We start from the raw sequence: 133,607 nt of genomic DNA, 5'->3' as shown, positions 1-133,607 counted from the left end.
CAAACGGCAAACAATCAGATCGGTTCATTGAATCTCGAATTCGCTTGGGGAATTGTGAGGGCTGTAACTCCACTATCACCAAATCAGCAGTTCGGGTTGAAGAGGCATCATGCGTTGTGCCGTTATCTTGACGACATGGGCCACCACTGCTTTGGCATTCTATCCATTTATTCCGTCATACAGAGAGGGTGATAAGCCAACGACATACAAGATCTCACAAAAGAGTTCTGCTAGGGATGGCGGCCTGTCGGCGGACAACGCAGCTCGCGAAGCCCGACGCTTGACTCGCAAATTCAGCTCAAAGGCATCCCGCACTTCGCCCAGCCCGGAGGTTCTGGTCGGCAGAGACAACCAGTACTCTGTTTCAACAGCGGCAACCCCCTCCGGAACAAACAGTGCTGGGATTGACCAAGATGGCACGGATTTCTCCTACTTTATCGAAGCAAAGCTGGGATCCAGCGACAAGCCCTTGTACATGCTCTGTGATACAGGAGCCGGAACAACATGGGTGATGGGATCAAACTGCAACTCAGATGCCTGTAAGATGCACACGACCTGGGGACCCTCAGACTCGACCACGTCTAAAGCCGTTGGCGATGAATTCTCCCTCAACTATGGCACTGGGGCTGTTAACGGGACGTTGACAAAAGACTCGATGACGATTGCGTCTGTGAAAGTCACCATGGCCTTCGGCGTGGCCAACACAACCTCGGATGATTTCAAAAGTTTTGCTTTTGACGGGATATTGGGCTTGTCCATGAACAACGGTTCATCTGATAACTTTATGGGAAGCGTCAAGGAAGACAAGCTACTCAAGTCCAACGTGTTCAGTGTGGCTCTCGACAGAGCTGAGGACGGCCCGAACACAGGACAGATCACCTTTGGTGGCATCGACTCCAGCAAGTTCACGGGAGACATCACCTACACGCCCGTCAACGCCACAGCCAATGGGGACTGGGCAATTCCGATGGCTGGCATCGGCTACGACAGCAACAAGGCCAATGTTACCGGAAGGCTCGCGTACATCGATACTGGAACAACCTATGCTTTCGGTCCGCCCGATGATGTCGCGGCCCTCCACAAGATCATTCCGGGTGCCAACAGCTCCGACGGGGTGACTTTCACTGCCCCGTGCGATAGTGACAAGTCTATCACTGTCACGTTCTCCGGCGTTGAGCATAACATCTCGGTCAAGGACTGGCTGTCAGACCCGTCCGATAGCGGTGTCTGCACGAGCAATATCTTCGGCCGCGAAGTTGTGACCGGTGCATGGTTTCTTGGGGCCGTGTACCTGAAGAATGTGTATACCGTCTTCGATATCGACCAGACGCGGGTTGGTAAGTCTCTTGATTTTTCTTCTTCGAGCCGCTCGCTATGATCGAACACACAGGACTCAATACTGATTCATCACCAGGCTTTGCAACCAAGGTCGTGAAAAAGCCGAGCACAAGCACAAGCACCAGCAGCGCAGGCTCGACGGCAAGCAGCACCACAGGAACTTCGTCGTCAGGAGCAAATGCCGCGGCGGAGACAGGCGGTATCACGACATCTGCGGCATCATCGCCGAGCAAGCAGTTGATGCTTGGAACATGCACATCAGCATTGTTCGCTGTTGGCGTCATGGTCATACTGGCACAATAGCGAAGTAGTGGAAGGTTACATGCAAAAAGAAACCTCGAAACAAACGAGACCAAGAAAATTGCGGCCAAGTCAAGGGGAGAAGGTGCTGGCCAGAGCGGCCTGTACAAGTGAGAAGCAGAGAGCTTCAAAATAAAAGAAAAGGAGGCATCATGATATCCATCCCGCAGCAAGATACCCGTGAACCCTCGGCCGGAAGGTTTGAGGGTCCGCCAAAAATGAGCCCGAATGGGCCGGGCACTTCATACATACATGTATACATAGCACATTGTAATGTGTATATTACGAATATACGCACAGTAATATTTCGATTCACAATAACAGCCTCTGCTCCCTCCTATTCTCGTAACCTTGATGGTGTCTGACTCTTGCAGTGGGAGATCTTTACTGCTTTGCGACCCGGCATGGGCGGGCCACGGGCCACAGGCCACAGGCCGGATCCGTAGTTCAATAGCAGACCCCTGAACCCCGAACGCATACATGTCCTACTTACATACACATTTCGCCTGACGAGCTGACACGACTTGAAGGAAAGACGACCCATTCAGCACAATAAGCCTGCCCGAGCCGGCAAGACACCGTACCCAACTGCACCTTCGTCGACGCAGTCAGCAGGCTGAGAAGAACCCAGAGATTCGACGCCCGCTGCACAACAATGAGCTCGCGATAAGCTCCAACAAACGATGGCCGAGGCCAGATCGCAACACCACGCCGGCAGCGCCGAAGCAGCGAGCACACGCGACCCAGAAGCCGAGGCCCTGCTGTTCGACGACGACGCAGGGTCCTCAGACGGCGATGACGATCTCGGGAAGCAACAACACCAGCAGCAACAACAACATGACCCGACAGCGGCCTTCGACGCAAATGGGGCAACAAGGCCGGCGCACGGCGCGATGAGGCCGCCCCAGTCCCCAGGGACGCCGACACCACCGGGCCAGCGAACGCCGCGCACGCCACAGCGCGTCCGCTTCGACCCGAACCCCACGATCCTCCACGGCCGGACGCCCAATGGCACGGCGGACAGCTTCGACAGCCAGCGGCGCGGGTCGTCGTCGTCCTCGCAGCGCGACAGCTTCGACGACCTCGACTTCGACATCGGCGGCGGCGGGCCCGACGGCGACGCGGACGGGCAGCACCGGCGGCCGCTGCTGACGGGCATCGAGGCGCCCAGCGTGGCGCTGGCCAACGGGCCCTGGGGCGGCGAGCACGAGGACGCCGAGGGCTGGGCTGAAAGCGAGCGGCAGCGGCCCAAGTCGGGCCTGCGGTCGGCCTTCATGAACATGGCCAACAGCATCATCGGCGCGGGCATCATCGGGCAGCCCTACGCGTTCAAGCAGGCCGGCCTGCTGTCGGGCGTCGTCCTGCTGGTCGGGCTCACCTTCGTCGTCGACTGGACCATCTGCCTCATCGTCGTCAACAGCAAGCTCAGCGGCGCCAACAGCTTCCAGGGCACCGTCGAGCACTGCTTCGGCCGGAGCGGCCTGATCGCCATCAGCCTCGCCCAGTGGCTGTTCGCGTTCGGCGGCATGGTCGCGTTCGGGGTCATCGTGGGCGACACCATACCGCACGTGCTGCAGGCTGTTTGGCCCGGCCTCAGGGACACGCCGGTGCTCTGGATACTGGCGGATAGGAGGGCTGTGATTGTGATATTCATACTTGGGGTCAGCTACCCGTTGACGTTATATAGGGACATCGCGAAGGTGAGTACATCCTTCCTTGTGTCAAATGTCCCTCCCGCCATCCATCTCAGGATCTTTGCCAGACGCATGCTGACCCTCGAGAAGCTTGCCAAAGCTAGCACGCTTGCCTTGATCAGCATGATGGTCATTCTAGTTACTGTCGTAATCCAGGGCGTTTTGGTGCCCTCAGAGGATCGTGGATCCTTCAGCACGCCACTGCTCACGGTGAACTCAGGCATACTCTCGGCGATAGGGGTAATATCATTTGGTATGTCCATGACCACTCTCCTCTGTGCCAGGCTGTCGTGATTCTGACTGCCTACGAAGCCTTTGTATGCCACCACAACTCCCTCCTCATCTATGGCTCCCTCAAGACGCCGACCATCGACCGCTTCAGCCGCGTCACGCACTTCTCCACGGGCGTGTCGATGCTGGCGTGCCTGCTGATGGCGCTCGCCGGCTTCGTCACCTTCGGCGACAAGACGCTGGGCAACATCCTCAATAACTTCCCCGCCGACAACACCATGGTCAACATCGCACGCCTATGCCTCGGCCTCAACATGCTCACCACACTGCCCCTCGAGGCCTTCGTCTGCCGCGAGGTCATGCTTAACTACTACTTCCCCGGCGAGCCCTTTAACATGCACCTCCACCTCATCTTCAGCACAAGCCTCGTCATCAGCGCCACCGTGCTGAGCGTCATGACCTGCGACCTCGGCTCCGTGTTCGAGCTCGTCGGCGCTACGAGCGCCTCCGCCATGGCCTACATACTCCCGCCGCTCTGTTACATCAAGCTGTCGTCGAGGTCGTGGAAGACGTACGTCGCCGTCGCCGTCGCCATTTTCGGCTGCTGTGTCATGGTCATAAGTACGCTCCAAGCGGTGGGCAAAATAATCAGAGGTTCGTCCGCCCTGCCCTTCTCCGTCGCTCCCGTTTCCTTGACTCGTTTTAGTCGAGGCTGAACTGACGTCTCTTGCGAATAACCAGGCGAAGGGGGCGTGGCTCAATGCATGTAGAAGAAAGCGCCGCCTAGAAAGGAAAGGCACACCCGCTCGCCGCGGAAATGGCCATATAGATATTAGATGAAATTGGATAAGTACAAGTAGGTCATACCAGGCCACGGTACCAGGCCGGGCCAGACGGCGGGAAACCGCTGCTTCCAATAGAACATGGAATTGCACCGGACCAATACCTGCCTTCCAGTACGGCTGAGTGACTGCTGCTCTCAGCCTTACGGGCGCCGAGCCGGGACAAACAACTGCTGCAGTTCGGCAGGTGATGAGCGCCGACAGGTTACACGGGTGTGGGGTGATCTAGGCCGGAGGGGCTACGAGCCACGAGGAGGTGAGTTACTCGAGAGTGACCATGAAGCGCGGGATATGGAAGTCAGCCCACGCCCGCTCGGGAGCGTGCCTGGCGGGTCAGCAGGGCGCAGAGGTGCGCTTTGTGCTCGCGGGTGTGACCTTGTTTGTGCCTACCAGCCCTTCTCCAACCTCTCAGGTTGCCGAGCGTTCGTTGTCTGGGGAGAGAACGTTTTGTCTCTCCCTGGGGGAGCATGTACCCTGACTTCCGGACCGTACGTAGCCCCACGCGCCTCGGCGCGAGACCGAACGCGCACAAGGTGCCTGCCTGCTAGGCAGATAGTCGGCGTGGAGGGTAGGTAGTAAAGAAATGGAACCCGAGGCGTGCATGAAAAGCATCACCACTAGCAAGTACAGGGTATCTTATTCTACCCGGGTGCGGCGGGTATGTATGTAAACGCTTGACCGGCTTACCATTTCCCACACCCTACTACCCACACCAGCAGGCTGGCCTGCATGGCTCTAAAGCGACGGGGCGGGGGGGGGGGGGGGGATCACGGGTTTGGTCGCCTTGAATCAAGATAACGGATCCCAAGACCCAAGATCAGATCAGATCAGTCCAGTCACTTCCAGGCTCTTAATGCCATCATATATATAAACCCCGCCTTTTGCCACTGCTTCGGGTTCCCTGGGTAAGGTGATTATTTGCAGCCCACCTTGTTAGCCACATATCCAAGACCTCACGATAACGTCTGATAACCACAACCCAGCACGCACACACGCGCACAAGGAGCTCCTCTTCACAGCATACAAGCACAACAAGAGAAATCCAACACCTCACCCAACATGCACGGAACTGCCTGCCCCAAGTGCGGAGCCTCGTCCGACGGCTCTAGCAAGACCTGCGGAAGCTGTGGCGCTGTCCGTCCCCCAATATCCTGTCTCGCCCAGACCGGCTTAGATCGTGATGTGCTGACCATTCGAGCGCGCCCGCAGACATGCCCTCAGTAGTCGACCTACATGTCATGTAGCAGCATTGCTGTCAAAGACTGGGCGGAGATTGTTTCTGCTGGAGCGGTTCTGGTGGCGTCAGGTTAGCTCGAGTGCTGCTGAAACTGGGTCGTTGTCGGACACACACGTATCTATGGTGATCAAGACAGTCTAGTCCCTATTCTATCAACGTCCGCGCCATGTCTCAAATAATCTCAGGGTCCTGTGCTCGTGACATAACCACGTTCCGGCCTTGGGTCAGTCTCCCTTGACTGGGTGTCCTCACATCAAGAACCAATCGACTCTTTCGTGGGCGACATACTGGTAACCCTTCATCACCAGCATGAACGAGGCTTCCAACCTCTACATACTTGTTGCTCGGGATCGGCACCATTGACTACTTTGCCTTCGCGATCTTGGGCTCATCAAGCTAGACGTAACCATTTTGATGATATGTGCGGTTACGTAGACATCGGGGTAGCACTTGAGCTTGACGTATCAGAACGTTATCAACGAGCAGCAGGCCCAGCCGCCTGGACACCCAGACGTGCAGTACCACTCCATTATGACATGGCATGGCATGCTTAGGAGTGCAAGGCTCGCGGGTGGGCGGTTTGGAGACAAGTTAACTAGTATTGTACACAAGATGCATCCACTAATCGCAATGAGGATCTGTATCGCGAAAAGCAGGCTACCTAAAAGACCCCGGGCAGCCATCTCCCCAGAAAATCGGAAAATAATGAGGCGACACGACAACGCAGGCAGCCCGTTAAATTATCAAAAGGGAAAAAAGAGTCGAAAAGAGATATAAGGAAACGACCACACAACCCAGGGTGACCCGAGATCACTGTACGTAAGCAGGCTCGTCTCTCCTGTCCCTTCCCCTTCCGGCTCATGCATTCCTCCCAGTCCAAAGAGACATCGAAGTGTTTGGTTGAGGGGGAAAGGGGAATGAAATAGCGCATGATGGAGAGATATTTACGAGAGCTCGGCCGTGGCGGATCCCCCGGTACGTCAATTCGTGCCCACCTTACACACAACACGCAGTGTCCTTGTCTCTGATTTCTGTGATCCTTTCGCACGCACAAGACACCACTCGCAAATCCCCGTTGCCCCTTCCAGACCACGCCGTTGTCAGATGCGGGCTAAAAGACACCGCTGTTTCCTGTTCCGAAGTATACGAGCGATTAAACCCCGCCGTGTGTATTTGCCCCGACCAGAGAGGACACGCCGGTCCGATGAAGATAGGTATGCGGTGATATGAGGCGTGCACGACGACCACGGCCGATTGGTATTAACGCCAGCCGAAAAATAAAAGAGAGACGTCACCCCTGGATACTCTTATGCCATCTTGACATGTTCCTGATCACCGTCTCTAGATCATGCCTTGGTGGCTCACGAATCAAGTCAAGGACAAGATTTGAGGGACCGTAGGCTAGTCGTGGCAATGCCAATGATGGTTTACATCACCGGAATAGCTTGGTCGAAAGGAGCCTTAGAAGGCACAAAGTGGGGGTCCCTTACAGGACGAGGCACTTGTGCTTCTTGCTGCCGCCTTTCCGCTGCAGGAGTGCAGCACGTGTGGCATGCTCGAAAACCTCTCTGACGCCCTCGTTGGTCTTGGCTGAGCACTCGAGATACTTGTAGGCACCGATCTTCTTGCGGACCTCCTCACCCTATTTGATAGCATGCCCGTTAGCAACCTGCGTCGATCCCAAACAGGCACACATGCAGGTGCCGGGCCTGGTGTGCCACAGGAGCGTTTTGTCTCAAGGCAGACACAGGGGGGCCACACTTACCTCCTCGGGGCTGACGGGCTTCTGGCTTGTCTTGCGGAGCTCCTCAATGGTCTTGTTGTCGTAACGCAGATCCTTCTTGCAACCGACGAGGATGATGGGAAGGCCTTGGCAGAAATGCAGGACCTCAGAAATCCACTGCAGGAGGCATCAACATTAGTAGGTGACTCACGAGGTGACTCGCCTGGATGGGGGACATCTTCAGGGGAGGGAGGGTTAAGGGCCTTACCTTCTCCTGAACGTTGTCCAAAGAGTCGGGGGAGTCGACAGCAAAGCAAATCAGGATAACGTGGGAGTCAGGGTATGACAGCGGTCGGAGACGGTCGTAATCCTCCTGGCCAGCAGTATCCCATAGTGCCAACTCGACGTGCTTGCCATCAACCTCGACATCGGCGACGTAGTTCTCGAAAACGGTGGGGACGTAGACCTAGGATGAATTAGACACGCGCTTGTGAGTGCGAGATGGCATTGTGTGTTTGTTATAGACGGCAGGGTGGAGGACGGTGTTTGTGGGTGTGGGCGAGAGCGGCCACGGGGATTAGATGGCCTGGTGGTGGTTTGTTGCTGCTGCTGTTGTTGTTGTTGACTTTTGCCAGATAGGCGGCCTCGTGACAGGGGGCACGGTGAATGGGGGAGATGACGAATTCGGGATCGACGCGGCAAAACGGGCGTATCTCTTACCTCGGGGAAGGTACCCTTGGAGAAAACACTGGGATTGAGGTCAGCACGGCGAGGACAACAGAGACGGGGCGGGCATGGCAGGTTGTTGATGAGCAGATGGTCGATGGGCGGTGGCAGATGAAGCAGGCGATAGATAGGCAGATGATAGCAGGCGCAGTCGCAGCAGAGAAGGCAGCAGAGGCAGCTGGAGGAGGAGTGGCTACTCACATCAACAGACACGTTTTTCCGCAAGCACCATCGCCGACAATGACGAGCTTTCGGCGGAGTTCTGCCATTTTGGAGGATGTGGGTTGTGAGATGAAGGGCTGGCGGTTGTGGTGGAGGATTGCAGGCTGGTGAGAAGCAGGCGAGGCGATGGGTGGAAGTCAAAGATGGACGGGAGGAGGAAGAACGGGCGTGACGGTTGTTTCCCAATGGATGGAGGAAAGAGGCAGTGGAAGTAGAGGTCGGAGGTTCCAAGGTTTGGGTTGGGGTGGCAGGGGCCAAGCGACAGCGACGGAGTGGGGCACTCACAGGCTGTGAATAAAGGGGTTTTGGCAGTAAGAGATTACATTGCCTACCTACCTAACCTGACCTGACCTGACCTGACCCGGCCTGGACTGGACTGGCGAGCCCGCCTGCGGAGGCGAGGCGAGGGGATGGGAGGGGGCATACGCCTAGGGCCTGCCTGCACTGCCTTCCAATTTGGCCTCGTCTTGCCTTGCTTTGCTTGCCCTTTGCTTTGCCTGGCCTGCTGCTGCCTCTCTGCCTGGTCCTCCGCTGGACTGCCCCTGGTGTACTCACATGCTGGCTGTTCTGCACTGCTCTCCTCTCCTCTGCACTGCGCTGACTGCTACCTAGTTACCTAGTATGCTATGCCTCGAGTTTATTGCTGAGGCAGCCCGGTTGCTGGCCCCAAATGACCCAAAATGACATGCCTGGGCAGACAATCAACTTAAACTCTGGGCTACATTGGTTTCAGCTGGCATCGACACGCTCTCAACCTGAGCCTGATTCGCACACATTCACAGAACCGGCCCTCCGTCCGTCTTCTAGGATCTTCTTTCACCACCTAGGTACCACTCACAATCCCCAAATCTCCCTCACTATCTTGCTTCTTTCAGCACCCTGGTCACAGTGGCCAGCCACATACTCACTGGATCCGATGATATGTGCAGTAGAGTACGAGTTGAGTTGAGTTGAGTTGCGGGCCAGCAGGCGTATGAGGAGGGCCGCCAAACAACGGAGTGCACAAAGAATGGCAGACCGACCACAACTGTGCACAGTACATGCAGTCCGCGGTCAGACTCGCTCGTGCTAGGAGGAATACAGGTAATGTTCCGCGACCCGTACCCTGTACCCATCATCGTGTCAGCCCTACCTAGTCTACTGGGCTGGCGTTGTCATTCACAACCTGCAAGCTGAGAGAAGAGTTTGCTTCTCTGGCCAGATCCTTAAAAGCACTGCTGGGGACTGTCTGGAGATGGGCGGCCTTGCTGGATTGTCCGCCACGACTATCCTGCAGTAATTCAACCCTAATGCCAGATTCGGTGCTGTTATGAAGGGGGGTAGCCGGAAATCGTGTTTGCAGTCGTACACGAAGCAATGGGGATCTGGTACTGATAGGAGATAACAGCCCGCCCGTCCAACCGTCCTCTTTACCTCTTCCAAGGTCTGCCCTGGCAATCTTGCATCCAACTACGGACTTCCTTGGTACCTAGTCGGGACGGGTATTGCCCAGCGCAACGTTGAGGACGGGGTAATAAGCACAGGCTGCATACAGGTCTGGACCTTCACATGCGTGGTTTGTCCAGTGGCGAGCCGGTGGGACAGACATGCGACACACACACTCTCTCTCACCTCTCCCTCCATGTGCTACCATGAACGCGTTCTCTGCCGTTGCTGACAACTGACAACTGACAACAGCGGAGTCCTCAGCCCGGGGCTGGCTTTGTGTGGCCCGCTGCCGAGCCTCACTGCTCCAGCCAGCTCCAGCCAGGTACAGCAATGAAATGGTGGTTCGCAAGGGTTCGGCTTCCCTTTGTTGCTTCTGGCAACCAAAGTCCTACACAGGTACATGTCGTCACACGGACATGTAGGACTTCCAAGTTCCCCGGAATCCGGGACACGTGTATTGCTAGTCTTGGCTAACATCCGGACATAGCTCGTCAATTTGACGTGACCGGTTATGGTATACACGCAGACTGTGTGTCCAACGAGTAATGTTGATCATTTAATGGTTGACGGGGTAGATTAAATGTGGCTCACACAAACGTCTTGCATATCACTGCGTCACAGGCTCACAGCCAGCTACAGTTTTCATTAACCCCTGCTGTCTGCTGTTATTCTTGAGCCTCGTGCAGGAGTGAGCACGCATGTGCATGTAACACATCAAGTGTCACAGATACCGGCCTGATCGGCTAGGGATAAACAGCTTGTAGGAAACAAACCAAAATTGCAAAATCACTGCCCAAGGATGACTTCCGGGACACACTGCTACTCCTCCGATTCTACTACCAGTGTAAGGAGCACTGGTTAAAAAAAGGGTGAAGATTACCTAAGTATTAAAGATGCCTATCATCTATGAAACTCAAACGCAACTGAACAATCCAACTTTGGTCTTTTGTTCTAGCAGACTCTGTTTGATCTGTATCAACAGTCAAAGGATCGCCTGGGGACCACTCACCCAGCACTGCTCCATCACAGCACAACCATAATGGGTTTCATCCTTTCCTTTTCCCAGAGCCCGCGTACCATGGCGGCGTTGACAAACAGGCATGACGCCTCCTTTGCCGAGTGGAACCTTCCTCGAATAACCTCAAAGACCAGTCTGCCAAAGCTCACAATCCTCCCAAAGCCTCCACTCATCACCAACCTCTCAAAGGCGTCCTGCGTTTCATCAAACCCGACCCATTCCTGCCCACGGCCTTCATGCACGTGCCCGAAAACATGCAGCCGCGGCCGCGCCCGCCAAATCTCCCGGAGGAGATGCGAACACCCCAGGCTCAACAGGTCGAGATGGGCCCGAGGCGGGCAGTGGGTGACGAGAATATCCACGCCGTCTGGCAACGCGCCCGCCCACACGTCCTCCGGCCTGGGGTACTGGAACGCCCAGTTGCCATACCGGGGTGAGAGGGGGCTGCCGAAGACGAGCAATTTGCGCCCGTTGGAACACTGGACGGTCGCAGACTCGTTGCACAGGTAAGTGATATCCCCCCAGTCGAGCCGGACCCTCTCGTCTCCTGGGTCTCGCGCCGGGTCGAGGATGGTGTCGTGGTTGCCGGCGACGACGATCTTGTGCGCGTGTGGCTGCGCCTTGAGCCAGTCCAGCGCCGCCTGGAGCTCCTCGAGCGTCCCATTCTTCGTGAGGTCGCCCGCGTGGATGAGCACGTCGCCGTCGGGGAGTTCGGCCTGGCTGTTGTGTGTGTCTGAGACGCAGACGACGGTGACAGGATCCGATATGGGGCGACGTGGCACGACGTTATGGAAGCTGTATAGCTTCTTGGCGAGGTACAGGAGAGGCGAGCGGAAGAATTTCTCCCAGGCGCTGGGCCGCGGTCTTTTTAGAAGTGACTCCATGTTCAAGTGGCGCTCAAATGTGGTTGAGGCGGCTTCTAGCAGCCAACCCGTAAGCTCTTATATCCATGCCGGATCAGTCCTGTCTTACGGGAAGTGTTTGTCAACATGTTAAGCCACTTGGCCTGTCCTTTGTGGCACAGCTAATTGAGTGGGCGCAGCCTGTTCAACAACAAGCTGCTGCCTTGCGGGCGTGTCAATGGGGGAACAATGAAGTCCACTAGGTCTGCCGTATGGCCGTTGAACATCCTACAGCCCCCCCACAAAAGGCTGATTCGAGGATCAATAAGTCCATTCCGAGGAGGCACATGACTTGTTCTGAGCGTGCAGCATTCCAAGCTGCATAGACTTGCGATACGCATTCGGTATCTGGGTGCTCTGAGGCCGTGGTGGTGCTTCGTCCAAAGATCAGTCTTGAAGCTTGTGGCGATTGGGCGTATGGAGCCGTGGAATCTGGGTCTCCAGGGCACCACGAGGACGGCTCGAGGATGGCTGCCAAGGTCAATGCCAGGATGCCGGCGGATCTCGAGGCCCTCAAGGATCATTACAAATGCCAACGGTCGAGGTGGTGCAGGAAGGCCAGGAAGGCCACGTGCTACAGGTGGCTTCGTGGGATGAGAAGCGGACTCCTAGGTAGGCCGACTAGACTGGGAGACAGCAGTGGCGAGCGAGCGACTAGTCGGGGCCCGACTGACAAGGACCTCGTCCTCGGGAGGGAGGCCTACCGGGATTTCGGTTCTGAGACCCCGTGCCACTGTGGTTTGCAGCAGTAAGCTTGGGGCTGTGCTGGGGACTGTTTCGCATCACCTACCGCCGGACTGCCACCATCGTCGTATGCCTGACTTTCCGGAGGCAACTGTTTGCTTCTAGGTCCCACCAGCTCATCGACCCGGTCACTCTCTCGAAGAGCTATAAAGCCCAGGTAAGCTACGAACACGCCGCGGCCTGAGGGATAACCGATGGCCTTTGCGATCGTCGAGCTGCATCGACTTCTCGAACACCTGCTGTGACATCCCACTTCCGCCCCACCACAACTTACATCTCGCCCAATTGATCGTCATCACCACCACCACCACCACCATCATTATCGCCACCACCTTTTAGCACCATCAACAATCCCTAGCAAGAAGCCATCATTACCTTGACTTGATCTTCTCCTAGAACCTCGATTCTGAACCAAGTCCCTCGCAGATTTCCAAACCTCAACAATTGGGCCAACGATTATGGCAGACTTCGAGGCTCCTTCAGGGCCCCCACCTCCCAAGGTTCCCGAGGGATGGGTCGCCAGATGGAACGCACAATACTCAGAATGGTGAGCAATTTCGCAACAACGGACGCATGTGTCATCCCAGACAAAGTACTAATATGGCCCAGGTTCTACGTGAACACCTTTACCAAAAAGTCCCAATGGGAGAAGCCCACCGAGCCAGCCCGGCCTCCCATGGGCGATGACGCCCCTCCGGGCCCTCCACCCGCCTACGCCGGCGGCAGCGGGCCCGCCCCCACCGACTCCAAGACGAACCCCTTCACCCCACAGTCCACCGGCCCCGGCGGTGCCTCCAGCTCGACCGACTCGGACGCCGAGTTTGCGCGTAAGCTACAAGAAGAAGAGGACGCCCGCGCGCGCGGAAGCTTCGGAGGCGGCGGCGGCGCTGCCTCGAGCTACATGAACTCCAGCCCGGGTCCCGGCCAGAGCTCGAGCCCGTACCCCAGCCAACTGCCACCCCGCGAGGGCGAGACCAAGAGCAAGGGCCTGCTGGGCAAGATCTTCGGCGCCGGAAAGAGCAAGCTCGGTAGCGGCGGTGGCGGTGGCTTCGGAGGCCACGGCGGCGGCCATTATCCCCAGCAGGGCGGGTACTACCCCCAGCAGCAGCAGTACGGCGGTTACCCCCAGCAGGGCTACGGAGGCTATCCTCCCCAGGGCGGGTACGGTGGCTACCCTCCGCAAGGAGGATATGGCGGTGGATACGGCGGCGGCTACGGTGGCTACGGAGGGAGGCCCCAGAAGGCCGGCGGTGGAGGTATGGGAATGGCCGGTGGAGCGGCGCTCGGTCTAGGAGCGGGCTTGGTCGGTGGCGCTCTCATCAACGAGGCATTCGACGATCATCAGGAGCAAGAAGCCTACCAGGATGGTTTCCAGGACGGAAATGATTTTGGCGGCGACGACGGAGGTGGCGACTTCTGATCACCTCACCTGGTCATGAGCTCACGAAGTCTGGATGTTGGCGTTTCGGACCGGTTCTGTTTTGTTTCATTCTCCATTATGCTGAATAGGGTGGACATATTGGGAATATGAAGTCGTGCTGTGCAGTTGGCCAGACTCTGCCGTTGTGTATTGCACCTGCCGTACTTATATGCATGTCCAGGTCTCGGTTGTTGCATACATAAAACCTTGAGAGAAGACAGAAGACAGGGACATGAACTGTTGAGAAGATGATTGTAGACATCTTCTTACCCAGGCAGATGGCTAAGCCAGCCCTACTCTGCCAAACATGTCCTTCGCCCTCCACTGCCTGTGCCGGCATTAATTCAGATTGCGAAAGACTCCGGTCTTACTACAGTTTAGCCCAATACCATCCCGAGGCTGGGGATTTGGTCGTCAATCTGCAACGGTCTCGCCAATTCCCTTGGACATGGGCATCATGCATGTGCCAAATCTTGGGTCAAGTGGGAAACGGCGGCTCTCGATCTGGGCTGTGCCATCTAAGTAACTGCACTGCAAGTGGCTTGAGGGAAAACGGTTTCATTGTTCACTATGAATCATACCTCGTCAGTAAGCCAACGGGCTTCTCATTCGTTGAAGCTGCATGTTTTAGTGGGGCTCCGGTCCAGTAGTGCTGCGCTTCCGCCCTGACGGGCCTGAGAGACTCCTTTGAGTGGTCCTGAGTCACGGACCCCAAGTCCCCCCAGCCGTGGTCTCAAGGGTGCCACTCACTTACATCTCTCAGCCGGTAGTCTAGATACAACAGGGTCCAACTATATAATACGGGTTGAGAATTAGTTTAATCTGTTCCCTAGTATCCATTCTGCGATAAATCCATCAACAACTGAGCACTTCCCAAGACTTGAGTGTGTTTGAGTCTTGAATTACGACCACTTCAACTTCATCATCGGCATGCTAGAGACAACCACAGCAACAACTTCAACCACAACTGCACAACTAGCAGCCCTGCCAATGAGTCTGCCACTGAGTCCGCAAACCAACTCTACAACCACATCCCCTCAGGAGTCAAGCAACTCTCCTGAATCCACCATGCCACCATTCACCCCTGAGCAATGCCTCTTCTGTGGAAAGCTCTCACCAAGCTTCAATGACAGTGTGGTACACGTGCGAGAATCACACGGCCTGTTTGTTCCTCATCAGCAACAACTAGCAGTCGACCTCGAGACTCTGTTCAGATATCTACATCTTATTATCTTCGGATATCGAGAATGCATAAAATGCGGAACAAAGAGGGCTACAGTACAAGCCGTACAGCAGCATATGACCGGCAAAGGCCATTGCAATTTTGACACATCAGGAGAAGACTCGGAGTTTGCTGAATTCTACGACTTCTCTGAGACGGAAGACGCCTCAGAGAGTGAAACTGAAGGCGACGGCTATAAGAGTGATCAGGAGGAAACGGCAGCAAGCTCGAGTCAAAAGCCACTACCAGCTGGTCAGGACTCGATGCGTTTACCATCAGGTAAAATCATATCGAGGCAGTCATCAGCACAAGCAGGGCCGACATTCACCCAGCTGCGCCGTCGAGCCCGCACGTATGCCTCACGACTAGAGCACACTCTGGTTCAAGCCGGCGACGACGAGGACGAGAAACAGGAGCAGGGCTCTAGCAAAGAGGATCCCGACTCGGTCGCACACGATACGCGGCTGTTGCCGAAGAGGGAGAAACGGGAGAAAGGGACAGTGACATATCAGATGGCGAGCATGAGCGTCAGCGACCGAAACAGTCTGGTGCACCTGCCGGCGTCTCAGCAGCGCGCAATATTGGCGGCCCAATTCAGGCACACGGTGAAGGTGCAGAAGGAGGAGAGGCGGAGACAGGGGAAAGTTGATCGGAAGGGAAACAAGAACTTGTATGCGTATTGGCATACGGAAACGCCCGTCTACCAATGTGGCTAGGTATAACATGATTACCCATGTACTGAATGGGTTGCCTCCCGATATGCTCAATAAGTGACAATGTGGTTGTCACAGTTCCGGTGAGTTCACACGCCCGGATGGAAATGTCATATTTTGCATTTTTAATGCAGCTGCGGTTCTGTTGAACCCTTCGGTATTTTCTCTAAGCTTGCGTACTTCATCCACGGTCTGCCTCAGTCGTCGCGGCCGGTGCAGTCGCCTCTCAAGTTTTATCTCCCGTCCGACCATCTATCTCGACAAGCGATATACGTGTTTTCTTGTAAAATACAACATAGGATTGAAAGCTCTACTTGCAATCAAAGTTGTCTGCCAGACTTGTCATGTTGAGGCAATCCATTCCACACTTTCAACAGTCTCAGTTACTCTGTTGCGATTTAGCTGATTCTCATGGCAACATACCTGCGTAGATTTCCTCAAGTTCACAAGGATGGGGACAGGATAGTCAATGGGGGATCAAAACCTATTAAACTGTGTGGTTCATGCCTCACGACACGCATGTTGAATTTCTTTTTAATACATGCTCTTTTTTGTCGTTGAAGCAGTACGTCCCCGTCTCTCGGATCATTCACGTTCATGTTGTCAGGTGTTTGAATTCCACATCTAACGATCATGGCTCCGATGTTAAACCATTTGATGGTCTTGTTGAGTGGTCTTTTGGCATAGCGCCCTTTTGTTGTTGGGACTGGGATGTTGTAACTCTCCAGCTCGTCTACGATCCATTTTGGACCGGACCAGCTTGCCTCTCGAAGATAAGGTGGAAGAGTGTGCTATCGAGCATTGGCCTAATTACTAAGTACTGCCACCTCTGGGCAGCTGTGATGTACGTAGCAACTGCAGGTTTAAGGTCAGCTTGGCGCAGGTGCTTCGCATCTTTCAGTCATCCCGCAGCCTTCGAGCCTGTCCAGTTTGGCATACTATATGTGCCAAGCCGACGGCGGCTTAGGGCTAGAGTTCACTTAATACTGCTGCAGATGTCTTGCTCGTGATGATACATCGAGACAGACTCTGAATGTATACGGGGGAGAAAGGTTGCCCAAGAGGACAGCAAGTCAAACAGCAATCCGCGGTGGGTTGAAAGGGTATGCAAGACACAGGAGCAGTATCGCGGCAGTGAATAATACAATGGAAGAGCTGCTATAGGTTGCAGCGGAATGGGACGTTGACGATGATTCCCGAGTACGACTACGCATCTCCAATGGGCAGTGCTAAGCTCTACTAGCGGCGCCGCTTTGATACTCAAAAGTCACAACGCTATGTTCTTGGAGGCCCCTAGAAGCTCTGTAGCTCAGGACATGACGTGTGCCCTGGGTACAACTCCAACACTAAATGTATGATGGACCCACCAGCTCAGCTCAGTATATAGAGTCGACGACCTCATCGTGGGGGTCGCAGCTTTTTATTGCAGAAAACGCTGTACCGACCAAGAGCAAACAACCTGCTCAAGGTACAGTCGAAATCGCTTCGAGCCTCTTAGCCCATCAGGAACCACAACACGATGAGGTTCTCTGCCCTTGGACCAACATTGCTGGGCCTCGGAGCCCTCGCAATGACACTACTGTGTCTATTCGCAGGCTCCACGACGTCGTTCCTGCCGGAGTTTTCACTCATCACGGTAAGATGGCAATGGATCCTAACAATGTCCCGAGATATCCGTGCTTGATCTAATTGAGACCCTCAGGTGAACACATCACAAGTCGGCCAAGGCATCCTCAATAGTAGCTATGTGGACAGCCATCCCGAACTGGCCGCCATTCTGGATGCAATTCCGTCTTTTCTGCAAGACGACGCCGAGGACCTGCTGAATACCGTCCTCCAGCGGCTTGGCATCCACGACTTCTACACGGCCAATCTCATGACTGTAAGCACCAAGCTGGAAACAGGATGACCTCTCATCTTCCCCGGGGACTCCAGCGAGTCTTGGGTCTCACACGGCATAAGGAAAGACGGGAAAATTGACACCAACCGTCACAGTACTGCCAGGGCTACTACGAGCCAACAGCGATCCCGAACGAGACCGTCTCCCGCAACGAGATCACACGCAACTTCACGTACTGCAGCCCTCGCAGCGGCAACTTCCAGTTCGACCCCCGCGAGGCCCTACAGCGCGACCTGAACGCCTCCGGAAACGGCTGGCTAAACGTCTCGGACCTAAATTGGCCGGATGAGATCGACCGCGGCATTGACGCTATTCACATCGTGCAGCGCGTGGCCTTCATCATCTGTGCGTGAAAACCTACTCCTGCCCACCCGTTGTTCATCCCTCCGCCACCCATGGAAACCCCCTAGGATGCCATCCACCACGCCAGTCTCTCTGCCAGTGCTAACAGAACAACCGCAGACTGCGTCTCGATCGGGCTGATCGGCCTCGCGACGCTCGCCTCCATCGTCTCGTTCGCCTTCTCGGGCCGCATGTCCGCCTGCGGCAATATCGTCATCGCCCTGCTGGCGTTCCTGGTGGTTGCCATCTCGAGCGCCCTCGCGACGGCGATCGCGGTGATCGGCGCCCGCGCCGTCGACAGGTACGCCGAGCAGGTCGGTGTCACGGCTTCCCCCGGGAGGAGGTTCCTGGGCCTGACGTGGGGCGCCACGGCCGCCATGCTGGTCTGCCTGATGTGGTGGTCCGTCGACTGCTGCGTCGGCCGCCGCGGGAGGAGGAAGAGGTTCTCGCGCGGCGAGAAGTATAGCTCGTGGGATAAGTGAGCAGGGTCTCAGAGGGACTTGGGAGTGTGTTCCGATTCTGGGCCTTCCGTTCGGCACCCCGTGCACCTTTGGGTACTGGCCCACCCCTTTAAGGTCAGACCCTGCCGTAGATGGGCACGGCAGATACTGGGGGAAACTTTGGGCGTGAGAATATGGGAAAACCTGCCCGCCTTCCGCAATTCTGACCCGCTGAGGTCATTGCCTGTCGCTGGGAAAAGACAATGAAATGATTGGTCACACCAGCTTGGACACAATCATGGCTCTGCTGAAATTAAAGCAGAGTGATGAAAGCGTGGTGATGTTGCGGATTTCCTGATTCCTCCCGAGCAAGCCCGGGAAAGCTGCCCCCATGCGATGAATAAAACTGAAAACCGTCCTTTGCCCATTTTGACATCGATCTCGGAGCGAGCGAAATTGAGTGAGTGTGGGTAATCGACCGGATTGAAAGCTGTGCGCCTTTTCTTAGTTAATGGCCAAATTCATCAAGCCATTTCCGTAGAGTCGAGTAAGTCGCTCGAGGAACTGTAGTACGCAACTGCGGATTGTCAAGGAATTCACATTGTTTTACTTGACCTGCTGGCCAAAGTCTACATGCGCAGAAAACAAAAGCCCGGGCCATATTGCGCCTTTCTTCGTCAGGCACAAGCCTGCAATGCCTAATGATCTCCTGGTCTGGATGTATCAGCCAAACTAACACGCTCCGTCTCGTCATCTACTCATGTGAGCACCGGATATACAAAATAGGAGGGCCCTGGATGTGTAGACGGCATTATTTCTTGGCACCTTTCTGGTTCCGCGACCCTCCACCGCCGTTGTTGTCCTTTGAGGATCCAGCCAGGAAGGCGGCCATGTCAAAGTTGCCCATTGGGTTCTGTGCCCCTTGCTGGCCGCCCATGAGGCTGTTCATGGGGTTGCTTTTCTGGCTCTCTTCCCACTCCTTCTTCATTTCCGGGTCCACTGTTGGTCGTTGCGTTAGCGCTGCAAACATGACATGCTCGATATATCCGGGAGAAGCCAGGCAGAGAGACTCACTGTTGTCAACCAGGTATGGCATGCCAAAGAAGATACCCATGCTGACGAGACCCAGCAGGATCATGGGGTTCTTGAGAATGCTCAGGACATTGACTGGTAGACTTGCGTCAGCATAATCGAACTGCGAGGACCCAACCCTCGTGGCCACTTACATGAGCTCCTCTCCATGAAAAAGTTCTTAGGCCCCAGCACCTTGACCTCCAGGGCGCCCCCGTTCGTGACGGCGGCAGCCTCGCCCTTGTTGTTCCAGTCGTTGCCCCGGTACGTCTCCCAGGCGGCGACCTTAAGCCTGGCCGTCCTCTCCTCCTTCTCGGTCTGGCCGGCGCCGGCCACCACGGGGAGGACGTCGACCCGCAGCGGCGCGAAGGCGTGGGTGGGGCTGTGCACGTCGAGCAGGTAGCTGCCCTCGGAGACGTTGTGGAAGGCGAAGGTGTTGGCGGGGGACAGGTAGGCGGAGGCGCCGGAGTGGAAGGAGGAGAGCGTCGCGTGCGTCTGGGGCGGGAGGAATCGCGGGTTGGGGAGCATGTGCGTCGCGGGGATGACGAGGTTGATGGTCGTCGTGGCGGCCGCCGCCGCTACGGATAGGAAGGAGAGGGCCAGCGGGGTGAACATATCGCTGCGCATCTTGACGGTGGTGTGGGCGCCTCTGTTCGGCGTTGTCGTCTTCTGGGCAGGTCGTCGGGCGTGATCTGTCTTGACATGCAGGTTGGTTTGGCGGCTCAGCTGTGGACATTCCACCGTTTGAGAGGACGTTGCCGAGCTAGGAGCTTGGATGCTGCAGGGTGGGTCGCATCAAGCACCCTGGTTGGGCGCTGCATTTAAGCTTACTGGGACCGAGCCTCCAGGTGCCCCAAATCTGGCAAGTACAGCTGCTGTGGCATGCAGTTGTAGTCTAACTGCAGCACCTGCCATTCTTCATTTACAGACACAGGAAGCGGCTTGATGAATGAGTTGGCGCAGCCACCAAAACGAGATAATATCGACAGTCTTTCAATATCTCAGCGAGTTGCTGAGCTAGAACGTGTTAAAACCAGGGCAGGGTACCTAGGTAGTATGGTGCATGGCTCCAAACCCTCTTCAGTCTCCGAGTCCCGCACGATGCAGAAGGTTTCCGTCTACATCCGCGCTGCTACGATGTGCTCAGACCGAAGACACGTGTTGATTTAATCCAGTATCGAATTAGGATAGCATGACTTGCTGCTGGCTAAAAAGGAAAAGCTACGACGGAACTTTCTCTTCAATCAGACAACTGTCGGTGCGGCCTCCTGCTCCTTGTCCTGGGGCTTACCTTCCTTGCCCTCGGTAGTGGCGGCAGACGCGGCCTCGAACGACTGCTCGAAATCGGCGATGATATCGTCAATGTGTTCCGTACCCACCGAGATGCGGATGAGATCCTGCAGGAGGTGAATGTCAGCGAATCTACTCCCCACGGTCTTGGACAACCACCGAAAAAACGCACCTCAGTTGTGCCCGAGGTAATCTTCTCCTCGTCCGAGAGCTGCTCATGTGTCGTGGTCCACGGGTGGATCGCGAGCGTCTTGGAGTCGCCCACGTTGGCCAGGTTCGAGATGAGCTTGAACCCGTCCACGATCTGGCTGCCGGCCTTGCCGCCGCCCTTGACGCCGAAGCTGAGGACGCCGCCCGCACCCCTCTTGAGGTACTTCTTGGCCAGCTCGTGGCTCGGGTGGTTCTCGAGGCCCGGGTACGACACCCAGCTGACGTAGGGGCTCTTCTCGAGGTACCTCGCCAGCGCCAGCGCGTTCTGGGCGTGGCGCTCCGCGCGGAGAGAGAGCGTCTCGATGCCCAGCAGCAGCTGCTGCGCGGCGAAGGGGTTCAGGCAGGCGCCGAGGTCGCGCAGGACCTCGACCCGCACCCGGATGATAAAGGTGATGGCACCGAAGGTCTCCCAGAACTTCAGCCCGTGGTATCCGTCCGATGGCTCAACCATCTGTGGGAACCGCTTGCCGTGCTTGCCCCAGTCGAACTTGCCCGAGTCGACGATTATACCGCCGATAGTGGTGCCGTGGCCACCAATCCACTTAGTCGCCGAGTGGACGACGACTACGGACTCGCTTGTTAGCAATGGCGCTCAGCTGGAACTGTGAGAACTCCCTTTTCTGGGGCTACCTGGGCCCAGGAAACAACGTACTATCCGCTCCGTGGTCAATGGGCCGGATGAAGTAGCCGCCCGCACCAAAAGTGTTGTCCACCACGACCGGAACGCCCTTGGCATGCGCCAGCTCCGCGATCTTCTCCAGGTCCGGGATGTTGTACCGCGGGTTGCCGATACTCTCGACGTACACGGCCTTGGTCTTGTCGTCGATGGCAGCCGCCAGCTCCTCGGGGTTGTCGCCGTCGATAAACTTGGTGCTTATGCCAAGGCGCGGGAATGCGACCTTGAACTGGTTGTAGGTGCCGCCGTACAGGTTGGACGTCGACACGATGTTGTCTCCCGACTGGGCCAGGGCGGCGATGGTCATGAACTGCGCCGCCTGGCCCGACGAGGCGGCGACGGCTGCTACACCTCCCTCGAGGGCGGCGATGCGCTTCTCAAAGACGTCGACAGTAGGCTGGATGCGGGGTGCTCAATGAATTGCTCTTCACAGGTCCGTGGGCAGCGCAAGCGTAGCCGCTTCAGTGCGACTTACGTTCATGATACGGCTGTATATGTTGCCAAACTCCTTGAGGCCGAACAGCCTGGCGCCATGGGCTGAGTCGTTGAAGACATAGCTCTATGAGAACCACTCAGTATCTCGTCCTGCGCACACACGCACACACAATAATTATTTCAAGTCATACAGTTGTTGCATAGATTGGTACAGCTCTTGCATTTGTGGCAGGGTCTGGTTCTTGTCTGTCATGGCGATCAGCTTGCTGGAACAGCTCTCATGAGGCAGGAAACTGACTCACCCGCCGTGGAGTTGGAGGGTCTCGAAGTTTTTGCTGAGTTCCGACATCGTGGGCCAAGATGTAAGCCAATTACGGTATGTACCTGTTTACACCGTTGAAGGTTTGGGGCAGAAGGTCGACTTGGTTACAGCAGCGCGGGCAGTGAGTGAGAGTCAACGGAAAGTCAAGTGATCACCAGCGCGGCCCAGACTATCTATGTACTTTAAGCTCCAGCTCCCCAGCTCTCCAGCTCCTGTCCCATTGCCTGCGTGACCGTCAAGCCCATCGGCCTCAAGCGTGAACTCGCACCTCAGTTTCATTTTGGGCCTCGAATTGCGCGCTTGGGAAGTGGGGGAGCCGAGCACGTCATTTCGACCGCCAACGTCGAGTGCTGGCCAAAAGGGTTGGCGCCGATGCTCTGCCGTTCCCCAAGCCGCGTGCCAGAGGGACTCTCGAGCCGGCCGACGGCCGATGGCCGCTGTTTGCTTCCTTTTGCCGCGTGCTGTGTGAGTAACGTGAGACGAGTGGTGTGCTGGAGATGGCAGTTCCTGCAGGTGGCACAGACCATTGTGTGTGGAAAACGAAACGCAGCCCCCCCTGTCGTTTTGACTCGCGCTCTCCCCTCCGCGCTGAAAAGCTTAAATTTTAAATCCACTTATATTTTATTATATCTTTATAATAAAATTACATATAATAATAAAAATAATATATAAAATTAAGTACTTTTAATATAAAATATTTTTAAATTTTTATTTTATAAAATTATATTTAATATAATTAAAATTTTATATTTTTATTAAAGATTTATTATTATTATTATTTATATAATTTATATTAATTAAAATATATTTAAATACTTTATATTATATATAAAATATTTAAATTTTAAATTTAAAAAACAGTATTATATATAAGACGTCACTTGGGCTTCACGGCACGAGGGCTTGAAATGTGTACCAAATTATGTGGATTTAAAGAGTATGCTGGCCTAAGAAGGAAAAAAGAGGAAGAAAGGAAGGAAGGCTTTAGAGGAGCCCTTTGGGCTACAGCTATAGGGCAGGAGGGGCTTATCGATAAGGGGGCCCGTGCAGGGCCCTGCACGGGCCCAGCCGCCTTGCCCCAGCCGCCAGCCCTAACTATATATATAAAAATAATTATATTATATATAAATAAATATTTTATTTATACTTTTTATTAAATAATGATTATAAGGATATATATATTATTATTATTATTAAGGGGATTTAAGATTTTGGAGGGGATGGGAGAGCGCGAGTCAAAACGACAGGGGGGGGGGCTGCGTTTCGTTTTCCACACACAGCAGTCGGAGGCTTCTGGGCCCACCGCCCCGGCAGGCTGGCGACTGCATCTATGCATCTGTACGCCAATGCACCTCCGCATGTCCTCTTGTACTGTATTGTACATGTGTGTGTGTCTCTCTACGAGCTGTATTTCATAAAGGCAGCCTCGATATCAGAAACCATGATCTACCGATACAGGAGGTGCCATCCAGTCTCGGTATGGCGTTGTCACGGCTAGCCTTGGATCTGCAGTGACTGGTGGGTCGACGGGGCACTCAACGGCAAGAGGAGCCGCATCGGCAAGCATGGACTCACGAGATTGTGGTCTGTCCTATACCGTGGGCTGACTTATTCCCAGGCCAATGCCGCTGGCCTGGCCGAGGAAGACGGTGACCCAAGAGAAAAGGCCACGGCAGGACTTCCCCACGGACGGTGCGGGCCTAGTTTTGCGGGCCAAGCCGTCAAAGACCACAAAACACGCCAGTGACATGACCTTCTCTGTCACACATCAAGACGTCGAGCACGGGCCGGTATGAAAACCCCCAGATAGCCGTCGTGTTCTACCCATTCTCTCTAGAAGGCAATTCTGGAAGAAAGGGAATTAAAAGCCCAGCACACACGATGAAATGATCCTTTAAAGTGTTCATTTTCAAACTTGTGAGCAGTATCCGCCTGCACACAGCAGAGTGCGGAATGAGATAATGCTATTCCTACTTGGCCGCCAGGGTTGAGTATGGCTGGCCCCTCGTCCCAAAGACAATTTGGATGGAAGAAGATTCGTAGCATTTTTTTCATTGCATACATGTCTCAGGGCTGGTTTTGGCTTTCGACAGACAGAGAACCTTCAACTTGTCTCGATATGCATCTCCCGTCTGCTGACTGCCACGAGCAGTTGCAGTCCCTCTCTCAAGGCAGCAAGACTTCAAGTAGGGTTTGGTGGCTACGTCGGACCCCCATGAGTATCTTGCGCGACGCTCTTTAATTCTTTGCACACCTGAGAAGGTGCTGTGCTGTGTGTGTGGGTAAACGCCCAATGACGCGGGCGTTTCACTCTTGACAGGAACTGAGTCCCACCAAACAGATGCACATATTGTCGGGCCGGCAACGGAATTGAGAGATTCACATGCTGTGGGCGTGCAAGATATACATGTAAGTCATGGATATGCAGAGATGTGGAAATGGAGGCACATGCCAGCGATTCAGGGGCAGCGTATTTGGTGGTACGGCTCAGCTGTGTTAACTACTCACGGTTATGTGCCGCTTCGTGATGATAGTTCCGTCAGGGCAAGCAATATTGTAGCCCACGCATCGACCAAGGTCAAGGTATCCATTACCAGTACAGGTGCGACAAAAATTAAACCAATTAGCAGATGTCGCCGAGCGGACAAATCCACGTCCACCGCACCTGTAACAGATTCTGTACTCGTACCTCTTCATGTCCAGTTCGTACAGGAGCCTGTGGCAGCTCCTGCATCTCGCGTACGGATCCTCCCCGGGCATTTCCAATGAGGCTGCTTCCCCCGAGACTGCTGCGTCTGTCGTCAAATCTCAATCTCTTTGGACATGTTAGCAAGGACGAGGCTCAGCTGTGTCTCATGGTGGGCGCTGAATCTGAGAGGACGTTACTCGGTTTCGTTCTTTGCGTCGGGGGTCTGAATTGTCTGGTCGAGGGGTGCCGTTTCTCTTCGCCAACTTGGTCGAGTTTCTCAACAGATAGTTCAGTGGAAATCTGATTTGTCTTCAACTTTGATCGTCTTTGTTGTCGACGCTGCTATCGAAGGAAACTCGAAGAGAATGAGTAAAATATTCCACACTTTTGTAGACCATTTGCATTCTTTTAGTCCCCCTACTAAGCTAGAACAACAATGATTGTAGTAGTGGGACAAGAGACAATGTAGGTTGCACGAAATTACAGTCAATTTCGCTATGCATGGCTTTAGGCATTGACTCTTCAATCCACTTCTGCAAACCGGTGTTGTGTCAGAAGCCACTTATTCGCACCAGAAGTCTTAGTGTCAGGAAGTGCTTATTCGTGTTTCCACACTTTTACATTGCATTTTTGCATTGCTCACTCGCTATACACTCGATCCTGCTCCTCGGTCACTCTCGTGCCGTTGAGCGTAACGCATGCAAGTAGCTGACATCCTCCAGGTAGTGGTTGTTCAGACATAGTATTCAATCATACAGCCTCAGGATGCTCTGTGATGCCTAGAGAAGTCTTGAGGCGGCTTCGTTGCATGAATTCCTTAAAACAATAATATGTTGGATCAACTCGCAGCAAGCGAAGCAATAGATGTTGCCGGTTCTGGCAAGATGAAGGACATAATCAGCCACATTGACATAATCATGTCATGCAAAAGCTCTCACTGGGACACATCTAGGCTGCACTCATCAAAAATCATCAGGGAGCAAATGCAGTCTTAAGTGTCAGTCACTTCGGCCTTTCCAAACAGGTGACTTCCGAGAAGCAGTGTATGCTGAGTTCATATAATTTCTTTAGTTTTACACGCTCGGCATTTAATGTTATTGGGAGACTAGGTGTATGAGAGGCTGATATAGTGTGAGTGGGCAGTCTGCAGGATTTGTGAGCGGTGGCCTTGGCTGACCCGATGACACTACAAGTTGGCCAACTTCCAACGACGACCGCTCACTCATTATGACAGCAACGTCTGAGCAACGTCTGAAGGAAGCGATATTGAGTGTCATATACATAACTGTATACATATAGACATATTCACAGGCCTGTCATTGCAATACGTAAAGATGCTAATACGAGCCCGTCGCCCATTCCAACCATGGATCCTCAAAGTCATTAAATCGCTTCTATACCCCCCGAAATCAAATGGTCCAACACAGCACAGCTGGCGCAACCCATCTAACAAATCCCTTCACCAGGTATCACGACGCCCATATCCATTCCCCGCGACAACTTCTTCCTCGCTCCCGACAAAGGTAGCGATCTCCCAGTCCTCGCTGCTGGCGAGGGTGCTCCGCCTGTGGTCCCACGAGGACAGCTTCTTGACCGTCACCTCGAGGGACGCGGTCTTGTGAGGCGGCGTGGCCGGGACGTATCCGAAGAACGAACCGCGGCCGTCGGAGCCGTAGTAGGCGTTTATGCGGCCATAGCGGCCTCCTTCATCTGGGCGTTTTGCTGCATGGGCATGCCCTGCCCCGCCCCACCACGGCCGTTGCGGAGGCCCGCGAACCCCCCCTTCAGCGCGTCCTTGATGGTGAGCGCGGCGGTGGCGGTCCACAGCAGAAAGTTGAACGAGGAGAAGACGGTGGCCGCACGAGCGGAGCCGCAGACGGCGCCACGGCAGAAGAGCAAGTGCGTCAGGAAGACGGCGAGGGCGACGAAGCCGGCGAAGTAGAAGAGGACGTTGGTGACCTCGAGGGCGAGAACGGCCCACGGGTGGGAGACTGTAGACAATGTCAGCTTGGAACCATGGTATGGGGACCGACGGTACTCACACTTGGGCATGAACTTGGGGACGGCCTCAAGGTATGCGATGGAGATCAGGGAGAAGAGCGGTACGAAGACCAAGAAGTTGACCTGAGAAGGCGACGAAGTCAGGGTGTCGACATTGTACCAGTTGGCAACTGTTGCGTCCCGTTAGCAAGATGGTCTCCGGTGGCCCAATCCCACGGCTGTGTTCATTCCCAAGCAGCCTTACCATATGCCGACAGGCCCAGGATAACCACGGCGAAGACGCCTTGCACGGCACGGAGAGCGAGCATCAGAGGGAAACCCATTTTGAAAGTCGTGAATTCGTCGGTTGGAATATTAGATGGGTACTGGTCTTGTTGGTGGAGTTCGAAGTCTGCGGGTCGAGCAACTAAAGAGAATGTATGGTATAACGGGCAGCCTGTGCACTGGTTTAAAGAAGGAGAAATAGGGAGGTGGCCCAGAAAGTGAGAAAGTAACCCAAGAAGACTTAATGAAGGGGGAAGACACTGCGCGCATGCAGGGCATTAAAAGCATCGAGCCAGTATATATCGGAGTGAAGCCAACTGTGGCATGGACGCGCATGTGTCCAGGGTCAACCTCGCCTGCCCGGGAGACAAGTGCGCTACGATGTACCAACCTGAAGCCTATGTGAAACACGGCACGACAGGGGCATGCCCACGATCTGGTGCAGGAGGGTGCGACGAAGCCGTCCAATGTCATGCTCGGTTTGGGGCGCACCCTGGGCCCTTGATGCTATACTTTTAGATTGACCTCAATGCCCCCGGGCGGAGATAAATCTGCACCTGCAGCGTCAGTGGGCACGCGCTGGTGGAGGAGGTATTTCTGTAACCGCCGGCAGTACGTGACGGCGGTTAGGACGGAGCCAATGGGTTGGGATCGCGCGAATGGGACGAGCGACCTAGTGACTCGACTCATCTTCTCGCGTTTGATTGAATTTGCTCGGAACCATGTGCAGTCTGCTAAGCTTAAAGTAAGCCTCGCCGACAGGTGATCATTGTGCCGCAGGCGTCCCGGACGGAGTACGGATACGGGTCAGCCTCGCTGGCGCTGCACTGGCAAGCGCGCACACCAGTTGGTGGTCCTCAAGGCCTGCCTGTTCATGAACACCGTGACTATACATGTCTGCACTGCTGCAGGAGCATGGTCGTACGGTCGCACTTGATATTGACGTGCCATGCGGCGGAGGGGCGTGATCGAGGGCCACCTGGCCTCGCTCCCTCGGTAGTGTAATAAAAGCTCAAGTAGACCGCACAGAAATAGACCCCCCAGCCGGCTAGGGAGATCAGCACCATGGGATTGAAACAGGGAAAGATGGAATTGGAAGGAGAAGTGCAGGGCAAGTGGCAAGGAAACATGTTTTGCTGGGGCGTCGTGTTTCTGAGGACAAGGCTCCTCGACGCCTTGGCAGTCTCCGGACGGTCAGAGTCCAGCGACAGCGGGCTTGGCTCTCAAGGAAAGGCGCTGGCCTCTGTTTCCAGATATTTCGGGTGTGCTCGAGGCCATCCCGTGCCAAGGCGTTAACGACAAACTGGTCCGGGAAGATGGAGTCGTCCTGCCTGGCCTGTGTCTGAGAGATCTCGAGCGCCAAGTGGACCAAGGTGACTGAATCGGTTCGCTTCGAGGCCAAGTGCTCGAGAGCGGCCGGTGCATGGCGACGTTGAGACCTCGCTCTGGGGTCGGCCCTGGGGTGTATGACTTGTCGTCCCGCAGCTGGGGTAGGTCTGTGTGTCTGTGTGCTGGAGTTTGGACCGCTGAGGGCCCAACAGGGGAGGAAAACTCTGGCGAGACTCAAGCAACTGCATTCAAGCCAGCACGGCCAAGGAGCTGTCGTCTGGTCCACTGGCATTTTCCAGTAGCTCGGGTCGAGTCATGGTGGGGCCTGCAAATGCTTGTGTTCTGGACTCTAAATCTGAGGCTGAGAATTGTGTCTTGGTCTAGATGGTGCGAGAAGTTATCACGCTCTAGACCGGCCGCTTGTCAATAATAAATAGCATGTAGCAAGAATGGTGAGACGCAGGTGAAGAAGTGTCGTGCCCAGGTGTTGAGTGTCAAGCCGCCGTGCACCTCGGCGCAATGCGACGGCCAGCCGGAGGGATCCAGACACATTATGTGCGCCCGTTCAGCCGGTACACGGCTTAGGAGGATTGCCTGGCGCACCCGGCCATCGACGGAGCGGTAGGAGTGATATGTATTGATGGCTTGTTGATGGTCCGGAGGAGTCCGGAGGCACGGTTCAACGATTGAATAGTTGAGCGGTTGCGCCGATGAACTCATCAATAGAGGTAATCGAGATGACGATCAGCAAGCGAGACATGTGGTAGCTGATTAGCACATGGCTCAATGGAGACGATCTTCTGAGCCTGATCGACTCATAGAAGTCAAGACGAGGAAAAGGTAGCAACCATGTTAAGTATGAAGGTATTCAAGGCTTGCTGTGCAAGAAAAGCATGTGATCGTTGCACTATCTGAGATGCACCACAACCCCGGGCGGCTTCTGTTAGTGATCAAGCTTCATGGCACTTGAAACTGCACATCTTTATTCGTGTCGGGGCACTCGGAGGGTGGGTGGGTCCGTGGCCAGGCCGAGAAGAATGACGTTGCAACCTGGATGAGGGACGTTGTCTACACGTAGCTCTCTCTCCAAACTGCTAGTTATCATCACCTGTGATGCTCACCCATGCTGAAGTCTCGCAATCAACGAGCAATGAATTTCTCCGTCTCAGACTGGTCTCCGTCCACAGCAATTGGCATCAAGCACCAATGCACTGGAAATAAAATGTAGACAGCCATCTCCATTACCGGACGGGTCGATGATGCGATACTTACCGTACGATACGATGCACTCTTTGCCGAGGTTCTCGGGAAGCCCACTAAACTAAGCCTGGTCATCTGCCACCCCTTGGCTACCACCAACTCGTTCGCTCGGGCAGTGCAGTGCAGCAAGCAGACAGAACATGATAGAGCAGACACTTCTCAAATACTATTCTTCTTTTCTCTTGTAGAGCAACCGACCCGTCTTGACAACTGAAGTGGCCACCTTCCTCCGTACCGCATACCAGCTCCAGTCTCCCCGTGCCTTCCTCCCCCAAGTCGTGGTCGGTCCCTTCGGCGCACCCCATCTCGACTCTCGACGCGACACCTGCAACTGGTACTGACAGCCCATACCCTCCGGTCAGTAATTCGATCCAAGACCCATGATCTGCTACAGACCTGCTAGAGGCCAGCACGTTGACCGCGTTGTGTCCACAGAAACGGAAACCCCCAGCACGCCACCCAAGATGCGCTACGAACCTGACGTCAAGGCGCTCATAGCCAAGTGCTCCACGCCTCCTCCCCCAGGCTCTCCCTACGGCCTGCCCATCCCCGGCTCCGAGCGCGAGAACCGAACTCCTGTCTACCGTAATTGGGCCTTTCGCGACGGCCCTCTGCTCGAGAGGCTCGAACCACACTGTCTGACTCTCCATGACCTCTTCGAGGAGGCGTGGCAGGCTCGTCCCACGAAGCGCATGTTGGGCCACCGGCCCTGGAACCCAGCCACCAAGACCTGGGAGCCCAAGTACGAGTGGCAAACGTATGCTGAGGTCGCCGAGAGGAGGAAGAACCTCGGTGCTGGTATCGCGGAGCTGCATCACCGCATCGGTGTCACCGCTCAGAGCTATGGTGTTGGAATCTGGTCCCAGAATCGGCCGGAGTGGCAGATCACAGGTCAGTTCAGTCGCAAAACCTCCCAGATGCTGCAGATATATCTCTTGTTCAAGCCTGACATTGACCATCTGTACAGAGCTTGCCCTGGTCTCGCAGTCCTTGTATCCCGTGACGCTGTATGAGACGCTGGGCCCCCAGACAACCGAGTTCATCATCAACCACGGCGAGTTGGTATGCGTGGTCACCTCACTGCCGCATATACCCACCCTTCTGAAGATAGCGCCCAAGGTGCCCTCGCTCAAGCTGATCATCTCTCTCGACTCGTTGGACGACGGTGAGATGAGCGGACATTCTAAACAAGAGCTGCTGAACAAGGTGGCCGCCGATAGCGGGATACAGATCTTTTCAATCGGTGAGGTGGAGGCCATTGGTCGAAACTCTGGACGTCAAATGCGGCCTCCACGGAAGGAAGACATCTTCACCATCAACTACACCTCGGGGACGACTGGCGACCCCAAGGGTGTTGTCCTCACTCACGGAAACTCCGTTGCCGGAATCTCTGCCGCGCGGTCTTCTGGCACCGTTGGTGAACATGACGTTCACATGTCGTACCTTCCGTTGGCGCACATATACGGTCGTATGGCCGATCAGGCTGCATTCCTCGCCGGTGCTCCTGTTGGGTATTTCCACGGCGATGTCGCCACCCTGGTCGAGGATATGAAGATCCTGCGGCCTACGGGTTTCATGTCGGTGCCCAGACTTTTCAACCGTTTCCAGGCTGCCCTGACCACGGCGACCGTTCAAGCGGAGGGAGTGAAGGGAGCTCTTTCCAGGCACGTCATCAACTCGAAAAAGGCATCCATGAAGCTCCCGCCAGGCAAGGCAACAAACAAGCACATCCTATACGACAGGATATGGACACCAAAGGTGCGAGCAGCTGTCGGCCTGGACCGTGTGCATTCGATGGTCAGCGGTAGTGCCCAGCTGGATCCCGATGTACACCAGTTCCTGCGAGCTGCTTTCGCCAACGACTTCTGCCAGGGCTTCGGCATGACAGAGACATACGCCGTGGGCATAGTACAGTACAAGGACGACTACACGACCGGCAACATCGGCTCCCCAATGGCCTTCGTGGAAGTCTGCCTCGAGTCCGCTCCCGACTTGGAATATACCGTTGCAGATAAGCCCAACCCACGTGGCGAGCTGCTACTGCGGGGCCCCATCGTCTTCCAGGGCTATTACAAGAACGAGGAAGAGACGAAGAAGACCATTGACCCTGATGGGTGGTTCCACACCGGTGACATCTGTGAGATCGACAACATGGGCCGGCTGAAGATCATCGACCGCAAGAAGAACGTGCTCAAGCTCGCGCAGGGTGAATACATCTCGCCCGAGCGCATCGAGAACGTCTACATGGGTAGCACGCCCATCATCCAGACGGCGTACGTGCACGGTGACCCCAAGGAAAGCACGCTGGTCGCCGTCTTCGGCATCGACCCTGACCAGTTCGCCCCGTACGCGAGCAAGATCCTGAAGAAGACGGTCTCGGCTACCGACCGCGCGGAGCTGAAGGCCGCGGCCAACGACCCCAAGGTCCGCAAGGCGTTCGTCAAGCAGCTGGATGAGTATGGGAAGAGGCACAAGTTCAACAGCTACGAGAAGGTGCGGAACTGTTACATGGACATCGAGCCTTTCACAATCGACAATGAGCTTTTGACGCCGACGTAAGTCCATCCCCACGGCCGCTGACCTTCAAGCCGGCCCTTTCCTTGTTTATTATTGGCTTGACAGACCAGTGCTAACAGACCATTAGGCTCAAAATCAAACGTGTCCAGACGGCGAGGGCCTTCAGGAAACAAATTGACGAGATGTACGAGGAGCTGCACCGCCAGGGCGAGCTGACAAAGGCCAAGCTGTAGATTCCGGCCGCATCAATCCACAATATATCCCCGCTTGTGCGGTGTCGTTTCCCTAGACTGTCATATAAACTGTATGGTTGGGAGCAAGATAGTATGGGAAGAAAAAAATATGGCTTTGTGCAAGGACATGTGATTGCCAAGTATTGTTGACAATTCCTGCCCATTCTTTCTGAACTTCCTCGGCCCCTCCTGGTTTATCCGGCTGTAGCTGCCATAAAACATGACGCGATGTGTTGACTGTGTTTCTCACAGTCGAGCTAGACATCTGTAGACATCTGTAATATGATTTGAAAGTCTGGGATACAGCGCTGTAGCCTCCAAACTTGTGAGCAGTTTCGTACCTCGGTTCCTGTGCTAGTCAGAGCTGCCAGACCATGCACGGGTGGACTCTGTCGTCCCGATAGCGCGCGATATTTGCCTTGTCGCTGCAATGCAGCAAAGCGAGTAATGCCAGTGATTGGCCGCTAATTGCTTGACTCTATCCAGAGCTTGTGGTCCCACCTGTCATACGCAATCCTGGGGCTCTGTGCATGTTCTCCAGAGCATAATATTTCTGCGAAATAATGCATGCCATTCCTTTCTTGCTGATAAAATTGCGTACATGCTCTTTACTATGTAACTTTTATGCTAGGATTGCAACCTGAGGAAGGGGGGCTTAGCAGCTTTTCCCTGCATGTTTAAGTTGGCAGCGCCTTCATGAAAGCTCTCACCGTGGAATGACTCTAGCTTTCAATAAACTGCCAGCAATGTCAAATGTCAATGTCGTCTTCCCAAGAATCAAAAACATGTTCATTCTGTCATGTTCTCAATCAAACCAGGCATATTCTAAAAAAGATTTCAGATACTTTTTAACTGGAAATAAAAACTTATAAGATATTTTTAAATGCATAATAATACGGTTTTATTGCTTAAAACTCTTTATATTTAAATTACTTTCTTAATAATTAAATATAATTTATATTTTAATAAAAGTTTCTTAAATGCTTTTTCCTTGTTTTACTTTACATTTCCAGTTTTTAAGCATTCTTAAAGCTAGTTACTCTAATTTGGGTCCCTTTTAGCACCTTTAGTGGGGAATATTCAGTTAAGCGTTAAAACCCCAGCAATTTTCATGACGCGCCACCTGGAATGGCGACGCCTACTTAAATAATCTCGCGTCGCTCGAGCTTAGGACTCATGATGGCGCCTACTCCGCAAACGGCGCCCAGAGAGGTCATCGACCTCGTCTCGGACGACGATGACGACGCCGTGCGGCAGGTTCAACCGCGGCTACCGGCTCCTCCGTCTGCCCTCGAAAATGGCACCGTCAACCGCGTCGTCAACAGCTTCGGGGACTTCGTGCCGCCTGGCGGTCCCCCGTCCCACCGCAGTGCGCATGCGCACCCCTACGTACCACCTCTTCCTTCACAAGAACAAATGTTCTACCGGCGTCACGCCCCCAGTACTTCTGCTTACGCCCCCTCGCCACCGGCAAAACGGCAGAAACTTTCAGAACCACCGCGGGGGATGGTGGACGACGAGCAAGTAATTACGAAATCTGTCGGCATACACCTTTCTTCCTATGCGAGGAATGCTGTTGAAGCGCTCAACAACAAGAATGTAGATGATGATAAGCTCAAAGCAGAAGTAAGTCGGCCCCTACACGATACTGGGAGAGTTCTGCCCCACTGAAGATGACTCTGACAACCTCGTCGAAAACAGATCCAAAAAGCCCTAACAGACCAATTCGAAACCGTAATTCGAGAGAATGGGCGCCTTCCTGATGGACTGGTCAGCCTTGCCACTCAACGTGCGAGAACGTTGGCTAAGAACTTCGCTGGTCTTCCGGTAAGACGACGTGTGGCTGGTCATGAGAAGATTCGAAGACTGACATATATGGGCTAGGGCTTTCGACGGACGCAATTTGCTCACTCGCCCCCAAGCAAACCCCTGCCGGCCCAACAGCACACACTGCCTCCTTCTCGAGCTTCCGGACTTGTGAACGGCCACCCTGTTGCTGCTCGACCGCCCGCTGCCTCCACCTCTTCACCGCTTCCCAGCGGGTTGCCCTCTGTTACCGCGCCCACGCCTGTTCGAAATCCAGCGCAGAACCTCTCTAGCCTTCCGACTACCGTCAACAAGCCGCAGGAGAACCAGGTCAGGGAGCCGATCGCACAGCATGTCGTCACGTCAAACACACAGTCCCAGGATGTGCTTCCACGGACCTCTCAACCTCCAACTGCACCCCGTGCTATGCGGCCACGTACACCTCCCTCCTCGAAAAGAGCGAGATCCGCTGCAAAAACGGCCCCGACATCCCCGGCAAACTTCCGTTCCCGTGCTAAGGTCGCGGCTTGGAAGTCCAACAAAGATAGTCACGATATGAACGAGCGATCCACTTCAGTCTACTTCTCCCTCGAGCAACGTCCATATCTTCAAGCGGAGGTACGGCAAGAGATCTTGAAGGGTAGTGGCCGGCTGAGTAAGATGCAGCCGGGTGAATTGGACAAGCCACATATTTTCCACGTGGACTTCACTCTCGAGGAAGCTCGTAAGCTCCAGATGGTGGCGCTCCAGGTGGCGGCTCGACGGGTGACAGGGTCCGTTAAGAAGTACGACGACCCGGTTAAGGGCCTGGCGAAGCTGCTGAGAAAGCTGGAACGCCCTGAAAATATCGAGTTCCTGATCCGCCAGCTCGAACTCGAGATCGAAACCAGAACCAGATCAGACATCGCTAACTTCCTTTCTGATGTAATGCAAAAGAAAGCTAGGACTCAGGACCCACGCGTACTGTCAATAGAGAAAGATGTCTTTGACAAGCGCAGCGAAGCCCTGCGCGATAGCCGCCTTTCTTCGCTTCTCATGGCGCGGGAGGTCACCGGAAACCGCTTCAGAACAACTCGAATGAGAGACCTCACAAATGAGTTCCGCAAAAGTCTTGAAGACGGTCTCGAGCTCCGGTCAGAGTTCACCAACTGCGCTGGGGATATCTCTGCAGTCAGCTGGGTATCCAGCTCTGCGTATATCGCCGGTACCACGGCGCATATGGACTCGCACAACCAGCAGTATAATAAGCCTGGAAACCTTCTGCTAGGCTCGGTTGCTCCGGCGCTCACTAAGCTGAAGTCTTATTCCAACCACCGCATTCCTCGTCCGATTGTCGAGAAGGGCGAGAACTCAACAGATGAGATGCGCGAGTCTCAAGACCCATGGCTTTACACCTCTGTTGTCTCGTCAGACCACGATCCAATACACGACCGGACGTACACCTCTGGTTTCGATCGGAGCGCCAAGATCTGGCAAGTCGACAAGTCAGGGCTCTCGATGCGATGTGTTGGCACCTGGATGCACAATGGCTTCGTCAACTTCGTCCAAGCCTCCCAACTGGCACATCCAACGGGTTTAGTAGCCACTGCTGCCGACGTGCCGACTGAGGCTGTCAGAATCTACACTATCAACCCAGAGAATATTTCAAACAGTCCATATGCATCATTCTCGGCTACTAGGGTACCCGACGCAGATGGAAGTTTCTCAACCAAGTGGACATACTTCCCGTCGACGATGAAGTGGGGCGTCGAGGAGAGCGTCCGTCATCTTTTGCTGGTTGGCTTCTCCCCGCGTAGTCTTACAGACGATGAAAACGATATCCCCGAGGATCGCCTGAACACCGGCGAGCTGTGTCTGTGGGATAGCATCACGGGACAGGCGGTTCGCATTCCGGGTGCAAATTCCCAAAATGTCTTTGAGGTGCAGTGGCACCCGTATCGGCCCGAGTTCATTGCGGCGTCATCACCGGCAGGCGAATTCGATACCGATATTCGAACACAAGTCAGGATCTTTGTTAGAGACAAGACGTCTGGATACGATGTTCAATTCAAGTTCTTGAAGTCCTTCGATTGCACCGCTCACGATATCAACGAGCTTACCATCATGCCGAATAGCCCTGCGTTCTTCTACATCACGGCCGGTTGTACGGATGGCAAGACCTATGTGTGGGACTCAGCACAGCCAGAGAGTCTACTAAGGAGACCTATTCATGTGCTCGCTCACGGACCGCCTTTAGAGGGCATCACTGTGGGTGATAACGAAGACGATACCGGCGTGAAATTCACAGCTTGGGCGGCGTCGATGGATCGGTTTTACACGGGGTCTTCGGATGGAGTAGTCAAGGTTTGGAACATCCGAGGAAAAGAAGCCAAAGGCAGAGTCATCCTCGAGGCACCGGCCCAGATCTCACACGGCGCATTCTCGCCCGACTACTCAAAACTCGTGATCGGCGATGCAAGCGGGCGCGTCTTCATCTTGTCTGTCGGCGAAGACGAGGAGAAACCCCCGTCGTTTGTCAGCCTGCCTGGCCCTCCGGGGCTGGGCGCGACGACCCGGCGCAGACCAACGCCCATCACGCCGCACCCCGAGCCGCCACCTCCGCCGCAGCTCCTCCAAAGACGGGAGACTAGCTATGATCCGGGCCGCGCCTATGTCACCGCGCGGCAGCTGAAGTTCAGCGGAGATCCCACCGTGGGAATGGTCCAGGACGTCAACTACGCAGACACGGGGCTGTTTCAACGTGAGGCACACGCCGAGTACGACCCGACGAGAGAACTTATGGCGTACGTTGAGAGCAAGCAGCAGATCAATTCCAAGCTGTTCGCCAAGGCCCCCATCCGCACCAGGCGTGTGAAGAGGATTGGCCTCTCCGGCGAGGACGCCGACCACATGGATGTTGATGGAGAAAAGCTACAGGCGGACGAGGTGGCGAGGCGGCACGAGGAGAACCGCAAGCTTGACCTGGACTTTGAAGGGCTGAGCCTCGAGACCCGGGAGGCACTCGAAAGAGACCGCGTCCCTTTGCAGGAGCTTCGCGATGGCGTGGAGTACTGTGGGCTCGGGTATATTGATGAGGTCGAGGAGAACCTCAAGAAGGGTGTCGTCGACCGGAAGAAGGAGGAAGACGACGGCATGGGCTTCTGAAAAAAAAATTATTGCGTTCGTGCCTCCAGCCAACTTGTTGCGCCCGCGCACGACGTAACCGTCAGGAGAGGCGGGGCAAGGCGAGACAAAGCACTTACATGCTTGATCGTAGTCTGCATCGGAGCGAGGCGCTCCAGAATGGGATCTTGTCCTGCCCCATGTGTCGGCGTCACGGTATTGCAAAGGGGCTCTTCTTCGTTTAGCCTGTGTGGTCCACTGTCAAAAACAGTGGGATCGTTGGCACAGTCTGAGGTCAATATTTCTTTTCCGCTTTCCTTCACACACTGTAAATAAACCTATGTAGCTCGAATCAAAGATGTGGATCTGCGGAACACCTTGTCCACAGAGACAGTAGCGACGCACACGGTTGATATCAATCGTTGAAGGACCGAACCATGTGAAGTCGACAAGGGGAGGGTGGTACCGAGGCTGTGAGGATAGACAACTGAATTGTACGCGTATGTGGTCGTGGAAATCATATACACCGTCACCTTTGGGTCTGGGACAACGTATACTTATTGGGTGTGCCCCAAAAGCATACAGACGAGGATCCAAACGCTGGTAGACACAGTCTATCCAGCATATCAGCTTGTTACAGACCAGGCGACATTACCACAACATGAAATGATCAATCACTAGGCAACAAGTGCATGCTGCATCGACATATCTCTTTATATGCATGCAACTGTAGCTCAAGCTCGGAACGCCCGCCCTGTCTATCTCATGATACTGGATGCTGACGCGGTGCAGACCAAAGATTAAAAAGAAACCATCTCAATACTCGGAAATCAAGAAAATGTCGGCCACAAAAAGCACACATAATCCTCTTGTCTTCCCTTTTTATCTCTCTTCATACCATCGTCTCGAGAAGCGTAAAGTTGTTTCGTGAACCAGCCCGGAATGTTCACCCTGTTAACGCCTGCCGCTCTAATGCTTTGCCGTGACCGCCTCGCCAGTCACCCGCTCGACAGCCTGCTTTGCCCTGTAGTTGGACGAATGAGCGTTAGTCCGCGATCCGAACATGATACGTTGGGGATATTGGTATGGGGGGGGGGGGTGTTGTTGCTGCTTAAACTTACATGTCACCGAGCGCGACCATGCAGATGGTCTGCCACATGCCCAGGCCGATACGGGGCGCGACACCGCGGTACAGGCCCTTAAGGCCGTTGGTGTTGTAGATGTACCGGAAGGTGTTGCCGACCGTCATCTTCTTGGGGCGGTTGGGGTCCTCCTTCTTGCTCTGCATCTCAACGCGGATGACCTCGATGGGCTGGTTCCACGCAGAGAGGCCACCGCCCAGGCCGGACGCGACGATCTTCTCCCAGGGGCTCAGCTTCTGGCCGTCCTGCTTGCCGGTGACGTTGCGGATGCCGGTCTCGCACAGGCGGGACAGGCCGAAGCGGGAGCCCCAGTTGGTCATCTGGCGGATGGCGACGGCGTTGACGCCCTTGTTGATGCCCCTGATGCCTTCACGGCGGTAGATGTCGGCGAAGGTGGCCCAGGTGGAGGGGGGCTTGCCGCCGCCCTCGACAACCTTGTGCTTGGTGATCTCGACCGTCTTCATGCAGGTGCAGAAGCCCATGGTGGCGTAGGCCTGAGCCACACCGCCCGTCACACCGCCCGTGATGCCGCCGACGAACTCGGAGGCGCCAGCCGCGCGGGCGTAGTACTCGGCCTCGGAGGCGACGAAGAGGAGCACGGCGCCCTTGGTGGAAGCCTCGATCCAGGCCCAGGGGATGAGACCCTGGTAGAAGCCCAGGACACCACCGCGGGACCAGACGCGTCCCAGGGCGCTCGTGAAGCCGTCACTGCGGTGGGCGGCCATGGTGGTCTTGACGACCTCGAGGGGCTGGCCGAGGGTGGTGACCTCGAACATGTTCAGACCGGCTCCGAGGAGCAGGTTGGAGAACTTGATGGGCTTCTTCTCCAGGGTCTTCCCCGAGGCCGGGGTGGGCACGGCGGTGGTGGCGGTGGCGGACATGACGATGGCGGGTGTTTAACGGGAAGGGGCCCTGACCAAGGGAGACAGTGTGCTTCTTCGCGGCTGATTTGTCTACGTCGAGGATCAGACGGACTCGGCTATGCTGTCCGGAGGTCGCACAGGTTAGAATGGCGTGTACTAACTAGAGAGACCTGGGGTATTGGAAGGGATGTGCGCGATGAGGCAGTCGGGGCTGAAGAAGCATACCAGAGACTAAGAGTGGTTTACTCTCTGGACGAGAAACAGATTTCAGGCTCCGAATTTGACCTTTCGTTGCACTGCAGACTGCAGGGAATGAATGAAGGGTTTCTGGAGGAATTTGGGGAAGTGTTCTCTTGGATCAGATCTGCAAACCCGCACATGTCAGTCGAGTTCTGTCGGCTACTCTTCGGTGTGCGGGTGCTATTCGCCGGAGTGCGCCAGCTTGGGGGAGCTTCCCCCACGTCCGCCGCTGATGGTCTGGGGGGGAGAGCTCCGTCCCCCAGCGGGCAAGGCAGGCGGGAGCAGAGCTGCACTTACATTTGTGGAGTACTCTGGGCTTTCCAACGTTCTCGTAGCTGTTCTTGCTGTTGCTATCGTTGTTTGACGATGGGCTGGATTGACAGTATACTTATTCGACGATGCAGTGAGATGGAAGGATGAATAGGAGATCTGGCTGGTTTGGAATCTCAGCTGCGGACGGCGGACAGACAAAGAAAGGGCAGGCAGGGCGGGCAGGGCGGGCAGGTTGGCATCTCTCTCTCGGGCATTCAACTCCCTCAATCAGCTCCAAACAATTGGCGATCAGCGGGCGTGAGCTGCTCGGGTACCTGGGTACCCTGCGCATCACGGTACCCAGAACGGCACACCACACACAGGCGCAGGGCCCTGAACGTGCTTCCTGCTCGGGTTTCTGCAGAGCAGCTCCGACGGCAGGTCAGCAGAAGGTACCTCGGACCAACACACGGCCAGCGCGCAGGGACCAGGTATCTTTTGGTAGCGCCGCCTCGGAGCTTCCCACACTCAACGCCCTCAACAATGGAGCCCCACGTTTCCCAACGGGCCAACGCTCAAATTTCGACGGCCAGTTGAGCCTTCGGCTGTCAGGGGTCGGTTCGATTGACTTTTTGTCCCGGTCCGCGAAACGTGCTGTTCCTTTTTCAATTCTCGTTTACCTCTTCGTCTCCTTCTCGGCAGCTCGGTAGGGAGGCTTGGCACGGGCGGTTTCGGGCTTCCACAGGTGCATCAGAGATACGAGCCCCCAAAGCCACCGGCTGAAAGCCCGAGTAATACCCACCTTAAGTCAGCTTGTCAGCGCCAATGCTCGGTCGAGGTAGTAGCAACGGTCGTCGCACACGGTGCATGTTGCCGGGTGCAGGTTGTACAACTTCAAATAACCCTATGGCCAATGGCCGTCCAAGGGGAAACAAACATCACAGAACATCAGATGCTGATGACACCAGGCTCGCTGGATCCGAATGCTCGTTCACATCGTACAGAATTTTGGGATACATAATGTAGTATACAAGCGCCAGGCATGGGGTATCGCTCCTTGCTTCTACCTCCCCAGTCGTCATATCACTCGCAAACGCATCCCTTTTGGTCTACCGTCTTGTTTCCTCGTGCCCTGTATATAACACGCCCAGTCTGTGAAATTCTTTAATCATCCTGGTCTTCCAAAAATGCCGGTATCAATCCACACAAGTAAATGCCTCTGAACTCATTACAGCTTCTTCGTGATCTCGATCCACTTCTCGGTGGAGAAGGACTTGGGCCTGCGGCGTGCGCGCGTCAGCAATCAGGTACAGGCCAGCCACGCGGGCTTATTTTCAACACTAGGAATAGCTTACCTCTCGATGGGGGCGCCAACGGCACGGTCGATGATCAGCTGGGGCAGGACACCAATGGCACGCGAGACACCGAACAGCACGGTGTAGTAGTTGGCCTCGGTCAGGCCGTAGTACTGCAGGAGGACGCCAGAGTGGGCATCAACGTTGGGGTAGGGGTTCTTGGTCTTTCCGTGCTCGGTCAGGACGCCGGGGGCGATCTTGTAGACCTGGCTGACCAGCTGGAACATGGGGTCGTTGGGCATCTTCTCCTGGGCGAACTTGCGCTGGGCCATGTAACGGGGGTCAGTCTTGCGGAGCACGGCGTGGCCGTAGCCGGGAACGACACGGCCCGAGTTCAGGGTGGACCACAGGTAGTCGGTTATGGCCTTGTCGGACAGGTCATTGCCAACGGCCTTCTTCATCTCAACGAGCCAGTTCAGTACCTCCTGGTTGGCAAGGCCGTGTAGGGGGCCGGCAAGACCCTGGAGACCGGCGGAGACGGACAGGAACGGCGAGCTGAGGGCGGATCCGACCAGGTGGGTGGTGTGGGCGGAGACGTTACCACCCTCGTGGTCGGTGTGGATGGTCAGGTAGAGACGCAGCAGCTCGATGAAGTCCTTGTTCTCGCCGAAGCCGAGCTGGTTGGCGAAGTTGAAGGAGTAATCCTTGTCCTTCTGGACAGGGGCGACCTTGCCTCCCTTGAAGACGTTCTGGTAGATGCGGGCGGCAATGGTGGGCAGCTTGGCGATCAGGTCCATGGAGTCCTCGAAGGTGTGTCCCCAGTACTCCTTCTTGTTGATACCCTTGGCGTAGGCCTTAGCGAACGAGGAGGTGTGCTCGAGGGCAGTGACGGCGAGGGACAGCTGGGCCATGGGGTGCAGGTCGGAGGGGCAGCGGTCGATGAGCTCCTCGATGAACTTGGGCACATCGGATCGCGCGGCCCACTCGGCGGACAGGTCGCGGACCTGCTGCTCGGTGGGGACCTCGCCGGTCAGGAGCAGCCAGAAGAGACCTGAAATGTTAGGGCACACTCGTAGAAAACGCGCGCGGATGCGAGGGACCGAACTCACCTTCAGGCAGGGGCTCGTTGCCGCCGGGGGCTTTGGGGAGAAGCTCCTGGCACTCGGGGATGGTCTTGCCACGGAAGCGAATACCCTCCTCGGAGTCGAGAACGGAACCCTCCCAGACGAGGGACTTGATGCCACGAGCACCACCGTAGACCTGGTCGAGGGTGACCTTGTCGACGACCTTGGAGCCATGTTCCCTAGATGTGCGTGCCCGTGTCAGCAGCCATGGATCCTCCTAGTTGCGCGCGAAATGGGGCCGAACAGGCGGGTTTGTCATGACTGACTTTCGGAGGGTCTTGATCTCCTCGATCTTCTCGGGCAGGAGCTCGGCGAAGCGCTCCTTGAGGGTCTGGCAGGAGGGCGATGTGTTAGCAAGACAGGCCAAGCATATGTCGCCCGAGTCCGGACTGCTCGTCACGGCGGACGCGCGGGTTTGGAGCTGCTCGGTAGCTCCCAATGGCGGCGACGTACCTGGGTCTTAGCGGAGTAGCATCGGATAGCTTGGAAGGAGGTGGTTCCGGCCGAGAAAGCAGGAGCCCTGAGAGAAGTTCTCAGGGCGGAAGAACCGAGGCGCATGGCGGCAGACATTGTGGATGCAGATGCACAGGCAGAGGCACAGGCAGAGGGAGGCTGATAGATGGACTGGAGGAAGAAAGCAGAAGTAAGTTGTCGGGGTTAAAAAAGGCCAGAGAAAAGAACGCAAGGGCGGCGCAAAATTCGGAAGAGCGGATGGATGGTGGACTCCAGAGATAACCGATGCGAATTGGTTGGGGGTGCAGCTCGACGCAGCGCTCCCATGTACAGGTACGGCTGCGAGGTACTGTGGCGTATCAAAGCGGCGGGCCACCTGGTAGGCCCGGTACGGCAAGCAACTACGTGCACGGAGGAGGCTCACAGCCCAGTTTCAAAGCTCGCACCTCGGCCTTGAGCTGTTCAACGTGTCGTCTTTGACGGTGACTGACACGCGGGCATGACGAACATGGACATGACTACTTAGGCATCTCGATTGCCTCATTTTTAGGTCCGCTTGAACCTCCCATCTCAGTGATGCTTCTACGTGCTTGGGACGGGAGCTGCAGGCGGTGCATCGTCCCTCTCTACCAGCGAGGCTAGCTCCCCTATGTACAGTACCTGCATCGGCCTCCCCAGGAAAGTGACAACGGGGAAAATATTCTGGGCCCAGCGCGTTTTCGCAGATTGACGTCAGCTCCGAAGCTTGTCCCTTTCTTCTCCCTCCGGACTCCGGGGCGCATTCTGTGAATTTATTAGACTCGATTATCCACCGGCGGCGTGTCTTCTCACATCAGCATGAGAATTATCGGGAACTCGACCAGACCTGCCCTGGCAGCGCAAGGTACCGTGTAGGCAATGAGAGCTGGCAGGCTGAGAAGAAAAAAAAAAAAAAAGGCTCACTCGACACGGGCCCTGGTCGTCTCGTCAACGGCGATTACGTTTCGGGATCGAAGGTCCCAGCAAGGCCCGATTGCCCAGGTGGTAGGTGGCATTCGCGATTCCGAGGTCGCCCGCTGCTGCTGCTGCTGCTGCCGCCGCCGCTGCCACCGCACAGCTGAGGCTCACAGCAACTGCTCGCTGTCACCAATTTGACCTATCAATTATGAGACACCTGTGGCTTTCTTTGCTCATTTGTCAGGGTTGTCCTCCTGCAAGCGACTGGAGACAGTCAATTTTGGAGGACTTTATCCCGCTTGATGCGCTACTGCTCAGGTCACGCATCGAGCATCGATATGGGTGATCTCTGTATGCTCTTCATGTAGACAGTGAATGGCGAGTAATACTGTAATAATGACGGATCACTGTCCAGGCGTTCAGCTCTGGGCCAAGGTCCTGGAAACCAATGTGGAATACTACGTATTTTAGAACGAGCAGCACTGGTTATGAGAATCCATTCATTGTTGGCGTCGCTACCAAAACACTCTTCTATGAATGACAGGTCACCTGCGGTCCCATTCGATTGATAGTAACTTTTGAAGGCAAAGTTACTAATAAACGTCAACAATCCAACTGAGCAGTCTCCAATCAGCACTCCCATTCGCCCAGTCCGCCCATCCGACCGGCCCCAGACAGCCAGAAGCGAAGCCTGCATCCATTGCAGCGTAGCGTGGCATGGCATGGGCGTGGCAGTCACAGGTTCCTACTTGGTGCCACTGCTTCGGCGCTAATCAGAACTGGCCCCACCCCCTCTTTTATCAGACCAAGATCCCACCAGACATTCGCACCACACTCCTGCCTGACGCTTGAAATCTCTTTCTCCCAAACATCCTCGCCAACACCACGACGAGATCCAACAGCCACACCAAACAACACCATCACTCTTGTCGTCGGCATCCATCTCTTCATCAACCAATCTTCCACTGCCCTGGGGCACTTTATCGTATCTGCAGTAATCTCGACATCTTCGTCGCCACTCCTGGACCCCTTACGTAAAGCTTTGGCGCCGACTTTGACTTCGGTCCTGCCCTCGTCCCGCCACACGTCGGCCTCGCTAGATTTTGTGGCCTGCCTGCGCAGTGGAAAGCTTTGTAGGCTTTGGCGTCGGTCTGTCTGGTTGTCTTGAGTGACTGAACGGGCCCCCTTTGACCACTCTGACCGCCGTACACTGCTGTGCTTCCTGGTAACTTGTGGCTGTCAATCAAGTCGGACCAGACAAGTCAAGAAAGCACGCGTCGGACGCAAAACATCTACAGATCATTCCACCCAGGTTCAGGTGGCCTTGCCTGTCTGTGCCTGCGTAGCCTTCGCTCTGGTTTGCGAGCCGTCGGGGAGATCGGGGTCGATTCACTTTGACCGTTGCCTGAGGAAGACGCATACCGTATCTCGCGATTGTGTCGTCGCTACTCCAAACTATCGTGTCGTCGCCCGCAAGCGATCGAGGCACTGGTGAACATCGTATTCAGAGTGACGACGTCGGACGGGCCAGAGGTCTGTTGTTGAGATCCGATCGTATTACAATATTTGGGTGGCCATCTGTCTCTCAGCTGAGCACTTCGGAAATCAAGCACAATGTCGTCCGCCGTAGCAGACCTGGAGAACAGCCTCCAGGCCATGCTTGGCCTCAAGCCTCCCGGCGTCTCTGGATCCAAGATCAGCCATTTGACCAGTCTCTGCATCGCCAACGTTCAGGTACGAATGCTGCCTCCCATAGTGACCCAGCACCACTGCAGCCCGAGCTCGAGCACATGCAGTTATCCTGCACGCGTTATGGCATACTAACAAGAACGCGCATAGTCCGAGTCAGTTCTCGTTCAGAAGATCTACACCCACTTCAAGAAAGCCCCCCAGTACACATAAGCTTGGTGTCCTCTACGTTGTAGACTCTGTAACCCGCAAATGGTTGGAACAGGCCAAACAGCAGGGCCAGCCCGTCGGCAGCTCCGCCCCAGATGGCAGCTTCGCCGCCGGCGTCAACAGGGTGACGGAACTCATGCCAGTCCTGATGAACGATATTACTTCCTCCGCCCCACAGGATCAGAGGGTAAGTCCTGTATCCATCGCGAGCATTCCCGCTCGAGGCAATCCGGAGAAGCTGCATGGTTGTAGTGAGGCATCGCGACCCGTAAACCTCAAGCCTCATGGGCACTTCTCAACGCTCCCTTCTGGTGTATAGAGACTTACTAGTGTTTGCGCGCGTAGGAGAAGATCAGAAAGCTGGTCGACATCTGGGAGAAGGGACAGACCTTCCCTGGCAAGATGATCGAGGGCTTCAAAGACAAGCTGAACAGTAGGTCACCCACCCATCAAGTCTGGCCTTCCGGCCCTCCTGTCCCTCAATAAGCCTCCTGGAGGCTTCGTGTGTCATGGTTCGCGCCGCAGAATGTCTAACCTGTTGTTCCAACGTAGACCAATCTACGACTCCTCCAGGCAGCCCACCAGCCAACACGCTGCACTCGCTCAGCAACCGGCCAACCCCAGCCCCACCGGCAGTTCCAGCCAACATCATGGAAACTCTGGCGAACATCGCCCGCCAGAATGCCAACAATCCTCAGAAGACTCCGGCCACCTCTGCTCCGGCACCAGCTCCGGTCTCTACTGCGTTTCCCGCCGCCGGACCCCCCAGTAACCCTGCAGCTCCCCCGTCCTTCATGAACTCTCTACAGCAGGGCATGCCCTTCCTGCCAACATCACAGCCTCCTACCGCTCCGCCTGTAAATCCGCCTGCGCTGCCATTCATGGCACCTCAGCCTCCGGCTCAGCCTCAGCCTGCGCAGGTGCCCAACTATGGCGCTCAGAATGGTATGGCGGGCATCTTGAATGGAATGCAAGCCGCCGCCCCTGCGCCGCAGCCGGGCGCCACTGACCCGACCGCATTGCAGGTGGCCCTCATCCAGCAGTTAATCCAAAAGGGAGTGCCCGCAGACCAAATTGCTGCTGTCGTGAAGGCCCTCGGGTCCAACACTCCCGCCGCTGCCCCTCAAGTATCTCAGCCGAGTCAAGGCTCCTACCCGCTGCCCCCCAATGGCACAAACGGCTGGGCACCTCCGAGGCCTGATGACGCTCGTGCTCCTAGATCTCCCACGAATAGAACCCATGGAAGGTCTCGTTCGCGATCTCCGGGAAGACACTGGGAGCATCGTGACTCTCCCCGTGGTCGTGATGATCGGCGCTTTGGGGACTATGGGCGTAATTCTCCACCGCGTGATCGCTACGATGATCGTGACCGCAGTCGTCAGTACCGGCAACGGTCTCCTCCAGGACGTCAAGGCCACAACAGCCCTCGACGGGATGAAATGCCTGCCTTCCAGCAGCAAAAGTGGATAGAGCACGATCCAAGCCTGCCCAGCGGGTGCATCAAGGTGCTGAGCCGCACTCTCTTTGTCGGCGGCGTGAACTGCTCTGAAAACGAGCTGCGGAACATCTTCAATGGCTTTGGTACCGTCCAGACGTGCATCGTAAACAAGGAGAAGCGTCATGCCTTCGTCAAGATGTATAGTCGTAAAGACGCTGTCAACGCCAAGGAGGCGATGGACCAAGGTCGCAGCCCAGATGCACAATTGCGCACTCGTTGGGGCGTCGGCTTTGGACCTCGTGACTGCAGCGACTACCAGACTGGGATCAGTGTTATCCCTATCCACAAGCTCACCGAGGCGGATCGCAAGTGGATGCTCACAGCGCCGTATGGTGGAAGTGGTGGCCAGCCAATCGCCCAGGGCATGGTCGTCGAGGAGCCAGATATCGAGATAGGCGCCGGCGTGTCATCCAAAGCCATCAGCAGACGCATGCAGACGGACAAGGGCGGTAGCCATGGCCCTAAATCCTCTCATCGCGACAATGACGACCGCCCCGAGCGTGGCGGTCGCCATGGCAGACGCGGGGGTGGAAGAGGCGACCATCGACACCGCGATGAAGACCGCCCGGCCAACAATCACAACGCACCCGCCACCGAGCCAGTTGTTCCCGGGTTTCCATATGGCATTTCCACCGACTCGAACGGCTTCCCCGTCTTCCCACCCGGCTTTGCGTTCCCAGCCCCCGATGCGACCACCAATCCTCCTTACTAGGACCAAGGAGGATCACAGTCGACAGGACCTGGTTCGTCCTCAGGTGGTGCATTAGCGACAAGAGATTTCTATTCATCTCTAAGGCGCTCTGTGTGAGCGTCATGCGTCGCGCTACACTGGACTGCCTCAACCGAGAAAAGAACGTAGACAGATCACATCAATAGCTAGGACGCTTTGTGATTATGATGGTGAGGCCCTCCCCAGGAAAATGTCCTGCAGGCTCATCAGCTGAATAATTCGCAGAGATGCTTCAACCAGAGACGACAGTGAATGGTTTACAAGGGGAGGGAATGTCTGATTTGCCCAGTTCAGCACCCGCATCAACTGACATAATGCATACTGCATCGGAGACGGTCTCCAGTAATGGCGTTTGGGATGGACACGGTTTATGACAGACTTATGGGGCGCCTGTTCACGTTGTGTTGTTGATTGCGAAGGGGATCAATCGAACCGAGCCTGGTTCTCAGAGATAGTGCTCGGTCCATGTTGCCAGGGAAGACCACGAGCTGCGGTTACAGGATTACTAGTAACGAGAAGACGAAAGTCGTTTTCGATCAAATCATGCACTCCATAATTTCACTTCTTGGTGCCCTTCTCCCGTTCCCGTTCGACTCGACTGGTTGCCATGGTTTCCCGGATGAATTGCCTAGGAGCCTTCCGCTCAGCCATGGCAAAGCCTCGCGACATGGTGATGTATGTAGAGTGTCCTGCACTTGATGATAAATCAGAAGTAGCCACAAGCGTTGATTCGTCTTCTAGCCCGTTCTGCAATGAGAAACCCCCTCAGCATGCTCGAAGAGATGCACATTTCCTTTCGAAAATGCCATTCTAGCAGATATTCCAGAAGTGCAACGAGCATGGACAATACCGGGCTGACTCTAGGTAGCACAGAAATAAAATGAACTTGTTTGTGAAGTCGAATGCTTTCATGCCACGGGACCTCTGGCTTGATGATGGCTTGGAAGACCAGCAGTTGCCCGGGCATGAAACACAATGTGCCGACGAGTTAGGTCTCTCAACTTTATGACAGAACAATTGGGAAAGCAGTGGGAAATCACGAGGATAGGTGAACAGTTCACACAGTTCGCCATACGACGGGATCGAGTGTCAAAGAGGTAGAATGAATATGTTGCTTTTAAAGTTCTACCTTAGCTTACAGACGTCGACAGCCACGATACATAGATCAAACCACCATGTGTACCGTATATGATCACATTTACAGTTGTTATGAATCCCCTAGAGCAAACCAGACCACCACCCGACGTACGAGACGGAATCCGGCGTTTCATCCGCCCGCACATTGGTCTGGTGGTCGTTGGAGAGACTCCTCTCCGGTGAGGCCTTCCCACCGTGTCCATCGTGGCCACGAGCGCCTTCCTCTCCTTCTCCCTCGCGGGGCCTTCTTCGGAACCAATGGAGAAACCTGTCCCAACGGCAAGTCTTTGTGGGTTGCTGAGGAACATTCTCGACCTCAGTCGCCTGAAGACTATTTTCCTTGTCATCCTTCATTTTGTCCTATCGGAAAGAAGCGATGGATTCCTCTGTTGATTTTTGTCTCTACGTTCAGTCGCTAGTTTGCATAAGGGCAGCAGTCTGCTTTCAAGCATTTGATCGCGACACACCGTCTATTTTGTCCCCGTGTCCGATGCTGATTCACCGCCCGGGGTGACCAAATGCTCAAGCCATGTCAGGATGAGGCAGGCGTGACTGCTTTCGGAGTGAGGTCATATCGTTGACAGTTAACTCGCGATGTCTCCTAGTAGGTGTAGCTGGCCCGTCACGAACACGTCCTAATACGTGATCACTCCATGTCACTGGCCAGATACTTTGGGTCACCATGAAGGTCTGCACGAGTGCAAGCCACCAGTTCAGGGCACCGCGTATGGACAGACAAGAAGATGTTGTGCGAAGGCAAACGAAGCGTGGGGTTTATCGCTCCTGCCCTCGACTCCAAAGCTCGAGGTCTAGTGACATGCTCAACGACATGAAATTGTGGAGGTTCTTGCGATGTGTTTGAGTGTTGCTCAGAGGCCACACAGATTAAGAGCAACTTGGCTCGAGACATAGAGAGCCTCTCGTGGGCGCTGCCTCAGCCTTCACTACACGAAAGTCGAGTGATCCGATATGGACGGTAGTTAGTGGCTCATCTAGGTCTCAGCCGAATCTCCATGCTCAACAATATGACACTGACCAATTCCTGTGGAAATAAGATGGGACACTCCCAAGTTGTATACAACGTCAAGTATCAGACAGAGTCAAGATGGGGCATCTTGCGCAATGTATAGGGTTTCTTGATCCTCACGACCAGCAATCAAGATCGATGTCACATAGGTTAAAATATCCTGAAGAATATATATCATAATAAGTATAGCAGAGCCGGTACTATGGGAAAAACCCTCGGTAATTTGTTCATCAGCCCTAGAAAGGGTGCCCGAGCGCCTTTGGATGTCGGCATGTCCGGAGAACAGGAGAGGCCGCAGAGGGGCCTTCGCCTTTACTACAGAGCCGAGCGCGAGTCCCTCAAGGAGTCCTGTAACTGCAGTATGATTTGACTACCCGCCTGTCCCATTCTCACAGTTGCTAGGTGACATCCTTAGCTTCATCCGTGGATGCCTCTGGAGCCGTCATAGACCGATGTTGCAAGAGTCGTTCTACGGTTGTAATTAATCGATCCACGAATGCCCACCCAAAAAACCATACCATGACACCTGGTTATCTGGTGATAGATAGGTCATAAGCTCCGTTATAACATTCCTCATCGTGACGATCATGCTCGCAGGAAGAAGTTGCAATCCAAACCCAGGCATCAAGAAAAAGCACCCCGTACAAGAAAAGCAAACAACACTGAATGACACAGCAAGCCGTAACACGGGGCAACTCCCGGCGAGGGCCACAACGAATGGACCAGAAGTTTCCAGTCCTAAGACACGGCCGGCGAGCGATCAACACCCGCACGTGGCATTCATATCTCATGCATTCCATCATGCGATTGACAACTCACACTGTGAGGAACGTGACAAAGAAACTGCGGCCGCTAGCCTTGTACCAGGTCGACGGCGGCCTGCGGTAGACAGGACCCGGCGCACTGGAATCCACACGAGCAGTATCGGCGTTCTGGTGACGGGGCTAGCGACCTGCTACCTGAGCCCGCACGATCAAGCCACACTGGTGACACAGGCCAAATTGGCGGTTCGCATCGCCCCCGTGGGTGGATGGTCTGGGCGCTCGTAAGGCTGGAATAAGAAAACCTCGACCCGGACCGCCTGGCGTCTCGAGAGCCGGCTTCTCGTAACGTAGCGTTCCCCCCGCGTCGCCATCGAAGAAGCGGATGCTCTCGGGGGCAACTTCTGTGCACGCGCCAGAATGCGCCGGCAGATTTTGCACCAGTCCATCACGAACTCGACCACTTGGCCGGTCGTTGCTGTCTTCCGACCCTGTTCCGGTCCAAATCCATATACTCCCGTTCGTACAGTTGATAGGTATGAGTGGGATGTAGAGGATCGCGGTCAGAGCGTAGGCGAGCCCACCAGCGACCTGCACGCGAGGCCTAACTCAGAAAGGCTTTCCGCCGGCGAGTTCGAGCAGCAATAAAGAATGCTGCGTCATGTCGTCAAAACAAGCCCGCCGAGCTGACCTAAGCGGCACTTTGTCCATCGTTGCAGGAAGGCGACGTCCTGAAACAGCCGCTGTCAAGGGGACAGGCCAAGATCGTCCAAAGTCCCAAGAGGCTGCGAGCATGGGACGCACCGCCCCGTTTCCTGCCGTGCATGGTAAACACGGGGGACGGTGTTCGTCTCAGGCAGAGAGAAACATTTATGCCCGCATGAAAAGTAGCCGGCCTAGGTCGAGAACGGCCCACGGACTGAGCCCAAATCCGACCTCATAGGATATGCAAGGCTGAGACTTGGCTTTTTTCCGCAGCCATGATGAGACTTTGGTTTGGTTGTGAATTCGGGCGTGGCAATGCGTTTTTCGAGATTGCTCCAAACGGGCCGCTCTGAACCAAGTAAAGACTGGGAGACGTGCCAGCGGGAAGAAACCTTAATGGCGAAATGGTCCATTTGCCACGGTCGACAAGACTGACACGAGCAAAACTCAATGTTCAGCCGCTCTCCAGGATGCAGTTGCCCCCACAGCGCGAAATATCGGCGAGCAATCCTGTGGGCCTAGAAGTGTGACCACTCGGTCTTGTGTTCCTGGCCCGGCCCTCCTTCTGCGTCTAATGTCGTATTGGTATCGAAGGGGAAACAAGGTGGCTGGCGTAGCGAGGCGGCACCCAGTCCCGTTGAGGATTTTGACTTTTCCGGTGGTGATTGACTGTTGAGGATCCAACAGGCGTCAAGTATACCGCGGGCTAAGCTTTCGTTTCACGGCCAGTGGCTGTTTCAGCCCCGGCCCGTCACCTTGCGCACGGCAGGTAGGGTTGCAATCTCAATAAAGGTAAGAGTCCAGCCCATCTTGATTCAGGGAATTGGTGTTTCGTAATAACAGAAAGACGTAACGGGTAACGTGGGCATCAGCGGGAGTCATGGACAAGCGAACCACGAAGTCATGGACCACGGTGCTTTCCCATTTTGAGTCGTTCAATCCCGGCTCTTTGTCGGGGCAACAGCTTTTTGTTTTGGTCATGGCGATGACATCAAAACCAGCATCGCGAGCTGGGGCCGCAAATTTCCCCTGGCAGGTTTTCCTTGGAACCCACAGGAGCAGCTCGCGCCTCCGGAAATGAGCACAGCATAACACGCGACACATGCTCATAAGCTTCCTTCCAGCGCCCTGGGTTAGGAACCGAGACTCATTAAGGTACCAGCCGCGTTGATCCAGTGCTGCACTAGCAAGCCTGCAAACCAAGCACAGTGAATAACAATTCCTTCCGCCTGCAATGGTCCGTGTGGATCACAGGAATAATACCCGAGGAAGCAAGAGTCAAGCCCACAGTCAGCCTCACCCAGCAAATGGCAGGGCAGGGTGACCTGCGATAAGTGGTGACCATCATTTGCTAATGCAGGTCCAATCGGGGCAGCCCCCAAGGCCAGCCTAGGGCGCAAGGGGTCCTGCGGCTCCATCGAGACCCGTTTTCACGAACAGGGCCCGTTGTGATTGATCCGATTGCATCGAGGTCACCTCCCGCGGAGGCGAGTCAAGAGGCTGCAACCGGTGCAACAAGCGGCGACAGGCAGGGTGGTTTTGTATGCTGCGACATTTTAATCGCTGCATGGGAAATTGCGCCAGCGTAGGACTCGCAGCAGACTGGCGGAATATGCCAAATAACAGAGCGTGATATAATACACAGTAAGCGGCCAACGCTCGGGATGCTTGATCCGGATTCAGGATCCGCGAACCAACAAAACAAATGCTGGCACGGTCAATGTCCGATCAGGACAAGACAGCGTTGGTCTTGAAGCGGCAATTCTAACCTGAGGATCGCCATACCGAGGCTGGCGAGGCGAGCGCGGCGAGTAATTGAGAGGCCAAGAAGTGCGGCTGCAACTGCGACAAGTCAGACCGCGGTAGCTGTTGGCCCTGCCAGCCTGCCTAGCCTGCCAGCCCGCCTCGCTGCCTAGGCGGAGAATCTCGCGGTCGCTGCAAGTCGAGTGCCGTCAGTGCCGCCGTTGGACCCCAAGCGATGGCACGGCAGGGTGCACTGGCCCAGAACGGCCTAGCACCAGTCGCTCGACCCGATAGCACCGACGCGACCCCATATATTCCAGTACCCACTCGTTCTTCCGTCGCTTCTTCTGATTGACGGGGATCGTCCAGGACTCAGGAGGTAGGACGGGGGCCCTGGAGACGGCCCTTTTGCGGTGCCTCTGTGCCTTTGACATCTGGCGCCAGGTGTGTACACTCTGTGTTGGAGCGCCGGGACCGTTGGCGGCGTTGGTCTGTGAGGCGTTGACCACTTTGCTGCAACCCGTCAAAAGGCAGCGTCCATCCGGCAGGGCAGGGCACACAGCCGCTGCCCCGGTTGGCGTGTGCGCGAGCCAGCAGACCGACCTGTCTATGGAGAATTCTCGGATGTTTTGGCTGGGGCGCCGCCGCTGGGTCGTTGCCCGGTGCCCACGCAACCACGCTGGCACAAGGAACTCCCGTCGGTGAGTCGTGTTAGGCCACCTGTGCCTTTGTTTAGCAGTGTAGGTGGCGCTAGTAACGGCCACTGTCCTATCTGCCTGCTTGTGCGGCTATGGGTAAATGGCGATCATGCGAAGCGAATAGGTTGCATGGACAGCCGAGGGCGAGAGTTTTCCTCTGGGTCTGGGGACGCTCGGCCCGTTCAGCGTTGGAGGTTACTCTGTTAGACTTTGGGTGGCAGGTGCTGATCTGGTGCTGCATTGACTGCGACGGGAAGTGGTAATTCGATAATGTTAGATAGCACGTCTGTGATTTCCATGGTCAGGTCTGGATCACAGCCAAGTCGGCGGCACTTTTAATTGACAATTATCGGCCGACTTTGACATCATGCGCGATGCCCGCTCTGGTCGTTGACTAAAGCCCAGGGAAGACTGCCTCGCGTTCATTATAGTGGTGGAGGTGAGGGTACTGCTTGCTACGGAAGCGTACGTGACAGTCCCAACTGAAGGGTTATTTGTTTTAGGCTGGGATCGCGACAGGGCACCCTGTCTGAAACGCCATGTGCTGAGCTGGCAATCCGCTTGTGATCGATGCCAATTTTTTGCTCCCCCTCTCCTTCAGATGCGGCAATCGTGGGGAAAACGAGGCCGACGCATGAGAGAATAGACAGAATCAGGCGCGGTAGCGTTAATTCTCGCCGCTAGATCCTCACGACGTGGCGAGAGGTGGTGAAGCACGGTGATGCCGACGCCGACCAGTCCGATAGCGGGAATGCCAAATCGGTGAGCGACAATTCGCGACCCTACATGGCCCGGTTTCAGTGTGGCTAGTGACTACGTGCATTTGGTCGGGTCAGCGCACATCCCGGAAGCAGTTCACTGCCACGGGACGCAGATGGGTTTTAACCTCTGGCGCTAAGGCCCCCGACAAAGTTCCCCAGACACACCGCGCAACCCGGCTCGATCGGCACCGCGCGCGCGCAAAACCATGGCAGGCTACCCTACGGTGGACGTGTGGGAATAAGCGAGTTGAGGATTCATGATCCCGAGGCTGTTCGAGGCTTTCTTCGTGTCAGCCAGTGCAGCCAGCCCGCAGGACAGGATCCAATTGACACCCTGCCTATCGGCGGAGCAGATGACGTATTGAGCCAGATGAAGAGGCATGGATCATCGGCACTTCCACACCAGCCTTCGGTGGTGCTGACTCTGTCGTTGTCATTCAGCTGCATGAGCAGCATCAACGTGCATAGAATGACACACGCGACTCGATCCTCGGGACGCACAGGAAGGCGGCCGGCGGCGGCTTTCCAACGTCAAATCGCGCATGCAGGCGAAGGTTTCTGTGGCCGTTTTGGGGACTGCAGCTGGCCGAGAAAGTCGTAGTTTCAGCGGAAGACGGTCCTCGAGGCTAGCGGGACGTCGTGCAGGTCTGCAGCTCCCTAGTGCCAAGTCGTGATCAACGGCAGCAGCTCCACACACGCCCACAGTCAATCGCTGGGGAATGGGGTGGGACGTGGGATGCGGCTGGGTCTGCTGGACTCGAAGGCCCTCTTCCCCTTCTTCCACCCCACGCTGCCCACGACGGCAGGGATTCCAGAAAACGGCTGCTGGCGGTTTGCAGGTGCTGCTCCAGGCGGAGAAGCGGACTTGTGCCGTTGTACGGTGCGGCTATGGCCTTGCTCGCACTTTCGCCTCTTACCACGGGCGCTATCAATGCGTGGAAGGAAGGGTGGGCGGGTGGATGTTGGTGTTGTGTAGACGATGTGACGAGGTGCTGCCGACGCCAGTCTGTCGTAAGGAGACGACGCCTATTGGCCCGTTGCCGTCAATGTGTCAAAGTCCGCCCGGACGAGATGAGCGGGATGAACGAGATGAAACCTGCGGGTGCGGACGGGATGAGGATGAAGAAAAAAAAAAAAAAAATTCGACAACAACAACAACAAGGTCAAGGCCCGGCCGTGGTGGCTGCACGCGATAAGGTCCAAAGGCGCGGGAGCTACGAGCATCCTTGTGGTGAGCTCCATGCCCAAGACAAGAGCCGAGCTGGACAGCAAGGGCTACCCCAGCCCGTTCGCGCGATGAGGTGAAAAACGGCGGAAAAAAGCTTGGTGACCTATTCAATCTGCCTTTTCCGGTAGGACCAAGCACCTGCATTTGCGCTTCTCAGTCACACTGGTCCGGCAGGCTGATAGGCAGACCAGCGAGGGTTGTCGGCGGCTTGTTTTGCTGCATCTCTAGGTGCATAGTCTAGAGTAGGGCCTGATATGGTATGGGACCGTATGATACAGTCTTGTCCTATACTGTATGTGCACGCGTATGTGCGGATGTACGCACGTATGGGCCTTAGTGTCTGGAGTGTCCAAAGTTTGCCATCGCTGCCGCCGAGGTGGCAAGAGTTGGAGAACCCCAAACCTGGAGAAGAGGAGTGAGGGTCTGGGGAAGAAGCTGGCTGCTGGCTTCCCTGGCTGCATAGTATGTTGATGACTGTGCGGCGTCGCGATCAGCAGGAGCCGCCAGCAGGAACCAGCAGCACCGACAGCAAGGTCCGTGACGGCTCGCGGGCTGGCAGGGCCGTCAGTCTGACAGACCTGACAGAGACTTGTCGTACTGTCCTGCAACGCCATCATCACAGTGTCCCGGGTGCCTTGGCGATGGGGCTTCATGGGCCGTGGCTGGCTGGCTCATTTCGCCTCCAGACTTCGGAGGAAAGACTAAATGTCGATATTGACTCTTAATCGAAAGCACGGTTCCTAATCATGTTGATGCTGCGTCTGCGTGGGGTTGCATCTTGCTTGGCCTCGGGCGCGTCTCCGTGCCCACGGCTACGGACCTGGGCCTTGGGCGGGCAGATGTCAGTGGTCAGTGCCAATGTCAGCAGTCGTGCTGCCGACTCAGGGCGAAACCATATCGAAGTTGTACTATCAACGAACAGTAACAGCATGCATGGGACATGCACTACAGAAGCCGGGGGTGCCACAAGGTTGGGGCACCGGGAAAGGGATGGGATGGGCAGGAGAGACCAATTGGTGTCACCGCAATGCAAAAGAGGGTGGAAATAGCCTCACCTCACCCGACCCGGGATTGATTCGATTGACAATGGCAATTGACCGCCAGTCTGGGCGAGTTGTTTTCTTACCCGCAGGTTCCCTGTGTCGTCATCTCGCGAAATGATGCCGAGGGCGAGACGCAGCGACGAGGTACCTAGGTAGGGAGGGGACGGAGTACCAGCGAGAAAAAATCCCTCATCAATCCATAGATAGCACCTGGCGGGAGAGAGAGCGAGCGAGAGAGACCAGACTGGACCTGGGCTGGGCTGGAATGGGATTGGGGATGGGGATGCCATGGGCAGGGCAGAAACAGCAGAACTGGTGGAATCTGGCAGCAACCACATGGGACAGGAACCGGTCGGGGTACCTCTGGTGGAGCTGCTGCCCATGTACCTCGAGCTCCGGGCTGGGAGCGAGATTGGGGCGTCTGGGGGTGGCCCTGAGCACGGTGGGAGCGTGGAAGGCGTGCTGGTGGCCCAGCCTGGTGATGGCCAGGGGTCAAGCAGGCTGCGGCTGCGGGGCCGGGGTACCTCGCTCTGATCTGATTCGGAAGTACTTCAATTGGGAGCTGCGTCCGACTCGTCATTGGCCAAAGCTCCCCCAGACGGCCGCGTGATTGGCCGGGGGCGATGGGACGGGGTGGGGACGAGATTTGTTCTTTCTGTTCTGTTTGGACGGACCTGCCTTCTCGCACGGTATGGGACGGTCCAGAGGAGCGTGGAGCAGGCACTAGGCGGCCAGGAGCAAGGGCGCCCCATGCCCATGCCCACGCCGGGGTCGAGCTTGCGGTGGGAATAAGCCGAGAGAGAAGGGAGCTCTCTCTCTCTTTTCGCGCATCGCTGGAGATAGCCGACCGTGGTAAGCCGGACGGCCCAGCCTAGTGTCAACACTGCAGGGTGCACAGTTCAGATTTGCGCGGTTTGTTTTTCTGGCACCCTGCTGCTGCCCACCGCACATGCTGCACCAGCCTGTACAGTACGGGCAAACAGAGCAAGTCCCAGTAGCCTGCAAAAGCAGCAACACACATGCATGCGACGGTACCTGGGTACGCTCCTAGTGCCGGCCGTCCACTGCGCTAGGCGAGGGAACGCCAGGGTACCACAGTACCTGTCTTCACCAGGGAACCCACACCTGCTTCCTCCTCCTTCCCATGTACATACTACCGCGTACCATACCTTCCCTGGGCCTCGCTCGCACCTCGAGGGCAGGAGCGCAAAGCTAATAAAGAGTGCCTCGTCCCCGACTCGATCTCTTCTTCCTTCCTTCCCCTTCCCTCCCTAACACCACTTGAAGGCTTCGAACCTAGTTTACCTGAAAAGGTGCGACCTTCACGGTGCTTCTCCCTCCCCCCAAAACACCCTCACCCTCTGTCGTGCGACTTTCCCAATCTCCCTCGCGCCATAACACCGCGACGGAGCTTCCGAGCACAACTTAGGTCAGCAACGGAAAAACAACATTACTACACCTCTGTTTTTTCCTGCCTGATCGCCCCCCCGGTCTCCAGACAGAAGACCTTTGACGACGACACGAGATATATCTCGCAATCTTTTTCTCTACCCTTACCCAGCACTTTATTGTGTCTTAGTGACTTAATACCCATTCAATTGGCGCTGAGAGTCGACATTTCGCCATGGCCGACCACGCCAACTCTCCTGCGTTGAACACGCAGATTGAGTCCGGCAACTTCGACGAGAAGCACGCCGCCCCAGCCGAGTCCGCCCCGCCTAAGCAGCCCAAGGTCGAGGACGAGGAGGACGAAGATGAGGACATCGACGCCCTGATCGAGGACCTCGAGTCCCAAGATGGACACGGCGAGGACGCCGAGGAGGAGGAGCGTGACGAGCACGGTGGCCGTCTCATTCCTGAGGAGCTCCTGCAAACTGTAAGCCAGAACACACCCACCCCACAATCAGTTTCCATCACGAACAAGTGCTAACCGCCCCTCCCCCGCAGGACACCCGCACTGGTCTGACCGAGGCCGAGGTCGTGTCTCGCCGCAAGAAGTATGGTCTCAACCAGATGAAGGAGGAGAAGGAGAACATGATCCTCAAGTTCTTCATGTACTTCGTTGGTCCTATCCAGTTCGTCATGGAGGCTGCCGCTGTCCTGGCCGCCGGTCTTGAGGACTGGGTCGACTTCGGTGTCATTTGCGCTCTGCTCCTGCTCAACGCCTGTGTCGGTTTCATCCAAGAATTCCAGGCCGGCTCCATTGTCGATGAACTCAAGAAGACCCTCGCTCTTAAGGCTGTCGTCCTGCGTGACGGCACCCTGAAAGAGCTTGAGGCCCCCGAGGTTGTTCCCGGCGATATTCTTCAGGTCGAGGAGGGTACCATCATTCCCGCCGACGGTCGCATCGTCACCGAGGATGCTTTCCTGCAGGTCGACCAGTCTGCCATCACTGGTGAATCTCTCGCTGTCGACAAGCACAAGGGTGACCAGTGCTTCGCTTCCTCCTCCGTGAAGCGTGGCGAGGCCTTCGTCATTGTTACCGCCACTGGTGACAACACCTTCGTTGGTCGTGCCGCCGCTCTCGTTAACGCCGCCAACGCCGGATCTGGTCACTTCACTGAGGTCCTGAACGGTATCGGAACGGTGCTGCTGATTCTCGTCGTCTTCACCCTGCTCGTCGTCTGGGTTTCCAGCTTCTACCGCTCCAACCCCATTGTCGACATCCTGCGCTTCACTCTGGCCATCACGATCATTGGCGTGCCCGTCGGTCTTCCTGCCGTCGTTACTACCACCATGGCCGTCGGCGCTGCTTACCTCGCCAAGAAGAAGGCCATTGTCCAGAAGCTGTCCGCCATCGAGTCCCTTGCTGGTGTCGAGATTCTCTGCTCTGACAAGACCGGTACTCTGACCAAGAACAAGCTGTCTCTGGCCGAGCCCTACTGTGTCGCCGGTGTTGACCCTGAAGACCTCATGCTCACCGCTTGCCTGGCTGCTTCCCGCAAGAAGAAGGGTATCGATGCCATCGACAAGGCCTTCCTGAAGTCCCTCAAGTACTACCCCCGCGCCAAGTCTGTCCTCTCCAAGTACAAGGTCATCAACTTCTTCCCCTTCGACCCCGTCTCCAAGAAGGTCACTGCTCTCGTCGAGTCTCCCCAGGGTGAGCGCATCACCTGTGTCAAGGGTGCCCCTCTCTTCGTTCTCAAGACTGTCGAGGAGGACCACCCCATCCCCGAGGAGGTCGACCAAGCCTACAAGAACAAGGTTGCTGAGTTCGCTACCCGTGGTTTCCGTTCCCTCGGTGTTGCCCGCAAGCGTGGCGAGGGCTCCTGGGAGATCCTCGGAATCATGCCTTGCTCTGACCCCCCTCGTCACGACACTGCTAAGACCATCAACGAGGCGAAGACTCTGGGTCTGTCCATCAAGATGTTGACTGGTGACGCCGTCGGTATCGCCCGTGAGACCTCCCGCCAGCTTGGTCTTGGCACCAACGTCTACAACGCTGAGCGTCTCGGTCTCGGTGGTGGCGGTGACATGCCCGGTTCGGAGGTGTACGATTTCGTCGAGGCTGCCGATGGTTTCGCCGAGGTCTTCCCCCAGCACAAGTACAACGTCGTCGAGATTCTCCAGCAGCGTGGCTACCTGGTTGCCATGACTGGTGACGGTGTCAACGACGCTCCCTCTCTGAAGAAGGCTGATACCGGTATTGCTGTCGAGGGTGCCTCTGACGCCGCCCGCTCCGCCGCCGACATTGTTTTCCTTGCCCCCGGTCTTGGTGCTATCATCGACGCTCTGAAGACTTCTCGCCAGATTTTCCACCGCATGTACGCCTACGTCGTCTACCGTATCGCTCTGTCCATCCACCTCGAGATCTACCTTGGTCTCTGGATTGCCATCCTCAACCGATCGCTGAACATTGAGCTGGTTGTCTTCATTGCCATCTTTGCTGATATCGCCACTCTTGCTATTGCCTACGACAACGCTCCTTTCAGCAGGACGCCCGTCAAGTGGAACCTGCCCAAGCTCTGGGGAATGTCTGTCCTGCTCGGTGTCGTCCTGGCTGTCGGTACCTGGATCACTGTTACCACCATGTACGCTGGTGGTGTCGACGGTGGTATCGTGCAGAACTTCGGTAACCTGGACGAGGTTGTCTTCCTCGAGATCTCGCTGACCGAGAACTGGCTGATCTTCATCACCCGTGCCAACGGTCCCTTCTGGTCTTCCATTCCCTCTTGGCAACTTAGCGGCGCTATCATTGTCGTCGATATCATTGCCTCCCTCTTCTGTATCTTCGGATGGTTCGTTGGTGGTGACCAGACCTCCATTGTGGCCGTCGTCCGTATCTGGATCTACTCCTTCGGTATCTTCTGTGTCATGGGTGGTGTCTACTACCTCCTCCAGGACAGCGTTGGATTTGACAACCTTATGCACGGCAAGTCGCCCAAGGGCAACCAGAAGCAACGATCCCTCGAGGATTTCGGTAAGTCATCCACTACTACCCCAGCTAAAGCGAACCATCATGTGCCAGGTGCTAACACCAGTCTGCAGTTGTTTCCCTCCAACGTGTGTCTACGCAACACGAGAAGACCCAGTAGGAGAGGGTCGGGAATGGAGAAGATATACCCGAGGCCGACCTTTCATTGTCTGCAAACATGCGGCCAAAGGCTTTCAATTTTAGTTAATTAGCATGTGCGTTAAAGACGATGGAGCTGGAAGCCCGTCAGTTCATTAGAGGAACTTAATACAAATCAGTTAATGCCCACAACTCATGGACTTGATTCCCCAGTGTTGGTCGACATGTGGCTTTGTTTGGAAAGCAAACTTTGTTTCAGGCTGGCTTGGGGCAACTTCCAAAGCGTCCAAAACACGTGACCCGTGCCCAAGGCCCGACAGCTGAAGGCGGCCCAAGAAGAATCTCTTAGTGTCTTGAATGAACAATTACGGCGACTAAACCACACTTTAAATCGAAGGAAGTATAACCTACAGCAACTTTTGCTGTGCCGTGCCAATTACGCAGAAGGTATGCAACGCCATTGCTTGATTTACTGGGTTTCATGGTATTCGATCATTTGTAACACCGCTTTCTGGTTTACTGATATTTATGGTATTCAATTAAATCATTGGTCACACATATATTTGATATATGTTTGTTTGTATGTGTGTGTATGCGTGGTATCTAAACAGGCACAACGACGTCCTTGCTGGTGTCGAGCTCCTCAGCGCGTCGCAGGTCCATGGGCCGGTCGAGGAGGGGGATGACGTAGGGGTCAAAAGTCTTCCAGTATGGGTTCTCGAGGTGATACTTCTGGCTCTGTAGGGCGGTTGAGAAAAAGCGTGGTTGTTAATTACCTGTTTTGTCTTTGATCGCTCGTCACGGGATGTTTGTGGCTCTCTCTGATGGCTCCCCTCCACGCCTGGCTCTTCTCTGGCAAACATGATATCTTTTGAAGGGGAAAGGGCTTGTTTGAACTTACGCTCTCCTTCTCGTAGCGCTCAACGATGGTGAAGTCCCTGGGGTCCGAGGTGGACTGCATGACGAACCAGCTGAGGGTCTCCTTGTCCTTGGAGTAGACGCGCGACGCCTCGATCAGCTTGGCCTTGATCTTGTCGACGCTGTCCGGGTGGTCGTTGGCGTGCAGGTGGACGGTGATTACGTAGACCATCTTGTCGGTTTTCTCGGGTGGGCTTTGATCTGGGTTGTTGGCGTGTGCGTATGTGTGCTGGTTTGTTTGGAGGAAGCTACTGTAGGACGGAGAGGCCGAAGGTGGTGCAGAGGGGTCAGGTCAGGTCAGGTAGAAAAGTCTTGACGGGGAGAGGAGGGGTGTGGAGGGGCAGCCACGCAGGGCAGGCAGAGCAAATGGAGGGGCGCGATCAGCCACACCACCACCACCAACTTGCTCGCCGTTTTGCTCGCGCCGCCAGGCCTTGCCAGGCTCGTCGTACTACCTAGGTACTATGATGGCACCTGGCGTGGGCAGGCCCGTGGGTACGTAAGAGGACTTGCTAAGGAGATCCGCTCGCTGTAAAGTTGGCTAAAGTGGCTGCATCTGCGCAGCGGCATCAGCAGGTACAGGGTGGGGAATTTTCACATGAATCGGACCAAGTTCTTCCCACTCTTGTCGTCGCCGTCGTGGGTGATCCGTTGCCCACATGGTGTCTACTTTTTACTGTATGGTGCTGTACGCACAAAAGCCAGGGGACCAGACCTACATATGCGGGATGGCGCTGCACACTGTTCCCCGGACTGTGTGAGGGAATTCAAACTCGGCCGGGGCGAGCACGAGAGCTTGGGAAGGGGACCTCACCCCCAGAAGGATCCAAAATGCCTCATCCGCCCGCGCTGCCACGGCAATGGCCCGAGATGCGTCCGCATCATGCAGCGCGGTGGAGCCCTGCGACCGCCGCCCCGGCCTGAGGGCCCTCTTCCGCAGGCACGAGTGTGCGCAGCGGTACATAGTGAGTGTGCTACTGTGCGGTCCCGGGGCCCCGTAATGGGCTGCATTGCATGTGCAGGCGTGCGGCAAGCCCACCCGGATAAGTCCCCAAGGGGGCCCAATACCACATGCAGCAGGCTTCTAGAAGGACGGTGTGTTGGTGTCGAGTCGGTCAGGTCGGTGAGGCTTCAATACACGAGCGGTGCCCCGGTGCCCCGGTGTCCGGTGGAGATGGATGTGCGCGCCGGACAGGGGGCTCTGCTCTAGCGAGCTGTTCGGAACCGGAGCAAGAGGCTCGGTCGGTCTGTATGTGCTGGAATGATGTTCCTGCTGTCAGAACACGCTGCTTACGTTATGCTATCTCCCCACAGAGTGCCATGGGGTGGGTGGTGCTGGGTGAAGGAAGCTTTGCCGCACCTTCCTTTTCCACCACCAATCAACTACCCCTCGGGTAGTCGTCCGCCGGAAGGGACAAGGCTGAGCAATGGTCGTAGCTACCTGGCTAGCCATGCACAAGACACTGCTTTTCTTCGTGCCGGAAAAGTTTTGGCATCACATTGATACTGCAATTTGATGAAGACCTCAGGCTCCAAGTTTTAACAGCAACATGATCGCTCTGGTGCCTCTCTCTGGCACGTGACCAAAAATGTGGTGGCCATGACCTCCATTTTCTAGCAACCTTCGCGTCTGCACTTCCATGAAAAGAAAGGCCGTGAGATGAGTTTCTGGGACTCATCCGGTCACTGAGACGCACTCATCCACGTTTCGTCACGAGAAACATGCTCATTTGGGAATCGGAACTTTGGAGCGATTCTGGTAGTCGAACTGAACCTCATTCTGCGGCAGTGAACTGAGCCGACCCTGGCTTGCAAACGAGCATCAAAATGGCCCACCGCGAAATTCCGGGGTTCTATTATGGCCAGTCACCTTAGCCGCCCTCATCGTCACCACAGTCACTAACATCAGCCCGCAGATGAGGAGAAGAATCGCTACTTCAAGATCGAATCGCATCCCACTGCGCCAGCAAACGCAGAATGGGCAGCTGGGAATGTCAAGAAGCGGAAAGCCAAGAAGGTCCAGGCCCAGGAGAAGCGCAAGCGGCAGGAGAGACTGAAAGGATGCATCAAGCGATCCAGTCTTCTCGCCCATCCCCTGGTCGGAGGGAGGCTGTTGCGTGAGTTCGGGGTCGTCGACCCCGAGATGCCCGTCGAGAGCTGGACCGCTGGCCTGCGACAGAAGGGAGAGGTGTCGTTCTTGCCCGGCCAGGAGCAGGACCCGGGTGCACCCAGCGTATCGTGTCTCCTCGTCGAGGGAGGTGACGAGGCGGCTGGTCTAGGCATGGCATACGCAGGCATGTTTCTCGTTGATGATATTTGACACCCGGCATAACTAACGCTACGACAGGCATTGATCGTCGGCAGCTCCAATGCTCCTATCTACCAACCGACACGGATGAAATGATCAACTTTGGCATCACGGAGATGATGCGCTACTCAGGACTGTCTGCACTACGCTCCGAGGACATCCAAGGCGACATATCCTCCATCGCGTACCACGAGGCCTCTCACAAGATGATAATCGCATCAAACAACCTCACTTTGTTGGACCCGACCTCGCCCTCGCAAGGCAGGATCACCCTCTTCCAGCCCTTACGGCCGGGTGACGACTTCGAATACGGCATCCAGCAGTACGGCGGCCGGAGGCCAACTTGGTTGCTGGGCGACACGGCCTCCTACTTGTCCTACAACCTGCAGGGGAGCCACGTAACGATGCACGCGGTCCGCGCCTGCCCCGCCTCCACCTCGGGCTCCGGCCTTGACGCCCTCATCGCCACCAGCCAAGGCATCATGTCCATCGGCGGCTCGAGGGCCGGCGGCGAGGTCTCCTGGGTGACCCCCAAGCCTACGGGGACCGCACGTCCCCGCTCGGGCCGTAACCACCACCAAGACGGCAGCGTAGGCGACGTCTTCAGCGTCGACTACCACCCGTCGAATCCGCGCGTTTGCTACGCCGGCTGCCGCAGTGCCAAGGTCCTCCGCGTCGACATCCGCGCCCCGAACTCCTCGGGCTCCGGCCTGCAGTCTGCGTTCCGCCACCGGAGCAGCGCCGCGCACCTGCGCTGCCTGGACGACCACCGCGTCCTAGTCGCGGGACCCCGATCTACCATGGCTATCTATGACACCCGCTGGACGAAGCCGAGCAGGTCCACCGGCGGCGGCGACGGCAGCGGTGGCAACTACCAGCGTCACAACAGCAAGATCCCGCAGCCGGTCGTCGAATTCCCCGGGTACAAAAACGAGGTTCGCGTCAAGATCGGGCTGGACGTGACAAACGACGCGGGCGGCATCGCGGGCGGTGGCCGCGGCGGAGGGGTCGTGGCCGCGGCGCTGGGTGACGGCACCGTGGCCGTCTTCTCGCTGCGCACGGGGCGGAGGCTGCGGGCCGGGGACGTCGACGACCCGCGGGTGCTGAGGGCCCCCGGCGAAGGAGGGATTGTCAAGGCGCTGCAGTTCCATAAGCTGCGGTGGGAGAAGGAGGCGAGCCTCTTCGTGGGCGTGGGCCCCGTGGTGAGGAAGTTTACTTTTGGTGTTGACGACGGCATGGATGACTGGTAAAAGGGTAGCTATTTGCAGGGTGCATTGGACAGGTTGCTCCAACCGCTGGAGCAAGGAGAGCTATGAGGAAGCCCATCAGATTCGAGGTGAAGCGTGCGGCGACGTGGGAGGAAGCAAGGAAGGATTTGTTCTCACGTTAAGATACTCAACATGCATGTCTATAAATCGAAATTCTGATTTCTGTCAAGCCCTTTCTTGCCATACTGGGAAAACCATGCCTGCTGTCATCGCTGGCAGGTCATGCTATTGATTTATTTGCTATATGCAATATGCAGAACTACCTTGCGGCCTTGGGACGGATCGCCACCCAGAAAATAAAAACACCCTCACACATGCAAGCACACCATTCTATGCAAGAGAAAAGCAAACGCACCTCTAGTCTCTCTAGACAACGTCCTCGCACGCCACGAACCTGATTAAGCACAAACACACGCGCAGACAATAAAATTCGGCCCCAAACACCTGTGAACCCAGGCCAGACAAGGATGCAGGAAAAACAATACGCACCACGTACATCACACATATCACATGCAGAAAGGACTTTTGAACCTCACCGGCGCCGCACCTCATACCAACAAAACCTGTCACCGAATACAAATGCCCTTAGCACGCGGCATCTCGTAGACAACACCCTCCCCGCCCGACACCCTACCTCCCTTCTGAGCTGTTCCGCCCGCCACGGGGACGGCCGCCGCCCGGCCCGTCAACCTTGAGGTTGTACGTGCCCTCCAGCATGGGGAATGCGCGGGCGAATGCATCGCCGAGGGTCCAGTTCTCAAGGCGGCGCAGGTGCCTCTCGAAGACGGGGTTGATCATGAGCTCGTCGCTCTCTGGGCTCTGCAGGAGAGTGTCGGTGTCCTCGTAGGGCCAGTTGAGGCTCAACGTGGTGGTGAAGGGGATAAAAAAGTGCTCAAATGGGAATGTCTCTGGCGGCGCATAGTCGGTGATGAGTCGCTCCCGCATGGCCGGGAACGGCAGCGAGTCAAGCCAGGCCGGGTGAGGTGTGTACAGCTGGCCGGTGAGCGGCCGCACGAACTCGGGCAGTCGCTCATAGTTCTCTTGCGACGGGTGGATTTGCCACCGCATCAGCAGAAACATGACATACAGCACCGCCACGCGCTCCGGGAGCTGCGAGATGTCCGGGAACGTCTGTAGAATGTCGATGAAGACTTTGGAGAGCGGGTGAGAATCCTTCAAGGGGTTGAGCAGCGACGAGACGCTGGGGTAGCGCGGGCCAATAATCTCCTGGGTAGGCAGGCCCTCGGCGGCGCGTTGACGGCGCTCGTGGAGGAAGTCCAGGAGGAGACTGTCCAGAGGGCAGGTGGGCGGGCAGTTTTTGATCGGTGTGGAGTAGTTGGACAGGGCCGGGTCGATGGCGCCCTGCAAGGCCGGGTCGATATTGCTGTCCATGCCGCCACTTCTTGGGGCGGTGACATAGTCTGCGGCGCGGCCGCCAGAGTGCGCGTAGGGTGAGTTAGGATGAGAGGAGGTCGTGGCTGGGGCATGCTGACGGAACGCAGGGGACTCATGTGCCGTCCCGTTTGTCACGTTGTGGATGCCTCTTGCGCGCTGGGACTGATCGAGCAGAAAGTCCAGACCCAGACGTTCCGTGCCGAACTCCAAGCCGTGTGCCAGGTCATGACGCTGCTGGTTGAGCTGGGACTTGTACGCCTGGGCCTGTGCTGTCACGGGCCCGCTACCGGTGGAGGCCCCGGAGTTCCACTGTGCTGCGTAGGGGTCCTGGCTTGGCGACGCAGCGCTCGACGGCGTCGACGCGTTGTTGTGGCCAGCGCTGTGCGCTGGGTCTGTCGCTGCGGACACATTGAGGTAGGAATGACCGGGAGAAGGTAGGACCGGTTGCTGCTCGGTTTGAGACGAGTTGATCAAGGGCTGAAGCATGGAAATGACAGAGGCCAGACGCCTCTTGATATCTGCATTCTCCGCCTCGACAGCCTCCTTGGCCCTCAAGGCGGCCTGGAGCTCCTGATAGGGTTGCTGGCTAGTCAACTCCCTGATGCGGTTCTCGAGGTTCTCTATTGTCATCTTAGTCCGCTCCCTTATAGCGCGCTGCGCTTCACGGTCTATGATTCGACGTCAGCCAACGCGAGCTCCACCTCAGGGCACGCTTATCCACTGCAGCGCAGAGAAAACGAAAATAGGAAGAAGGAAAAGCAAAAGCGAAGCGGAGCCAAACACGCCAAGAGCCCTCATGCAGCTCCCGAAAGGCATGTTGAGAACCGGACGGATGGATTCAGACTCATGACAGGGCTTAAACGTACCGTTTGCACGCTTCTTGGCGAGCTGCTCGGGCGTCAGGTTCGCAACACCCCGGGAGCCCGGAGCCGCCGACTTGCGCTTTTTGGACTCGGGTCCATTGCCGTGGCCGTAGGACGGGGCAGGAGTCGACTGCTGCGAGGCGCTTGGCGACTGAGCGGGCGAGGCAGTAGTAGCGTCAGCGGCCCTCTCCCTTTTCACGCCCGCGGTGAGGGGCTCGCCTTGTGTGCTGTTGGCGCGGGCATGGCTAGCACGGGTTCCTCCCGCCGGAGATGCAGCCGTGATTGACGAGTTGTTGGGCATTCCCTGGTGTCGACGACGACGGTGAAATTGACGGTGACGGTGATGGTGATAGTAGTACCAATGAGAAGAGCGTAGGCTCAGCGTTGGCGGTTTCTGTTTCAATTCCAACTACAGTTCCAGTTCCAGTTCCAGTTCCAGGTCCAGACCCAATCCCGATCCCGAGCCCCAGTCCGACGTCACTGAGACCCTGCAACATCCACGTGCCCCGTGAGGGTGGCGGCGGTGTTGGTGGTGGTGATGTCGCCGTGGCGGGCCGTTCTGATAAGATCTAGATCCAGATCCAGATCCAGGCTCAGGCCCAGGCTTCAGAGTCAATCAAGAGTCAGGGCCAAAGCCAAAGCAGAGTCAGGAATTCTGCCCGGTTTAGAAACCCGTAGGCGGGCCGACGCGTCTGTCGCGAAGGTCCTGAGTCGCGTCGTTGTTGGCGATCCGGGGAAGAGGGTCGTCCCAGAGTGAGCTGAGTCGGGTCGAGCAAAATCGAGCCGAGTCGTTGGGTCGACTTGAGCCTCAAAGACGACGAGTCGAGTCGGGTCGAGCAGGCGAGACGGGACAGGTTCGCAGGCGATGAACGCACGGCTGACCAGCAGGGCTGGGGTGTTTCCGTTTCTGGATCAGCTGGGCAGTCCTCTCTAGGGAATGCTGTCTTTTTTTTCTGTTCAATTTTTCCCTCCCCTTCTTTTTTTTTGCTCCTCGCCTACCCGAATCCTGGTTATCAGATCAGATCAGATCGGATCGAGGCTGGGCGCGTCAGTGTCATGTGGCACAGCAGCTAACGGCAGAGTGAGTGGCAGGACCGGTCAGAGCTAGACGCGGTTGCAGGTGCCGGTGCCGATGCAGATGCAGGTCCCAGATGGGCAGATTATTCCCGTCCCGTACTGCTTGCTGTGTGGTGTGCTGTGCTTACTGGCAGGACGGTATCAAAGTATGGCGAGGGCGGGAATGAATCAGAGCGTGTTTGGTGGACGATGAGGAGAACGTCCAGTCCGAGTCAGTCCAGGAGCGAGGAGAGCTTTTTCTTCTCTCTCGGTCTTCTGCCTGTCCGTCCAGTCCAGTTTCTCGCTCTTTCCCACCGCACCTTTTGTCTCGCTCCTTTCTCCCTCGGCAAAGCACAGTCCATGTCCAGGTCCAGGGCAGGGGCGCTTTGTCTGGCTTCGAGTCTCCCCTTCCTGTTTTTTTGGTCGCCATCGTTACTGCTGCCATCCCTGCTGCTCGAGCTCATCGGCGCTGCTGTCCGCGGCGTGGTGTGTGCCCTCGGCGTTTGCCCTGATAGCGGCAGTGATAAGCGGCTGGACCCATAGTGCAATGTGTGCAATGCTACCAATTACCTGCTACGGTAGGACGGCTCGGCAGAGCTGGGTATGCCCCCTGTCCAAGCTGTCCCTTGATGGTAGTCTACATTGCTGTGGTAGCCCACCCAGACTGGGCATAGTAGATATTTGCCTACCTTATTATAGAACTTCTGTGGTTCGTGGTGATCATGCAGCATACCCGTCCGATCGTTAATCTTGGTGCGCATGGGTAGTCATCTACACCAGGTGATTCGCCTGCCCATACCTCATCATGGATTGGCCAGGCCAAGTGTCTTGTTCATCAGTCTGTGACCGTTGTTGTACACATCATGTCCTCCTCCGCGCCGCCCTCTCTGCTAAATCTATCATTTGCTCATGCCAGTGCTCGTCAATTCAATCCAACTGCAGCCCATACACCCTTGGCCCTCCCTCAGTCCGCTGATGCTCTGGCCAGCGCCTCCAGCAGGTGGGACGGGAACCTGTACCGCAGCTGGCTGGTGTACGCTGTCAGGTCGATGCTCATCTGCTTCAGCTGCACCTGCAGGTCCTTGGACGTGCTCTCGTTGCCGCTGAACTGCCCGCTGCCGAGCCTCTCCCGCTGCCGCGTGCAGCACATCACCGTCCACATCAGGAGGTTGCCCACGTTGGCCGCCACCACCTGCGGCAGGCTGGCGAACTTGGCCGCGTATGCCCGGATCGTCGACGGGTCGCCGTTCGCCGTCAGAGGCAGGATCTCAAGCGTCTTGATTTGCTGTTGTTTTGTTGTCACATCGTCAGCTCTCTCTTTCGAATCATCACTTCTCCCCTCGAGGGCCGTGTCAACTTACATCCAGGGCCTGAACCCACTGGCCAGCCCCTACGAGGCTCTTGATGTCCGACATCTGCAGCAGCACACTACACGCCATGCGGTTGATTTCCTGGATACTCTCCCGGAAGAACCGCTCACCCTCGTACATGTGCATCATCGTCTTCGCCAGCTCCACGGGGTCGTCGATGGACGCCAGGCTGAGGCTGCTGTTCAGCTGTGGCCCGGGCCGTCCACCCTCGACACGTGGCTTGACTGGCTGCAGCCGCAGCGGCTCCCCTCCCACCTCCAACGAGATGGCCTCGCTCAGAGCTCGCCCGACAATCGCCACCACCGTATCGTAGTCCTCGGCCAGGTGGTACAGCAGCACCGCATCCGTCGTTCGCCCGTTGTCGTTCGCGAAGCGGCCGGCTTGCAGCGTGATGCTTCTGACGAATTCCCGCTCATCTGGCAGGCCGATCAGAGAGCCGCGAGTCTCTATTATGCCAGGCATGCGTCGCCCATCCGGCCGGATGTCGCCAATGAGCTTGCTGAACTCCCTCGTCTCCAGCACAAGCTCGCGGAGCGCCTCGTGGCACAGCTCCGCATGCTGTCTGCCGGCTTGCTGGTTGGGGGTCGTCGAGGTTTAGGCAGATGAGAATAATGTAGTCCACCGCCGCAGCCACGTTGCCTGCCCGGAAGTCGCGCGTGTAGAAGCCCAACATCCGTCCGAAGCTGCGGTTGCTCGCGAGTGTTGTGTGTCAGGAGGTCATTGTTGGACGTCATCGAGTCCGAGGCCCGCAGCAGCCCGTAGTACTCCAGCGCAATCGCAAAGTGAACCGCGTCCACGTAGGAAAATGAGTACAGGTATGCGATGGCTTGCTCAAACATCCCGGACATGATCTGCATGAAGAAGAACATGCCGAAGTTGCCATTAGCATCATCAACATTATTCTTGGGAAAGTACTTCAGGCCGACCTCCTTGATGGTGTTTTGCACCTCGGCCAGCCCGAACGTCTCCCCCCAGATCTCCACCGAGCGGTCTCCCTCACGCGCGAGGTTGAACTGCAGCCACATCCAGTCGTAAACGTCGGCGGTGAACCCCTCAAAGCTGCGGTTGCTCAGATCACAGCGACCAATGATCTTGTAACATGCCGCACGGTATGGGTCGACCGAGTTGTCAGGAGCATTGCGGATGCGCTGGCTGAACTCGGTGTTGCATCTGTCCTGAAGCTGCCTCTTAAGACGCCGCTCCTCACTTGTGGCGTAGTCGCTCATGAAGGCAGGGAACGATCGATCGATGCTCTTGAAGTGGTTCTGGTTCTCGATGACATACCGCGCGGCTTCGTTCACATGTCCCGATCGAAGCAGGTAGAAGATAACCGCCCAGACATACTCGTCCTGGCCTTCGCGCCTGATCGACTGAAGATCTGTGTTATCGGGAGCAAGATGCTTGCCCTGGGCCAAAAGGCGCACGTATGCCTTGGTTTTGCTGACAACGTCCGGCCTTCCACCAAGCTGGGCATTCAGCGGGTTCTTGGCGATCTGCTGCTCGATCTGATCCATGAATTTCTTCTCAAGAAACCTGTTGGCGCCAGCCAGAATCCGCTTGCGTAGAGAAATCGTTCCTGGCGAATTCGATTCGAGGCTGAGATAAACACTGGAGAATTGCCTCTCGCTGGCCGTAGCATCTGCGCCGGGAGAGTCTGCGTCAGGGATCTCGCCGACAATTAACACCATAGCGCGGTACGCGTCCACAAGATGCTCGCCATGCCGATCGCCTGCTTTCGACTCGACCTCTGCGAGCTCGTTGAGAATCGGGTATGCCACAGCTTGCGCCTGCTGACGGGCGTCGTTGAGTTGGTGAATCTTCTCCGCCAGCTTGAGCTGCTTCTCTCGCAAGTGGCGATCATCAATGCCGCCAGACCCGCTCGCGCCGCTGACAGTTCCAGCGCCGCCCACGTCTGAGAACTCAGAAGAATGGGCGCCAATCCTGCTGGGCGTTCCGATGACAGACCTCCCGAGACCAGACCGTCCAAACGCACTCTCCTTTGCCGTCGACTTGTCCGGGCCAGATGACAGCACGCCCTTCCGTCGTGATTTGCCGAAGCCACCCCGGGACTCCCTCCCAGGTGACCCCGGACCACCAGCTGATGACTGCTTCGACTTGATGCCGAAGTGCTCGTAGATCCTTCTCCGTTGCGCCTCCCACTCCATGGTGACGTTGTCCTCCAAGAAGGCATCGAAGTCCTTGACAGACCTTTCCAGCCCGTCCGCAATCATGCTCAGTGTAGTCTTGTTCTGCAGGTTCGAGAGATACGTTTCGACATCCACCTCGCCCTGCGCCGCGCCGTAGGCGGATCGATCGAGCCTCGAGGTCTGGAAGCCCAGGGAGCCGAGATCGCGCACCGCGGTGCCAGGATCGACGCCGGAGGCGGCAAGCAGGTAGTGTGCGCGGCCGTCAAGCTGGCGGTCGCCCGGGGCCGCCTTGGGCCCGAGCTTGCGCAGGCGTTGCCGAAGGTCGCCCAGGCCGAGATGCAAGCTGGGGAGGTCTTCCATGGGCGTAGCTCCATCGAACTGGACCCTCTTGTTTTTTGCTAGCAGGCTGTCGAAGAAGGCACCGGTCGGGGCGGCTTGCTGCGATTTTCCCTCCGCATTGGCTGCCTGGGTGTTGATGGTGTTGCTGAACAGGCTCTTGCCAAGGTTATTCGACGCATCGGGTTGGGAGGTTGCGAAGAGGTTGTTGGTCTGGGGTGCCGTGGCCGTTGTGTTTCCGAAGAGACTGGGGCCGGACGTCGTAGCCGCTTGACTCTGGGGCGCAAACAGGCTGTTCGTGGCCGGAGCTTGGCTGGCCGGCTGAGGAGGGAACAGGCTCGACCCAGGCCCAAAGGGACTGGGTCGAGCAGCAGTCTGGTTGGTGGTGGTGTTGGTGTTCGTGTTGTTGTTCAACCCGCTGAACAGGCCTCCTCCACCAGTTGAGGCCGGCTGGCTGGTCGCCCCGGTGTTGAGGTTGGCGAAAAGAGACATGGTAACTGCAGTGACATGTGCAGGGACGGTCGACAAAGTGACAGGAGCAAGTCAGGACGAGAAGACACGTCGACTGCACGCGTTGCGAGGAGTCAGGTTCGCGGCCGTCTCAGCAACTTTTTTTGTTTACCATGCTTTGGGGTTGCCCCAGGGCCTGGGGAGATGCGGCCTGTGGCAGCTGCCCACCCCGGCCGGCAAGCGCTGAGGCCCTCAAAATTTACTTGGCCCAGCTGGAGCAAGAGCCAGCAGCTAGATCCACAATGACCAAGGTACGTCCAGCTCACATGCCAAAGAAGGTCAGAGTTGTATTATATATCTGAAATCAAGAACACTCAAGGTTGCCTGTGTCGAGCACGCTTTGATGGGTACTCATTCTTCATCAATTTCCCAAGCCCTCCCCAACGCCAGCCTTATCCTCCCTTTTCTCCCTGTCGCGATTTTCCCCACAACTTGGATTGCCCTTCTAGCCTCTTGGGCCAGGTTAGGCTAGCGAGCGAGTCTTGATGATACACAACTAAAAAACACACTTCAGACCGTTCAGTCCACTTCTACTTCCCGTTCGGGCCACCGTTCACGATGTCCTTGAGGGCTGCGTCAACCTGCTGTCTGTACTCTCGCTGAGTCCGGCACTGCTCCAGGAACACCTTGTACTTGGCCTCCAGCAGCCTCTTCTTGGCCGGGTCCTTGTCCGCTCGGACCGTCTTGCCCGGCTTGCTCATGCGGTCCATGATGTCCCACAGCTGCTCCGTCTTGCCGTCCTCGTCCGCGCTGGCAGCCTTGGCCCCCAGCATCGCCGCCCCGTGCACGACCGCCGCGTTGACGTACTTAGGCACCAGCACCGGCATGTCGCACGCCGTGGCGATGAGGTCCATGAGGATGTCGTTCTGGCACTGGCTGCCCGACATGAAGATGCTCAGGATCGTGTGCCCGGACTCGTTCATCTTCTCGATGATCTGCCGCGTCTGCAGCGCGATGAACTCCATCACCGAGTAGTACAGCAGCCCCAGCCCGTCCTGCGTCTTGTCGCTGCTCATGCCGATCACCGCGCCTCTCATGTTGGGGTCGGCGATCGGCGACCGGTTGCCCCAGAGGTCGCCGTAGAAAAAGTAGTGGCGCGTGAGGTAGCCCATGAACGGGGCTTCCATCCTCTTGTGCAGCTCGTGCAGGCTGTCGTTGAGGAACTCGTAAATGTTCTTGCCGAGAGCCTTCGCGCTGGCCAGTGTTTCGGTATACGCTGGGTGCGTCTCGAGCATGTACTTCAGCAACTCGCCCGTCGCCGACTGCCCGCCCTCCGCCATCCAGTGGCCTGGGATCAGCACGTCTCGGTATGGGCCCCAAACACCAGGGACGAAGACGGCGTCCTTGGACATGGCGAGGTGGCAGGTCGACGTCCCCGCCACGGCGGCGAGCCGGGTGAAGGCCTGGCTTACGTCGTTCTTGGCGTGATCCTCATCAAGGTGGTCCGGACCGAGCTTGACCTTAGCACCCACGGTTCCGATCCATCCGGCATACGCATCGATGACGCCACTCCCTACGGCGATGCCAGCGGGCAGGCCGAGCTGCGAGGCAGCCTTCTCGGACAGTGGTCCAACAAGCTCTCCTGCGCTTGTGTACGTGCCGTTCTGTGGTTGCTGGTTAGCGCCGCGGTCTTTCTACATCGTGCTGTGACGTGAAGAGTGAAACGAAAGGGCTCACCACCCCGTCAACACCTCCCATGCGCTTGAAGTCGTCCTTCACCAAGTCACCCAGGCCGATAGAGTGGTAAAAGTCCTCTTGCCATCCCTTGACACTGCCGTCGACTCCCACGGGCACGAAACCCTGTTTGCAGACGGTGCTGCAATAGCTCCTGGTATCGTTGCCAGTCGCTAGGTGTGTCAATGCGTCCGCGAGGTCGTAGAACTTGCAGCGGTCAAACAGCTCGGGCGGCATGTGGTTCTTGAGCCAGAGCACCTTTGGGATCTCCATCTCCACGCTCATTGTGCCGCCGACGTAGCGGAGAAGGTTGTGGCCGGTCGCATTGATCTTCTCCGTCTCCTCGATCGGCCGGTGGTCGAGCCAGAGGATGACGTTGCGGTCATTGCCATCGTTGGCGAAGTCCGGCCCGGTAACGGGGACTGGCTCATCTGTGTCGTGAGTGAAGACTGCTAGGGAGCAAGTCGCATCGAAACCGACACCCTTGATACTGTCTGCCTTGACGGAAGAGTCTGCAACGACTTTCTTGACACAGTAGCAGATCGCATCCCATATATCTGTGGTTGATTGCTCCTACATAGCAACCGTTGTCAGTAGCTGCCCTAGTAAACAACGACTTAGTGTTGTTTTCACTCACATAATGCGATGCCTCATACCCGCTCACGGGCTGCCATAGCTTGATTTCCTGAGCGGCCAGCCCCTTGATCTCTCCTGACGAATCGATGATGCAGGCTCGAGCAGAGCCTGTACCGACATCGATGCCGATGTAGTGTGCTTGGTGCCTGTCCATTTTGTTTTTCGTGTTAGCTGCTGCTTTGCTGTAAAGGTTTATCTAACCCAGGCTTGTGCGATGTTGTTGCAAGCTTCGAGGGTCAAGGCTGACTACTAACTCCTCAGTTGTGGGCAGATTCGTGTCTGACAAGGACGCCATGGTGAATCAGATGCGGGCTTATAAGCCACTTGCGATGCTTCTGTGCTTGGTTTGCAGATCGGGTGGAAGTACTTCAAACGGCAACAAAGTTGAAGCTGCAGTCAGCTTGTCTTGTGTTCTGCTGTGCAACGCGAGCTCTGAAGGTCCAGGTAGGCCGGTGTAAAGGATTCTGGTATAGATATCGGGCACCAACACGCAAGCTCTCAAGGATGTGGCTTGGGGATCAACAATACCAAGGAGCTATGTGATTCACTGAGGCACTCATCAGGAGGCAAAGGGAGAATCTGATTGCTTTTTTGCAGGCTGCTCCTCAACAAGCTGACGAGCCTCCTAAATCATATTTGGCAAAGCTTCCCCGTCCAGCTACTACCACGCAGTACTGCCACCCTCACCTGTCCGATGGCGCAGGCGATGCGATGGGATGACGTTGGGGCTTGGGAGATCTTGGGGGACTCTCAGGAGGCAAGGTTTTCGGGGAAACTTCCCCACATCCCCCAGCTCCGATGGAGCTACCCGGGACTTCTAGAAGAACCAACACCCCCCACTTCTGTGCATCGCCGACGTCGCCATTGGTGTTCGGGTCCTGTCAGTCGGGAATAAAGATGGTTCTCGGCCCTGTGAGGCCCAAGGCAAATCTGCACACGGGAATATCACGAGCCTCGTCTCTTGCTTCTCCCACCACTTCTTCTCAGGCGATGGATCGCATGCTCTCCTGCTCTCGACGGTTCTATCGTGCATACGGACGGACGGACAGACAGACTGGACGCGTGCCAAGCGTCGAGGCCGCATCCGCCCAAAGCGAGTGATCGCGGAGAGGCAATGCCGATCGAGGCGCCTCGGCCGCTGCGGCTCGAGAGCTGGGGACATCACCCCATGGGACCCCCAAAGACCGGTCTTCTGTCCGCCCACCTAGATTCGTATACGATCCGCACCTCCCGAGATGCACTTGAGCACACCCCGCGTTGAGGCACCGCGGGGTGACTGTCGCCCGGACGGTCGTCCGGTGGTGACTGGACTGATGGGGTGGAAAAGTATCGTAGCACAGCTTGCAGGGATCGCAAAGCTGCATGCGGGCTTCTGAGAGCACGCACACCTACTTGTAGAGATGCGGGACTTATCTCGTGGTATCTCGTAAATTATCATGTGAGACACTGGATTTGTTGGCGTAGGAGTTTATCCTACCCTCAATGCCGGCGTTGGAAGATACCTACGAGGTGCAGTCCTACTGCCACAGACGCTGATATCGATGATGGAATGATGATATTGGTTGAGAGGGTGCTCTGCCCGGGAGAGTTTACGGGATGGCTCACCGAGGGTTCTGACTCCGCAGTTCCTGGCTAGGACCTGGGAGTCCGTCCTCCCCGGCCGCTTTGAGTATCGATAGACTCCAGCCCTGAACTGTGATTGCACTGCATTTTGGCGTCTGAAGGTCCAGATGTTTCCATTGTCGATGCCCAACGCCGTTGACAGTCGTACGAGCCTTGTGTGAACCGGGTTTCCGTATCCGACTGGAGCGAGGTTGTCGGTCAGCCCAATTGGTACAGGTCAATCCTTCACACTGTTCTCCCAGTGCTGGAGAGACATTTGATAGGTTCGGGATGGGTTCAGGTGATTGAATAACGGACAGGACGGGGTTCTGCTCATCCTGTTAGCCACAGTATGGCTGTTCTGAAGTGTCGTGGTGCTGCCAAGGCGTCGACTGCAGAATGGGAACTCAAGTTCAAAATCCGATGCACATTGGAATTCGGGGTAATATTCACAAAACAACATAGACCTGATGATGCCAGGTACTGACTGACTGACTGACTGTAGAATTGACGAATGAAGTGATGAGGTTGACCTGTTCTGACCCGGGTCGAAGGTGGCTGCTGCTGCCATGAAACCGCAGCGGCAGTTGCCTGAAAAAAGCCCAGACGCCTCCTAAATCTCAATCGACAACCCGACAACAGGCCGTCCATTCGTCCGTCCACCCACAACGTCAGCAGTGACCGTGCTGGACACCCACGAGATGGAAAGGCCGAGAAATGAGATGGCACATGACGATGTTTGGGATGACTCCGCCCTGATCAGGTCCTGGGATGAGGCTTTGGACGAGTACAAGGTATGTGCCGCGAACGCGTGTGCGTGTGCAGACCGATATCAGACACCTCTGCGGAAAGCCACTCCCGAAGACCACCCTCTTGCGAACTGAGATTGATTGGCAAGCGCAGAAATACCACAGCATTCATGCTAGCGGAGGAAAGCTAGAGGACCTTCCCGAGTACGTGCGACACCAGCAGCCCCAGGGGAGGAGGGGTGAACCTTCAGACCGGTCCGAACTCTCTCCTCGTAGGCCGAACGGTTCAGCTCACGCGTCGTCGCAGGTATTCACAGGATGCCAAGCCTGAAACGAGCGACACACACCATCAGTCTGAACCCGTCTGGTCGTCTGCGGCACTGACATCGGACCAAAATACACCCTCGAACCAGCAGCCACAGGAACACGGCGAGGAGATCACCGCGGGAAGCACAGATGATGCTACCAAGGTAAGTCTCATCGCATTGATGGACGGCTACAGAGACACACGCCAGTCCTCTTCCTGCCTGGCTGATTGCCCTTACCCTAGAGGCAATCCCAGCAGATCACAAAAGCTTGGCATCTGAAGCCGTCCGCGTCCCACCTGGCGATCCAGATTACTGACGGTTGACCTATCACGGTCGGTGGAAGATAGGATGGCATGAACGATGGCGTGGCCAGCAGCGTTGGCGACGGCAGACACGCCGGCGAGAGTCATGGCGTCGGCGCCGGAGGAAACGACATGGCTCCCCCTCAGGTTCTGCTGGGCTCTGGTACGTTGTAGGACATGCGGACAGACGAACCCATCTACCCTCGTTGTCCTTGCCCGTTTCGCGAGACCCGGCCCCGAGATTGCCAGGACTGACTTATTTGGATCAACCAGTGCAAGATGAAGGCTTGAAGAGGCTTCTCATGTCTTGGTATTACGCGGGATACTATACGGGCTTGTATGAGGGCAAGCAGACCCACCAGAACCAGCAATAGCCAGGCCAGGCATCGTCAGCCCCGGCCGTGATCGCCATACCAAGCCGTTCATCGCGCATCACGGCATGGTATTGCCGCCTGTGAGCCTGCGCGGAAGCATATCACAACGGGAGGCTGAGCATCGGATGCAAGCCGGCAAGAGGGCGCGGCGGGGCACGACCAAGCCGTGGCATGGCATCGTCACTGAAGGGAAACAAATCTTCCTGGCCGGGAGGTTGGAATTCTTCAGAAGGGCCCTTGGGTATAATACTCTTGAGTAAGGCGGCGCAATGCTAGGGGGGGCCCTTAATCCAAACCTCCCCTGATCGACCTTCAGGACGGGGTTTCTGTAACAGCTCGCGTAGCAGCACCGAGGGGGTCGTGCTGTGCCGCTAGCCCGGCAGTATGAGCTAGCTGTTCATGGACCATGCAACCACGGAGGGCTAGGAGGAAGAAGAAAGTCTATGGTTTTTGCCATGCGAAAGATTGGGCAAACTACGAACAGATGTTCACCTCAATTTCCCGGCAAGGGACATGAGGCTTGAACGATTCAGACGGTGGCGCCGACCTCCCTACTCAGGGTGTACTCGACCAAGACAGAATACGAAACCAACCATACTCTAGGCCGCTTGACACTGGGTTTCTCACCGGGCCTGGATACATCACGAGGGGCTTGGGACTGTGTGATCAGGACGATCTAATCTAACGGTCCTAGAAAGACATTCTAGTGCCCTTGCCCGATAATGATCTCTAGCAGGCATACTAGTGTGCCCCCGAAATCTGGTGATTATGACTTCACGTAAACGTCCCATGTTTCCCCCGCGGCCGGATCGGCGCCCCATCCGTTTCCGACCGGGGGGCCGCCGGGCTCGAACATTTGGAAGAGGTGGGAAAAAAAAAAATTAAGTCAAAAACGATTTGACCTGTCAGGCCCGTCTCCGAGAGCGACCTCTCTACTGTAAGAGTATCAGCCTGTCAGCGTGGGCAGGCAGGCTTGTATCCACAGGGGGCCCAATGCAGATGCACTCGACCAGCATTAATTTTGTTAGCTCGCTTTTTCTATGGGGCTTATTATCTTGAGAACTTCTCTTTACTCTATATCTATACTTACCAAAAGATACCCAATACTTTCTTTTTTCCTAAATAATTATTTCTTAATATTATCACTTAATAATTTCTTTTTTAATACTAGCAATAGCAAAGTTTTAAGGCCAGAAAGAGGTATTTACTTTTATTAAAAAAGATGTATGTTTTCAGTATAGATAGGTATTTCTTGGGCAAAGCTTTGGTGTGAAGAGACCTGCGGGTCGCTGACCCACAGATATGCCGAGCTAACAAAATTAATGCTGGTCGAGTGTAGATACTGTAAGCGTGCAGCATGACGGCAGTTTGGACCAAACGTCCCCAAGGTGGGTCTGTCGAAGAAATTCTCCGGACTGTTGCGTTGCGAACAGTGGGGCCCTCGACGTCGACCGGCAACCCGCATCGTTACAGAGTTGTGGGCAGGGCTGCATGCTGCCCGTTCCCAATCCCACCTCGCCTCCCCCTCCCTCAGCAACACCTTATCTCGTCGTGAGAGCCTTTGGACCAACTCTGGACGGGGAGCATGTACACGGCCCGCTAGCGAGGTGATGCCCAGGCTTGTGGGGGAGTCTTGTTAGGGCGCGGCGTAGAGGAGTTGCTCCACAGTTGAGACCAGACGAAGTCTGCCCGTTGTCGTCTGGTCCATGGCCGCCCACCCCTGGGATTCGGACGTTTGAGGATGCCTCGGCACGTGCGGTGACTGGCCAGTCTTCGAAGGCCTCCCAGGGCACACGCACTCACACACCAGCCCAAGAGACAAACTCAAGAAACAAGAGACAGATACAGTTTGTAGGGCAGGGAGTGAGGAGTGGCTCAGCCTCCACGGGGCCAAGAGATGCCGAGACAAAGTTCCTACTGCACAGCTGGTCAAGCCGTGGGTGCGAAGCACGCGGAAGACGAAGATCCCCTGGCTAAAGATAGACCCACCAAACACCAACGGCCTGCCCTGCTGCAGAAGCACTCACGCTGCACGTTGCAGGCGCCGGCCAGTAAGATAAGCCTGAGTAGGTGCAGCAGCTGAGCTGGGGGGATGGCCTGAGCCTGTCATGCCGGCGGTTTGATTAAGGTGGGTGAGGCTAGTGCTGTGTGTGGTGCGGGAACTCTAAACGTTATTTGGAGGAGCCGCAAGCGTAATGGAGTGCTTGCTGCTGGTCTGAACCCTTTGGCCCGAATTCAATCTTTGATTTTATTTGGGGTCCCGGAAAAAAAGAAAAAAAAAAAAAAAAACCTCGGACGAGGGCTACATTCATGATGATGTGCAATGAATGTGGCCAATCTTTTTCCTGCTGATTTCTTTGTGCTGATCTATAGTCATTAGCTGCTCTTGCAAACCACCAGGGGGGAGGGGAAGAAAAGTCTTGGGGGTCGTGATGAGCAGGTGAGCGAAACGAGCTTGGGCTAGTCGATGCCTGGTTCGGCTGTGACGAGAGCAGCAAACCCACCGAAAACCGTCGTGGATTAGCGCCGGGGCGGTTGGCGCTCCTCGCGTGCGTGGTGGCGGCGAAATGCCAAACACGATGCGAGACGGATCTGTCACAGCCCGACTCCTGCACGCAGTCCCAAGACGGGGGTTGGTACCAAGCCCAGCCAGCCAGCGCGGGGCCAGCCACACGGGGAACCCCTGCTTGGTCCTTGCCCGTGGGCGCTGCGAGGCACCGCGAGCACCAAGCCCACTTGGCCGGCCCCGGCTCCGTCATGGCTTGTCTGGCCTGTCTGGCTTGTCTCATCATCACCCACAAAACTGGGTGCTGCATGCTGCACATGCTGGGACTGGCTGAATAGTGCTCTGGTACCGGCCCTTGCCCAGCCTCTGGTCCCGAAGCAGGGGCCGCAACTCAAGCGTATCTTGCTTTAGGTTGGGATGGCAACTGCGTGCCGCGTCTCAACCAGGCCCTGGCTGCTTGCCTTTGTGGCAGAACGGTACTTGTGCCCGCACCAGCGACCCCCGCAGCACACATGTACCTGCACGCACTCACACACTCATACCTACCTAGATTATCTCGTCTGTGCCTTCCTGCAACCTACAGGCGAGGCTTCCGCCTAGCCTCGCAGCCGCCTCCCTGGCCTGCCTCTGGTCGGACCCAGTCGTGCCCGGCGGCTGATCCATGTACGGATGATTTGCTGGTCCTGTTTCGAGATGGTCTCCTGTGCCTAGGGGTGCCCAGAGACATCATCCTGTCCTCCTCCCAGCATGGATAGCTGCGTCGTCGTAACCGGCCGCATGGCGGAGTGCTATTCCCGATCCACCATGCTTTGATATAAGCTCTTTCCCTCACGCCCCAAACCTTCGTCTTGTTTGTTTCTTCCTTTCTTCCCCCATCTCTATACCCGTCGTACTTTTGCTGCTGGCTCGTGTAGATTTCGAGTACACGCTCATTTTCCATTTCTCTGTACCCGGTCATTCTTTCTCACGAGCAGGAACTCGCTACCTTATTGTACCACGCAACAGTTTCCTTCACATCGATCATACGCATCAAGCCAACTCCGGAAGTTAACATAGATACCATTCGCCCGGTATCGTCAACGTCCACACTCATAATCACCAGCCCAACAATTCGAATATGAAGTTCTCCGCAACTCTGGCGGCGCTCGCCGCCCCGCTCGCCCTGGCCAAGGCCGTGCACAATGTCTACCCGGTGAAGAGGGATACCGATCTGTTCCCCCGGAAGTCAGAGGAGAAGTCGCAGGAGAAGAGCCAAGGAGGTGAGGGTCAGGCACAGGCAGGAGGTCAGGCGCTCGCCAGCATGGCCGGCCCAGGCGCACAGATCTCGGCTTCGCAGGAGCAGCTCATCACGCTGGGTCTGTCCGGCGCCGGCATCACCACCAATGCCGCCACCGAGGTCATCATCATCTGGGTCAACCAGGGCGCCGGTGCCCCGACCATGAACGTCAACCCTCCCCCGATGGCCGCGCCCGCAGCCGCCCAGACGCACGAGGTCATGGTTGGTGGAGCCGCGGGCCTGCAGTTCACGCCCGCCGAGATCAAGGCCGCCGTTGGCGACATGGTCGTCTTCACCTTCATGAGCGCCAACCACACCGCCACCCAGTCTGCCTTCGACACGCCCTGCGCGGCCCTCGCCGGTGGTATGGACTCGGGCTTCCAGGCCAACCCCAACAACTCCGTCAACCCACCACCACAGGTCGCCATGCAAGTTATGGTCGACACTCCCCTCTGTAAGTCACCAGTGACAGACATTCTCTCTCCCCGAGCACATGCTAATCCTCATAACCAGGGTTCTACTGCAAGCAAAAGGGCCACTGCGGCAAGGGCATGACCTTCTCCATCAACCCCACCGCTGCTAAGACCCAGGCCATGTTCCAGTCGATGGCCATCGCCCAGAACGGCACCGGCGCCGGCACTGGCATCACCGGTGGCCAGGCTCCCCCTCCCGCCGCCGGTGCCGCCCCACCGAATGCTACTGGTGGTGGTGCTGCCGCTGCCCCACCTGCCGAGGGTGGTGCTGCCGCTGGTGGTGCTGCTGCCGGAGGTGCTGCCGCCGCTCCCACGATGGGCCAAGGCACGATCCAGAACGGTGCCTGCGTCTGCGCTGTGTCCTGCTCCGTCGGCTCCTTCCCTGCGGCCCAGGCCCAGGGTGTCGGTGCTTTCGGTGGTCTTCCTGGTAAGCTTTAAGAACCTAAGTATCTAAGTATTCCTAAGGCGCAGCCTCGCTAACATTCTTTCCTCTCAGGTGCCCTGCCAGCAAACATGTCAGAGGTCATGATGAACGGAGCCGCCTAAAGGGGGTTTCTCTCAGGGAAGATTATGGGGTGATTGGGACGACCCGGATGTCGACTTTTTTCTTATGATGATTTGAATGAAACTGTAGAACCCCTTTTTAGCAGCAACCCGCCGGAGACAGGAGGCTAGATTTCCTGCAACCTTTTACTCTTTATAAACGGGGGCGGCGGGGGAAGGTTGTATATGACTGGCTCGTATCCTGGATGGATATCTTAATAGTACAACCTTTTTTTCACTTTTATTCTCGCGTGGTATTTTGACTTCTCATGTGGCTTCTTCGAAAGAAAAGTCGAAAGTCCCTGTCTAACCTGCAGGCACATGAACACCATCACAAAGCATGCGTCATTCTATCCACAAGGCGCCAGGTTCCCAGCATCAGTCAGCCTTGAAGATCTTGGACGAATCTGGACCTAGCACTCGATACGAACCTTGCTGTAATGGCCAGTTTCCTTCCAGTGTGCTCTTCCGGATTATCTGTCCTTCACCCCTTCGTCCCGTGATTCATCCGTGGTGACCGCCAAGCCCACCTGCGGGAACGGGAGTGTGCCCATCCGGCCAGAAACATTTTGAAACGGGGGGATTCCCACTTTGGATACTCCCGGGCACGCCCAATGCCGAGACATTCACACACAGAAAAGGGAGAAAAGAACAGAGAGATCCCGCTTCCGTGCCCGTAGGGCTCCTTAAAATAAGGTCTGTATGCGAGATGTTGCATATGCGCGTGCGGGGCGGATGCGCTTGGAGACATCCGGTGCCTAAATGGCATCGTAGTAGAAAAGTTCTGATGATTCTCAGCATCGCCGTCCATCGTAACACGTCGGGGCGAGCGACCATGTGTCGTACCGGTGTCGGCTCTCTCTGTCTCTCTCTCTCTCTCTGAATGGCGATGGGTTGAGATGGTCGTTGACACTTCAGGCGGCTCTGTGCAACGCCGTGCGCTCGAACCGTCTCCTTCGCCCTGCGGGGTGTCTACCACTCGGCTCGCTCTGTCCACCACGATAGCAGGGCGTCAGAGTGTCCTTTGACTGACCTGGAGCATCTGAAGGATCGTGACGTCCTTTCCAGCAGCGGTAAGGCCCCAGCGGAAGGGAGTTCCCCCGCTCACGCTTCTTCGCTTGCCCTCCTCTCGTGATGTGCTCGCAAATGCTCGCACGCTTGCACAGATCGTAGACCAGCCGGACCACATGCAGAACGCCGTTTGGGAAACAAGCTCCGATCGCCAGCCCGGGCCTGCAGACTATTCTCCCCTCTGCTGGGCCTTTGGCAAACGACATAGGCGCCCTGGAGATATTCCTGAAGTCGGCGATCAATTCCAGGCCGGCACTGCTAGATTCGACTGTGGTAGACGTGCCCTGGAGGAACGTTGGCCCGCCAAAACCCAAGCTTCGTTTTGGCATCCTGGCCGACCCGCCGCCGAAGAAGGGCCACGGGTGGTTCTGGGGGGCACGCAAGTGTATTGCCAAAAGAGGACTGACTAAAAACGCTACAACAGCCGTCTCTTCCTTCTTCGCCGCTGCCCTCAGGTCGAGCCCAGCCAACAACCACCTCTGCGCCCGTGGGCGAAGGGGGTGTCGGCGTCACCAGTGTTGATTGAAGTCCTTCCCAATTCCATTTCCGTTGCTCCATGCTGAAAAGCAGAATCCGACCCCCTGAGGGGTTCCCCTCGCCTTTCCTCCCTCTGTCAAAGTCGTCGTCACTATCTCCCGCCTCGGGGGAGAAGGGGGGTAATGATGTTTTGTCGAGATATCGAGAGTTTGTCTATTTCTTGCCGGCTGCTGCTTCGGCGGCCCTGCGCTCGTCGGCTGTACGAGGTGAAACCCATGATTGTTAGATCGTATATGATACCACACCACCACAACCGACTGTCGTTCCTTGGGACAGGCCCGGCGGGGGGAGGGGGGCCTTACCAGCTTTCTGCTTCTCGCGCATCATGGCGGCGACTTGCTCCTTGTCGCGCTGCATCTCGCTGCCGGTCTTGGTGTTCTTGGTCTTCTGCGTGGCGGGACAACGAGGGTACGACGTCAGCAAGGCTGCAAAGGGGGCTGTCTTCTTTTCTCCCCGGCGGCAAAGGCGGTGGCAGCCGCCCGGGAGGGCAGAGCTGGGCCCCTTTAAAGACCGGCCCGCTGGGCGGTTAAGAGTTTGGGGGCCGGCCCAGGGAAGCGAGGCCGCAAAAGCACTGGGTAGGTTGGGCTGGGGTTACGGGACGCGGTGTGGGCTTACTTGGGCGGCCATCTTCTTCTGGTTGGCCTCGCGGGCCTTGTCGCGCTGGTTTCCACGGGCCATGGCTGGTGCTTGGTGAGGAGGAGGAGATGTCTTTCGATCTCGAGGATGCCGTGTATGTGTGATGTATGGTGTTGGGCGGAAGAGGCGTGTGGTCGTGGATACGGAGTCGTTGGGCACGGGAGAAAAAAGGGCTCCTCGTCAGTTCTTACAACGGGCACCCCGGGTCAGCCGTCGGGAGGAGGCCTAGAACAAAACGGATGGCGAGGCTGTGTCCCCACCGCTTGGACGCCCGCGCTAGGCCGCATTGGAACAGCTTGTGGGCGGCCGCTTTCTGTTTTCGACCTGTGTGTCACTGCACCCACGGGTCCATGAGCGCTGTGTGCATTCCAGTCAGTGATCCACTCGAGTGCAGCGGCACAGGCATCCTTCACATGTTATCAATTTGGTCCTAGGTTGACTGAGAGCACAGCAAGAAGAATGGCAGTCTATCTGGGGGTGGCTGTGGGTACACTGTCAACTGGTCTAACTGGTCTCTGCCGTCTGGGGTAAATATGGAACTGGTGCGAACCGAAACCAGCATGATCTTCACTGCAAGCAATCAACCACCAGGACTCAACCACGTTGCCCTATAGCACAGGTGATGTAGTCAATATCTCGTCTCGCCAACAGTACAGGCCACTTGTCAAAGGTCCTGGTGAGATTGAGCATTGCGGTAACGTATGCAGTCAATATGAAGGCTCTCCATACATGGCTCAATGCACACATATCACATGGTCTGCCCGTTCCCGATATTGCGACGGGTCATGGGACCAGTGCACTCGAGGAATTCTGCTTGTTTGGAATAGGGAACTGGGTGTAACCGGATAGTAAGTAAGCTGTGCCCGCGTGTATGCGTCTGCACCGAAGCGCAAGCGCCGAGGAGCCTGTTCGAGGTCAAGAAGCAACGTCGAGCAAGGGCCTGCGCGGCAAGTCATACAAGCGCCCGGGTTGGGCGAGTTCCTGGCCCCGGAGATTGTCTCAGACCAGGCCCAGAGCAGGATTCCATTTCGATCATTTTCGATCTGGCTGTCAAGATCGGTTGCGCCGGTCGCACAGGCCCAAGACCGCTGCTCGAGCGACCGTGGCTGTGAATTAAGGGAGTGCGGTTGGGTTGCAGCAGGAAATATTGGACGGGAAACAGGAAATGTTGAAACTGTGCCTGTGATGTGCTCAAGGCTTCTTTCTTTATAAGCCTGGCGGGGGCATTGAGTTACACGACTATTGACACGTTGATTGAAACGGTAACTTCTCGACATGCATGTCAGGCGTGTCGTCTCGAGTCGAAGCTCCGTCTGAGGTTGTCCATGGCCGGCTTGCATCCGTGCTTTCGCGCTGCGACTGAAGACGGATCCGGCCTGCAAAAAGCAACGGCAATGACAACTACGATGCAATGTCACGCAAGACGCATCGCAAGGCACACTTAGACACACAGTCAACGACTTTTCGGACGATTGTCGTGCCACGTTCTTATCAATGTAAAGTCAGGCTCGGGCTTCGCGGTTGGCAGTTAGTGGCAAGTGCATGGCGGGCATGTCCACCTTGACGCCGGGCGCTAGATCCACTTGAAACACTCGGGAGGCTCTGCCATCCAATCGACGCCGCATCGCGAGCCTGTCTGAGGACGCGCTCTGCTCCCTGCTTCGCGATCTTCAAGCTTCCCCACCGAACATTCAGGCCTTCCAGTTCATTGGGACCCTGCCAGCGTCGACAAACTTTTGGGGCCCCCGTATTCGCCGTGCCCTAGGCAGGGTTAGCAGGGACGACGGGGGTTCGTGAGCCTATCCAGGCGCCTCCTCTCGACGGCAATCATGCGCTTGCTCTGGAGTTCGCCCCTGGCGTTGCCTGGTTTGCCTCAGCCGCCAAGCCAGACACGGACACGACAGAAGACATTGCACCCTCCCTCCTGCATGCGCAGGTGGCCTCCTCGATGTGGGAACTGCCAGACAGACGCGAAGCGGTTGGGTATCGCTGCTCCCTGTCTGTACCACGCTGCCTCATCGATGAGTCGACGCGGCCCAGAACTCGACCCCCCTCCTGCATCCACATGGCACTCGCACACATCCCGTAAACAACGCGCAACCGCGGAAGCGGGAGCGCGCCAAGGTGACTGACGGTCCAGATTGGACCCATCCTCATCAACCGACGTTGCTTCCGGGTGTGCTGGTACGTACTACCGCTCTGCCGCTACGTGACATGGGCCCTTGATGGGCATGAGAGGATTTGCCAGAGCCAAGATGCATGTTCGCTGTTTGCATGAAACCGACTTCACCCTGGCGCCTGGGATCGCTCCAGAACACCCGTTCTTCCCGCAGCTAGAACAATGCTTCAAGACCAATCCATTGGACAGCACCGCGTTTGTTTCAATGAAAGGAGCTTCGGGCCACCCTTGCACTTGCAGGACCGGCAGGACAACTATGACTATGACTGCTCGTGCCGCCTCCTCCTTCCTGCTTTCCGCGTGAATCCTGCCTTTTGTCTTCTATCAGATGCTGCGGGGGCACATTCTTCGCAGACCACAATAGGACGCGCTCCTTAGTCTCTATTAAAGACGGCACGCCCGCTTTTCCATTCATCTCTACTATTGTCTTGTTGCCCACACCCACCCAACCGTAGATCGGCTTACCTGCCGTGGACAATGCTTGATATCCATTCATACTGTCGCTACATTGTTCCATTACAATAGTACTGCTCGACGCAGGCTCGATCATAAAACTCATCCACCTGGCGCCGACATCCTCAGCCTCGACACTCAAAGGACTCGACCCTGATACCAACCACTCTCTTCTTAACTCCTCGAATCTGCGAGACAGAATCCGGAAACACCACTACCAGCACCATCGTCACTCACTCACTCACTCACATACCCACGTACTCACTACTGCCGGCAGTAAAACTCATACATTCTGTACGCAACATCGGTCCCAGACCCTTCTCCATCCCGTCCCTGCTAACATTTTTCCAGCTTTTATTCAGACAGCTCTTACTATCAAGGCGAACAAGATGATCAACATGACTGACAGTGGCCGCTTCTTGGGCTCTGCGTGGTGGATACTCCAGGTCCTCCGCGCCTGCAACATCATCGCCCTGCTCAGCGTCTCCGCCGCAAGCATTGTCATGGTCATCAAGACCGACGTCAAGAACAGCTTCTTCTTCTTCCAGGCCTTCTCTCACCTAGTCACTGCCGTTATTGCGCTCGTCCTCATCGTCTCTGAGCTCCCCCAGCCGCGGTTCGTCAGGGACTTCTTCCGCAACAACTGGCCCACCTTCTCTACTGTCGACGCTTGCAACAGGGGTCACTCACTGGCCTGGCTGGGTGTGTGGATGGTGTCCATGGGCGCCTGGGTTCTCGGCTCCCTGAACGGCGACAACCTGGTCGAGAAGCTGTCCCTGCCGCTCTGGCGACTGACCCTGGCCGCTGGAATCCTCGCCCTCGTCTTCGGTTTCTTCAACTTCCTCGTTTCCGTGCTATTCCGCAATGGATCCCACGGTATCACCGCCCGCATGATCCGCGAGCACGGCGCCAACGTCTACAACGCCCGCACCAGGACACTGCCCCCCGACTACGACCTCGACGCCTCGACCCTTAACAGCAGCAGCCACTCCAACTCGATCCGCAAGGAAAAGCATAACGCCAACGCCGGCAACCGCTTCACGCAGAACTTCACGCAGGGTTTCGCGAACAACCGCATCACGCGCATGTTCGGCAAGGACAAGCGGCCCCAGATCAGCGGGCCCATCGGCGCCCCCGTCATGCATGAGCGGGACGTCGAGGCCCAGTACCCCGAACACCACCCGCAGGAGAACGTGGTGATCCGCCCCGTGAGCCCCGTGAGCCCCGCTACCGCTAGGGAGTCGTGGGAGGGGAGCGACCGGGCGAGCCCCATCGCGCCCAACGTCCAGGTATGTGAGAGGCCCGCGGGCAACTGGATCTAAAGAGGGAAGAACTAGCCCGCGCTGACATTTCCCTTTTTTGCAGCGCCCACCAACCGCTCTGCATCCCGCCTACACCGGAAAGGCGCGCACGTTCCGCTCGAGTATCTACTCCACAGCCTCACACCTAAACAGGTTCTAGGAAAACAAGCTGTCGACTGCGGACGGTGCCGAGTGGTTCCTAGGGACTCCGTCCGATAGGGCGGAGAACAGGTTGAAGAACGAAAACGATCACGAGAGAACGAAAAGCATATCCAGGCGTTCATTTTCAGTTTACCGGCGTTGATGAGAGATCCAAACCAGATACCCAATAATTTCGGAGGAGAGAAGGTAGGAAAGTGGAGGCTGACTCGCCTTAGTGGCTTCGGTGCGACGGCGCAGCCGAGCATCGCGAAGCAGGTAATCCTTAGCTCTAATAAGGAATATTCACTGTAGTACCACCGCGAGTTTATTCTGTGACCATCACTCGCGAAATGTCAGGCCAAATCCTTTTGTCACATCCAAATTGTAGATCGGTCCCTCTGTGACCTTTGTGGCTTGCCTTGCCGGTGGAAGTACACTTAACCATTGAGACACCATCTTGTCTCGGAGGGCTAGCAGCAGACCGTGATCATGTTACGTGGCCTGCTCAGACATGGCCCATACTTATCAGGCTTTCGTAGAGTCTGTAGCGGGTCAGTGCGGCACAAATCCCAATAAGTCGGTTTAAATGTCTCTGATGACTGTACAATGGCCTCCTGCGTTAGCTTCCCGGGAGACGAAGGATCGCTAGGTTTGTACAAACACGTAGGCATAGTTGAAGACAGTGGCACACGAGTGATTCACTAAGCCAACGAAGGGATGAAAACGAGATGGACGTTCAACGTGGGCTAAGGACATAAAAGCCCGAGCAGGTGCCTGCTCAAATCTACCAGCTTCTTCCTGCCCACCATGAGATCTATCATTCCAGAAGCTTGCTCCTGGGACCAAATCTCTACTGAAAACAACTCCGCCTCGAAAACGTCCCAACATGTCATTCAAGATCATTCTCGCCAGCCTTGCCCTCCTGGCGATGGTCTGCCTCGGCGCCGACCCCCAGTACCAGAAGCCGCGCGTTGCCTACCCCGTCTGGGAGACGCCCGCCAGCAACCACTGCGGCAGCAGCTCCTTCACCTGTACGTATTGAACTTCACCCTTGGGCACTACCTCCAAACTTCACACACACCCTGGAGCACCTCGCCAAGACCACCACCCTAGGCGCCGGTGTAAGGTGGCTGCTAACACGAGGCAGACTTTGGCGCCAAGGACAAGACGGTCCCCATCGCAGATTGCAACAACCTCCTAGCCCAATGGGACTACGGCCACTTCACTTACGAGCTGTCTCGGTGGGAGAACTCGACGGCGCTCGCGGACCACTTCTTCATCCTGGGGACCAACGGCAGCTGCCAGTTCGCGCTGAAGAGACTCGACGGCCTTGACAACACAATCCTGTGAGTTTCCCCTGACGACAAGCCAGAGGAAAGGAAAGCTAGCTAGTAGGATGGTTTACTGACTTTTCAAAACCTCGACATAGGCTTGGAGACCAGGACATGAAGGACTTGGTCCACAGTGCTATTTCCAGCTCGCACGATGGCGTCACCTTCGAGACGGTCGAGGGACAGATGAATTGCGACTCGGATGCTGGCAACGGTGGAGAGGTCAACTTTGAGTGGACCCTGCGGACTCCTGGTAGTACCAACTAGGGTAGGTCTTTTGTGCCTTGGGGAATGGATCACTTGGCAGACTCTCAGGAATCCCCTCGTCGGAACAATCACTGACGCAAATCGTTTTGATCCCAGCACAATTTTGCCTGAGCATACCTGTGCCTCCATCAGAAAAGTGTCATAGATTCCTCAGCTGAGCTTCAACGTGTTCGTGACAATGTTTTTGCCGTTATGAAAAAGGCATGGTGACGTTGATACCGTACAATTCGTCAACAAACTCCGGCATGTCATACAAGGTCAACATGCCTTCAAAAGTGTAACCCATTTGATAAGTCACCCCAAGTTTTGATCACCAATCAGCTTTATAATCCTTCTTTGGGGAGCTATTTAACCAGATGGGGGCATATGGTCTGTGGCAGCTAGACAAGCCAATGAACCAATGTGATCTGCAGTTTAAGAAACGTCTAGACCAACAGGCTAAAGAATCACACGTAGCTCAGAGTCATAGCTTGCTGAACACAATGCCAGCCGAAAGTCCAACTGATCATCAAATCACTTACTCCCGCCTCTTTTGCCACCTGCCACAGATCTCGAAAGGATTCTCAAACAGCGTCGATACCATTGGCAAGCCCACCAGAAGCAACACATTTCGACCTGCAAACACCTCCAATACTTGACAAGATGCTTCCTACCATCCTTCTCCTTTGTGGTATGTTTGCTGCGGTCAGCCTTGCCAAGGATCCTCAGTCTCAAACGCCCGGCCTTGTCAAGAACAACACCCTCAACACCAGCAATGATCAATGCGACACGACCACTGTTGGCGTCATCCGTGGTGGCCAGGTCCAGGTGACTGACTGTTTTGACATCATGGACAGCTCGGGCACCGCCAACTTCAGCGTGGAGATGTCGGACTGGAGGGACTCGACCGACCTGTCCGACGAATACTACAAGCTCTTCACCGTTGGCAGCTGTGAGCTGGCAGTGAAGCGGATTGATGGCGGCAAGAGCACTACCTGGTAAGTTACATTCAACCACTATCACCTTGTAGAGTTTTGAGGGACACCCAGTTTGCTGACCGTTATCGATATATAAACAGGATTGGCAAGTTTGACATTCACAGCATCATCAACCAGTCTGTTGAACTTGCAAAGACGGGAGGTGGGGATCAGCTAGAGACTACCCACGGAGAGATGAATTGCACTTCAAAGGGGTCACCGAAAGCTCTTATCTCATGGACTCTTCGACAGGCGAGCAATGACACTGGCAATGGAAATGTCAAACCTGAAACTTTGCTGGGATGGGATGAGGGTGGAAGCAAGACAGCAACATAATCAAGAGCTGATTCTATCCATGCTTACATGGGCTGACGAAGGGATCCGAGATACGCTGTGTCTGAGGTAACAAGCTACAGACAAGGGAGAAAAGGTGATTTCTCATGTCTCTTCTCACTTTGAACAACGAAAAACAAACCTGTGTGATCGAAATGTGCTGCCTTTTGATGCGATGACAACAACAGAGTTCAAGATCAGAAGGAGTCCGTGCGGGCTTCTGCATGGCAGCATGGGTAGCTCGGCTTACGTAAACGACGCTGTCCAGCTAGTCCGGCTCCACGCCCTCGACGTCCGTTTGCTCGCCGTTCCTTCAACTTCACAACATCTGCTACTTACTGCAACAGGCTTCACTGCCTGACCACAAATAACCTTCCCACATCTATTCAAAGTTTGGAACGTGGCCGACTGCCAATTAAAGATTTGTCCAGTGCCTACCATCGTACGACTTCTCGCTGGGCTTCAAGCCGTGCCGCGCCGCCGATCGCCCATCGAGATCGCAGTCCATCCTCGACCACTGTTGACTGCAAGCGAAGCCCACGAAAGCTCCCCGAAGTGCATATTACAGTTGTTGGAAGTGAATACTCACCGTTTTGCGCGTTTGGGGAGGAAGATGATGAACAGTTGAGGCGATCGAGATTGAATCTTGCGTGTCACATCCTTTCTTGGCTGGGCTGGAGGTGGCCGTGCTGGAAAGAGCGTCATCCTCCGGAGCGCCAGTCTCTAGGGAGCAATAGGTTCTGCGCTTATTCAGATTCACTGTTCGGTGTCCATTTGGCCGTGACGTTGGAGTGCCGGGCCATTTCTGAATGCCACATTTGCAAACGCTGGGCCCTGTCACCTGTTTATGAACCTCGCCTTCCTGGCCTTCCCCCCCTCTTGTCGAGCGTGCCCTTGAACTCTTGCAACCCGCAAACCACCCTCGTCGCTCAGTTCCCAGACAGGCCCACCATGTCATACGACGAGCAGGACCAGACGGCCGAGGTGATCGAGGACTACCAGAGCGCCCTGGATGGCTTGACTATGAACTCTCGGTTCGAGATCACGAACCTGACCCAGATTGCAAGAGATTTGACCAACTATGCCTTCCCAATCGCAGAGACCCTGGAGCAGCACATTAAGAAAGTAGGTGGCCCCCGTCCCGATAGCTTCATCGCTCCTGTTTGTCCCGAGAAGCCAGCCTCCCCTTCTCAGGACTCGACGGCCTGCATCCCGACCTTTCCATGCAACAGTTGCTGACGCTGTGACAGGTGCCCCCGCAGAGGAAGCTCCCAGCCATGTACGTCTTGGACTCGATCGTCAAGAACATTGGCACCCCTTACACTTTATTCTTTGGCAAGAATCTGTACTCGACATTCATGGACTCGTATGCCTCGGTCAACGACAGCACCCGCAGGAAAATGGAGGAGATGTTGAAGACCTGGAAGGAGCCCGTCCCTGGGTCCATTGACAAGAACCCCGTCTTTCCACCCGATGTGGTTCGCCCGATCGAAAATGCCTTGATCAAAGCCAGGACCTCGGCCCTCCATGCTCACCAGGAGCAAATGCGGACCCAACATCAGCTTTTCGGCAGAGGGGGACGACAGGTTGCGCCCCATCGCAACACGCCGACTCCTCCTAATGCGCGCCAGCAGTTTAATCAGCCACAACCACCTCATGCCGGGGTCAATGGCCATCGACCAGAATCAGCTCTCGGCCAGCCAGCATACCCCCAGCAACCAGTAAGAATGTCCCGACCCGCCTGCTCGCGTACCTTGACTGACCGTTCTTCCAGCCTGCTCATTACCCTGGGCCAACACCGCAGCCGCTCATGTCGACCCCGGCCGCGGCACCTTTCCAACCACCATCCTTTGGTTCCTACGGTGCCCCTGCTGCTCAACCTGGAATAAGCATAGATTCCTTGATTAATGAAATCGAGCAACTCGTCGTTGCCGCCAGAGCTGAACTTGGGAGGTCGCCGTATGATACTAGTATACAAACGGAGCTGAAGGCGCTGTTGGATCTGCAGACGGTTCTGAAGACTCGCGGGGCAATGCTGTCGCAAGAGCAGTTGGTGCCTGTGAAGACTCAAGTAGCTAATCTTGCCGTAAAATACCGGGCCTCAAATGCCCACCAGACTGTCACTCCTACACCCCCCATCCACGGAACCCCTTTCCATGCCCCTATACAGCACCCGCCTCAACAAATAGCACCAGTAGCCCCTGCGCCGCCTGCTTCGGCTCCACCGGGTTCTGTGTCTCTTGACGCGCTGCTCGGTAAGGGTGCTCTGGCTGCGCTGCTGAGCCGGCGGTCTGCCACGCCTCAGGCCCCAACACCTCAACCGCAACCGCTACCACAGCCGGCGGCTGTTGCTGCTCTGCGGTCTCCTACTCCTCAGAGAGCCGAACCGCAGAAACCCGCCACTCCTGATCCGATGGCATTATTGGGTGCGTTGCGTGGTGTTGGTCTCCTACCACCCACACCGCAGCCTGGTGGAACGCCAGCGAGCAACCCACCTGGACCTCCACCCCAAGCCGCAGCTGCAGCAGGCACGGCTCCTGTTTCGACACCTAATCCTGCGGCTGGGGGGATCTCGTTGCCGCCAAACCTTGCCAGCATCCTCGCGTCAGCCCGCAGTCTGGCGGCATCGTCAATGCCACCGCCGGTCATCATCACGAGCGGCGACATCAGTTTGACGACATCTTCACTGGAACAGTACGTACTTGCCCTCCCACTAGTTCTTGGGTTTTCTTTTGAAGCTATGTGATGAAATATGACGACCAGTGTTTTCTGACAGCCTACTAGGTTCCGACCACATCTTATCCCCACCATATACGAGGCACTAGGCCCCCCGTGCACACAGTGTGGGAGACGCTTCAAGACAGATGAGGAGGGGAGGAGAAAGAAGACGGCTCACATGGACTGGCACTTCCGGGTTCATCAAAGGATCGTCGAAGCAGAGAAGAGAGGCCAGCATCGTAGTTGGTACGTTGACCAGGCGGTAAGTACTTGAGAATGTCCCACCCTGCCCTTTGGAAGAACGTCTGACGTGACTGACATGTCACTCCCAGGACTGGATAAAATCCCGTGAGACAGTCGACGACAACCAAGCCGACGCGGACGCCGACGCAGCCAACAATGCGGCCGCCTCCTCAGCTGCCAAGTCATCTGGCCCGAAGATCCAGTACATACCCGTCCCCGAGGACGGAGACAACACCAACACCGTCTGCCCAATCTGCCAGGAGAAGTTTGTCACCAAGTGGCTCGACGAGGCACAGGAGTGGGTGTGGACGGACGCCACGAGGGTGGGCGGCCGGGCATACCATGCGAGCTGCTACGCCGAGGTGACCAAGGATGGGGGCGGTGGTGCCACGTCGACACCTGACCCCGTCTTGGGGAAGAGGAAGGCTGAGGTGAGTCCCTTGCTGGACGGGAGGCGCTCAAAGTAACTTCGTGCTAACTCTCAAATAGGGTGAGATGGGCAATCTTAGGGCAGGTCGCCTCAAGATGGATGCATGATCCTCCTAAATAGAAGGCAGCATTAGAGGCAATTGGGACGTACCGGACTGTGGTGAAAGGCCCTCTAGCCTCTGACCTAGAATTTGACGGCTGTCCATGTGACGGCTGTCCATGACTGGTGAGATATCTCACAGGCTGTCATGCCGGTACAAAACAAAGTTTACCTGGCCATACTGGTGATTACTTCCTAGCTGCATTGGCTAATGAAGGGCATCGCCTGAAATACATTGGCGGGGTCAATGAACATCCCCAAGAACAGCGCGATCTCCAAGGAGAAGTATGCAGCTCCTGTGGAGCTTCATGCGGAGCGGATGCATCACAGGAAGGAAGGGGTCCTCGAGCATGCAGAAATTTCCACAGCTGTGGGCACATTCAAAAGTGTGTATTTTAGCTTAGACCATCATCGAGGGCATGATCTGAACTCCTGCTCCACGGTTGATTGGCAGGAAGCAGGCAGTCGCTATGAATTAGCATCGTGCATTTTCAAACCCATAGACAGGACTTTGTTGGTGACTCTCTTTCCTCGTACCCTAGGCCCCTGAGTAAAGGCTGAATGCGGCAGATCAACTGTCCCTTCTGGGTAACTCTGAAGACCAGAACCCCCCCCCCCACCCCCCCCCCAACCTACTGATCGCGAGGTATATTGAATCTATCTGGCAAGTATTTGCTTGCCCTTCAGCAGGCCCTTGCCACACTCGGCAGCCTGTTTTTACACAATGCCCAGGGATGATTCAACCAGACCTCCAAGGCCGATTTAGGACTTGGATTAGAAAAAAGCTCTCAACTCAAGCCTTGCCAGCGAGCTTCCCCCATGCAGAGGTCATCCAATTGTTCCGAGGTGACATGGAGATCACACTGCCAATGATACGTGACAGGAACACGTGGCTGACGGGAGATTCCCAGACATCAGCTCAACATCTTGCCCGAATTGGCTGACGGGATGATCCTCGAATTCAATTCTGGTCCATGGTCCCCCTTGTGCGAGCTCTACAACCATCCTCCCAGTCTGTCGTCACAGAACCGACAGCACAATACAATATGGTGTGTTCGCAGCAGGTCGGACGATCAGGAGGTCAAGGTTGGGGTTCCAGGCGCAAGTAACACAATTGTGGGACTGCAGGCCAGAGTAATCAGCAGGACACCTCTTCACGTTTGTTCGGAGTAGAGGTTGTACTCATCACCTGGACAGCTCTACACTGCAGGGAGTGGATCTAATGGTGATGACAATGTTTAGATATTGTGTAATGTAGAAGGGACATTTCAGATACGGCAGAGATCACCTGGCCGGTGTCAAGACGAAGGAATTGGCGAGTTGAGAGAGAGGGAAAAGTCATAATCAAACGAGGCTGGTTAGTGAGCCCCAATAATCAAGAATCCGCTCAACAGTCATCAGCTAATGAACCCCGCCGTTGAAACTATCCAAGGCCCTCTTCCACTCCGGGCTCTCAGCGTATCCACTGATCGTCCGCAAGTCCTCGATGTCAGCCACCATCGTCCGCGGGTCCGAGGTGCCATCCAAGACGGCCATGTCATCCTGCAGGGCCATGACGAGCGCGTACAGGGCTGCCTCGCGGCTCGCGTTTGCCAGGCCGACAACGGCACCGACGCTCTGCTGGTCCTGGAGCAAGGCCTTGGTCCTCAGGACGCCAAAGGCCTGGTACTCGATGCCGTTCTCCCTGCACATCTGGCGGACGGTGGAGTCGAAGGCGTCCTTGTCGCTGTCACGGAACCGATTCTGCACGATTGTGGGCCTCGCGGCGGCCGCCGGTTTGGCGCGGCAGAAGTCGAGGAGGTGCTGGAGCTCCTCGTCGGTCACGTTGCTGATGCCCAGGCGGCGGACGCGGTGGGGCACGTAGGCGGAGAGGGCGGTCCAGACCTCCTCGGTGTGTTTGCGGTCGGGATAGGGGGTGTGCAGGATGACGGCGTCGAGGTAGACATCCTCGGGACTGCTGGGCGTGAAGGTGAAGTGCTTCAAGGATGAGGCCAGCGAGCTGCGGACCTGCTCGGCCAGGGAGGTGGCGGGGTCGTAGGGGCAGTCACTGGGGGTGCTGGCCCTCGGCGTGCAAGGCCATCCTTGGTGGTGAGCGCCTGTCCTGTTGGCCTTCGCTACCCTCTTGATGGCCTGGTCGTGGGCAGGGGTGAACGTAGTCTGGATCTGTGATGAGTTGTCAGAGACGGCCCGAGTAAGAAGTGCTGTGAGAAGCTCCACGTAAAGGGAAGACGCAAGGATACGCAGGACAGGGGAGACCTTACAGAGACATCTCGGCGCGACACCACGTCTGCGTCGATGGCCCGTCGAACTCCCAGAGCGACCAGTGCTTCCTCGTAGTTACTTGGCTGGGCTGCGGTGGAAATTGCTCTGAAGCCCTCTTCCAGCGCGCAATAGACCAACTTGTCGGTCTCTTCCTTCTTCCAGGCTGTGCCGTAGATGAGTCTGCCCATGATACTCGCAAACAGTAAGGTAGAAATCCTAGCTTTCTGCTGTCTAATAACAGCAGGTCAGGTCTGATAACCCTTTGGAAATATAAATATCAGCTTAGTCGGTGATGATTGTCTCCGAGCGGTTTACTCACAGAAAGCCACAGTCAGCGATAACAAAACGACAACATCCACGATTTTTTTTTTCATGTCTGGTCAGTCCAAAAACTCAAGTGACAGGAAGAGATACTCTTGTCACAGATGTGAAGAGTCCGTCGGAGTGACCTCCCCCGGTTCGTTCTGAGAGGCCATCTTTCCGCTCTCCTCCGGGCCTGTGACTCTGACGAACACGGTTGGTTGTCAATGACTTGGGCTGTTCTCGAACTTCGAGACCGCATGCATGCCATGTCTTCAGGAATGTAGATCTTCTTTTCTTTCTTTCTTTTTCTGGTCAGACACGCCAAACTCCGCGGAAACTGCGAGCACGTGAGCAGACTTCAGCGCATCCCTTTCTTCAACAAACACCAAAAGCAAAACCACAGATGCAAGGTAAGCGTCGCCCATGTATTCCGCGCGGAAAGAATCGGAAAAAAGCACCAAGGGAGAGGCGGTCTGTTTGCGACACGGTCTTCAGCTGGCCCTTTCAGCCCTGGAGGCTGACTGGCGAGGAAGAGTCAGATAGGTAGGGAGAGAAAAAGGCACAGCAACTTCGGCTAAACCGTGGGACAGCCTTCCACAGCCTTGTGTGTCCGGAGAAGCAGTCTGCTAAAGGACACTCGCCCACAGATTGGGCCTCGAACTTCTCTGGGATGCTCTTCAGTGTGCCAGAAGACCAAGATGGCCAGTACTCCTTCTGATATCACTCGTGCTCGGGGAACAGAAGGAATTGAAAGGTGCGCTTGCACACACGAGGCCTCTAGGGTCTTGATTCCCTGCCGTCAGGGGCATGGTGATGTGGTTGTCTAAGTGTGAGCTAGAAGTTGGAGCGGCTCGCCGAGAACTGCTCCTGCCCACCTAACCCCCGGGGCTTTTCCTCCTTTCCGCAGCATGTTCGGAGGTTAAAGCGGCATTCGGCAACCTTGGCACTCCCGATTGGCATCGGGATGTTGTCGCTTCTGGGTGCCTCTTGTCAAATTAGACCATGATCCATGAGGCCGATGTCGACGTCTCTGATTCATGTGGGGTGCCATAGCGCGGCAAGGCGGACCGTCAGGGTGGAGGGGCGAGCTCCGCAGTGGGAGGGGCATGGTGCGGAGAAGACATCATCATCAACCTGGTGCTGCTGCCAGAAAGCGCGGGGTAGCCCCACGCTGTCCGTCTGTGTCCGCGTGTTATCGGAATCGGTATCTCTTTCGCGACTTCCCCCACGTAGATCTTCACTAGACTAATTCTTCGTTGAAGCCGTTGACCAAAACAGCCATTGAGCCAAGCCAGCCGCTCCGGACGCTCAACAGAATCTTGTGGTGACTTCACCTGAGGAACTGCTACCTCCTGTCTCGACTCGAACCGCGATACAACACTATCCAAGATGGCTGCTTACACGCTGAAATGGGGCATCATGGCCACGGGTGGCATAGCAACCAGTTAAGCTCACCAAATCCTACTACTACTGAGTACATGCGTGCAAGTGCAGGCGTGGGCAGACAGGATGAGCAAGACAAGAGTCGCCGGCTGACATGTTACACACGCGCTCACTAGCCTTCGTCAAGGACCTGCTCAACGACCCCAAGACCCGTGACGTGCACGACGTCACCCATGAGGTTGTCGCTGCAGCCTCGTCCTCGTCCAAGTCGCGAGCCGAAACCTTCTTCAAGGACTGCGGCGTGCCAGGATCCCCCAAGGCGTACGGGTCATACGCCGAGCTGGTCGCCGACCCGGACGTGCAGATTATCTACGTGGCCACGCCCCACAGCCACCACTTCCAGAACGCCATGCTGGCTCTCGAGGCCGGCAAGAACGTGCTCTGCGAGAAGGCGCTGACCGTGAACGCCTCGCAGGCCAAGAAGCTGGTGGCCAAGGCCAGGGAGAAGAACCTCTTCTTCATGGAGGCCGTGTGGACGCGATACTTTCCCCTGAGTATCAAGATCCGGGAGTTGATCACGTCCGGGGAGATTGGGACCGTCTACCGGGTCACTGGTGAGTTTTGAAGTGATTACATGGTTTCGACTACTGGGCACCTGTCATGCGGTCTGCATGGCCGTTGTGGCAGCCCCTTGCGAACCGTCTGAACGTGCGGGCTGACAGCTTATGCGATGTGGTTATCTTGCGACAGCCGACAACTCTTTCAACAATAACAAGCCAGACGGCTCGCTGGAATTCGACGACTCCCATCGCATGGTCAATACGAACCTGGCCGGCGGCGCCTTACTCGACCTGGGCATCTACTCGCTGACCTGGTTGTTCCAGACCCTGTACCACCTGCAAGAGGACAAGGAAGTCCCCAAGGTGGTGGCCAGCATGAACAAGTACCGAACCGGCGCCGACGACAATACGACCCTCGTCCTGGCTTTCCCGCAGCACAAGCAGATGGGCATCGCGACCACCGGGCTGAGGGCGGCGTCCGACATTGATGGGCTGGGCACGGCGGGGCCGGCCATGAGGATCCAGGGATCCGAGGGCGAGATCCAGGTCGCGGCACCGGCCTACCGCCCGCTGCAGTACAAGGTTATCCGGAAGGCCCAGCCGGGCAAGGTCGAGGCTGTCGACTGCCCAATTCCCCAGGACAAGGCGAGGAACTGGGGACATGGCATGTTCTGGGAGGCCGACGAATGCGCCCGGTGTCTCCGAGATGGCAAGCTCGAGAGCGTTACGTTGCCCTGGCAGGAGTCCATTGTCATCATGGAAGTCATGGAGGAGGCCCTGAAGCAAGGGGGCATCGAGTACCCGGCGCTCATCACGTCGGACGTATTCGACGCAAAGAGCCCCCTGAACACTGGCAACCAGTAGGGTGGACCCTCCAATACTAGAGGTTCGTCGTGTCGACAAACAGCTGGGGCAGTGTACATGGAATGGTGTGCTGCCGCCTGGCTCGCGCACCGGGGGACTCCCAGTTGGAGAGCGATGGCAGCGGAGACCGGGGAGGGGGCTCGATATAGAATGAATAGACCGCGAACATACACGTGCACGACGCGTCGGTTTCCCCTTTGCCATCAAGCAGGTCAGCTTGTCCGTGTTTCAGCCCTGCCGTTAGGCTCAGGCCGCATGACCGAGCCTGAATCAAGAGGAGACATCCACGCCCATAAGACACAATAATAACGACGACGAACGGTTCGAGACGGGCGTCCGATATGGCGGTTGGCCTGGCGGGCTGGCGGGCTGTCGGTCCATCGGTGAGGGAACTCGTGAACCAGACATGTGCAATTTGTAATGCAGCCGATTGGACCAATCAGCCGCAGCAAGAGGCATGTCGTGTCTGAATCCGGAGGAAGAAAGGAGCCTCTCGAGACAAGTTTCGACTGATGAGGCCGAGAGGGCTGGGATATGGACAAGGGTGGGAGGCATTATGATGATGCACATGGCCTGGCCTGCAGTACAAGGACGTCGGAGATTAAACCAAACACCAGAAGCGAGCAGATCGATGGATGGATGGAAGGGAACACAGGGCTCAACAAACGGCCCCCGAATGAAAAAAAAAAAAAAGCTCCGCAGCCCGAATCCTGGTTCGCTCACTATATCCACGCCGGGCCGAGGGCGCGAATAGGGACGCCCCCCCCCCCTTCTGGAGTACCGAGTACAAGGTGCAACGACACACACAGAGGCCACAGGCGCCCGCACAAGCGCATAGACGCACACAATCTCACATGCTGCCGGGGTGCAACCAACGTGCAACCAACGTACAGGCCCAGTACAACGACACACAAGGCCCTTCTTTGTTGCTCGATCGGTTGTCGCTGCAAGATCCACGTCAACAAACGACAGTGGGTCGTGCCGAGAATTTTTGTCTCGGGCGCCTGCACCTGCACAGGGCTCGCCCTCGCAGACCGTTGAGCCTCAATCTGACGACACACGGCCTGCTGCTTCTGCCGCTGCTTCTGATGCTGCTTCTGCCGCTGTCTGTCTGTCAGACAACGTGTCTGCCAGTTATTAATCTGTCGGTCTGGCAGTCGGTCTGTCTTGTCTGCGTCTGTAGTGTACCGCACACGTACCACACAGCCAAGTCCTCTGTTCCACCTCCCCCTTAGTGTATTCCCGCGGGCAGGCAGAGCGACCTCACAGCCGCTGCTAGAGGCGCGCGATGGTACCGTTCCGCCTGCATCTTACTCACCCTTATGCAGCCGCCTGACTGCTTCACCCACACCGGCACCCACACCCGCACGCAGGCTCCCCCCAGTCTCGATTACGAGATCATCTCACAAGCGTTCGGGCCAAGGGGACTGGCCAGCGAACATCGACGGAGTGGTATTCAATAATAAAACTCCGAGAGCTGCGCAGCCACTGGTTCGGTCGGGTAACACCACAGTTGGGGGCCGCTAGCTGACCACCTCCCTCGCCTGTTGCTGGGTCGCAGGTACATCCCTGGTATTGGACTGTCACTGTCACTGTTACCGTTGCTGTGACAGGTCTCAAAAAAAAGCGCACTGTGACCGCAGACGTTGAGCAGACAAGGTACGGGGGACGAGGTGCGAGCGGCAGGGGACCACGAGACTCGACTCGACCCGACTCGACTCGACCGCAGTACAGTACCAGCGAGTGACAAGGCGAGACAGGCGCACAGCGCACAACCAAGACACACAGACGCACAACGGGCGCCAGGCCTGTGTTCCACCTTCGGCACTACCTGCTGCTGTGCTCTGTTCCGCGGGCGATCTGTTCTGTTCCGTTCCGTTGTATCCTGTCCTGTCCTGACCCAGTTTGCCCTACCCGGTTCCGGCCCAACGGTCTGACGGTCTAGAGAAACGACACCCACACTAGAGTGTGATCTGGGGTCGGACCGTGCTGAACCTTATCTGGACCTGTCCGCTGGAACTTGCCCAATCCGAAGCTTTAGATCCGGGATCACATCGCCTGCAACGGTCCTGCTTGCAAATCGGACCACGTCCAGCATTCCTGCCTGCACCTACCACACACGCACACACACACATACGCACACGCACACACGAGTTGGCCAACGCACGGCGAGGCCCCCCCCCTTTTTTTTTTCTCGACGAACCCAGACGGCACCGACATTGAGCTGGCCGTCTGGTGTCCGCTGGGAGCCAAGAAGTGGCCTGCTTGAACTGTCCTCAGCCTGAGGCAGCTCCCCGCCCCACCAACCAGCGCCCCTGCATTCGTCCGGGGCGGAAATTGGAGTCCGTACTGCAGTCGAGAGCACGGCCATGGTGCTGGCGTCACCTCCCGCGGCGAAGCCATCGCACCCAGGCGACGGCGATGGGCCAGCAGATGCCTACGAGGACCCATGTCCACGGCGTATACGAGGCCATCGCCTCTCATTTCAGCGCGACGCGACACAAGCCGTGGCCCTTTGTGTCGTCTTTTCTGGCCTCGCGGCCACCGGGCTCCGTGGGCCTGGACATTGGCTGCGGAAATGGCAAGAACATGGGCGTCAACCGGGATGTCGCCATGCTGGGCTGCGACAGGAGTGCTGCGCTGGTGGCTCTCGCCAGGGACTCGATGTGCACCACACGCTATCGGAAACAACAGCAGCAGCAGCAGCAGCAGCAGGGTGACGGCAAGCTGGCAGATGCCGAAGCAGGCCCAGCTCCCCCAGGGGAGACCATAGCAGGCGCGGACGCCGTAACGGCCGACAGTCTCGTACTGCCCTTCAGGGAGGCTAGCGCCGACTTTGTCATCTGCATCGCCGTGATCCACCACCTGTCCACGAGGGAGAGGCGGGTTGACGCCATCAGGCAGCTCCTGCGGTGCGTGAGGCGGGGAGAGCGCCGCGGCACGCCAGCAGGGGTGACGCCCCAGGCGCATGATGTGCATGATGCTGCAGGCGCCGCTACAGGCGCTGCAGATGCGCAGGGCTCGAGCTCAGGCTCAGGCCAAGTACTTGTGTACGTCTGGGCGCTGGAGCAGAGCGGCAGCAGGAGGGGATGGGCTGAAGGTGGGGAGCAGGACCTGCTGGTTCCCTGGGTAATGAAGGCACCCCAGCAGAAGAAGGCCAGGGTGAAGGGCCAGAAGAAGCAGGGACAGCGGCAGAAGCAATCCGAGGGCGGCGCCGCGGCAGAAGAAGCAAAGACACAGCATGTGGACAGGTCAACAGATGAACATCGCGGGGCAAGCGGCGGTGAAGGAGGCGACCGCACGTCGGACGGCGGGCAGCAGCAGCAGCAGCAGCATTGCCAACAACGACAGCAGCGACAGCATGCAGAAGACGAAGCCGTTGCAGCCGACGCTACTGCAGATCCGGGCACAGCCGAAAACGACGTGGCCGACGGGAACTCGCAGCAGACAGCCCACACCGACAAGACCTTCCACCGGTACTACCACCTCTACAGAAAGGGCGAGCTGGAGGAAGAAGTCGCCGCCGCAGGGGGGTCGGTCCTGAACAGCGGCTACGAGCGAGACAATTGGTGGGTCATTGCAGGGTGACCCAACCAGACTCTTTGACCAAAAGGGGCAACAAGACCAAAAGGAAAAGAAGAGGAGGAGGATGGGACTCCCCTGGCGGACAACGGACATGACGGGATCGAAACGGTTGACAGAAAACGATCTAGGGCTCCATCGATGATCCATCTCATCGCTTGCTTCTTTCTGATCGGCGCGCGGGAGGTGTTTGATAGTTAGATACGCCGCGACTATGCTGTCAGGCCAAAACTCTATCGAACCCGTTTTTGTTCCCAACTATTGCCCGAAGAGCACACACTTCACGCACACACATACACGCACGTGCCAGATCTAACCTCGTGGGGCCAGGCCTGAACCAAAGGTCGGACACACGCGATTCGGACTGAAGCCGGCAGTTCAGACACTCGGCAGATGATGTGGTGGTGTGGCCCAGTGGTGGTGACGCCCTCCCCATGCAAACCCAGGAATAGACACCGAGAAAAGGGGTCTCCACACTTTTTCCTCTCACCCATTTCAGGTGCCGTGCTGGTATCAGGTCTCATCTTTTCCCGTCGTTTCATTCCATTTCCATCCCATCCATCGCTATGCCCGGGGATCGCGCAAGGGGTGGAAAGCGAAGAAGAATAAAAAATAAAAACAAAACAAAAATAGAAGCAGTGTAGAAAAGGAAAAAATGACGCCGAAAAAATGGGAACAGCCGGTATGCAACGAGATTAACACCAAGGACAAAAAAAGAACAACAAAGAGATGCCTGGCCTGTCCTTGCGCGCCCATTCCCCACCATCCCGTGATCCCATCTTTCCCACGAATGGCACCCGAGTCACCCACGACCCCGAGCAATATTCAAAACCCGAGCGTGTCAGTGTGATGTATGTTATGCCAGCGCTTCCCAGTCTAATAGCCCCCCGCCCTTACCCACCTCGTCCCTGGGCGCCCCAGCGGCTGAGAACCATACCACGCGAGGCGGCCGCCGGGGGTGGGAGGGGGGAGAGGACGACACGTGTGATCATGGGGAAGGGGAAAATTAAACAAAATATCTGTATGATTATGCCGCTGTGAAATAAAAAGTAGTGACTGTACAAGAAGCCGCCGCGTCTCAAGGCGTTCGAAAGAGGGAGGTCTAAGTCTCTCTCTCTCTCTGTGGGAGTGATGATGTTGGGCGTTGCCTTCCCTCCGTTTCTTTTTCCCTTGCTTGATCCTGGCCTGGGTTGTCCCGTCCCCCACCCTCGTCGAAGATACGTAGAGAGAGAGAGAGAGAGACAACCCAGTTGGGCTGATACTTCTTGTTCGTCGCAAGTAAGCATCGCGAACTTCTCCCCTTGACTCCGAATCCATGCAAGTAGCCCCCTCCTGCCTGTCCATGCCAGTAGTCGCCGCCGCCGTGCCGCCGCGCCCCCATGCCAACGTTAAAAATTTCTGCAGAAGGTTTTGTCCAAGAGGAAGGGGTTTTTCCTTTTCCAACAGCAACCTCCCTCTCATACTCACACCCCTCCCCCCTCCCCCGTCCCTCCCGAACCACTCGGATGAAAATACCACGCTTTCCATCTCCCTTTCGTCCCGGCGTGTCCGGCTGCGTGTTTGACAAGGACGGATGAAGGGGTGGTGGAAAGGGAACCCGGGGCCTCGTGAGCGCGTGGGTGGGGGTCCGCTGGCGAGGAAAAGAACAGGGGGTTTTGGTATCGTAGGTGTAAAAACACAACAACAAGGTTGGGAATAAAGGAAACCGGCTCGCAAGAGAAGGGGAAAAATTCCCCGATGTTTCCCAGGTTGTCCAAAAATAAGCACAGGTTGCTCCGGCCTTCTCCCGCCCCGCCCCCTTTCCGGTATGATGATGATGATGACGATGATGATGATGATAAAATGCGTGTGATGCTTGTTCTCGCTCTTTTTTGATTTGCCCAAAAATCGGGACAAAAGGACAGTTCAAGACAGGAAAAGGAAAAACCGACCAGAAAAACAAAAAACCAGAATGTGGATAACCTGTTCCGATTCCAGAATGCACACCGTAAAATGCAAAGTACCGTGTTGCCCCAGCATGTCTCATTGGCATCGCATCGCATCGTCGTGGACTCGGCTCGTCTCCCCTTCCCCCCGTCAAGGTCCGTCCCACTTGACGACGCAAACAATTCCCGTGTGATCCTCGCGCCATTGTGTGTGTGTTGTGTTGAGTGTGGAAAAACGTTGAACCAGCCATCCATCGTCCTGTCCTGCCCCGGCCATGTCCGTTCCCAACCCCCGTCCGTCCATCCGTTGGGCCCCGCCGGCCGTCCCATCTCGTTTTATGACGCTGTGTATGTGTAGGAATATCTCTAGGCCCCCCAAGAAAAATCATCGTAGTCTTCGTAACTTTCATCCTCGTCCCAATTTCATGCACACCCCGGGATTACCCTCTCTGTCTGTGTGTCTCCCCATCTCGCTTAGTGCCGCCTCCTGATCGCCTCCCTCCCGGCGTCCGGACTTGACCGCCCCCTCTTGCCAGACCCTGGAGTGGCCGGCCCGCCTCCTCCGATGCTGCTGGACTCCCCATAGCCCAGAGGCGAGGCCTGCAACGCAGTCTGTCTCGGGCTGGCCGTCGCGCTTGGGCTCGCGCTGGCACGGCTCAGCGAGTAGGCAGGGGTCGAGTATGGGCTGACGCCTGTCGTCAGCTCGGCCACGCTTGGCAGGTGCATTGCCCCTGTCCCGCCCCGCTCCCTGCCGCCGGGCGTCTGAATGGGCGCCAGTCCCGGCCCCGGAGCGGGAAGGACGTGGTCGTACAGGTCGCCGGGGGGTTGTCGGGGCGGCAGACTCTCCCTTCTCGGCGGCAGTGGACCACGTCCAGCAGACCCCGGCGGCGGTATCGTCGGTACGGGCGGGGGGATCGTCAGCGTGTGTGGCGGTGGAGGGTGTTGGTGATGGTGCTGCGGTGGCAGTTGCTGCTGCTGCTGCTGCGGCGGCGGCGGCGGCTGAGCAAGGTGAGGCGTGCCTCCGCGATGCGCGTATCGGCTCAGCAGGTGCGGGTCGCTCCTCGGCATGCTTCCCTGCGAGTGGGAGTGCATGTGGCCCCTGGTTGGTGACTGCCGGGTGTTGTCCTGCTGCATGTTGACCGACGTAAGCGAGAAGGGCACGACGCCCGCCCGCCGCGCCATGTCGGCCTCGCCCAGCTGCCAGTGCATCGCTTCGGCGGCTCGCCATGGGACTTGCATCTCCTCTGCCACTTTGGCCCACATTTCCGGCTTGAACCTGCAATTATGCAAGGCCGCACGAGTCAGTAAATCTCCGGCACTGGCTTTTTCACGAGATCGAGAATCTTGAATCGAGCATCTTGATGGGGGTGTGGATCTTCCTGCTGGCATTCCTGTGCCCACTGCCCACAGATCGGAGCGGTGGTTGGGGCCTCACCCGGGCGGTCCAGCCCAGTTGCTGTCCTTTTGGGGGCTGGACCTGCAAGCAGAAAAGACGGACACGAAGGCGGCCATGGACTGCGCAAATGGGGAAACGAATGCATGGTGTGGCGACCACTCACCTCTCGTACAAGCGCGCAAGCTTGTTCTTGCGCTCCTCGTCCCACTCACTCCGTCTCTCGAGGTAGTTCTGGTAGTGCAGGCGACAACTAATCGCACTGCGCCCGGGGAGCCGCTTCGAGATGTCCTCCCACTTCATACCACTGCCGCGTAGTTCGATAATCAGCGCGTCCTCCTCCGGGGACCATTTGCTCTGTTTCTTGGCGGGGCTCTCGGTTGTGTGCGGTGGCATGCTGCGCTTGCTCGCTGGCGACGGGGCCGGCCCCGGCCCCGGGCCAGGACCTATTGACCCAAGGCCTCCTGATGCTGCCGAACCAGGCCTTTGCCCTCCCCCCCCTCCCGGGACAGCCCCTGCTGGTGCATATCCTCCTCCTCCGAGGAAAGGGTATGCGCCTGGCGGAGGGTACGCCGGCGGCGGCGCGGCGTACAGAGTTCCGACTGAAGGAGCCACGCTGGCGACTGAATGCGGACCACCGAAGATGGCCGCAGCGGGTGCCAAGGTTGCCGTGGTTGCTGGCCTTGAGGGATCAGCGGCTGCTTGTGCTGCCGCTGAAGGGGGAGGCGCAGGGACGGACGAAGATCGTTCTTGGGGGGGCTGCTTGGGAGGCGAGTCGGAGGACTCATTTGAGTCGGGAGGGACCTTGAGGAGAGACCTGATATCCACGGTGATGGTGTCTTAGCCCTGATGTTGCCAATGAATGGCAGGTGTCATGGGCTAAGAGGCCGTCGAGATAGTTTTGTGCGGTTGACTTTGCGCTTCCTTCTCTTTCTCTGGCAGTCTGGCTCACCCCCTGCCTCCTTGCGATCAGAAGTGGAGACTCAGTCGAACCACCGCTCGGGGGGTGACGTATGAGCCTCCTCGGTGATACCTGGCCGTTTGCGATTCAAGGCCTGATAGCTCCTCCGTCGGCTCCGTCACGGGCTTCTTCGCTACGTGTGGCTGTCCAGCTCAGGGCTGCCCACACTTCGTTTCCTTCTCGTGCCGCCTTGGAGAAAGAAGCCAATGCTTCGACCAAAGGGTCTTTGGTGCTTATTGGGTGGGTGACTGGAGGGATATGTTGTAATAGAAAAGCAAAATGATGGACCCAAACCTTGAACGCCACGCGAGGGAGGCTGAAGGCGTAAAGGGTGCGGAGTGGACAAATCTGGACAAGACAAGCTTGACACGGAAAGTCGAGGTGGCTTTCCAGGTGGCTCAGACGAGCTCTTTAGAGTTATAATAAGGCGTGGGTCGCGTCTCGGGAAGTAAAAGACATGAACATGATTGGCGCTACGGCAGCTCCTGACGAGGCAGAAGAAGGGGACAAGATCCCACTCCCACGAGTCCCGTCCAGAGAGTCCCCAGCAAGTAGCGCAAGATGGCAGCCCCAGAAGCGGGCGAATACGTCAGTCAACCCAGTTTGTCAAAGTTTTCCTTTCACCGCAGGAGAGCAAGCCGCCAGTGTGGTCGTTGTCCTCCCAAGGGCATGGAGTGTGGGATGGAGGCGGGCTCGACAGGGTTGGAGCTGGGCTAGCTGCGGGAAGATGCGCCTGCAAGCAAATGATAGGAAGAAGGAGAGCAAGGAAATAAGAAGGTTCAAGGGAAAGCAAGTGATCTAGGATGTGGAGTCGCCTGTGGGGGCATCACCGGGATACAGAAGGTAGAAGTCTGATTCTGAGAGTGCTATGAGGCGAGATGCCTCAGTCGAGGGCCAACGAGAAGTACAGTCAGGTAGGTAGACGACGCAGAGGATGAGAAAAGAACACTAGCTAGGCCAAGCACACAAGGCGAGGCAGAGGCCGGGGAGGGGGTAGCCAGAGCGGAGGGGTGTGTCCAGAATCAAAAGTCGAGGGACAAGGCAGCCCAAGTGGGTTGCTGATATCATGTCGGGTATGAGTGACTTGTGACGGGTTTGGGAGACCAGGGCTGGGTTCTAGCATGCCCGGCGCCTATATCAGGGCGAACATTTTTCAGATATAGGGTTGATCTGGGAAAGGTCACGACCCGCCGAAGGTTGCAGTGTCAAAGTCGGCAGTAAGAAGTGTGATGATCACCACAGGGTTGCGGCGCCGTCTTTAGCTGGATGAACCATAGGGGCCAGGAGTGGGCAGGTGGCTGCTGCACATTACTCGAAACAAAGTCAGAAAAAGCAAAATCGTCAGAAAGGAATGCGTAACTAGGTCGAGGTCTGTAGGGGCGCCCCCCGGACGTGCGCTTACCCTCCACCGAGCTGTGGGCCACCACGAGGGACACCCTGGGAAGACTTCTCGAATGCAGACCCAAGAAGGGGTTTGTTGGTGTGTGAGCTACGACTAGGGGCTGCTGACATGGCCACGAATTCATGCATGAGCTCGCTGGGCAGTCGGCTATTCCATTTACACCCCTGGTTGCGACCTGATGGGTGCTCCCCTTCGGTCCATCGCCTCGATGCCCACTGCTTGCCATGGCCTAATCGCGACCAAGGTCCGGCATCATGCCAGCCCATTGGGCCCAAGGACAGCGCTCGCGGCTTTGCCTTACGGGGGCCGGCCCTAGACCAGACGGGTCCCTGCTGTGGGTGAGATGCTGGTAGCGGGCAAACCGGGGCAGGTGATGAGATGAGAGCGAGGGCTGTGGGCCAGTTCGCCGACACGGCAATTATAGTTCCAGTTGCCGGGATGGCGGCTCTGGGTTATGGTTTTCTCGGAAGCACTTGGAGCTTGGGTCTGAATCGGACCTTCAGGGAGCCCGCGGACTGAGTAAGGTGCACCGCTGAGGTCAGTGGATTGCGGCAATGTGGTCATTGTGTCAGTGTGCAGGAAACGCTGGTATACGTAGTCAACTCGGGTGGGTTGGGGAGGGGGGGGGCAGCAGGAATCCTTTGACTGATGGCTGTGCGGATAAGGTTGACAAGGCCACGGATTAATTAGTATGAATGCGATGCGAGTGGCTGCTCGTCGAGGTTGTGGCATAAGCGCGGGCGCATGAGCGGTGAAACCATTCCATCCAAAGGTCTGCGAGGTGGTTGGCGAGTTCCAGCGAAATCCTACGCCTCGTCTTCAGCCGTTACGGGCGCTGGCCGTCCACGCCTTCGTCACTGTCCAGAAGTTGATGTCAGGGCGAAAATGAGGCTCAGGAGCACTTGGGGCTCGGTTACCAGAGAGTCCAGAGACTGAATCAAACTGGCTGGCTCAACGGTTGTGTTTGGGCTTGTGAACATGACCCGCGATTCTTGCGCTTGACCATCTTGGGATCTGCATTGACTCCACGAGTCCCGGGCGCCTCTCGGGCATTGCAAACAGTTTCACTGTCAAGTCAGGGTACTGATGTAGGTATGCCCCGGCAGCGATGTCAGTGTCCGAGATAACACATTGGAGCCAGAGTCAGTGTACTGTCGACTTTGTAGTCCAAGTTTGAGAAGCCTGAGCAAGCCGACGCTGTTAAAGTTTCGCGTGCGCCACGTCTATCTCGCTTGACAGCTTCTTGATGTGTACAGCAGACCAAGCTCTTCGCCACTACGGCCCAGCCTGGTTAGCAGCAAGGGTCGCGCCCATGGACGCCAGGGCTGCAACTAGGTCCCGGAGCGCTGGGCCACGGACTGCATGTCTTGAAGGTCTCGCTCGCTGTGGTGGCCACCGTCGGAGCTGCTGACAGCGTGCTTGAAGCCCAGTCCAGCCACACCATGGACAGATGAATAACGTAGATAGTATGGATGAGTTGGGGGTGCGCGCGTTCCGTCCCATTGTTCCCCACCCCCTCCCAGCTCGGACACCAGCGGGATGTTGGTGGGGCCTGGAAACCTTTGCATCCGTTGGATGGTGTCGCAGTTTCGGCGGATGGCCCGAAGGTCACCGTTGGAGTCGGGACGTCAGAGACCCAAGTCTGTGCGTAATAAAATGCCCCTGGCCCAGTTCCTCCGGGCTCGACAATTTCGAATGTGCGTTGATTTGCCGGTCTATACTCTGTATGGACTGGAGGAGGCTTGTCTAGACGTCTCGGAAGTGGATGTGGGGTCCGGACCGAGAAAGCTACTCGGTGTCGACAAGGTCATTGTCGTTGCGACCTTTGCTTTTAGGATCCTCCTGTGCTCAGCGCATTGTTTGGTGGTGGCAGGTTGCAGCAGCATGCGCCAACACTTCAGCTTGCCGTCAGCACGACGCCCAAACGGCTGCATATCTGCCTCTGGGACATTCCCTGGGACGCCGAGCCTTAGCTCACGCCTGCGTTGAAGTGATGAACTGGCGGTCAGCTCTGCGTCCCAATCCATTCCCCTCCTTACTGAATCAGTTCGCTCGGATGCCCATCAGGATCGGATGTAGAATAAATCATCGATCTTTGATCAATGAGCATTGAGTCGCATGGCCCGTCGTTCAACGACTTTGGCATGCGCAAACCGCCGCACTTCACCGTGGTCTGCATTGTAAATTGACTTCCGTCACGGTACAGCCCCTGTCCATGAGCCGTGATCACCAGCATCTAAGATGTCCCTCTCCCCGTGCGGTACGATTCGGTACAAGATGCGTTTGACGCGATAGTAGCCGATGGCTTGCACGAACTACGATTCATTAGTAAAGAGGGCTGGTCCTTTGCATACCTAACGAGAATTGACTTCTCCTCATTTGGGCACCGGTCCGCACACTGAGTATTTTACGACCTTGCGTTGCCGGATTGTTTGCCCTGTCTGTCTGACAACGAGTAAGGCAGTCTTGATTTCCACGCCTGGATCCCCTCTCGGACCTATCGTAGGCAAGATTGGGTTTTATGATATGCCGCAGCACGTATATCCACACTGCGTGTGGGATCAGTGGGCAAGGGTTGACCCTGAACACGTAGCGGTCTTGCGCAACATCCTCAGGGCAGTAAAGCTGACCACGGAAGCTCCAAGCAGAAAACAAAAAGGCGATTGGGCTGTCCAGGCGCCATCAAGCCTTGGACGCACGATGCCGCATCTGCGAGATGACAGTCCGTACTACGTGATGCATGGTAGGGACCAGGGATGCGGCGCAAGGGTGCGCCCAGGCCGTCGTAGCTGTTGCTGCCCGAGCCACAATAGTACAAAGCGCGGTCTGTGTCTCGGGTCGTCTCTTCTAGTGCCACAAAGAATTGTAGACGTTGCGCGACACTCACAACACAATTTTGACAGTCTGTACGCGGGCCGGAGAAAGTAAAGTTCCTGCGGCTGCGAGATTAACGAGTTCGGCTGTCGAACAACCTAGATGCGTCTGCCTGCCGCCGAAGATGGAGGAGCTAGGGTCAATCCTCTCCGGACAAACACGCAAGTCAAGTGAGGGAAATCTCATGTGCGCGAACATTTGGTGCCGGCATAATTGGTACCGTATGTAAGGCAACCGCACCAAATAGGCGCCCAGAAACCCTGACTTTGCCAGTAGCCTCCCTTAAGTGATTGGACAAGACGTGAGGATGGGTGGCAAGGTAGCTTGGGGTCAGGCAGGATGTAGCCCCATGGAGCACCGGAGCGGAGCAGAGCAATGCAGGTCAACAGAACGGTTTGTTGGCCTTGCATGAGGCCAGGGCTTAGGCTGGTTCGTTGGATCGCTGATGGATCGTAAGGTGCATCTGCTGGGCATACTTCATCGGCCCATCTCGCCACTATCGGGACGCTCGTTTGGTGGGCATATCTTGATGCCGGCGATCAAGGCGAAGCCGATCCCGAATATCTCTCAGCAGGAACAGGCCGACATGCCGCGAAACCATGCTCTCAATGCCAGCCCTGAGCCAGAAACCTTCAACACAGGAGCAGGCGGCGCTGGTGGCTTTGTGAAGCTAGATGATGGTACGCAAGCAAGACCTTGAGCTAGTGCGACCATTGCATTGGGTCCTGTGCTAGACCAACGCCCCCACCGTGGCTTTGGGCAGCCTCTTGATGAGGCGCCGTCATCACGCGTTACGGCCCAGTTCGGCCTCGTACTTCTGGAAACGTCGCATCGAAGGCTTTGTTGGCAGGCTTCGTGCAAGAATCCAGCCAGGCGGTGAGTATTGCATAGGCAAGACGGGTTCTAAGGTAGCAAGGATGACGCAAATATATGGCCTGAGGACGCCAATTGGCACCGGTGGGCTACTTTTTGCAGCAGGCGGCGCCGAGAGCACTTGGATTGGAGCTACGTGAGCCGGCTGCGTCACTGGAGCCAACGTGACCAGTATGCCGCACACCGGGAAGATAAGTCGTGACCTTGTCCATATTGCCACGAACGCGTTTTGACTGGTCCGCGGCGACGAGATGGGACGGCACGAGGAGGCGTTAGGTTCATTAGATCGCGGAGATCTTGACGACGTGGTACCCAGACGAACCGGTACAGTTTCGGAAATTGATTGCGAGCCGGAGCAGATGCGAAGATGCGAGATGAACCTGTCTGGGCGCACATCCGAAACCAGCCAATGACCAGCTGAAGAATCTGCAACAAGTAGCTATGCAGCTTGCTACTGCACACGGACTAGTCATGTCAACCGGCCTGGCCTGTCATGCAACAACCCTCTGTGGGTGTGTTCTGTTTCCGTTTGTTTCGGCTGACAATGGCATCGAGGCGACAGCGAGCATGGGCATGCCCATGTGAGACTGCAGTCTGCCGCGGCTGGTGGCACCATGGAATTGCTTCTCGGCGGCACCGCTCAACGGCGCCGAGGTGAGGTGCAGCAAGCCAGACCAGACAGCAGCTCGACTTGTTTGTCCAGGGATGCGGGAAGCCAATGATGTCCTGGGCAAGATCTAGGACGAGGAGATACTCTGGTGGCCAGAGACAGAAACACGCGAAATCTCGGGTGTGACGTTCGGCTCTGCGTCCGGCTGCAGCGTCGTCAACGGCGTGCCGCCACGATGCAGGAAGGGCTCAGATCCAGGGCCTGCAAACGGCTTCGAGACCAGCTACTCGACATGAATGGTCACTATCGTCGGTGACGGTCGATTCTACTTGCGCAGAGACAGCCAAGCATCCGCGTGAATGTTGAGCGTGGCGAGCGAGCAGGTCAGGCTGGCCGACCTGACTGGTTTCAAATGACCTCCTCCAGCCGACCTTACTGGCGGCCGTCACCTGCTCCCCACGGACGCCGGTCACTCCGAGGAGCTGTGATCCCTGTGTCACCGCCCTCGCAATGTGGTCCAAACGTGTTTTAGGGCTGGAGAGGGGCGTTGTCTCGCGCCGATCAGATGGTACTGCGTACCTAGTAGGAGTGTGCTGTCATAGTAGGACATGCTGTACGTATTAGGGTAGTATCGCGCCGCGGAATGAATCTCAAGCTCGAAGAATTGCAGCCGAGGAGAGCAGGGACAGAGGGGCTGGAATGCATAAGAGTGGAAGGGTTCGGATGCGACCCTGCGAAGATCGTGGCAAAAAGACAAGACAAGTCAGGTCAATCAAGTTGGCTGTCAGTCAATGTCAAAGCTTGAGAACTCAACGTGCGGACAGGCAGAGAGAACCAGGTTAGCAGGCGACAAGGGGATGGCGGAGTTACACCGCGGGAGGAGGAAGGAGCCAGCCGCTGATAAGATAACATGGTGCACGGTCCAACTATCTGTGCCCGGCACTGACTACACAGGCTGAGGCTCAACAGGGTTTGGATGCCCTCATCGTCTTCCAAGGGCAGCACACTTGACAACCAGAAGCACGGCAGACACCAAACGAGCCTGGCACCTACGAACTTACTGTCTCGGCACTTTATTCGATTGCGTGCGGAGAGACTGGGTGCATTTTGCGGACGGACTACGAGCTTTGGGTCTTGACTCGACTGTGTGTGGTTTTTGGGAGTGTCGACGAGACACGGCACAATACACTACATTAAAAGCTCCAGTCTCGTACAGGCACAATGGCTGACGTACCACTTCTGGTCGTCTCCGAAAACTCATCAGCGGAGCGCCGCATTACCCCATCATGGTCAATCAGCACACTCAAGTCAAAGCTTGAGACCGTCACGGGAATACCTCCCTCGGCCCAAAGGATCCTCCTCAAGACCGCAGCTGACGGCAACGTACCCGTCGAGGCCGGCGATGAGGACTCAACTCAACTCACCGCATTCCGCCTGACTGCGTATGCTGAACTCCACGTGAGTGTTTTCCCCTTGTGTCTGCGCGAGCGGTCGCTGTCTGTGCACTACTGGTTGCTTCGGTGAGCATGGACAAGAAGCCTCGACATGGATCGCAAGTGTCAGCGCTCTTGAGGAAGGGCGTCTTGCTTTGCACGTGGAAAATCAACGAACAAGTGTCTTGGTGCTCCAGAAGTCATGTCGCTCGGCCTTGTCACGTTTCCGAACGTCCATGATTCGTGCCGCCTCGAAGGCCTGTGTGCTATTGGTCTTGTTACCACGGGCAATTGCATTGTATCGAAGTCCTGCAGGTTCCGCCGCTGCAAGACACAGTTGTCAGCCTCATCAGTCTCCTCGAGCGAACTCCGAGAATCAGTCTCATGCTCGTCAACAGACCACGCTGACAGCAGCTTAGGTTCTTGACACACGGCCTCCCGGGGCCAGGCCGAACTACACAGATGCCAGCGGCGTCGACAAGTACGTTATGCCGGAGGAAGAATACGCCAAGAAGACCGACTCGGTGCTCGCTTGGAAGAAGGCTGAGAAGCTGGGTCGATTCGACCCCGACGCCCCCAGCCGAGAGGAAGCCAAGATTGCGGCCTTCGCTCAGGAGGTGCGCAGTCGCGGCATCGAGGCCGGGAAGCGTTGCCGCGTCGGAGGCGATGACACGCGAAGGGGTACCGTCATGTACGCAGGCGACGTGAAGGAGATCCCCAATGGTTCAGGTGCGTGGGTCGGCATTCAGCTTGACGAGCCCGTCGGCAAGAACGACGGCAGTGTCAACGGCGCCAGGTACTGGGGCCAGCCGTCGGACATGAAGCATGGTGTGTTTGTCAGACCGGAGAGGGTGGAGATAGGCGACTTTCCTGCGATGGACGATCTGGGCGACATGGAGGAAATTTGATGCAGTGGTTGGACCGAATCCACGTACAGCGACGCGGTGGATCAGAACCATGGCCGACTTGCTTGATGTTCGTGATTCTCATCCCAAGAAGAGTCTGGAAGTGGCTGCTTCGTCCCAAGTCCTCATAAATAGCCCGGCTTCTCGTCCAGCCGAGAAATGCTTGCCCTCGGCGTGGTTGCCTCTACAGGACTCGTGGATCGCGGATCCCGTGGCCTTCCGCGCGGCCAGGCGTCCGAATCCTGCCCGCAAGGCCTTTGACGAGGTTTCACCCGATCTTTCTCTCGAATGACACAGAGGCCATCACGCCTGGGCTTTCCAATATCTTGCGCAGCGTTCGGATCAATTCGCAGCCATGGCGCTCAACGTCCTGTCTTGACCCACGTCCACACGCAAGCCCTAGGCGCTGTAGTTGCGACGAGACGATCGCCGCAGGGCTACACTGGGCTACGATTCATCTTCCCCAGGTCTGCCTTATGCAGTCAGCCCTTTGCGCATGGTCTAGAAACAGCGCCTTCTCAGAGGTGGCTGAGCCATGATCGGATCGCGTAGGAGAATAGGGACCATTTTTTGGGAGGAGACGGGGTGAAAGACGTCTTGGCGGAGATGTGCCGGATGCTCCCTCGATTCATTGGCCCTTGGAGGCGGGAGAAGCCTTCAGCCTGAACTGGGCGTGGTGTTGATCAGTCTTATTCTCCTACACGCAAGGCGCTGGGACCCGGTGTTCTTGTCCGAGAAATGGCAAGATGTCAGGAGGGCAGCGTGGGAGCGGTCTGCCCCGGCAGGGCCCCCCTCCAACCTCAAACCGATGCCGTGTGAGGCTCAAAACCTGCTACATGGGGGATCCCATGCAGTGCAATGCCGTGGGATCTTGAGCCTCATCGACACTAGCCGAGCCGGCAGGACGACCCTTGAGGTGCATCTCCGTTCATGCGAAGTATCCGGCATGCAAGACAGACGGGCATTGCACATATCAAAATCGGACTGGCCTATGTGCATCTCTTCCCAAAGCTGCGCTCGACCTGAGGGCACTGACTGGTTTGGAGGCTGTTTGGAGGCCGGTTGGGGCCGGTTCGTTCAGGGGCCACATGGAGACTCCGAGAGCATGGAGACCCCGAGAACAAAGTTAGAGCCTCTAGGGCTGGGGCTAGGGCTGCCGCCGGTTTGACGGGCAGAGGCGCTCCGTCCGATTTCGAATAGATAAATAAACAAGAGACTTGACACATACACACGTTACAGCAGAACAGAGCGCCGAGGTCAGTCATTAGCTGGGCATGGCCAGACGTCGGACGAAGAGGAGTAGACGGTGACTGCTTGTCCTAACCCTAATTACTCCAACCTTCGAGTCCGCTCGAGGGAGTGCGCAACTGGGCGGATTCTTGGCGTCTTGGTCCCTCAATGGGCAAGAGCTGTCCATCGAGTTGGGGAGCATGCGCCAAGGCTGGGAAGGCGCGCGGGCTGGAGGGTCATTGGCAGTTTTGGGCAAGGCGTCATCAGTCGTGCCTCATCGGCCCTTGGCAATTGGGAACAAGAAAAGAAAGAAAAATTAGCCAGCTCTCGACTGACTGCCTGCCTTATACGGTGCAGCACCTACCGGTTTTGCTGGGACTGCCAGCTGCAACTGCGACCACGGAACTGTGCTAATTGCCCAGGTGCTTGCTGCGGCAGGCTCGACTGATCAGGGCATGTGCCTGCTTGCTTTGACGAAGCCACCGCGCTAAAACGTCGACGGCGTCTCAGACCTGCCACAAACCACCAAACGAACCAGTGCCTCAATGCAGCGGTAGCAGTTGTGGCAGCTGTTGCCAGCAGTCAATCGCGGTGGCGGCGCTTCGTCCTGCCTCCCGCCTCTGCCGCTGCTTTTCCCTCGCCCTCTGCACCTGTCTCGGAACCGCTCATCAATCACGAACTGCTGTATCTCGTGCCGCCTGCGAATTGCTGCCCTTCTTTGGGGGAAACACCCTGCCATAACGAGGCCTGCACTATAGTCTTGTTGTGACACCCGGGTCAGTCGGGTCAGGCCAAGCCACCTTCCTGATGCCGAGCTCTCCTATCACCTATAGACTGTCTTGTCTCAACCTTCCTTGCCCTGTGGCTCGATCGGCTCAGCTCACTACCCCTCGACATCCAAATCCACAACTCTATCGCTCGCTCGCTCGCCTCACCCAACGTCCGCGCAAGCCGAAGACTTAGAGGACCAAGTCAGAGCAGTCGCCGCCGGAACCGAAGCTGGCTTTGGCTTTCCCTTTCGATCCTTTCGCGTGACCATTGACCGACCACACAGCCTCAAGTCAGATCATTAAGCTGCCCGCCAGTCCGGCCTGCATCTAATCCCCGCCGCCCGCTTCTCTTGTCTGCCGTGTGCCCAGGCCACATCACCGACACGCCGCTCCTCGTCCCCAGATATTTGGCTCTCAGCCAGAACCCAAGCCATCTTGGCACCATAATAGCCGCTTCTCATTGACCCAGCGCGACCAGCACTAAGACCGCCCAGTCGCTCTCTCCTCTCCTTGGGATCTGCCTACCGTCTTGTCCTCTTCACTGCCCTCATCTCACCTCATGTCAAGTCCGCCCGTGTGAGATATATCTCGCCCTTCGCCCTGCTTTCACGCCGAATCCACTGCAACGCTGCAGAGAAACGCCATCACAACGTTTACGAGACCGCTATGTGACGACGTCCCCGCGGACAGACAAAATAATTGGTCCAGTACTGGCCTTGACCAGAGCGCCCGCCGCGCGAGCTGGCCCCTGAGCTGTGTGTCGTTCGTCAGAGCCGCACGCCACAACACCACATCGCTCATTGGGACCGCGAAAACCGTCGCCGGTCTCACTGCGAGGTAGGATGGGTCGACATTGGATCTTTGCGCTGTCATTGGCAGTTGCCAGTGTTCGATGCGCCGTATCCGAGATGGCGGGGACGTACACAATGAACGAGGTGCTCGACTGGCAGCGGAAGTCTGAAATGCAGATGCTGATATCGGCGTCGGAGGGAGACCCGGTTCCACTGTCCTACACTGTCATACCATTGACAACAAATCTTGGTCTGAATGAGTCGCAGCTTGCTCGAGGGGTAAGCGACACCACCCCGCGACACACTCCCCGTCAAGCCCAACATGTCACTAACATGCCACTAGCGAGTCAACATCGAGGGCAACATGGTTGCTGCCGATGCGAGCAATTATGCCAGTATCAGTGGCTCGGATGTGATCCCGTATTTGTCTTGTGACCAGACAAACACGTCGTTCCTGGAACCAAGCGCAGTTCTGAACGCCCTCATGAGCAACGACCCACAGCCAGCCGCGATCCTCTTGTACAGCCAACAGGGAATGTGCTGCGGCTTGACTGGCCAGAACCTTAATTTCAACCGCATTTTGACCATGTCGGACGAGCAGGCCGCTTCTCAGACCTTACTCATGGCCAATATGTCCGAAGGGACAGCACGAGCTCAGATTTCCGGTAACTTCACCGAAACTGACAACAACAATGCCGGCCAGCAGGGCGGAAACAACTCGGCCGTCGCCATGAGCATACTGTACAGCATCACCGGCCTCATTACACTTCTGTTCCTCATCATTATTGCAACCGGCGCCATACGAGCGCATAGATATCCCGAGAGATATGGACCCCGCAATGCCTTCGGTGGGAGGCCAAGGCAGAGTCGTGCGAAGGGTCTGGCTCGTGCTGTGCTCGAAACCATTCCCATCGTCAAGTTCGGAGACTCCCAACCGAAACCAGATCCCAATCTCGAGCTCGAGAATGGCGCGTCGCAGCAGACAGGTGACAACAACGCGGACCGTCAGTCACCCGAGAATGGCTCTAGTCGCCACCTATCTACTATTCCAGAGAGTCCACTCGGCTCTCCTGTCGCACCCGCCGCGTCGGGTGCTCTTGGGCCCGGATCGGACTGCGAGGCAGATGCCGCAGGGACCAGCCGTGTTGCCCAGCACGGCACAGACAATACAGCCAGTGGCACCCAGGCTGATGAGGTCCTGGGTTGCTCAATTTGCACAGAGGATTTCACTGTTGGCGAGGACGTCCGCGTGCTTCCCTGCAACCACAAATTCCACCCACCGTGTGTCGATCCTTGGCTAGTGAATGTATCAGGCACCTGCCCACTCTGGTAAGCCGCTTGTCTGCCTTCTTGGAGTAAATGCATGCTAACAATGTTGCTTATAGTCGACTTGACCTACGCCCAGAGCAAGGCGAAGGTGGTGATGATGAACGCAACGAGAACAGCGAGGCACCGCCACTAGGCGCTGATGCCAACGACAACGCAGAGTCTTCGAACCCTTCTCGACGTCGGTCTAGGCTGTTTGATCTGCACCGACTTCGGCACGCGACTGTCGAGGAACGCATCGAGGTCCTCCGACGATATCGAACGGAGCAGCGTTCAGGGTCATCTGCGAGCAACGAAGATGAGGGTCGTGATCGGTCCGGACTTACCAACCGACTCAGGGATAGGTTCCGCATCAGAACGAGCTGTGCAGCGATCCTCCGAACGGACAGGTAGCTCACCATCGACGACCACTGAGGCTGCGAACCAGAGTTAGCGAGATCTGCTTCTGTGTCGAGAGTTGGATGGGACGAGACATGAATGACACCGAAAAATGCGTGATAATTACGGCTGGCTGTTTTCATCAACGACGAAACGAGACGTGGAATACCGATATTTGATACCGAACGGCGACTATGTCCATTGTATACCATTATACCCCACGATTCTGGAGGATGGGACTAGGCTTACGACTGGGATGGCACTTTAAGGGGAACATGCATAGGAATTTTATCAGTGGCGCGGTCAACACTTTCGAAGGGAATGGTTGCACCGGATCGGAGCATGGCATTGGAGTTTTGAGCGTTTGGCCATGAGGCCATTTTTCTGCATTTACTCATACCGGCGGACTATATACTTTGTAGGGTTAACTTTCAACACGGACATATCATCTACTGCTTGTTGTTATATATGTTATAAGGCACTGGCCTCGAAGTTCTTGACGCGTTTTGCCACTCAAAAGTCGAGTTCGTAGCAATTCGTGGGCACAAGTAGCCACCGTGAAGTTCTGGGGTCACCGTCTCTCCAGGGATGTCAGCGTATGTCAGGCGTGCAATGGTGTCCAATCTGAGCCTCGGAAACCCCGGGCGGAATCACGGAGTTACACGAGGCTCGACGTATGATCAGCCTCATGAGGGGCGAGGGATCAGCTGCTCTCCGGCCCCCAGGGCCCCCGAGGCTCCCTGAGCGTTCTCTTCCCGAACCAACCGTTAGGCGTCTGTCTGTCTGCTTGCTTGCTTGCTTGCTTGCTTGTGTGCTTGTGTGCCTGCCTGCCTGCCTGTCTGTTGGGCGGACACGCCGTTCGGAGATGCCTTCGTCCCGAAATCCGCGGAAGCCCGCGACGAAGGGGGCAGGCTGTCCTGAGGAGAAGCCAACATCTGCCGTGCCCTGCGGGAACTGTGGAAGGGCAACCATTGGCCCTGGCACCGCAGGTTTCTCTCCGCGGCGGGATTTGGTCGATTCTTTCGTCCCATCTCTCCCGTGTGGACACCCCGATTGGGGGCGATCATGTTCGCCGTGTAGGGCAGGGGCAGGGGTAATTCAAGCGAGGGCAGGCCGAACCGCTCGTTTCCAAACGTCGTCGCCGAGGCTTTCGGGGTCTGTTGCGCTGATGCCGTGCAGATCGGTGAAAGCCTTTTTCCTTTGTTGTTTGTATTCTTTGTATTGATACTTGCTGCACCACGGGCGGTCTCGGATGGAGGAGCAAGCAGGCATATGCAGGTAGTTAGTTACCTTGTGTTGCCTCAGATGCTGCGCTCTTTAAGGTTCAAGGCTAATGCGTGCGAGCACCCCGGGGTACGTAGGTAGCATGCGTTCCAATTCTCACCGCACCGGTTGGTAGTATTTTCGGCACTCACTTGCTATAGCTTCTAGGAGTTGTTCACATGTTTCCCTTTCCGGAGCAAGTGCTTCTTCCTCCTCCACCTTGTCACATGGAGACAGGTGGGCCCGGCCTGTCACCGCTGGCAGCAGGATCGCCACACCTGTCGCACGGGTACACCCGCCCAGCAGGAACCTTAATAGCTATCGTCAGAACGGCCTAGTAAGCCAGGGTTGTGGGCTTTGGTGTGTATAAAATGTCCCTCGCATGCATGTTTACGTTTGCTAGACTCTGCTAGAACGGTAGCTCATCACAGGCAGGGAGGTCCACGGGAGACACAAGGCCTAGAGGTTCTTGACGAAGACATATTCGCAAACCTGTGGAGTCCCCGGACGGAGGAGCGGCGCGCTTGCTAGATCAGGAAAGCTGAGGAAGTGGCGGGCGGCAGGAACCGGACGCTCTCGTATGATGCGACAATCGCATCGCCAGCGTCCCATGCATATGCTGCCTCCGCCGCCTCCGCCGAAGGGCGTCACGAGGACTATTGTCCTGGCTGCGGACACGCCCCTGTTCTGGACTGTGGCGATGAGTATGGACTGATAAAGAGGCAGTCGCAACTCTGTCTCGGTCATGAGTATGTTCTCGAGGGGGTCTGGGATGGGGAAGAGAATCTGTACTTAGGGGAGCACCTGGGGAGAAGAACATGGTTAGTGAGAGTCATGAGTGTCTGATCAAGACCATCGATCGAGAGGCTCAGCACGAGCTTGAGACAGCATTAGTAGGACTTGGTCTGTAGAAGTGTCGCACATGGGTTCTTACTGAGTGTGTTGATGTTGTCCTTCGGGTACTATAGTTACCCCAGGATCACGAGGCGCGCGGGCGAGAACCAGAGTACGTATTGTTATCAGTCATCATCATTCGATTACTTAACATCCAGCAACATTGCTTTCGATCATCGATCTTTCTTGACGCCTGTCCAATCATCTCGCCAGTTTCTGGCTATCTGATGGAGTTCGACCTTTCTTGCCCATGTGATTCCCATTATAGTGTTCCTCCAGTCCCTTGAAATTCGCAAACTGTTCCTTGCAATTACATTTGTAGAGACCCCCAGCTCTCGAGACACAAGCTCTGTGACCCTTAACGAAGTTTGCCCAACGCCTGACTTTTCCGTCGCAGCAGCACTGAAAAAGTTGCGGGGAGAGAGCCTTACAGGATTGCTGCCTGTGGCGTGCTCGGCTTCTTTCGTCGTTGAACACCTGCTTGCAGCCGGGCTCACCCTGTCTGGTGCATGAAATGAGAGCACGAGATGATCCCTCATGGTGACTCGTCTTGAGATGTTCTCTGTTGGAGCCGTTAGCTGTTCATCATCTCCACCTAGCAGAGGAAGTACCACATGCGCGATTCCGTGAGCAGAGCCTCTGTAAGGACAAAGGTGAGAACAGTCTCCGTTCAAAAAGAGGTCACCTTGAAATAGGCAGTCCCAATCACCTTGCCCCCTTCCATCAAGTCTCTCGAAATCAGAGTCCTCCAAAACATTATCCCAAGTATTGGGTACGTCCCACCAGATGTAGTTGTCGTCAAAAGCATTGATACTAAATTCAAGCGCAGCCACGGTTGTGTAGAAAAAATGTTGCTCCTGAATTTTATCTGCAGGGACTTCGGAAGTCCCCGAAGAACAACAGACTAACGATAAATGAGACGCTCAAGATTCACAAAGAACCAAAAAGGAGCGGAACAATGTTGACAAATGTGTGACGAATTGTAAGCGAGGAGAGCATGTGTGTTAGACAAGTGATGGGGTAGATGCTTTTGGTCACCCCGAAGGGTTCCAGAATCATGAGGTTTTGCTCTGCCCTGGAATCAAGTCAGATTACGGTGACTGACGGCACCGAGCCTTCTGAAAATGAAATCATACTTACTCCCAGACGAATAAAGCAGGAATGCAGTCCACTTCATTACCAAGGTGAATGCAGCCAGATATGAGACATGAAAATTGATGAGAGGGCAGCTACCTACATGTGTGTAGGTAGACCGCCCGAACAGAGCATGGGGAACAGAGGCCCCACCAACTGGTGAAGAGAAGACAAAACGGGAAGAGAAAAGCAATCCAGCCCTTGGGGATTATAAGCTGACCTGTGAATGAATGGGCCATTTGCTCTGACCAATACATGCACTTGGATGTTGCGGTTACATCACTTGTCATACATGAGAAACGGGCGAAGCTTGCCTGCGCCATTTCTGGGCCATTTCTGGCTGCGCGTTGCGGACATCATTCACAAACTGCACTTTTCAGCCCCTTCTCAAGTGGGCCAATTTCTTCGCATCTCATTCTCTTGTGTGACAAAACCGGGCCAAATCCAGATTCTTGTCTGCGGATTCATCCACAAAACATGGCCATTTCTTTTCGGCCAATTCGCCCCCAAAAGCAACTCCATGGGAAGGTACTTGCACTACAGGCGTAATATCTTGTATGGCGAACATTGGCATCGCCATGTCAGCAAAAGATGGCAAGTGGGCTGGATTTGTTTTCCGCAGCGCTGTGTGTTTGGACTGGGCCACATTTGTCATCTAATGCTTGCACGCCTGGGCAGCCGTAATTGATCAGTGCAAGGAGCAATCTAGCATTGGCTCTTTCGGAGAAGCCTCATGATATCAAATGTCATGGGCCAATATTTTTGTCGGGGCGATGCTGAATGGCGCTTACTGCATCAGAAGCTGTTACTGGAGAAGATTATACTGGCGTCGTCTTTTCTGGCGTTGCAAATCGGTCAAGAGCCATTCTTTGTGAGCCCTAGCTTTACGATTATATAAGCCTCCCAGGTCTGGAAGCAGTTCTAGACACATGATAACGAAATCGACCGAGCCCAAAGACCCCATTGATGTTCAGTCCCATGGCTCTTCCTCCTCTATTTTGAAGTTCATTCATGACCGTCATGCCTCCAGCCAAGGACACCGATTCGAATTCCGGCACACAGGGCCAGGTGGCTACCTCAGCTCAAATGTCTTGCACCTCTGGCTTGAATCATCAGACCTCAACTGTTGACAGCACCACAGTGAGCTGGAATCAGATCAACCGACCATGGGGAGGCCAGCACAAATCGACCAGTAGTACCGGCGAGACCAAGATAGCGCAGGACATGGACCCCAGTAAGATACTCGATATTTCGTTGTTCCCTTGTTCTTGAAGGCATTGGACATGCGGGCTCTCTGGAGGGGAACCCGGAAGTGCTGTTCCAAAAAATATATTATATAGTGATTTCTCATGTGGGCTTTGCGCGTTATCATTCTATTCAAGGTGTGAGAAGTGCTAACTACTCATATCAGTCGGCCGATAGATGGAACAGGGCATGGCCAGCGAGTCCTGGAACAGCATCGGTTACGTTTACGATCCGCCGGGAGGCGTGAGCCGAACGCCCTCGAAAAGACATACCAGGTCTGACACCTCTAGCATGGAAGCTCGTTGTGGCTCTGAACGGAGGAAATGAACAACCGCATCTCAGTCGACAATGCTGCGAGGTTGTGCAAGGTTTTCATATTGGAGACTTGGTCTGGACTGCCATTTATGGTCAATGTGTGGTTGAAGGTTATCTGGCCTGATCGTCGTGTTTACCAATACATGAGAAGAAAAGCAGACTTGGAGAAGCACACAAGGGTGCTACCTAACGTCTCTCAGTAGTAATAAATATCAAGACGCATCAAGTTGACAAAATGGAAGACAGTTGAAAATCAATTGATGCCTAGGTATAGATCATCATCTGAGCAAGATGTACACTTCTCATCATACCAAATTGCTTGCATGTACAGCACTTAATGCAGTTCAAGTTGGAAGACCTTTAGGATACAAATTTCAGGGATGATCTCTATAGAAAGATTTTCTCATCATTGTCTCTACCACTTGAACTACTATACATGTTGAAACCAATTTTGGGTTGCAACGATTTTTAGGGTTTAACAAAGCGAGTACTGTGCTGAAGAAGAAATCAAGGTCCTTCTGTTGTCTCTGGTGGGAGTTGATGGTGGCAAAACCAGGACTGATTTGATTGCAACTTCAAATTTATGGCTCTGGCCCATCTGGTTATAATTATTATTACCAGAAACATATTTAGCCACAACTTGAGGTCCAGCTCATAAGCCTTCTCAAGCCCTGTCTATGAGCTTAGTCATTGTCGTCCCATGGTCTGACGAATATCTTTGGCTGCAACAGTAGTGAAAATTGTATGCTTAGTTTGCTATAGCTCGATCAGATGTCAGGATGCACAGAAGCCTAACAGCCACCAACAACTAGGACGACAATGGTCCCAGACGGTATTATAGGTGCATGTAAGGGTGTTGGAATACAAGCAGAATAACTAGTGATACAAAATAAGTAAGCAGCGCAAAAGTAGCGCTTAAGCAATATATTTATAAAGTAAAATATAACTAAACTTACCTTTTCTTCTCCCCTTTCTTTCTTTAATTAAACTCCCCCCCCCCTTTTTATAATACAAGCAGCTTTTATAATATAAATAAGCATTTAAAATACTTATAACTGTTACGGTTTGGGCTTTGCCCATTGTAATTAGTTAGTAGGCTTTGGCCCTATAAGAATAGGCTTTAGCGTAAATATAAATAAGAAGTAAACCTTTTCCTTTGCACTTTAAATATAAACCCTATTTAAATACCTTATAGTAAATAATTTAAGGCTAGCTTATAATATATATTTAAAGTCCTCTTGCATTATAAACCCATAGTATAATTATATAAAACCTAATATAGCAAGATTTAAAAAGAATAATAGCAGCCCATTAAGCCCTTTCTTATTTAAAGGAATTTTTATTTTAAGAATACTTAGCAACTTAATTAATAAAAATAAAGGCTAAGTTTATAATAAATAAAAAGGCAATTAACGTTAAAAAGGCTTAATTTTTTTATATATTTAATTAGCTAAGAACTTTTTATAATTAATTTTTACCTTATATTAATTTTATAAAGATATTTAAGGGGCAGCTAAAAAGCTTCTTAAAGAAGGTTTATCTTATATTTAAGGACCCTTTTAAATAAAGGCATATTAAGCTTAGCTTAATTACATTATAATAGCATTATAAGGAGGAAATAGCAAAATTTCTTACTTAATTTAATTAATTAACTTATATAATAAAGGCTTAAAGTTAGCTAAATAAATGCAAAATATTATTAATAATTAATAGCTTAACCTTTATAATAAAAGCTTAGCTTAATTATAAAGAATAATTAAATATATTTAAGGCTTTTTACTTTACTTTATAGTAATATAAGGGCGTTTTTAACGCTATAATAGGAAAAAATAATACTTAACCTTAAAATAGCAAAGTAATAAATATTAATATTATAATAGTTTTAATAAGTAAAATTAAGTATTTTATATATAATTAACTTAGCTATTATAAGCATAATTACCTTAATTATTATAAAAGAATAAAGATATAGCTTTTATTAATTAAGGTTAATAAAAGAAAGGAGTTTATTTAAGGGGGCGTAAAATTTTTTTTTATAAAGTAGGGCCTAAAAGTAATGCTAGCTTAATGCCGGCCTAAACTTAAAGCAAATTAATTGCATGTTAATTAATTTAGCCTTATAGAAATACTTAAAATTTAAGAAATTCTTATTAATAAAGTAAATTGCCTATAATTAAGCATTAATTAATTATAAATTATATAATAAATCCATAATTTTAAGATTTTAAGTAAGGGAGCTTATATAAAAGGCTTGCATTAAAGAATTATAAAAATGCCGTTAATGTAGCCGCTAACTTATATTTAAATAATTATTTTTTATTAACTTGCTTTAATTAATATATTAAATTATAAGGGCTAAGATATATTAATTATAAATAATAAGCTAGGCCTTTAATATAGTTAAAAGGCATTAAGGTATAATTAAATAGCTAGGTAAAGAGCAATATTTAATTTATAATTAAATTATAATATTCTTTATTTTTTATTATATAGCTACCCTTTAAAACCTATTATAGGGATTTAAAAAAGGAGGATATATTATGGTTTAAGCTTTGCTTATTATAATTAATTAATAAGCTTTAGCCTTATAAGAATAAGCTTTAACGTAAATATAAATAAAAAGTAAACCTTTTCCTTTGCACTTTAAATATAAACCTTATTTAAATACCTTATGGCAAACAACCCAAGGCTAGCCCATAATAATAATGTAGTTTACTAGTAAGTGGCGGATATTAATAAGTGGCAGATTTTCGCAACTTTACCTAACTTTAGCTAACACTAGCATTACCTTAAGGCTAATAAATAAATAAAAAGTTAGCATTAATTAATGCTAATTACTTTTAATTCCTTATTTTTAATTAATGTGGGAATAATGGGTGTTGTTTATGTGGAGGACTGTTTGGGATTAGGCAGCTTTGACCCGTTAGGATGCCTGGCAGGCAGCAGCCTTAGCGCTATATATAAAATAGCTAGCATAGTTAGGCCTTTTGCCTTCCTTCTTTCCATAGTTAATAATAATTAATTATTATATTAACTAAACGTTATATTGCAATATATAACTTAGTTAATATTAATTAGTAATTATAAGGGCGATTATAAATTAGCAAGGCTTAAAGAAATAACCTTTTAATTATATTAATTAATATTATTAACATTGCGAATTTATATAACATAGTTTATAATGATAACAATACTTAATATATAAAGAGGTAGTTATTACAGTAAGAAATTATAGCGGACTTCCTTACCCTTAATATATACATATTTATCATGCCTTAAATAACCTTAATAATGATTTTTAAATTTAATAGCTATAATTAAAAAAATTAAATTAATATTTATTTTTATTAATAATATATTTATTTATATCTTATTATATAAATAAATATAAAGAAAGGAATTAATTTGCTTCTTAATAGTTAAGTTATAAAAGTAACCCTTAACTTTTTTATTTTCCCTTAATATTACTTATTTCCCCTTTTTATTACTCTTTTTTTTAAATTAAATATACTCTTATTATTACTTTATTAAAATAATAAGAAATAATAATAATATAGTAAATATAATAAGTAATATTATTAGCTAAAATAGTTTATTAATATTAATTATAATAAATCATATTCTTATATTTAAAAGCATTATTAAGATACTTAATTCCTTAATATAAATAAATTCCTTAGGATTTCTTAATAATAAATAATACTTAAATACTTATATTTAAGGCTAAATTTAAATTATGGCATATATATTAAGTAATAAAGTATATAAAGTATTTATTAAGGACTTTTATAATTAAATTAAGTTAATATTTATATAAGTTAATAAAGATTTGCTATGTATTATTAAGAAAACTCTTTAAGTTAAGGGCATTTATACTTAGGGAGTGAATACTTTAAGGGGATTAATATATATCCTTAAAGCATTAAATTATCCTAAATAGCTAATAAATTAAAAGCAAAAATATTATATTATATTTAAAACTAATTAAATTTAAAACTATAATTTAAATATTTATATTATTCTTAACTTTAATTATGCCTTAATAAAAGCTAAGGAATTATTTAATAATAATGATTTTCCTAATCTTAAATTACTTAAATTACTTAGCCTATTTAATGATAATAATAAAGGCAATGATAGCCCTTTAAAACCTCTTAATTTATTAAAAAAAGGCAGCAACCTTTCTTTAGCTAATAACTTTTATATAGTATATAATTATTATGCCCTTTTACTTTTAATAAAGATAAAAAACTTTTTACTTAATTTAAATATAATAGCTAACTTAAGTAAATATTATTATAAAGATAAAATATTTATTAAAGAATTATATAATATTTTTAATAATAAGATTTTTTTTATAAGGCTTGCAGCAACTTATAAATTTAATCTTAATAGTTTAAGGTAGCTTTTTTATATATGCTTAAGGAATTAGTAAAAATATATTATACTTAAATTATTAATTAAGAGAATTTATTTACTTAAGCATATAAGAAACTTAAGAACTAATTTAATATAAATAATAATCATTATAATTATTTTATAAATTAAAATACTTTAACTTTTTCTACTTTTTAATAAAGAAATTTAAATAAAAGCCATATAAATATTCTTTAAATACTTATTAATAAAATGCAGCTTTATTATAAAGTACTTAGGTATATTACTTATAGGAATAACCCTTTATAAAATATAATTTTATAAGCAATATAAGGCATTCTTAAATTTTATTATATTATTTTAATAATATTAATAAATATTAAGCAACTTTACTTTATCTTATAATAATATATTAAGGCATTAAAGGCTTAAAACTTTATATTATAATATATAATAATTAAAATAATAATAATTTAGTTATTATAAATATTAAAGAGTAATATTATTTTAATAAGTAATATAATAATAATAATTAATACTTAAGGTACTTTTAACCTTTTTTTAAAAGTAATGGCTTTTAATTAAACTTTTACTTAAATTAACCTTATTAATTTAAAGGTAGTGATTATAGTAAAAAACCTTATAAAAGTAGCTATAATAGCAAATATTAGCTTAATAAAGGTAATAATAGCAATATATAATGTAAAAAGAAGAAGTATTTTATATGCTATAAAGAAGAATATTAATTAATAAATTATTTACTTAAAGATTAATAATATGTTAAAGCTATATATATTTATATATATAAAGATATTAAATAATAAGTTAATAATAATAAGTTTAATACATTTTTTATTAGCTTTAAAGATCTTAACTTTAAAGCTATTAATATTATAATAACTTTAATTATTAATAATAATGAAAAGAAGTATATTTATTATATCTTTTTAATAAATTAAGCTTTTTTTATAACTTTTTTAATAATATAAGCAGCTTTAATATTTATATTAACTTTAAAGATTATTTATTAATAAAGATATTTATTATTTAAAATTAATACTTTTATTAATAATATTAAGGCATTATGCTAAATATAAGTATAGTAACATTTTTAATAATTAAATATAAGTAATTTTAAGCTTTATAATATTAAGTATTTTTTATATACTTAAATATTATATAAGCTAATAAAGCATAAGTATAATTTAACTTAAGCTTACTTATTAAATTACTTAATATAATATAAGTTAATACTTTAATAAGATTATTAACGTTTTATATTATAAATAAGCTTATTCCTTTTCTTCTTTATATTTAAGATATAAATAAAAACTTTCTTTTTTTTTAAAACATTATTAATAAGATAATTTAATAAAAAGATAAGTACTTAAAGAAAACCTTTTTAATTACTTAAAAGTAAGGATATTTATAAATTTTCCTTAATATAGGAAGTAATAATATGCTAGTAATATTCTTAATAAAAATAAAGCTTTAATAACTTTATTATAAGTTTAAATACCCTTTAATTAACTATTTTTTATACCTCCTTA

At 54.8% G+C, this 133,607-nt stretch overlaps 37 protein-coding genes across 37 annotated transcripts; 23 read left to right on the top strand and 14 right to left on the bottom strand.

The window, feature by feature from the left end:
* Positions 1–109: 109 nt before the first annotated feature.
* INS49_011123 (uncharacterized protein) lies at positions 110–1,641 on the top strand (the record flags this gene model as incomplete). Its single annotated transcript, XM_043171842.1, has 2 exons — positions 110–1,337; positions 1,415–1,641. The coding sequence occupies 2 exons, from the start codon at positions 110–112 to the stop codon at positions 1,639–1,641; spliced, it is 1,455 nt and encodes a 484-aa protein (XP_043023587.1).
* A 680-nt stretch (positions 1,642–2,321) lies between these two features.
* INS49_011122 (uncharacterized protein) lies at positions 2,322–4,333 on the top strand (the record flags this gene model as incomplete). The annotated part of the gene is made up of 3 exons (XM_043171841.1): positions 2,322–3,572; positions 3,617–4,184; positions 4,305–4,333. 3 exons carry the CDS (start codon positions 2,322–2,324, stop codon positions 4,331–4,333), a joined length of 1,848 nt encoding a protein of 615 aa, XP_043023586.1.
* Positions 4,334–7,128: 2,795 nt separating this feature from the next.
* On the bottom strand, positions 7,129–8,360 carry INS49_011121 (uncharacterized protein; the record flags this gene model as incomplete). The annotated part of the gene is made up of 5 exons (XM_043171840.1): positions 7,129–7,284; positions 7,408–7,542; positions 7,634–7,831; positions 8,086–8,113; positions 8,293–8,360. 5 exons carry the CDS (start codon positions 8,358–8,360, stop codon positions 7,129–7,131), a joined length of 585 nt encoding a protein of 194 aa, XP_043023585.1.
* A 2,404-nt stretch (positions 8,361–10,764) lies between these two features.
* Positions 10,765–11,643, bottom strand: INS49_011120 (uncharacterized protein; the record flags this gene model as incomplete). Its single annotated transcript, XM_043171839.1, has 1 exon — positions 10,765–11,643. One exon carries the CDS (start codon positions 11,641–11,643, stop codon positions 10,765–10,767), a length of 879 nt encoding a protein of 292 aa, XP_043023584.1.
* Positions 11,644–12,863: 1,220 nt separating this feature from the next.
* INS49_011119 (uncharacterized protein) lies at positions 12,864–13,825 on the top strand (the record flags this gene model as incomplete). Its single annotated transcript, XM_043171838.1, has 2 exons — positions 12,864–12,952; positions 13,015–13,825. The coding sequence occupies 2 exons, from the start codon at positions 12,864–12,866 to the stop codon at positions 13,823–13,825; spliced, it is 900 nt and encodes a 299-aa protein (XP_043023583.1).
* Positions 13,826–14,893: 1,068 nt separating this feature from the next.
* Positions 14,894–15,763, top strand: INS49_011118 (uncharacterized protein; the record flags this gene model as incomplete). Its single annotated transcript, XM_043171837.1, has 1 exon — positions 14,894–15,763. One exon carries the CDS (start codon positions 14,894–14,896, stop codon positions 15,761–15,763), a length of 870 nt encoding a protein of 289 aa, XP_043023582.1.
* Positions 15,764–17,279: 1,516 nt separating this feature from the next.
* On the top strand, positions 17,280–18,484 carry INS49_011117 (uncharacterized protein; the record flags this gene model as incomplete). The annotated part of the gene is made up of 4 exons (XM_043171836.1): positions 17,280–17,396; positions 17,463–17,642; positions 17,756–18,005; positions 18,123–18,484. The coding sequence occupies 4 exons, from the start codon at positions 17,280–17,282 to the stop codon at positions 18,482–18,484; spliced, it is 909 nt and encodes a 302-aa protein (XP_043023581.1).
* Positions 18,485–19,253: 769 nt separating this feature from the next.
* On the bottom strand, positions 19,254–20,140 carry INS49_011116 (uncharacterized protein; the record flags this gene model as incomplete). Its single annotated transcript, XM_043171835.1, has 3 exons — positions 19,254–19,441; positions 19,517–19,609; positions 19,669–20,140. 3 exons carry the CDS (start codon positions 20,138–20,140, stop codon positions 19,254–19,256), a joined length of 753 nt encoding a protein of 250 aa, XP_043023580.1.
* A 617-nt stretch (positions 20,141–20,757) lies between these two features.
* Positions 20,758–22,473, bottom strand: INS49_011115 (uncharacterized protein; the record flags this gene model as incomplete). Its single annotated transcript, XM_043171834.1, has 6 exons — positions 20,758–20,910; positions 20,976–21,577; positions 21,666–22,086; positions 22,165–22,248; positions 22,316–22,370; positions 22,427–22,473. 6 exons carry the CDS (start codon positions 22,471–22,473, stop codon positions 20,758–20,760), a joined length of 1,362 nt encoding a protein of 453 aa, XP_043023579.1.
* A 4,121-nt stretch (positions 22,474–26,594) lies between these two features.
* INS49_011114 (uncharacterized protein) lies at positions 26,595–27,459 on the bottom strand (the record flags this gene model as incomplete). Its single annotated transcript, XM_043171833.1, has 4 exons — positions 26,595–26,845; positions 26,887–27,126; positions 27,178–27,306; positions 27,381–27,459. 4 exons carry the CDS (start codon positions 27,457–27,459, stop codon positions 26,595–26,597), a joined length of 699 nt encoding a protein of 232 aa, XP_043023578.1.
* A 2,994-nt stretch (positions 27,460–30,453) lies between these two features.
* Positions 30,454–32,739, top strand: INS49_011113 (uncharacterized protein; the record flags this gene model as incomplete). Its single annotated transcript, XM_043171832.1, has 3 exons — positions 30,454–30,880; positions 30,957–32,544; positions 32,634–32,739. The coding sequence occupies 3 exons, from the start codon at positions 30,454–30,456 to the stop codon at positions 32,737–32,739; spliced, it is 2,121 nt and encodes a 706-aa protein (XP_043023577.1).
* A 1,179-nt stretch (positions 32,740–33,918) lies between these two features.
* On the top strand, positions 33,919–37,689 carry INS49_011112 (uncharacterized protein; the record flags this gene model as incomplete). The annotated part of the gene is made up of 3 exons (XM_043171831.1): positions 33,919–34,365; positions 34,441–34,566; positions 34,624–37,689. The coding sequence occupies 3 exons, from the start codon at positions 33,919–33,921 to the stop codon at positions 37,687–37,689; spliced, it is 3,639 nt and encodes a 1,212-aa protein (XP_043023576.1).
* A 927-nt stretch (positions 37,690–38,616) lies between these two features.
* On the bottom strand, positions 38,617–39,670 carry INS49_011111 (uncharacterized protein; the record flags this gene model as incomplete). Its single annotated transcript, XM_043171830.1, has 2 exons — positions 38,617–38,671; positions 38,769–39,670. The coding sequence occupies 2 exons, from the start codon at positions 39,668–39,670 to the stop codon at positions 38,617–38,619; spliced, it is 957 nt and encodes a 318-aa protein (XP_043023575.1).
* Positions 39,671–41,372: 1,702 nt separating this feature from the next.
* INS49_011110 (uncharacterized protein) lies at positions 41,373–43,121 on the bottom strand (the record flags this gene model as incomplete). The annotated part of the gene is made up of 5 exons (XM_043171829.1): positions 41,373–41,424; positions 41,500–42,490; positions 42,549–42,742; positions 42,830–42,894; positions 43,017–43,121. 5 exons carry the CDS (start codon positions 43,119–43,121, stop codon positions 41,373–41,375), a joined length of 1,407 nt encoding a protein of 468 aa, XP_043023574.1.
* A 2,445-nt stretch (positions 43,122–45,566) lies between these two features.
* Positions 45,567–48,061, top strand: INS49_011109 (uncharacterized protein; the record flags this gene model as incomplete). The annotated part of the gene is made up of 4 exons (XM_043171828.1): positions 45,567–45,686; positions 45,802–46,038; positions 46,197–46,284; positions 46,404–48,061. The coding sequence occupies 4 exons, from the start codon at positions 45,567–45,569 to the stop codon at positions 48,059–48,061; spliced, it is 2,103 nt and encodes a 700-aa protein (XP_043023573.1).
* A 9,409-nt stretch (positions 48,062–57,470) lies between these two features.
* On the top strand, positions 57,471–57,974 carry INS49_011108 (uncharacterized protein; the record flags this gene model as incomplete). The annotated part of the gene is made up of 2 exons (XM_043171827.1): positions 57,471–57,660; positions 57,730–57,974. 2 exons carry the CDS (start codon positions 57,471–57,473, stop codon positions 57,972–57,974), a joined length of 435 nt encoding a protein of 144 aa, XP_043023572.1.
* Positions 57,975–58,806: 832 nt separating this feature from the next.
* Positions 58,807–61,717, top strand: INS49_011107 (uncharacterized protein; the record flags this gene model as incomplete). Its single annotated transcript, XM_043171826.1, has 3 exons — positions 58,807–59,058; positions 59,130–61,602; positions 61,671–61,717. 3 exons carry the CDS (start codon positions 58,807–58,809, stop codon positions 61,715–61,717), a joined length of 2,772 nt encoding a protein of 923 aa, XP_043023571.1.
* A 581-nt stretch (positions 61,718–62,298) lies between these two features.
* On the bottom strand, positions 62,299–62,785 carry INS49_011106 (uncharacterized protein; the record flags this gene model as incomplete). The annotated part of the gene is made up of 2 exons (XM_043171825.1): positions 62,299–62,433; positions 62,597–62,785. 2 exons carry the CDS (start codon positions 62,783–62,785, stop codon positions 62,299–62,301), a joined length of 324 nt encoding a protein of 107 aa, XP_043023570.1.
* A 688-nt stretch (positions 62,786–63,473) lies between these two features.
* Positions 63,474–66,171, top strand: INS49_011105 (uncharacterized protein; the record flags this gene model as incomplete). Its single annotated transcript, XM_043171824.1, has 3 exons — positions 63,474–63,561; positions 64,530–64,871; positions 64,961–66,171. 3 exons carry the CDS (start codon positions 63,474–63,476, stop codon positions 66,169–66,171), a joined length of 1,641 nt encoding a protein of 546 aa, XP_043023569.1.
* A 648-nt stretch (positions 66,172–66,819) lies between these two features.
* On the bottom strand, positions 66,820–68,748 carry INS49_011104 (uncharacterized protein; the record flags this gene model as incomplete). The annotated part of the gene is made up of 2 exons (XM_043171823.1): positions 66,820–68,252; positions 68,451–68,748. 2 exons carry the CDS (start codon positions 68,746–68,748, stop codon positions 66,820–66,822), a joined length of 1,731 nt encoding a protein of 576 aa, XP_043023568.1.
* A 1,719-nt stretch (positions 68,749–70,467) lies between these two features.
* Positions 70,468–73,848, bottom strand: INS49_011103 (uncharacterized protein; the record flags this gene model as incomplete). The annotated part of the gene is made up of 3 exons (XM_043171822.1): positions 70,468–70,788; positions 70,865–71,446; positions 71,545–73,848. The coding sequence occupies 3 exons, from the start codon at positions 73,846–73,848 to the stop codon at positions 70,468–70,470; spliced, it is 3,207 nt and encodes a 1,068-aa protein (XP_043023567.1).
* Positions 73,849–74,396: 548 nt separating this feature from the next.
* INS49_011102 (uncharacterized protein) lies at positions 74,397–76,471 on the bottom strand (the record flags this gene model as incomplete). Its single annotated transcript, XM_043171821.1, has 4 exons — positions 74,397–75,470; positions 75,544–76,113; positions 76,178–76,322; positions 76,431–76,471. The coding sequence occupies 4 exons, from the start codon at positions 76,469–76,471 to the stop codon at positions 74,397–74,399; spliced, it is 1,830 nt and encodes a 609-aa protein (XP_043023566.1).
* Positions 76,472–78,479: 2,008 nt separating this feature from the next.
* INS49_011101 (uncharacterized protein) lies at positions 78,480–79,511 on the top strand (the record flags this gene model as incomplete). Its single annotated transcript, XM_043171820.1, has 5 exons — positions 78,480–78,572; positions 78,682–78,731; positions 78,835–78,997; positions 79,183–79,300; positions 79,411–79,511. 5 exons carry the CDS (start codon positions 78,480–78,482, stop codon positions 79,509–79,511), a joined length of 525 nt encoding a protein of 174 aa, XP_043023565.1.
* Positions 79,512–83,134: 3,623 nt separating this feature from the next.
* On the top strand, positions 83,135–84,312 carry INS49_011100 (uncharacterized protein; the record flags this gene model as incomplete). The annotated part of the gene is made up of 3 exons (XM_043171819.1): positions 83,135–83,747; positions 83,807–84,193; positions 84,263–84,312. 3 exons carry the CDS (start codon positions 83,135–83,137, stop codon positions 84,310–84,312), a joined length of 1,050 nt encoding a protein of 349 aa, XP_043023564.1.
* Positions 84,313–86,070: 1,758 nt separating this feature from the next.
* INS49_011099 (uncharacterized protein) lies at positions 86,071–86,595 on the bottom strand (the record flags this gene model as incomplete). Its single annotated transcript, XM_043171818.1, has 3 exons — positions 86,071–86,114; positions 86,220–86,304; positions 86,533–86,595. The coding sequence occupies 3 exons, from the start codon at positions 86,593–86,595 to the stop codon at positions 86,071–86,073; spliced, it is 192 nt and encodes a 63-aa protein (XP_043023563.1).
* A 2,979-nt stretch (positions 86,596–89,574) lies between these two features.
* INS49_011098 (uncharacterized protein) lies at positions 89,575–90,646 on the top strand (the record flags this gene model as incomplete). The annotated part of the gene is made up of 2 exons (XM_043171817.1): positions 89,575–90,474; positions 90,551–90,646. The coding sequence occupies 2 exons, from the start codon at positions 89,575–89,577 to the stop codon at positions 90,644–90,646; spliced, it is 996 nt and encodes a 331-aa protein (XP_043023562.1).
* Positions 90,647–91,513: 867 nt separating this feature from the next.
* INS49_011097 (uncharacterized protein) lies at positions 91,514–92,225 on the top strand (the record flags this gene model as incomplete). The annotated part of the gene is made up of 3 exons (XM_043171816.1): positions 91,514–91,658; positions 91,775–91,973; positions 92,057–92,225. The coding sequence occupies 3 exons, from the start codon at positions 91,514–91,516 to the stop codon at positions 92,223–92,225; spliced, it is 513 nt and encodes a 170-aa protein (XP_043023561.1).
* A 642-nt stretch (positions 92,226–92,867) lies between these two features.
* INS49_011096 (uncharacterized protein) lies at positions 92,868–93,517 on the top strand (the record flags this gene model as incomplete). The annotated part of the gene is made up of 2 exons (XM_043171815.1): positions 92,868–93,202; positions 93,283–93,517. The coding sequence occupies 2 exons, from the start codon at positions 92,868–92,870 to the stop codon at positions 93,515–93,517; spliced, it is 570 nt and encodes a 189-aa protein (XP_043023560.1).
* Positions 93,518–94,465: 948 nt separating this feature from the next.
* INS49_011095 (uncharacterized protein) lies at positions 94,466–97,012 on the top strand (the record flags this gene model as incomplete). The annotated part of the gene is made up of 6 exons (XM_043171814.1): positions 94,466–94,639; positions 94,765–95,235; positions 95,289–96,208; positions 96,299–96,494; positions 96,565–96,906; positions 96,965–97,012. 6 exons carry the CDS (start codon positions 94,466–94,468, stop codon positions 97,010–97,012), a joined length of 2,151 nt encoding a protein of 716 aa, XP_043023559.1.
* Positions 97,013–98,405: 1,393 nt separating this feature from the next.
* INS49_011094 (uncharacterized protein) lies at positions 98,406–99,454 on the bottom strand (the record flags this gene model as incomplete). The annotated part of the gene is made up of 2 exons (XM_043171813.1): positions 98,406–99,167; positions 99,266–99,454. 2 exons carry the CDS (start codon positions 99,452–99,454, stop codon positions 98,406–98,408), a joined length of 951 nt encoding a protein of 316 aa, XP_043023558.1.
* A 1,504-nt stretch (positions 99,455–100,958) lies between these two features.
* Positions 100,959–102,376, top strand: INS49_011093 (uncharacterized protein; the record flags this gene model as incomplete). Its single annotated transcript, XM_043171812.1, has 3 exons — positions 100,959–101,013; positions 101,129–101,566; positions 101,703–102,376. The coding sequence occupies 3 exons, from the start codon at positions 100,959–100,961 to the stop codon at positions 102,374–102,376; spliced, it is 1,167 nt and encodes a 388-aa protein (XP_043023557.1).
* A 2,421-nt stretch (positions 102,377–104,797) lies between these two features.
* Positions 104,798–105,964, top strand: INS49_011092 (uncharacterized protein; the record flags this gene model as incomplete). Its single annotated transcript, XM_043171811.1, has 1 exon — positions 104,798–105,964. The coding sequence occupies one exon, from the start codon at positions 104,798–104,800 to the stop codon at positions 105,962–105,964; it is 1,167 nt and encodes a 388-aa protein (XP_043023556.1).
* Positions 105,965–108,357: 2,393 nt separating this feature from the next.
* On the bottom strand, positions 108,358–109,672 carry INS49_011091 (uncharacterized protein; the record flags this gene model as incomplete). The annotated part of the gene is made up of 2 exons (XM_043171810.1): positions 108,358–109,159; positions 109,443–109,672. The coding sequence occupies 2 exons, from the start codon at positions 109,670–109,672 to the stop codon at positions 108,358–108,360; spliced, it is 1,032 nt and encodes a 343-aa protein (XP_043023555.1).
* A 5,370-nt stretch (positions 109,673–115,042) lies between these two features.
* Positions 115,043–115,284, top strand: INS49_011090 (uncharacterized protein; the record flags this gene model as incomplete). Its single annotated transcript, XM_043171809.1, has 2 exons — positions 115,043–115,193; positions 115,277–115,284. The coding sequence occupies 2 exons, from the start codon at positions 115,043–115,045 to the stop codon at positions 115,282–115,284; spliced, it is 159 nt and encodes a 52-aa protein (XP_043023554.1).
* A 1,933-nt stretch (positions 115,285–117,217) lies between these two features.
* Positions 117,218–118,337, top strand: INS49_011089 (uncharacterized protein; the record flags this gene model as incomplete). The annotated part of the gene is made up of 2 exons (XM_043171808.1): positions 117,218–117,454; positions 117,849–118,337. 2 exons carry the CDS (start codon positions 117,218–117,220, stop codon positions 118,335–118,337), a joined length of 726 nt encoding a protein of 241 aa, XP_043023553.1.
* A 2,905-nt stretch (positions 118,338–121,242) lies between these two features.
* INS49_011088 (uncharacterized protein) lies at positions 121,243–122,844 on the top strand (the record flags this gene model as incomplete). The annotated part of the gene is made up of 3 exons (XM_043171807.1): positions 121,243–121,404; positions 121,469–122,406; positions 122,511–122,844. 3 exons carry the CDS (start codon positions 121,243–121,245, stop codon positions 122,842–122,844), a joined length of 1,434 nt encoding a protein of 477 aa, XP_043023552.1.
* A 4,296-nt stretch (positions 122,845–127,140) lies between these two features.
* INS49_011087 (uncharacterized protein) lies at positions 127,141–127,542 on the top strand (the record flags this gene model as incomplete). The annotated part of the gene is made up of 2 exons (XM_043171806.1): positions 127,141–127,354; positions 127,532–127,542. The coding sequence occupies 2 exons, from the start codon at positions 127,141–127,143 to the stop codon at positions 127,540–127,542; spliced, it is 225 nt and encodes a 74-aa protein (XP_043023551.1).
* Between the last annotated feature and the right edge of the window lie 6,065 nt (positions 127,543–133,607).

This window comes from Diaporthe citri (genome assembly GCF_014595645.1).
Source record: "Diaporthe citri strain NFHF-8-4 chromosome Unknown scaffold_5, whole genome shotgun sequence".
Classification (NCBI taxonomy): domain Eukaryota; kingdom Fungi; phylum Ascomycota; class Sordariomycetes; order Diaporthales; family Diaporthaceae; genus Diaporthe; species Diaporthe citri.
This window is presented reverse-complemented; position numbering and strand designations above follow the sequence as displayed.